The sequence below is a fragment of the Plectropomus leopardus genome, chromosome 8 (assembly GCF_008729295.1).
Source record: "Plectropomus leopardus isolate mb chromosome 8, YSFRI_Pleo_2.0, whole genome shotgun sequence".
In the NCBI taxonomy this organism is placed as follows: Eukaryota; Metazoa; Chordata; class Actinopteri; order Perciformes; family Serranidae; genus Plectropomus; species Plectropomus leopardus.
This window is the reverse complement of record NC_056470.1, coordinates 13,768,574-13,882,180: the sequence shown is the minus strand read 5'-3', so window position 1 is coordinate 13,882,180 and position 113,607 is coordinate 13,768,574. Positions and strand designations below refer to the sequence as shown.

At 39.8% G+C, this 113,607-nt stretch overlaps 2 protein-coding genes across 4 annotated transcripts; one reads left to right on the top strand and one right to left on the bottom strand.

The window, feature by feature from the left end:
* Window positions 1–807: 807 nt before the first annotated feature.
* LOC121947313 (thymocyte selection-associated high mobility group box protein TOX-like) lies at window positions 808–96,394 on the top strand. 3 transcript variants are annotated; one of them, XM_042492301.1, is made up of 9 exons: window positions 808–1,381; window positions 36,067–36,159; window positions 46,352–46,411; window positions 65,472–65,744; window positions 86,719–86,949; window positions 89,840–89,920; window positions 92,122–92,520; window positions 93,204–93,343; window positions 94,899–96,394. In XM_042492301.1, exons 1-9 carry the CDS (start codon window positions 1,277–1,279, stop codon window positions 94,936–94,938), a joined length of 1,422 nt encoding a protein of 473 aa, XP_042348235.1. In that variant the 5' UTR covers window positions 808–1,276; the 3' UTR covers window positions 94,939–96,394. The 3 variants fall into 3 exon arrangements, with proteins under 3 accessions (XP_042348235.1, XP_042348233.1, XP_042348236.1); XM_042492299.1 differs by having other exon boundaries at window positions 809–1,381; window positions 94,896–96,394; XM_042492302.1 differs by lacking the exon at window positions 36,067–36,159 and having other exon boundaries at window positions 810–1,381; window positions 94,896–96,394.
* Window positions 96,395–102,982: 6,588 nt separating this feature from the next.
* LOC121946795 (large neutral amino acids transporter small subunit 1-like) lies at window positions 102,983–111,902 on the bottom strand. Its single transcript, XM_042491549.1, has 11 exons — window positions 111,779–111,902; window positions 110,675–111,202; window positions 110,412–110,537; window positions 107,613–107,718; window positions 107,407–107,451; window positions 106,847–106,970; window positions 106,625–106,728; window positions 105,785–105,881; window positions 104,727–104,876; window positions 103,554–103,728; window positions 102,983–103,282 (listed from the first exon to the last, which is right to left on the bottom strand). The coding sequence occupies exons 1-11, from the start codon at window positions 111,852–111,854 to the stop codon at window positions 103,206–103,208; spliced, it is 1,608 nt and encodes a 535-aa protein (XP_042347483.1). The 5' UTR covers window positions 111,855–111,902; the 3' UTR covers window positions 102,983–103,205.
* Between the last annotated feature and the right edge of the window lie 1,705 nt (window positions 111,903–113,607).

The following is a 113,607-nucleotide window of genomic DNA, read 5'->3' as shown; positions in this document are numbered from 1 at the left end:
ATATTTTTTTAAGCACTGGGGAGGGTGTTATGTTTTTTTCTTTTGGCTTAGAAGAGAGACATTTAACTTTAAATTGTTATATTTTGTGTTAAATTTAAGTTCTCTCTAAACCCCCAAACCCACAAATGGGATTAAAAGACATGTTTTCGAAAAAATATCTAAAATCTCATCATTTAACAAAGCTAGAAATTAAGAAATATGGTATGTAAAAAGGACAGTCATGCATTTTCTCCCGGCACTCAGGGAAGCTCAAGGGAAAATATTTGTATATACTGGAGGGCCATGATAAAAAAAAAATCAAAAAATAAAATTGAAAAAATAAAATAAACACCCCTCTATCAATTCCTCTTCTCTGATAAATACAGTTCCTAAGAATGAAAATATCTGTCAGAGTTGTGTCCTTGTGCTTTTACCTTTTCACATGCAATACAGTGAAAAGAGAGGAGCACAGAGGCCTTTCTGTGATAGGTGTTTGTATAATCAGGTGACATTAAACAAAACAGGTTGTAGCCATGCAAATGAAGAAAAAATACATAAAAAAACATGGTCCAACTACAGAGAGACTCTGTGCAACCTCCTCCCATCCGCCTTGGCACAATAACCCAAATGGAAGCCTTTATGAAGCACTGATGGAAGCAGAGTGCGCTTTATAATGCACAGCCGTGCACACTACTACATTTCCAGCTAATCAGAAGCGCGCAGTTGCAGAAAGGAGAGCGGTTGCCAAGGCAGCCACCAATCTCCCCTCCCCCTTCTCCCTCCGTTCCTCTTTCCCGTTTATTATCGGCAGAGGTCGCATGGCAGAGGGAAGTCCAACCACTTCTGTACTGGAACCAATGCAAGAATATGCACCTCCATAACAAAGCCTGTATGGAGTCCTGAGAGCAGTGAGGGGGGGAAAAGGAGGCTGCACATTTATGGGCTGCTTTTCAGCCGTAGAAAAAGATCTTTAAAAAAAAAGAGGATCTAAGTTTTTGCTTTTATTTGTTCTGGAACAACGGGATAGTTTTTGCCAACACGTGTGTATCCATGAAATTTGTGCTCTCCGTTTTTGAGTGTGTGAGTGTTTCGCATCCTGGTGCGGGGCTCTGAGGAGGACTGCGCATCATCACCAGAGTTGGTGCCGAAGTTCGGCCGCGAAACGGATGTGAGGGAAGAGTGTACCGAGTAAAACTCCCCCACTTGTTTTCTGCCTCTCCTGCTCCTGTTTGCTGAGACAATAGTGAGTCAAAGACGCTGAAAGTGATTTCATGCCTTCAGTCTCGCACAACCTGAGATGGACGTGAGATTTTATCCTGCGCCCCCGGCAAATGTGGGTTCATGCTCCCTACCGACTGATCCAAGTTGTCTGAGCTCGTTGGACTATTACCACTCGAACAAGGTAAATAAAAAAAATGCATTTAAATGCTTCTCACCTGTCTCTCTCTAGACGTACAGCCTGCAACATTCAGTACAAACGCATGCTTTACGCGGGCGCCCACTTGCCCCAAACACGCAGCTACACACTCTTAAAAAAATGTCAAGTGTCAGCAAATAAAGTGACCAGAGCTTGGATGGACTGATTTTAATTTAGTCTGGAGCAGGACACAGAATGTGTTACACTTTAGACCTGCAATCATTCTATTTCACTGTTGTAAATGCAACTTTTTTTCTCCTCCTCTAATTTCTCTGACCAGCATAGTTATTATGTGATTTCCCCGGTGAGACTGTGCAGTTGTGTTTTTGCACAAAGCTGGCATTAAGTGTCCCACCCGATGTGGAATACCAGGGGCTGTATAGAATCCATACTGCCCCACTCTGCTGCTCTCTGCTCCAACATTATCTTCCCTCTCAATGATTTCTTATAGCTTACATGGTTTTCCGCTGGGAGTTCAACGATTAAATGGATGTGTGCCAGTAATGTACTGTTAATTACTTTGTAAGGAGAAACCACAGAGTGTGGCTGCTACAAGTATGACTCTTTTCACTCTCTCAGTGTTGACACCCCGCGGCTTTTGGCTTGTGACCTGCACTGACTCCCATTGTAAGTGCGCAGGTGGCATTTAAAACAGTATTATTATTCTGATTATTTGTAGTTTGTCATTTTCCAAGAAACAGATAAAGGCCTAAATCAGCATTCTTTTTGACAAACAACCACTGCTTAGTAATCCTGTTATAAACTAGAAATATCTAGATGTATTGCGATAAGAGATAAAAACACCACAAAGTAAGATAAGCTGACAGCAAAAGTACTAATGAGTATCACAAACACAACATATACCCAGTGGAAATACCAGGAAAACTATTTCAAACTGTTTAATTAAAAGCATCTCAGCTATTCAAAGTCACTAAATTAGACCTTGTCACTTACCTTGCTTGGCATATTGCAATTCAACAGGCTCTGGTAGTTGACCTGCTGCTATACATGAAGACGGTTTGGACTTCTTAAGCTCGCTTTCTCAGATAAAGATGGCTTTTCAGATATGACAATGAGGGAGACTGATTCAAGACTGATTCATTGTCTTTCACTGTGTGGGCAATGGAAAGTCACTGTAACCGCATGGAAAATTCCAGTGATCAACTGAAAAGATCATCTCTTAATTTAGATCTTTAAAAAAATTGGTGCAATAATAATCTCAAGTGGGAGCAGAGATCTTGTTTGAGTGCAAACGAGAAAAAAATACATTTAGCGACTCCATCACAGATGAATTGAGATCTATATAAAACAGATAAGGCAGGTTTACACCTGTGACACACAAATGGGCTCATATAACTGTCTCCTCTGCACAGGCTATCTTTTTTTTTGTAGGTCAAACGAATTAGGATCATCCTCCATGCGGATAATCTCAAGAATATGCTGATATCTATGCATGAGTCCTGGAAACAAAGCCACCAGATATTAAATGATATAAAGTGCTTTCACAAGGGAGAATAACTACTGATACAAAAAGTGTGGCACCCCTCAAAATTACAAGTGTTCATTTGAATTATTGAAATCCCTCCACTCCCTTTGCTTGAGGGAGAGGGGTCTCTTTCCTCAAGGGGAAGTGTAATTTGCTATCATCACATGTGTGACACTAACTACCTTCACTAGAAATGCAAATGAGGCCCCGGGAGCGGCGGGGATCTCTTGGTGTCCTGTTAACACAGTGCACGGGGTCAAGTTCCTCTCCTGAAACGCTTGTCAAACCGGCGGTGGCACTAAAGAGACATGTGATTTGTTATGTAGGTACTGTATCTACATATCAGATCTGCCCGCTGCTAATCATCTCTGACAGCCCTGGTTGGTCAAATTGTGCCCAGGTCTCTTTCTTGAGCAGCGTGGAGGCAAAAGGCTAATCACAGCATTAAGGGCAATTTTGTTTAAGGGCTTACTTTGCATATTTTCGTAGATATTTTGGTTTTGAATTTGTTGATTGGTTTGTTGGCTTTTTGAGAATATTCTTTTGGGATAATATTGGAAAAGACTCAAAATAATTTGAATAAAAAGAAGCTTTTGAGATTTGTTGAGATTTAGCACCATTACTCCTGTCTGGCTTCTTTGGTATTTCTGGTAAGAAAAAAAGACAAAGGCAATTTACAGCCTGAGAAAACATCTCTGCTTTTATCGCTGTGAAATTAACAGTGTTAATCTGACTCACACACAAGCTTAATTGGATAAATTGAGCATGTGCAGGCATTTTAGCTTTATAGTCTCTTTATTTGCGAACCTGTTTTTTTGTGCTACCGTCTCGCTCTGGATGCTGACACAAGCCTAGTTTGAGTAATTATCAAGTTTATGTGACTTCCAGAGAATACTTGTGCTTCAGCCTTTGTCATGCTGCTCATTTGGAGCCACAGCTTGTTTCATTCATCATGCATGCTTTTTGACGTAGTCTTTCTTTTTACCTTACTCAGTGTGTTGATAATTGCTGTGATCACTAATCGCTGCGTGAATCATTTCCGTTACTTGAGCGGTGTTGTTCATGATCAACAAAAACGTCTTGCGAGGAGGAAATGTTAACTTTTACCAGCCAACATTTGTCATGGACTGGCCCTTTGGTAACATGAATCACTCTGCTTGCCAAATCAGTTTGAGCTGAGACTGTGTTTGCTGAGAAGTTCAGCAATTTAAAACAGAAAAAAGGTAAAGAACGCAAAGAAAAGAGATGCATAAAATGAGCAGGGAAGTACTTCAAGTGCAGATTGAAATGATTCAGAAAGATCCATAAATAACCCTGAAGATCTCTACTTCAATACTTTCAATACTCACTTTATTTCGCTATGAGTGTGCATGTCTTTTATTACTGTGGTGCTCTCCCACAGCTGAGGAGAAATGACACAGAATAATACCATTATAACAGCTTTGTGCTCTTATGGTAATATTAAACTGTGACATGTTTAATGCTGCCATACAGGCTGCATGGTGTGTACATAACTCAGACATATTCCTGCAAATACGATACTAATTTGTGCTTTATGTATTATAGAGAGTATAAAAATGCATTTTGTCCTACACAACATGCACAGTTGTAATTGTTGTTTGTCCGGCACTTTTAGTTTGCCCTGTGAAATGGGAACACAGTGTCTGCTCCTTTATTTGAATACCTTAATCAAACAGTGCTGACTGCTGCTGCTGCTGAGGTGAGGTGCTGCATACAGTATAGCAATAGAGTGCAGGGAGAGAGAAGGCCCTGTGTTTATACATCCAGGCCCCACCCAGCTCATATATCCTCCCAACAACTGATATCTGCTTAGATAGGGTATGACTGAAGAGCTGGCTTTGTTAGTTGGTGGTCTCCTCTGCCTCAGATAAGCTGCGGTATGATGCGCTCCATTTGAATGCCTTATCTCAGTGTTACTTTTTTATTACAGGACTGCCTGGTGTTTGCTGTGCAAAGGTTTGATTACTTTTCATTAGGGGTGTCGGCATAGGTTAATTTTGCTTTCAATAGAAATCCATTAACTGGTCACTGACCGGTTATTTTTGAAAAAAAAAAAACAAACACAAAATGAGGCCTTTTCTTTAAGTCAGACACACCATTAACTCTACTGCCCAGTTAACTTTAATTAAAGTTTACATGAAAAAAAGTAACCTACGGGGTATGTCCAGGGAGTGGCCTGGGGTGTCAATAGCCCAGATATTATAATTGTCCAGTCAGTTTGAACTATTTGACAAGATTTTATATTTATGGTGGGTGTAATTCAGTCTTAAACCTTTGAGGCAGTAATGTGCAGGAAAAGTAGGTATGGGTAGTGGAGACAAAAAATGGTAAATTTAAGTTATGCAGATGCTTGTGCCCGCGGCCGCGCTCGTACTTCACACCACCCCTGCATAAGTCAGTGCCCCGCTTGGACCACCTCAGGAAAAAAAGTCTGTACACGCCACTGCACACTGACTGCCAACCAGCACATAGGTTCTGAAAAGGAAATGTTCCTCCATACCAGCAGACAGTGGTTGTCTGTATTCATCATTCAAAAAGGAAACTGGAAGACTGGATTGATGCTAGTTAGCCAGTTCGCACATTAACAACACAATCCTATGTTGAAAGAACAGAGCATATTTACAGTGTGGCAAATAACAATACAAACTATGAGGAAGCGCTTCTGGCGAAGAGCTCGATGGCTAAAGAAAAACAATCCTAACCTTATATATATATAGACATATATATATATATTCAACCTCACTCCCTGTTAACTTAAGCCGTTTGTTCGTTTCTCTTCTCGTGCGCTGCACTGAACAGCCAATCAGAGTGATTTCATTCACTGGGGGGCTCTACTGCTGCAGCTGCCGATTCCACATGCTGAATCGGTGGAAAAACACCCGACAATGGCCGATGAGGACACACTGCAACAACAAGGGCCATGGACGCTCACTGAGGGCCCAACTTTGACTGACGGCTGACAGTCTGCTTGGTGTGTCAGGGCCTTTAGTTTTGACTAAAAACTGTACAAAAGTTATTTTTAGTACCAGTACTTTAGTACCATGCATTCAAATGTAACTCGTGTTTACATCATGGGAGGTTATGTACACTAAGTCATGAACTTGGAGCTCTCAGAAAATTTTCACTTGTGAGATTGTAAATACCACATAAAGGAGGTGCTCATATGGCCACTTTTCATGAACACCGTAAATACACCATTTGAATGCAGCATTAAATATGGCTGAGAAATTAACAAGTCCCTGAAATGCAGGCTGTGGTGTATGTTCATGTTGAGTGGTGCTGTCTCTATTAACTAATGACAAACTCTGTGGTATGTGACAGAGAGGCAGAAAAGGAGAATCAAAGGATGAGTGAGAGTCAAATGGGTTGAAGTAATCAGTGGCCCAGTATGGGGACGGTGTGAGTGTGTGTGTGCCTGTGCATGCTAACTCGGGGCCATTCAAGCGTTTTGCTGACTACGGAATCACAATCACAATTGCTTTCATAGCCCCGTGCAGAGGAAGGCCATGCATACCACAGTAAGGGCCGGTGACACACAGCGAGCAGGGGCAGAGCAAAAACAGCCACTAAATCATATTCTCCCTGCCCGGACACACGGAGGAGATTTTTAATAGGGATTCCGACCATTTAAAATCATTTCAATAAAACTGGAATTGGCTCTGACATTGACTGAGTCACTGAGCCTGCATATGGCACAGAGATTTCTTGCCTTATAATTTTTTTTCACATAGGTGACGTTGTAAAAAAGTCATTTTCCCAATGAACTACAAGGTGTCTACATATGTTTTTTTTTTGTGGCTTTGTTTACAGGTTTTTTTGGGATTAGTTCTAGATGTGGACAGACATTAACATTGATGACGACACATGATCCTTTAATTCCACATGTAGGAAGAATTGCTTTTTCACCATTTAAATGGCCTGCATCTCTTTGTTTGGCCTTCAAATGCATTGATGCAGTGTTTTTTGTTTTTTATGACAGTGTGTGTAAGACAGTATGTATGTGTATAGGGGCGCTGGGGGGGGGGGGTGGGGGGTTGCCCATGTGCTAATTATTGGCCCTGGCAGTGCAAAGCTCCTTCCTCGTGGTGGGTACCAGTGCGTCCCCCTCAGCGTCTGTTACCGTAATTAAGACCAGCCGCCCCACTGTAGTGTGCTTACATTAGTCAGACTGGGCCTTCCCATGGGGCAGTGCAATGGCATTCTCATTCTTACTGCAGAAGAAGAAAGAAAAAGAAACGGCACCAGCACCTGCTGCAGAGTAGGCCCCTGGGTGTTTAGTTAAATGTTGATTATGTTTGTTAATGGCTGCAAATGCTCAGAAGGAGCGACGCGTGGTGGTTTGGGGATATAAAGGTGCAAATAATGCAACACATCATTCAAAATCTGTCTGTCTGTGTGAGAGAGTTCATCAGAGGTTTGTCATCTCTTCTATTAATTAAAGGGGATCTTTTATGCTTTTTCTTACTTTCTTTTATTTATATAATGTTACATTGTTAGACGTTTATATTTAATGGGGCCAGTGTTTCAAATAATGAGGTAGATGTTTATAAAAGTAATCCCTGTGAACAAAAACCCCAGGCTTTAGACCATTCTTAATACTCTGTTTCCAATGTTTTTTTCTACTTTTGAAACAAGCGGCGTGATAAATTTCCTTATATAGTCATCTGCTCCAGGCATGCAATAGGCCTGACATACACTGCTACATTTAGCCACATGCTATCATCAGGGAAACATGGTTGCTGATTTTGTGAATTTCTCCCCAATTTCAGATCATATTTCTGCAAAAACTTATCAGAGTGTGGAAATTTTTTAGAAGCTTTTATTGTGGGTTTTTTTTGCAGTAAAAAAATGCTGCTATTCATTTAGTCATTTCCCTTTCTGCAATGACAGTGCAGAGATGCCTTAAAGACCATAAAGGCCAACCAATCGATATGATACGATACAATATACTTGTCACAGTAGGGGAATTTGTCTTAGACTCAGCTGCTGTGCCCATAAATACCTTCACAGTCATAATAAAACCACATATGAAGAAAACAGCGCTAGCTGTACCAAATAATCCAATAAATTGCACATAATCCATATTGCACATGTAAAATATAGCACATACATTGCACATAACAGATATTGCACATACACACATACACACACACACCCCGTTGTCAGCGCACTCTGGGCTTTTTTTAGGAGGGAGAGCTTACAGGGACAGGTTCTAAAACAGCATTTCAGACAGAAGGTGGACGTTCCAGCAGACAGTTTGAGGACAATAAAGTTTTTTTGAACATTTAAGCATTTAAACGTGTTATAGTAAAAATCCAAAATAATAGTATGAACCTGAAAATTTGCATGATAGGTCCCTTTTAAACCTTTTTAAGCTCAGTTGCAGTAACAAGATTATTGGAGCTTTGAGCTGTTCCATCATGAGTTTTAAACATGAGTGTCCAATTGTCCAAATGACTCAAATTTTATTTTGTTAAGCAAAAGAAAACAAAGAAAACCTGAGAGGATGCTTGGGAAAGCTACAATATACCACAAACATTGCACATCTAAGCTTGCACAGAACCCAGCCGGTGTTTCAATGCTGACAGTAAACAAATGCAGACAAATAGGAGGGAGTGTACTGTAAGAGTGCCAAAAGTGCCTATAGGCCATGTATATAAACACTGAAATAATGAGGCAGATTCATCAGTCAGAAAATGTCTCTCTGTTTTACATAATTGTAAATGGAAAACATTGAGTTTGACTGTTGGTTTGGAGGAGGCAATTTTAAGTTGTCACTTTGGCTCTGGGACATTGCAATATTATAATTTCATGATATTTTATAGACTGCCGAATAAATAATGAACAGATTGATCAGTAATTAAAATAATCAACATTCACATTCACCGTCCTAGCATAAACAGTATGTCCTGCCTACTGTAGGTCTGCTGTGTGTAGTGGCTGTATGTATGCACATATGTACTGTGTGTATGCTCTGTGCTGTACGTACTGTATGTATGTATGCATGGAAGAGGCTGGAAGCTGGACAAACATTCCCAGTTGTCCCAGCTTCCTGAGGTATGTCCTGTGCAAACACCATTGGGCCATGCTATAAGCTCCTTGCCAGGGATTGAAGGCTCTTTTCCCTCCCTTGTTTTCACTGAATATCCTTTACAAATATTATCGGCCTGGTGTCAGTGCCATGTTTGCACTGCAGCCTGAAGGGACAGAACCCATATGAAAGTACAATTAATGGTCCAGGCTCAGACTAACACATAAACAGTACATATCAAGAAGAAACATCTGAAAAGCTCCCAGAGTGCAAAGTAGTATTTTCCTGACTTTGTGATGATGAATCTTATTCTTTCTGGAGACAGATTATCAATTTAAGATACTTTTTTATGTTGCCATTCACTAGCAGATCTTTGACTTCTAACCTGGTGTCTTTCGTTAATTCACTGACATGCATTGATTTGGACTGCAAGAGGTTTCCACTCGAGGAAGACAGGGTTGATAAATCCATATGATCCTGAATTTGCTCTCTTTCCCCAGCTGTGACTGTCTCGCCTTGTCCCCTGTCTGTCAGGAGCATGTGTTTATTATGTGTGACATATTTAGCAGGCAGATATAATTGCCTGTGCAAGGCTGTAATCGTCTGCGTCCAATTCAGTCAGCAGAGACTGCGGGAGCCCACACAGCCGCCGAGGTAATCAAACTGTGGCTCATTCTTCCTCTTTGAGAGCTAATGATGAGCTCCATGATCGTTTACAATGGGCAGAGAGTGAAGTGTGACAGAAAATACAGTGGTAATACTATGGTTGTACTTCTTGCAATGCTATTATCTTTGGTTTAAGATGTTGTGATCACTTAAAACAGAGAGAAAAGAAAAAGTTGCAAGGAAAAAATAGAGATAGATGTTGTTGAAGAAAAAGGGAGGTAGAGAGGTTAGAGGAGACTTGTGGGTTGAGAAAAGGGAGGGAAAGCAAGAGAAAGAGGCCCTCTCTTTGTGTTGTCGACCTATTTAGTCTCACGCTGGCCACGAGCCATGCCGATGAGTGATGTCGCTAAGAAAAACAAACAGAGGAAAGAAAAGTAGGATTTTGGAAATTATGACATACAGTCAATGGTGTTATGCTGTCGAGGACTCCGTCTCACTCTTAACTAGACTTCAACAACCTTGTAGCAGCTCGGCAGGGTTGTTAACACACAGGAAAGGGAAACTTGAGCAGATCTTTTTATAGAATTGTTAATAACACAGTAGACAGTAGTGAAAAACCATAGCCTAAAGCAGCACTTACTGGCACAACCCACGTGAACCATGCAAGTATATGTGTACGTGTGTATGTGTATGCATGCTTTTTTGTGTGTGGCTGGCACCTCAGCAGTGATGGGAGAGGTATTTAGATCTTTTACTTGTGCAAGTAGCAATACTACACTGTAGAAATAGTGTGTCACAGGTGAAAGTCATAAAGTAGCAGAATGTTTGTGTGCATGTGCACTTATATGCATGCACCCAGTATGGAACCACAGCAGAGTGCAGTGAAACTGAAAGAGAAAAGTTTAGGGCTAAAGAGGACTTGCGCTTGGCTTTATTTTTAAAAAAGAGCGATCACTTAAAGGGGGATTGCACCCGAATTACATATTTTTTTTTACCTGTAGTTGTATTATTATTTTCTTTTAAATTCAGGTTCAGGTTTCTTTTCAGAAACAGTGTAAACCAAATGTAAAATGTAATTCAGACTACATCTTGCATTATTTTCATTGTCAATCTGCAGATTATGTTCTTGATTAAATGATTACTTGTTCCGTCTATGAAATGTTAGAAATGGTTAAAAAATGTCAATCAGTGTTTCTCAAAGCGAAGATAGCGTCCTCAAAGGTATTCTTTTGTTCACAACCCAGATATAACTAATATACTGTCATAGAGGGGTAAAGAAACAGAAATGTGACTTTTATTTATCAGAAACATTTACTCTAACCAGTTAATCCATTATCACATTAGTTTGCGATTAAGAACTACTTGATTAATCATTGCAGCTTGTCAACTGCTTTTATAGTGATTTTTCATGGGGAGAAAGTAGCTCCAGTTATCCAATAATATACAGGTCTGCAGATGATATGTCACCAGGATATTGTTTCTGTGGAGAGGTGTTTATAAAAGAGGTGTGTCATTTTTAAATGCTGTCTGCACCACAAACACCATTTTGTTGTGGTAGCAGAATAAATCTCAGAGATGACTATCTGAAAACCTGATCAAATAAAACCAAATCTATATGCATGAGTAAGTGAGAAAATATGTTCCATTTCTGGGGGACAAACCCGTTTATCAGTTGTTACCAGACAATACAACTACCTTGTTGAGCTTTTCTACTGTTTATGGCTACAACTTACAAATTAGTTTGGTCCATAAAATGTCAGACAGTTGTAAGAAAAAAAATGCCCATGACATTTTTCTTTTCAAATTCAGGGTATGCCTTCATGTCTTTTTTGGGGGGGTCAAACCAACAGTTCCAATCACAACAATGCTCAGTCACTTAAAGGTTGAGTGTGTAGGATTTAATAGCATCTAGTGGTAAGGTTGCAGAACTGAAACTTCTACCTGTGCCATGTTGGAGAACTACATTGGCTGATATGCCAATAGCCCTATCCAGTGATTGATTTTTCCATTCATAACTACTGCAGAAACAACATGGCGGACTCAGAGGATTGCTCTGTATGTAGATAAAATGCCTCATTTTAAGGTGAAGAAAACACAATTCTTATTTTCAAGTAATTATAAACTAATAAAAACACTACATATAGCATTATATACCATTTCTGCTAATATATGCCCCTAAATCCTACATACTGGGCCTTTCAGACTGAGCGAAGCAGCAAATCTGTACCTGTTGCTGCACTTACTAAACAGCAACAGGTACAGTTAGGCCAGTCACTTAGCAAAGGCATCAAGAATGTCGTAAGCAGGAACAAATGTTTGCGGCAGCCGGGCAGGGAAAGGGAGTGAAACTGAGAGATGGTCATGTTTTATTAAGCCTGATAATGCAGTCTAATCTGTGGCTCGGGTTACACAGTGCTTTGTGGGTAATTAGAGATCATGTCGTATGCCTGGCCTTTTGAAAATTTGCACTCCGCCCTAATCCCCTCCTATCCGCCTCTCACCCGCCACCTCCTTTCTTCTCTCTCCTCATTCTCTCCCTCACTCACAAAAACCCAGAACATGCTTCCAAATGAGCTGACTTTCTGTCAGGAAAATGCACAAATAAACAAACATGGCAGCCATACTTCAGGTAGCTAGTCATCAGAAAGTTTATACCTTTCTGTAAGATGCTTGGAAATGTGCTTATGTGCTCAGAATTCAATGAGAGGAAGTCGACAGTGGAGCACTTTGTGGTTTGCTTTGTGGAACTTGTTAGATGAATGACTAATGCCTCCTGGCAAGTGCCCCAGGTTTACTATTACCAAAACAATGGCACTTGATACAGAGCACCGTAGCCTTGGTTTTCACACAGACAGGAGCTCAGGCTGCTGTTTTCTTTTGAACCCTAAATGCTGACTGCCCATTCATGCAACATCCCCTGAACACAGAGAGACACACAAAGGAAACTCTCAACTGACACGGTGACTTGTTGAAAAAAAAAAAACAACAGCTTCTTTCATCGCTCATTGTCCCCAATTTTTCCATTGTTAAAAACTGAGAAATGTTTCCTTTTCTCCGTATCTAGATTTGGCTATCGCCGGGTGTAATACAGTAGGGCATGTTTACATACACACAGTTATATAATTACTCGGATTATGACAGCAACTCCATTAAAGTGTCTGAATATCAGGTGAAAAATAATGATGCAACCTGGCACAGTTTTAGAGCAAAACCATCAGCTGCCTCCAACCATAAACTGAAACGCTGCATGGGTGCAAAGACTGAAGAGTAAAGCACAGGTTTAAAGTCAAACTCACTGAGTTGAATGCAGTTTCGCCTCCAATCTGTGTCATGCTCGGTGGTTTGAGCTAAAAATCCCCTGTACATGAAAGAAGTCATGAAAGCAATAATAAAACCAACCATATAGACACAGTATGCATTTATCTGTTGCCAACTCATAAAACCTCATCCTACAGTATTCACCATATGAGTCATCGAAGAAAGTCAGTAAACTATTTAAATCTTATCACAATGAGTGCACATGATAACAGCATTGTCACAGACACCAGCCACAAATAATAAACAGTACTCATGTGAGTGTGGCATTGAACTCATTAACCTTATCAAGTCGTTCAAGAGGTCTCATGAATTATCATTTATACAGAACAGAGGAGATGAAGGCATTCACAGGAATACGTGTTCATATCACTGCCATGAAGGAAACAAGCTTTCAAACACCTCATATACCATCGGGCATTACATTTGCATAAAAATGTAGCAAAATGCAAAACTGAGCTATATTCAAAGTGTTCAAGTAGCATGGTGATTATCAGCAGAACTAGAAGGCTTTTAAGAGTTGAGGTAGTTAATATCTACCAGTGGCTCTGTATCTCAATTTGCATTTAGGTGGGTTTTTGTGTGTGTGTGTGTTTGGGGGGGGTATGGACAGGTTAGCAACCAGAGACAAAAACACAAAGCAAGAAAACATAGTGAAGTTGTTAAGCAGAACATAAATTGGACTCTAAACCTTAGCTCATGTCAGTTTAAGGTCTGGGGAATTTTTATCTACTTTATAGAGGCGGGTGATATGGTCCAAATATTTTATCACAGTGTATAGGGATGGGAATCGAGGAACCGTTCCAAATTGTTCAATCCATCGGAATGGTATGCCTTTGAGCTTATTAATTCCTTTTATTTATGCTGGCATGTTTTTCTGACAGTTGCGCATTGCAGAACAATCAACTTCATGCGTCTACACTCCTGGAAACTTGCAGCAAGAGGGAATGAAGGCAGAGAGGAAGAAATAGTAATGTGTCCGTGAAATGATAATTCTAAGTAAGGATGGAAACATCAGCAAAATGCAGAAACATCTTTCCAAGTAGTTTAAAACCCAGAAATAACACGTGTTTGACGCTCGACACATGACGCACAATGTTATAATAACATAAATGCAATGCAGGCAGGCTTAGCAGATTTTTTTTCTTTGACTAAGACAACCTAAATGAAAACAATTGCTGTACAAATATTCAAATATTATACACTTACTTTTTTCCACACACAAAATTGATCAGGAGCCTTGTTGCCATTAATGATGCTGCCTACAAGCTTTTCGTCCTCCATAGTTGACTTTATGTTGAGAGCATATGACTCCAGGCCATTCTTAGCAGACACCTCGTCATGCTGGACATCGTCTTCAGCCTTGTACTGTAAGCAGAATCAATAATGGCATTGGTATTTAAAAAACAAACATTATCATTACAGTATATGCAATTTTCTATCACAGCAATGGTATATATCCAATTTCAGTAATTGCTCTATAAAGAAAGAAGAAAAGAAGAAATTGTTTAAAATTACTACAGTATATGTAATCCCATTTGGATTATTTTCTTCTTTCATTTGGAACTTCCATAAAAAAAACAACAGCTGCCTCACATGAGACAACACTTGAATTAAAAACAAAAGACTCAAATGAAAAGGACTGAATTTTTCTCAAAGTGGAGGCTTTAAGGTTTTAATGTAAACAATAATTTCAAGTGTTACAGGTTTTTGTATTTATGTCATTCTCCTCTTCCATCTTGGGCCAAATCATGTTACTTTGTGGGGCAATTGCATTTGTGAGATTATACAAGAATCACAAGATCGTGTAAGGATACAGCCTCGATTTGCTACATATAGCCTGCGCTGAACAGCTCCCCACAGTTAGAATTGGTAGTGCCAAACCCCTGCTGGTGGACACAATTCCACTGTCACGCCGTAGCTACCGTATTGCCTATGCCTACTCCTGTATTGTTTTCTGTTTTAGCTAAATTGATTGGCCGCGGTGGACATCAATCACTCTGAAATCTCCATAGTAAAATTTGTCATTAAGTTCAACAGAGTTTTAAAACCTTTACTACATATCCAGCTATAACAAGTTGTAGGTGCTTTAACTATAAGCATCGAGATACCCTCCTGTATTCCTGGTGATGTTGCAATAATCCTCATATCATTGACTGCTCAGTCGTGTCATTTTGTAGAAATATGTGATATTTTTTGTTAGGAATGCAAGATAATAGCGGTGCGTCATCAGTACCAGCTAATATTGGCTTAAAAATGAAATATCAGAATCAGCCAACATGCTGATTTCTGTTGATACGACAAACCAATATGTTTTATTTTTACTGACAGAATTGAACATGTACAAAACATCAGCCCGAAGCTGAATTATTTTTTCTTGATTTGGACAATGAATGAATATTACATTTACTGAAAAGCATTGTATTTTATGTCACCATCTGCTGGTAGATAAGAGTATACATACTACGTTAATTCACTACAGAAGATACTTGATAATAAAATCAGGTGGCGGAAAAAAGTAGATTTATCAATATTGCTATCACTTATTTGCCAAATAAGTTGTTGTATATTGGCGTAACGGAAATCAGAAAAAAATCCAATATTGTACGTCCTTACTTTTTGTTTTGTTAATAGTTTCAGCTTTAAAATAACTGAAACTATTCGCAAACTGAAAGCACAAAGACTATCATTGTGGGTCAATAGTTGCTAAGAGAGGTGAAAATCCCAAGTCGTCCAATTACAACGGCACAAGTTTCGAACAAATATTGGATCCTGCATGACTACTCATACACACTCAAACAAAGGGTCACACACTCACTCACTTTAACACCTCTGAATCCCCCAACATCCGACCACACACACACACACACATGCACTTCCCATATAGCTGCGAGGCATTTCATTTCCTCTCCTCCTATGACAACATCACAATATAATGGGACATGGTGTCACGTGACAGGAGCGATCAAATTGCTCTCTGTCTCTCTCTCTCTGGCTTGAAGGGCAGAACGGTCAGTCGTTACATAAACTACAGTTGGTTCAATTACAGAAAAATGTGCTTTGTGTCCTTGTCATAAGCAGAGTGATGAAGCAGATAAAAAATAGGTTACCCATTTTTCTTCAGAATTTTGATAAAATGTCTTGCTTTCTGTGCTCACTATGTCCATGGAAACTGTAGCGAGGCCGAAATATTTATTTTCAGGTTTGATGCTAAAAATATATCGAGATATATAATAGTGTCCCATCCTGATCTGTAGAGATGCCATTGAGTTGAAATACTTTGCACCCCTCCATCTGTCTTAAGTGACAAACCAAAACTAAAAGAGCCAGTACCAAACTGTCTCCCAAACAAGGAAATATGCTCGGTCCAGAGACTTTTGAATTCGCCAGCATTTGACCTTTAGCCCCTCTCATCCTGTTTGGTGTCTTTGGTAGAAATGATCACAGAGCAGCAGGGTTGAATTAACATTTTGTTGTAGTGTGCAACATTTCTATTGTCACGCCTCCTTACAGCCAACACTTCATTAAACTACTTCTGTCTGACTTGAGTTTGATTTTTCTGTTATAGAGTGCTATTTCCAGCAGTTAATTTGTCATCTATTGTTGTGTCTGACCCTCACTCCAGGTATTCACTGTGTGCTCTAGCACGGTACTATCACACAGTTTTCAGATGAGCCTGTAATTAAGTCATCTTGGAGCCTTGAGAGTGCGACTGTAGCGCACTGAGCTGAGACCAATCTGCCACTAATTGTCCCAAGTTTTAATTTCTAATGGAATAAGGGCCAGAGGGAATGCTGCTTAATGAGATGCAGTTACTGTGTCAGTGTGAGTGTGTGTGTGTGTGTGTGTGTGTGTGTGCTCTTTTATCTGTTTACTGTAACCGCTGTTGGCCCTGGCGAATAGAGAAACAAAAGTGAGTAAAGCAAGATGTTCCGTTTTGATTTCGTAGCCTCGTTTCTGTTTATTCTACAAAGCACTCAGGATGTCTCTGTCTTTCCAAGATGTAAATTCACACGTAATAAATGGTAAAGCCACCTTATAATAAGTAACATAATTGATTGTACATTGACAGTAGAATCAGAATATCCCTTTTAGCGATGCCTACTCCCTTTTATACAAACTGAGGAGCGCCCTCTCTTAATAACTTTGTGACAGTGGAGACCCTTCCAAAAGTGAGAAGTGATTTTGCCCTTGGCACTCAAGTTATTGCTCCGACAGCATGGTTGTAGACTGGAATTGGAAAGGTTGTTTACATAGCCTTGGGAGTGTTTGTGTCATGATTTAGATTCCAGGCATTTCAACATCCAAATAAATCAGTTTAGACTTCTAAGGACAAGTAAACCTCCAACAGAAGAGATGGGCCAGCTGTGTTTAAAAATCTGTAAGGTAGCTTTATCTCTAAAGCTCCATCAATTTTGTTTTCATTTTTTATGGGCAAAGAAAGTGAGGGTCAAAGTTCACAGAGGATATGTGTATTGACTAGGAATGCTTATATTTTACTTATAAGTAAAGGCGTTACCAGCAGTAATCACAAAAAAGCAGCAATACTTGCTAGCTCCCATTCGACCCAGGTGGTGTACAGTGCAAAACAGCCGACGCTAACCTCAACTAACTACATGAGACTAGAGGGTGGGCAGTGGCCATGTTTCCATGTGTTAATGCAGCTAGCCAGCAGTCTGTCAGCAAAGGCAATAGAAAATAAAAATAAAATGCAAAACATTTACATCACAAAACATAAAAATTTCACCACCTTTAAATGGCCAGCGCTTTGAAATTGTTAGAGCATGAGAAAAGGAAAGGCCTCTTTTTTTATGCCATTTTGCTTTTTTTTTCTTAAAAATTAACCATTTAGTTCCTGGTTAATGGGTATCAGGCTTTCAAAAGCAAAATTAACCAAAACAGACATCCCTACTTACTGCCATATTGTGCATTGTGTATTTGGAGTATTACTGTACTCCATTTGGACTGTGGTTTAAATGACAGCACACACACAGCAGTCTGCTTTATGATGTTATACAAGCAACATCTTTGGCACCAAAAAAATAAAATAAAAACAACACTACGCGAGCCCCCCTGAAGACAAATGACGACATGAATCTTTCAAACACTTTGGTGACTTCACTGTAATTTTTTTTTACCTTATCGCTTTTGAGTGGAGTTTGCTTTTGCAACTGACTCAAGGCCCTTCCTCTTATTGTTTCAATATGTCAGAGCATTGTTTGAATGAGGTCACCCATTACCGATCTGGCCCGAGGCCAGCTTGACTTCAGCTGATTTAATTGAATCTACGACATGAGTCAAATTCAAACAAGCAGAGACTGCTTTGCCATGACAGCCTCATTACTCCACATTAAGAACTCATTTCACAATGCATTGTGACTTTGGGCTTGACAAATGGTGAAAAGGGATGAAATCAAATAAGTGAGTACATTTTGGAAGGCTACTTTTGAAATGCTCTGGCTGAAAAATACTCCGGTGCTGTACATATATTATAGAAAAGCCAAAAAAATAGTCTCTCTGCTATTTTGTATAAGTTAATGTGAATGCCTTCTGGGTTAGAGTGTTCCCATGTTTGCTGTCTGCAGTAATGGAATGACATTCAATGCCATTTTCCCTTTTAAATGGAATTTTTGTCAAAGCGTTATGAATTCAACCTGCCTTGTCACTCAAGCCTCAGACAGTGCTGAGAGAGGAGGAAAATATGCGAATGAAACCTTTCACTGCAGATTTTACTGTTAGCTGTGAGCAGACCAAATAATGACGCCTTTATCACGTCGTCGGCACAACAAACAAAGGAGGCTTTCTTGTGACATACCACAAGATGTGATATCAGGCATTATAATGACATACATTATGTGTACAACACATACACAACATTCATAACATCTCAGCTGTGTGCTAGCTGCATTTCATCAGCTCCAACCCCGGCTAAATTTCTCAATTAAGCACGCATTCTTTGAGAGCCATTGGCAGCTCGGCCAGAGCTCACAGGGAAAGAAAAAAAAAAAACGTACAGCGGGTTCAACGTGCCAGGGCCTCCCTCCACAATCGGGAAGGAAATGTTGAGACTGCAAGGGCTGTGGAGTGGAGATATGGCGGTGTTTGCTTAGGGCTAGGTATCGGGCACAAAAACAAACATGGCTGCCCTTAATGAGCCTGTTTGCCTGCCAAAGGTAAAGACAGCTGTTGTCTCTCGCCACAATGGAGTAGGCCTCAGTGCCACGGAGCACAGAAGAGCGCTCTGCATCCCCATAGTAACGCTCACCTTGTGTGTACTCAAGAGTGAACTTATTAAGTCCTCTTTACAGATAATTACAGAGTAAAATGTAAATTGTGAGGCCATACGGCACTTTCATAAGGTCTGACTGTTGAATAAAAAGGTTTATTAAGTAAGTCTAGTCTTTAGAGCGCTAAAAGTAGTGTTACTGGACTGTTTGAGAGGACTTGCTAACTTTATTGCACCTGGAGATAAATCTCCTCTGGTAAATAAAAAGTGGCTTCTTGAAAAAGACTAATGCACAGGGATATAGGCAAAGTGGGGGGTACTGAAACCTGGAAAAGCACTTTTCTCCGGTATGAGAAAATTAATACATTCGAGCTGTGCCTGTCCAACTGAATCAGCACTGACAGCTTGCTGCACTCCACAGCTAATTTTAGAGTGAAGAATATGAGTGAGATGACTGCACAGGCATTTTGTTGAGGAGAGCAGCCAGCAAGAAACTGTGAACATTAAAGGTCCAACCGTCAATTGCATCAGGGTGGCTTTTGTTGAAACAAAGCCCTCCCAGCCCCCACCGCTTTCCTGCCATTGTTTATAGTACATTTTGAGCTACTGAATGGATGACATTTTTTTCCATTATTATACTGGCTTCTGACAAAAGGACTGGCAACGTCACAGATAAATATAAAAGTTTAACATTTATGGATGAGTGTGCTGTGTAAGGACTTCTTCTTCTGAAGACATTTTGAGATGATGCAAAAAAAACTGCTTTTACCTCTGACCTATAGTGCCATTCACTAATGCATGCATCTACTCATGGATGAGAGGCTTGTGCTCGTGACAATATGAGATGTAAAATTTAATGGCCTCCTCTTGGCTTGGGCAGTATCTATATTTTCACACCTTCCTGAAATTTCACTTGGTTATACAGTATATGACAGTATTTGTGTGTTGCGTCACCTGTTTACAGTCCAACATAGTCCCCACTGTAGGATTTGGCCCAGTGGTGGCGGAAGAGGACATGGACTCAAGATCTTCACCAGGGTTCACCAGTCAATTGCAAGGAGCTGTTGTACAAAACTAAATGATAGTAAAAATGATGGAATGGAAAAATATAAAAAGAAAAAAAAACTCAACCTAAGAACAAACTGTTCAAACTATCAGAAATAAACCTATTTCAAATGAACACAAGAAAAAGGACCACATTGGGCCCGTGACTATGGGGCTCTAACACATGGTTCCAATCAAGGCCCAAGTTGCACTGATTCAAGTAGCCTCCACCTGTGGCTTTTATACTGGAAGCTCCTCCTACAAGACAAACCACAGTTATTTGAAATAAATCAACCAATCTATTATGCAATCTTTACATACAAAAACAGTTTTGTGCACATCAGCACATCACAATATCCATTCTGACACAGAGGTATCACAACAGCATGCATATTTAGAGCTCCTACAAAAGCATTACTGCCATACCAATAAAAACACCCCTCTGTACTGCTTACTTATGGTACATTCTGGGTCCCTTTCCTCTACAAAGTGTTTTGGACTCTTCCACTGGTTTGGCAGTTTGACCAGGAACATGAAGGTGACACCTGCTGGATTAAACCAGACAAAACAACTGGTAACATGGGAATATTTTAAAAAAGGACCCTGGAAGTAAACTGTGCATTTCTTGATATCTCTTACAACTGGTTGTGTTACTGGATGTGGTTAACGTGCATTATGTTAAAAGGGACCTATTATGCTTCTTGGGGTATTCCCTTGTCTTTATTGTTTTTTATAGCGTTTTTGTGCTTGTAAAAGGTCTAAGTAATAAAGTCCAAAGTCCAGGCCAAAGGGAGCTCTCACTCCTTCAGAAGGCACTGCTCCTAAGCTACCTGAAATGGCTTGTTTGAGTTTCAGTATTTATTTCCGTCATTTGGTAATATCACAATGTAACAAATAGAAACATCCTTCTGTGAGGTGACACTGTTTGTGGTTGTATTTCAGAAGAGAAGAAATAGTTCCTACACAAAACTGCTCACAGTAACTTTAAAAAAACTAAACTTTTTTTTGATCAGTTTTTCTTTAATTTTTTGACATTGTTAACTGTACACTTTTTAATTGTCATGTGAGAAAAGCATTTGCATTAAAATTAGATTGCGGTTGACAGGTAACTGTCATAGTGGGGCTGTAAAAGCTCAATGTACATTTCCTGTTTATTTCAAAGAACTGCCACATAAGTTAACCACTGCAGTATACTGTGAGTGGGTTCAAAATGCCCCCGACCACATGTTTGACAACAAAGGTCACGTCACATGGTGACTACTGATATGACTGGTTGCCATTCTTTGTCCTACATCTTTGTGTTAATAACACACATTTCATGCGAGTGTTCCTCTTTAGTAGTGCTGCTGAGCCAGCAATCTGAGGGTACCATTGATGTTTTCTGCTGTGCAAGGGAGGCATCAGGATGTAGAAAATGTTTTTGCACTCTAGCAAGGTGTAAGCCTACATGTTAATAGAATTAGTGATATTATGAAATGGGTAAACAGTCCACGAATAGATGTGCAAAATGGAGTTTTATGGATACTAACATTTCTCAGAGGTAGAAATGGTGTTTGGGGTGATTTTTGGTTGATGGTGCAGCTAAAGACCAACTTAGTTCTGGTGAAATAGTAATTTATGATCAACAGAGGTAGAAGATTAGAAGGATTATATAATGTCAAACTTTTCAGGATAGCTGTTTGCTTAACTGAGTGCTTGCTGAGCTTCTAAAGTCATAGTTGTCATGTTGATCAATTATTATTATTATTTTTATTTTTTACTTTTTGTAAAGTTGATAATATGCATTTGTGCTGACGATGGCTGTGGCCAGGGCCATTATATTTCGGGTTGTCCGTCCTTCTTCTGTTTGAAGAACTCTTTGAGGGAACTTCTTCAAATTTGGCACAAACATCCACCTGGACTCAAAGATGAATTGATTTTATTTTGGTGGTCAAAGGTCCAAGGTCACTGTGATCTTGTCCATCTCATTCTTGTCAATGCAATGTCTCAAGAGGACCATGAGGGACTTTTCTCAAATTTGGCAAAACATCCACTTAGACTCAAAAATAAACTCATTAGAAATTGATGGTCAAATATCAAGGTCGCTATGACCTCATAAAACATGTTTTTGGCTATAAACTGATAAGGCATACACTAATCATGACAACATTTCATATGAAGGGGTTAACTTAATGAAGTGACATTTTATATCCAAAAGGTCAAAGGTTAAAATCACTGTGAAACCATAATGTTTTCTGACCATTATTCAGAGCCATAACTCAGACATTTGGTGCATTACTGAAATGGTGACTCTAATCTTTGGTGTCTACCTTGAAATTGTGCTGATTGTATGGATCGCCAGTGCTGCGGGGTTGAAGATGTGTGTGAAGCATCCATCCACATCTTAGAATTTGTAGCTTCTTTACAGAAACATCAATATATCAATATTTGAGGCCGTCTGTGGTCATAGCTACATATAAGTCTAAACAGACATGGATGTATACTGTAACTTCAACTTGACTGGTTGGCTGAGGCACACAAACCGCGAGGCAGTAATTCTAGTTTAAATTTAGATTTACTACTTTGCTGTTCATTTTTACGAGTTACATACTTAAAAGAGCTGCCTGATCGCACCCATACACTGAAGTTTAGCACAGTAAGTTACATGTTGGTCCTGTCTTCATAACTGCTCTGCCCCAGAAAAAGAGAACTAAACCTAAAACTCTCTAATTAATGAGCCATTGTGACAAAAGTTGATTTTTGCAGCTCATGATTAAGTTCATGTCTGCTATTTTCACTCAAAATCACTTTTCTGTCTGAGATATTTGGCTTGCTGCATGTCTATGTGTCTGTAATCTGTTAACACTTCCCCTATTTGTTTGCAGCAGTGTCTTTCAATTAAACAGCAGGGCCAGATTCTTCAGAGATTTCGTTTTCGAGTGACTCCCCAGAGAGGGAGCAGAGGAAATGGCTGAACACATCAGACACATTCGTCTTCGCTGCTTAGTTACCTTGCAGGGGGAAGATGGTGATACCCATTTCCTCCGTCTAATGTGTTTGCTTTACACCCTATGCCAAGTGTCAACATGCAGCTTCTTGACAGTCATTTTTCATTTGGAGCAAGTCGCTGGGCTGAATAAGTCTGGGCATTGCACCGTTTTTTTGCTTTTTCCCTTCTTTATCAGCTGATTGTTGTTTTAAAGGTGGCAAACTTCTTACATATTTAAGGTTAAAAGTGCAGTAGTCAGAGATTATTACTTAATAGCCTTGGCTGGTTGTTGATTGAGAATAAAAAGCCAATTATCATAATAGGATATGGGACATAATGACAGAATTAAATGAGTGTGACAGACACACAATAGGCCTGCTCTGTCATCGCCTTAGCCCAGCTCGCTTATTAGAATTAATCTGGCCTAATTAAAAATGCAAATGACTCAAAGTCATTGACGGAGTTTACATGTTTTTAAAACATTTAACTGATTTAATTACATGGAAAATGAAATGGTGGGATGTGCGATTGATTTTTTTTTTTCCCCCGTTGTCACCCTCCTGCTGGTTGCCACAGAGAAATGAATATTCTCTCATGCCAGGAAGAGAAGGTAATGAGATTAGTGCTCTCCCTCTCTCTGTTTCTCTCTCCATCTCTGCCTTTCAGAAGATGATGGTTTGGTTCATCGAACCAAGAAGAGCTGTTTTATTGTTATCACTGAAAACATTTTATCTTGGTCTCAAAAGCACCTACTGTATAGTGTGGGCTGAGAGCTTCACAACGTTTAAAGAGTTTCCTCCTACAATGTATCATTTTAAAAGACCACTATATGATTTATAGCAGGGGAAAAAAACATATTCTGACTCTTCCTGGTGATGTTTTTCATATTCAGAGTCATTTAGAGGAAGGATCAGAGATCCTAACAGACTGATTTTATTGTATAAAGTGTGAACAGCATGCTTTGACATTTTTTAGTTTCACTCTAGAAAGGTATTCCTGCCTCAACCTCAATTTACAGGAAAAGCAAAGAAAACATTTGTCCTAGAATTTCTGCTAAATTTACATGATGAAATGTTTTTGTGTATCTTGAAAGCTCAAGATTTAAATGTCTATGTGTACCCTAAATCGTCATCTTATTTTTCTGCATACAGTATATTGAACTTAGTGACCTGTTTTTAGTGAGACCAGCCAGTTCCTGTTTTCAGCCTTCATGCCTGTAAAGGTTTCAGACTATATTCACACTGTGTGCACCTTGTACTGTGAGCTCGTTAAAAGTGCAGATTGATAGTTTTGCTTACTTGAAACATGCTTGGTGTTTTTGCACCTTTCAGCTTTGGTCGTAAAAACCCTGCGAGCATGTGGTGGACATCCTGTGGGGGAGGAAATTGATTTTGCTGGGTTTGTTTGTTCTAGACCAACAGGCGACTGGCATTGTTTGGCTATATTTCTTTACATTTCAGACTTATCGTTTTATTGGTGTATTAAAATATTTTACGGCCGTTATAACTTTACAGCTGTTTCAGAATAGTTTTATTTGAGCCAGTATGATGTTTTTTTTCCTAAATCATAAACGGTTCACAATGTGCAAGAGAAGGCATTTGGAAAGTGACACAACGTTTTTAAATTTGATTCATGTGAATGGGCCAGATGTTCTGTTTTGATCTTGATGCGCAGTGTCTGTGCTTCTGTTACACCGTTTCCCACCCACCCAACCTTACATCATCATCAGCAATGCAGTTATTCAGTGTGCAATACAGAGATGTCAAGCCACAAAAGGGTTTGAGATTGTGAACACACTGTGAAAAAAAGAAAAAGATTTTTATTTAAATAATGTTTATTTTGCAGCAGGAAAAAGAAGAAGTTTGTGTTGACAGGACGGGATCAATTCCAACTGTGTGTCCGTACATCAGCTCAATGTGTTGAAATGGAAAGTATGCTATCGATCTGTGTGCATTAGTGCTCTACAGTAACATAAGCAATGAGTGGCAGAACAAAAGAGGCACTGTGCGTCACGCTGGAGGAGAGGTGCAGCACAAAGAGGACAGTTAACTTCATGCAGTCTATTGGCATTTCATTGTTTATCATCTTAAGTCCCGACGTATATTTGTCTTTCATAAAAAGAATTTTACTCACTCATATACATCTGGAACTGATTTGGGGTAGCTTGAAATTCATATTCTGTTTTGCCCTGCAGAAAGAAAGGTTATTAAAGTTTATTGTAGCAAAGTGCTGCAAAAAATAGGATACGCCTTGACATTAAAAAGCTAAGAGAGCGACTCAAGGCGGCGGTAATGGAGGTCAGGCAACACACTTACATCCTAGGAATCATGTCGCTCATTTATATGACCATGAGTTGCCCTCACTCACAACTGTATTGTCAGATGAGGCTGGAAAGCATACATCCTGATGATTTCTCTTCTTCCAACTCATACTCTCCCTCAAGGGACAAAACACAATTACTCCATTGTGCCACACAGTACAGTATATCACATTCTGCACATTTCAGCAAGAGAAAAGACGCAGTGTTGTGTTGGTGCATATGGCATCATGATAAATATGCTTTCGTGGAGGAGGGTAAGGATTGGTGGAGTGGGGGGGGGTTCACTGTCAGGGCACAAATTGAATGAACTTCAGCACAGTGATTGGATTAGTGTATTGTAAACAAAGGGTTATTTCTGTAAATATCCTAATCCCACGGGCTGGGATTAAAGGTGAACAAACAGGGGAAAATGAACCAAGAGTCTCTCTAGTGCTTTGTCGCAGTGTTTCCACTGCAGTATGTTAATGTATGTAACAATATAAAAGGCACAAAAGAAAAAAAAAATGTCAAGGCCACACAAACTTGATATGGAGACAAAGATCTTTGACCACATCTGAGCAAAAGACAGTTAGACAGACAGTGTCAGGGCCTTTTCAGTAACTGCACTGTTCAACCGTACCTACACACTGTTGACAGGAAACGTGGTGGTGACAAGGAAAACCCTGAGATGCCACACGCAGGGGTAAAAATAGGACATTTGGCACGAGAGTCAGCAAGTGGGGGGGGGTCAGAAACATGGGAAAATTAGCTTTTTTTCTGCAGGCTCAAGATAAGAAACATCACTCTTTAATGTTGGTTAGTTGTTAGAGCAATCTTATTCTCACTTGTTGGTTTTATGAGAGAGAGAGAGGGAAAGAGAGAGACCAAGGCAGAGGAAGAAAAAAATATTTTTTTCCCCTAGTTAAACAACAAAGAAACAATAAACGCCCCTCTCTTTTCGCGAGTTTACAGTCTGCACCTCCTACACCTTCACATTTAGAAAAGCTGCCTGCTTTAACCCATTACCACCTTAAATGTGTTACAAATCTCACTCTTAACAGTGCCGGTAAAATTCCCTCTATATTTCAACCCAGGAAAAACCCACATTTGTTGTTCGTGTCAAGGGTGATCACAGCTTGTCTGAATCAGTCACTCAACGCCAGTTAAGATAAGCTGCTTCTAATGTCAAACACTATACGCTCCCTATAGCATTAGCGTTAGGAGTAGATAGTTGGCGTGACTTCCTGAACCCAAAGATGCTTTAACATTAAAGTTGTCACATTAAATTCTCATAAGGTCACCAAACTCAAGCCTCGGGTATGATAAATGTATAGAAATAACATTACAACAATGACTATTAATGACATGGAAACACAACAAACCTATTAAATTTACATCATATTTAACACTGGTTTTCAATCGTGTGGTGAAGACCCATCCAATGAGCCTTAAGATGTATCTGATTGTTTAAGAAGTGAATAATGGTGTAACAAAGAAAAAAAAGACATTGTTCAGTTACAACGGGAGCAAAGGACGAAGTGAGGTGATGCAGTATAAAGAGCAAGACAAGGACCTCTATTGTCAAACAAACACAGGACTTTGACACAAGAGACCTTTGTTTGTGTCCCATGTGAAACTAAAATTCAGCAGTGAGTTATTTTAACTTTGCAACCCTGAATGTAGGCATGTGATCTATGTCCCACCAGATACAACATGGGACGTTAGTTACAAATGCAGTTAACTTAAGATAAACCATGTTTTTTTTTGTTTGTTTTATAATCTAGCAGTTGTAATTGGGACTTACAGTGCAGACACGATAAGGCTGGACGTGGTTCGATGGGTATGGTGAGTTTGGCAGCTCTTACAGCACAGAGAAGGAAAACAGGTTCAGGCAGGTTTCCAAAAAAAAGGCAAAATTTCAAGAAACAAAAAACACTGATCAAGATAAAAGCCAAGTTGTTACCACAAGAGGGTTGACAACAAACTGGCGGAGACTGGAAAGGAAGGCTGGGCTTAAATCAGGTAGCTGGCAATCAGAGTAGATGATCAGCAGGTGTGTGAGGAGCAGCAGGTGTGTCAGGAGCAGCAGGTGTGTCAGGAGTTCAGCTGGAGAGCAGAGTGTAGTTCAGCCAACCCCAGCCTAATACACACACAAACAGGAGAAACAAACTGGGGACAAACATCCAACAAGAGGGGAGGGGAGAACACTGGAGAAACATGGGGAAATAGACAAAGAACTGCAGATCCTAACAGTCTGAACCTAAGCATGTAGTCATGCTGTAAGTCAAGGTTGCATGTAGAGTAAATTACATGATAAAGATGTTGTAGCGACCTTATGACAATTTGCTACCATGACATTGCTCTCTGGTTCTCAGTCAGATCCACCCTCGCTCCACCCTGATGCCATTCTCTAGTCCAAATATGGTCACTTCTGTTTCCAGTAAACCAAGATGGCCAAAACACCAATCATTAGGCAGTAGTCCACAATCCAGAGGGTTTGGCGTCACAGTGGCTACATCTATTTCTTATATGCAGTATTGGGGTAGGAACAAACATCTTATGTGGTCGTATGTGTTGAAGGACTTTATTGTAATGAATGGGTTTACAATTATTCAGTTGCCCATATGAATATAGAAACTGGTTTTGTTTGACAGATGCATCTCTCCTTTTAATACTAGCCATTAGAAGATTCCTTCCTAATGTGCTTCCAATGTAGGTGATATGGGACAAAATCCACAATCTTCATTCAGACTTAAAACAAGGTGATCTTAACTCATAGACAAACTGTGACAGTCAGACAGATTTATATTAAGGGGTTACAAATAAAAAAAAAAACTGATATGCAAGCACTTCTATATTCTTGTGATTGCCAGTAGCATATTATGTACAGACCTACTGGTTCTGTGTGAACAGAGACATACCAGTATATACATGTCAGGTTCAAATTGTCCAATAACTCATATTCAGTATCCTGTGTTGTACACTAGGCTTTTGTCTGACAGATGTGTAGTCAGCTTTTTCTTACCAGACCACCATGTCTCAGCTAACGGTCAAGCTGTAAAACCAAGTCAGAGTCCGCTCTCAGCCCTTGAGGAATGAAGAACGACGTGTCCTCAGGCCTGCCCCTCTTCTGCATATCTGCTCATTCATCTGGGCTGCTCATTAAAGGGTAATTACCTGTAATTAGTGAATCATGTCGCTTTAATGAAGATGTTGAAATCTGTTGAAGCCAGAAGGGCTGGCCTTAATTCTGAGTGATGTTCAAGATTAGCAGCAGACAGGAATTCAATAAAGACAGACAGATTAATGAAATATTAGCATTTTGCCGGTGCCATAGGTGGCTTGTATTATGTTTATATTTCACATTCATTTTCAATTCTGTTGGCGTCAACACCTGGCTCTGGAGGGCAAGTACGTGTTACTGTATCAGAGCTGGCTAATGGGCACGATGATGATGAAGCTGTGTGTGTCTAAGTATGTCTGTGTATGTGTGTGTATGTGTAGTGCTTTCGCGGGCGAGTGTAGTGCTTGCTCTAATGTGTGCTGTGCTGAGTGTGTGTGTGTGTGTGTTCCCTGGCGGCGTGGTGAGTGTTTAATCTGGCCCGGTGGCGTGCCGTTGGCCCAGCTAATCACAGTGTGTCTGTAGGAGTACGCTGAGCCAGGGGAGCACGCCGTCGCTAACAGCGCCTGACAGACTCATTAGAGAGACCTGGCACTGAGCTCGCAAGGCGTGCACACACACACACACACACACACACACACAGAGGAAGATACACACTCAAACACTTTGAAACACACACAGTGGGAAAGGCACTCAGGCTCAACTGTACAGACATTGGGATAAATTCACACACTCACACACCTCTTTTTTTTGGACGTTCTTGCACACACACTCATTCATATAATCATTCATAGACGAGTGTGTACTGCTTCTGTCTCTCTTTCACACACACACAGTGCTCCACGTGTGAGAACAAGGCAGGCGGTGACCCCTCGCAGTCGCAGCCCAAACACAGACAAGAGCAGAGAGAGCATCTGGGAAAAAGAGCAGTGTGAAGGGGGGGGTGGAGGGTGGGAAAAAACCAGAGGAGGCGAAGAGGAGGAGTGGAGTGGAGACGAGGGAAGAGTCTGATGCAGCAAAGCTTTCTGCCATTCAAATGGTGTGTTTAGACAGGCAAATGACATTTTCAAAGGCTAATCATGTGCAGTCAGGAGATCACCTGCACCCTGTTGAAAACCTTCAAGTGTGAAAAATAGTATGTTACGATGTATTGAACGAAGCCTGTATTTAAAGGTACCGGAAGTGTGAGCAGGGTTAGATAACTTTTTTTTTTTTTTACTAAGCGTGAAAATTCAACTAAAAAACTATTAATTCCGCAGGATTAAGCAGAATGACATTTAGCAAAGTTCGACAAACTACTTTGACAAATTACTTAAGACTTGCTTGCGTTGCTCTCACAGCGAGGTTAATTGCAGCTCAGCTGCAGCAGAGCCAAGTGGAAACATTAGGTTCGGCTGAATAACAGGTGAATGCAAAGCAGGTCAATATGTAGTCAAGTGTGGGCCTGCCAGCTGTTCACTCCCTCTGCTCTGCCACCGCACAATGGTGACACACATACACACAAACACACACACGTTCATGCACGCAACAAAAAACAGGGACAGAGTTAAACATGTAAACAAAGCAGTTATACTTTTTTTATGAATGTATCTAATTAAAATTCTATTCAGTAAAGCATATTTAAAAACAGTAAATTAAATAATACATACAATTATGCATTAAAACAGTAGCAATATCAACAACGGATTTGAGGGTAAAGCAGATTTTTAAAAAAATCAACAAATCCCATGAAAAGACCAAAAACCAACACTGAGTTTCTCGGACTAACAGGTATTGTCTGTAGCCTGACATTTTCATTCCTTTGTGCCATATCCCTCCTTTAAAAATGAATAGAAACGCATAAATAACCCAAACCATCTTAGTTTTGCAATTACTTACCAGCGTGCTAAATGTGTGTTGATCCACAGCTGGAAATAGGCCCCAAAATGCACTTAACTCCTGTTTGAGTTTGTGGTTAACTTGCATAAACTGAATTTTGGCTGCAAACAAGCATCTGTAAATCCAACATTGGCAGACTTTTTAGCAAACATTGCCTATTTGCACATCCAGCGGACAGAAAGCAACGTCAACATTCATTTTTGAGTTGTGATTCAGTCACCTGGCAGATGCACATTAGGTAATCATGCTCCTTTTAGCTCTGTGTTGCTCTTCACCAACTCCAACAGGAATCATGTGGCTTACCTTCTAAATCCCTAAATTTTGTCTGTCTGAACCAAAACAGTAAAGTTGTGGGCTACAAAGCCAAAACAATGAGCTGAAAGGAGCTAAAAATGCTCCATAGCAAACTCTCTATTGCGAGTCTGTGTCAAAGAGTGACTCGCTTTGTAAGCACTCAAAGTCTTTTGATCAATTGCTCATATAAGATATTGATTGGAGCGGCATTTTGAAAAATGAAACTGTATATTTATGACCCATTTTTAAAGACTGAGGGAAGCATTGAGAGATGGACTAACACATTGCTGGTTTTGGTCTTTTCACTGGATTGTCGACTTTTGCAAAAAAAAAAAACAGATAAGACCAGACTTATCCTTTGAAACCGCACAAATAAATAAAGAAGACTCTTCACAAAAGTATGCCTCTCTAACAGACAAGAAGTTATACTGCATTTTCTGCTGCCAGGTGTCTCTGTCTGTTTCTTTTTCTCACTTTCTCAGCCCTTCACTTTCATACACTAACCTCCTTGTCGGGATCTTTAATCTAGCCTGGTAGCTGTAACTGGAACAAGTTTTGCTGACAACCTTGTTTCACCTAAAAGCCAAATCAAACTGTCTTTAATTTTCTCTACCGATGTACCATGTAACAAGCCAAATCTCACCCCTCTCTCTCACTGTTTCTCTCTCTCTTCAGAGTACAATAGCTGTTTTGCTCTCCTCTCTCACCCATTCTCTCTCCCTCACTCTTCTCCACCACAAGGCTGTGACATTGAGGGAATGTGATGTGATGTATTGTAGTGAATAATGTATTCTGCGAGGATTGTACAGAGCGCGTAGAGCAGATGGCAGCAGGTTGATCTCGATGTGTGTGTGCGCGTGTGTTTGTGTGTTGTGTTTAATGATGACAGTGTGTATATGTGTGATGTGCGTATGAGCGTGTGTGTGTGTGTGTGTGTGTATGTGTGTGTGTGTGTGTGTGTGGTGTGTGTGTGTGTGTGTGAATGGGGGAGGGGACGGAAAAGAAAAAGGGAGGGAGGGAGTGGGGGTTGGTGTGTATGTGTGTCTATTTGAGCCTCCTTTGTGAGATAAAACATGCAAATGGTGGATTATTTTAATGCAGTTTTTTCTAGAGCCCTGAGCCTTAATCCCTAAAGCAGTTGAAATGAAAATAGTATATGTTTTCTTTCAAACTGTCTTCCTCCCGCCCTGTTTTTTTTTTTTTTTTTTTTTTAATTCCCTGATAGGAATTTACAACCACCAGCTGTCTAGGAACGGGATCCTTTGCACTTAAATTTCTCTCTGGTGTAGTTACAGCCAAAGACTGATGATTACAGCAGGATAGCATGGAACTGACTAAAGCTAGTCAGGCCTGAACTGCTCTGTTACGCAGTGGAAGGATCATGGCAGGGATATTTTTCTGATTGAATGGCAATAACAACGTCCATCATAGAACTACAGTGCCAAATGCTTACTTTGTTACTTTGAGTGGACTGCAGATGTATAAAATATTCACATTTATAAACACTTGCACTTGCTTAAGCACACTGGAGGGGGCTGGGATGGTTTAAAATGAAACAATGAAACATTTTAGATTTTACTGAAACAAAATACAATGCTTATAACTGCAGTGCTTGGTTTAAAGTAAAACATGGTTATAGTTGCTGATATTTAAGATAAATAAGACTGATCTTAGTAGCTTAGCCCCAAAGAGTCCCTGTTATGGGCGGCCCTGACAAATAATCATCTTAATTAACAAGCTTTTGTGAAAATGTTCCAGAAACCAAAAAACACAAAAATTGTGTTACTATATATATATGTGTGTGTGTGTGTGTGTGTCAGTTTTCCACAAATACCACATGGTTCACATAGATATGTTTGTTTTTTTGTGAGGGGATTAAGTTAAATAAAGTACAGAGAACGAGTTTGTCTGGGTTTGTGTTTTTGCTTTAGAGCGGAAGCACACACACACACACACACACACACACACACACACACACACACACACACACACACACACACACACATACGCATAGATATACACTATCCCCTAGTATGAAGATGTCCCCTATAGATGAAGCTAACAGATGGTAGAATCTATTTACATTCACTTAAGTGATGAGTTTATATACTGAAGGTTATTCAGTTTCCTGCACTTAGCAGGGACTTTGTTTTGAGATATAGGCGACTGTGGGATTGCGCCTACACTGTTAATGTTTGATGGCTTCAGTATTCGTGCAATAGCACACTGGTATTGTGTACCATTTCATATTTTTTCTGCTTATGTGCATTCATGTCCTACCTGTTGGTCACCTGTGTTGGGATCTGGTGATGTGCTGCTCCACTCTCTGCTTTCAGGCCCTTGAAGGCTCATCAGTGATGTGGCAACAAGAAGACATAAAGGTGGCGTGTTTGGCTGCAAAGTGCAAAGCCTGGTGGATGCCTGGCAACTGGCCTGCAGTGCTGTTATGTTACTGAGGCTAGACACCACAACAACAGAAAAAACATCCTTTTTTTTATATCCTCCCACACCACAGATGCAAAAACAGAGGAAAAGTCAAGAACCTTGTTATTCCTATTTCTATGAAAATGTTTTATCAATTAATCATTACAAGAGCTGTTGTGCATGTGAGGATTTTCCTGAAATATCAAGGCTGAAACAGAGCGTACGAGCCAGTCAGGAGAAGAAAGCTTGTACATCCTTGTCTCTTTCATATTAGGGACAGTGAGCATAATTGAGTAAATGTATTTAAGTATTTGAGCGAGCTGATTCAGCCTCTCTGGGATGGTTGATATTGTACTTAGGCAGAATATTGCTTGAGGCAATTCATTAGCGGTAAATAATTGAGAGGCTCGGATAGTGCTAAGGTGAAATGCCTGTTATTATTTTATGGAGTTTGTGTTCTTAGGGCTCTTCAGTTTAAGAATATTAAAAATGCAGCAAGCCTTCCCACAAATTACTCACTGGAAAGATTCACAATGGGCGCTAATGACTAACCATCCATCTTCCATTGTTTTCAAGCTCTGTAAAAGTGTTTCGCTGCGCCATTATCAATTCCATTTCTGCTTTTCGTCATGTTCTTTTATTTCATGAAGCATGGGATTTTACCCTCATGCTTTTTACATTTTTAACTCATTTTGTTTGAAGTAATTAAGGCACATTAGCTATTACAGCAGGATACCTTCAACTGACATTTTATTTAAAATAAATACCTTTAACTGTAGTTATGAAAGCTTGTAGCTCAGATGGTGGGGCCCGGTCTCTCAAGACAGGGTGTGAAGGGTGTAAAGGAGCTGTCAACTAGGCGTGCAGCAGACCACTTTGGAGCTCTATGAATAGCACAGGCTTATATTAAACTTGTGCAAATGTAATTTCTTTACATTAACTTGCATTTGACTAAGTTTTAATCCACTAAAAGGTTTTCTAAACTTTCCTTTTGAACCACACTGTTCTTTTACCTCTCTGTGTCTTTTATTTATTTCTGTGCATGCTTCAGCTCAGATGAAGTCTTATCTGTTAAAAGTTGTCACCTTTACTTGTTGGCTTTCCGGTGATGCAACTTAAAGGCCACTGGGGTTTTATTTAACATCTTATACACCCACACATCACCACGTGACAACCAAGTGATGGGGGCGCATCTGACGGGGTGAACAGTTATTCACAGCACTGTATACACTACAATAGCGTTATGTGTTTAGCCCGTGGTCTGTGGTCTGGGTGCAAAAGCTTTTTGTCCTTAACAAGCCAACGGTTGTGTGTATTTGGTAAGATGCTGACAGTTGCGGGTGGACTGTTTTTTTAGCTGTCCTAGCAGTGTGACTCTGGGGTGACAGTGTCAGTTGGTCCATCTATCAAACTGACTGTCAGTACTTTTGTTTTTTTAAAAAGACTTGGTTCAGAGTGAAATGTTGAATGGATTGACGTTTGGTACAAGCATTCGTTGTCCCCAGAGGATGAACCCTACTGACTTTGGTTCTTCCCTCATTTGTCAATATTTTTAGGCTTTATTGCAATGCATGCTTTGAAACTCAATTTTTCGTAATATATTCTAAGCTACTGCAGACTACTAAAATAATAAACAACTAAATAAACTAATGTTAATAAAATAAAATAACAACAATAAAAATAACAAAGTATTGTTATAAAATAGGTAAATAAAGCACTGTGATAATAATTGTAAATAAGTTGCTGTCATAAAAAAGTTAAATAAAGTACTGTCAGAATAAAAGTTATTTTTACAATGTCTAAATCAAAGTGGAACCACTGCTGTTTTTTTCTGAGGTATCTGGCTTGTCTTGGGCAGGAATTTTTTTTGCTGTGAACTTGAAGATTTTGGTCAAGAGTTAGTTGCTAGCAGTCAGCTGAAAGTTAAATCGTTGCAGTAGCACCATTAATAGTGAGGATTTATTCACTGTTAGCAGCAAACAAACTTAGAGCTCTTCATATATTCATGTATTAATAATATTTGCATTGGTGTCCACATACACCACGACTAACACACTATCACCCAGGGGAGAGTGGACTGAATGGACAGGTGAGTTTGTTTGACATATCATGTTTGTGCTGGTGGCAAAAAAAATGTCAATATATACTCGATGGTCACAATATCGTAATTTTCTACATCCCATGTGGAACAAGCCACGATATATCTAGTATAATCAATACATCATACACCCCTGAGTGAGACTCATTATACAAAACACTCTAAAAATACTTGTGTACTCAGGATGAACCCTCTAATGTAGATAACAACATGACACCACCCACTTTTTACCCCACACATTTTTCAGGCGTACACATTTTTTCCTTTCTTCTGTGTAATAAGCATTTTAGCCTTGTAGGGCCACTGGTCTGTTCTAGATGGAATATAAGCTTTTGATTCTGTGACCTGATGTGTGCAGGTCATATTCATACCGTAGGTTGTATTCGATTACTGATTGTTAATGTACATGCAGTGTAAATCCACTCGTTGATCCATGATACTCTTTAAGACTCCGGATCCTTGGCTCAGTGCCAGCATTCAGCCCCATGGTTTCTCGGGGGTTTGTGTATATGCTTGTCAGTGTGTGCAAGAGAGTAGGGAGGTGGGCATGGAGAGGAGGAGTGTTCGGGGTGGAGGGGATGTCAGCTCATTAACCTCCATTCTTCCCCTAGCACAGCGCTGCATAGAGTCACTGTGTAAGTCTCATGTCATTACTCCTCCCCCTGCACGCGTGTGCTGGGCACGGGGGGGAAGAGCAGAGCAACTGGAGAAAGAGAGGGGAGGGGGCCTTGACATGTTCCTTTATAAATGCCCTGCTTGTATCTTGCAAACTAAAGCCCCGCCATCTCGTTTCCTTCCCCACTTTTGTCTTTTCTGTCTCTTCTCTTTTTCTCCCTGCTGTCTCTCTCTCTAACCACAGGCCCGGTACAGTGTGGGTGAACGAGGGGTTAGGCTCCACACTGCCCCCCCTCCAGGCATCAATCCAGCTAGGAAAAGACTGCCCACTGCTGTGGTGAGATACAGTAGCAAAGCCCCCAATTTCTGAAACCTCTTCTGTTTGTCAGCCAATTGATTTTGAAAGGTGTACCTCAAGCTACTGACCTGGGCCCGGATTTATTTTGGAGGCTCCAAACTGGGGACATCTTGAGTTGAGATGAAATTGCTTTTTGTGGAGAGACTATTTACTCCTGAAAAATCCCTACAAGAACGTACACGTACATGTAGGAGCACATTAGAAGAACTCATTATTTTATATTCTCTGCCACACAGCGCAGATATTGTATATATTTGCATTCGAAAACAGGCACACTTATGGGAAATTACAGGTGTCAGGAGTTATGTTAATTGCTGCTACATATTTGTGAAAACATGCAAAGGTGCAAAATACGCCCATGTAGTTGTTACAGTCAGGTCACACGGTATATGCATCCATAGAAACAAATTAATATTGAATGTGAATGCACTTTTGATGTCTTTAGAGTTAACCTTTAACAACTTTTTTTTTATTTATGACTACGAATAATATTACAAATGACTGTAATACAGAATTATTTAATACAGAAGAAATAAATCGTGCCTAAAACATAACAAATAGATGTTTATTCAGGAAGCGTGCTATCAGAATAAGATGTTGCAATGTTACTTCCTGTGAATTTCATATATTTTGTTTAAACTAAACTGATAATTTATTTGGGTATCTGATATTGTTGGTAATAATATTGCACACCCATTTAATAAACTGTAAAACTGTGTTTTTGCATTAATATCTGTAACTAAATTTAGTTGTATACATTTTTACTGTAATGAAAGTGAACACACCACAACTAGATTATCACTAACAGTAATTCAACAATTACAACACTTCCTTCCCACCTTCTATAACTGTACACTCTGTGCTGTATGTTAAGTGAGTGCACACCTAATGTGTTTCCAATGCTCATAATGATTTATTTTAGTCATTGCCAGAACAGTCAAACTTCAGCCTTTTTTCTTCTTCTTCACTCTTTGCTTTTTCATGCTTTATTCTGTGCAAAGGCAAGAGAGCAGTAGATTGCAATAAGATAACCAATTATATGCTAGAGGAAACCAGCTTTTTTTTTCTGCTGCAGTTATCTGATGCTGCGGTGAGCAGAGGCAAAGGGCTGGAGTAATGTGACATTCACTCTGCCCTTTATCTTCTCTCATTGCTGTTTACCCCAGTCAGTTGAAAGTGGCTTGTGCTCTGTATCCTCCTGCTGCCAGAGAAACCTCACCAACATACATGCACACAGAGACACACACATAGACTCACAGGAATGTACACATACACACATAAGACACGCACATTCTCACCTCAGACAGTTAAGTGTCAGGTAGACTGGTGGCATAACCACTTTCCTCCTAGTGGCACCCACGTTAATTTTAGCACTACTGCACCTGCTGGAGCTAGTTGCTAACTGCATGTGATGCTACTTCGCTAGATGCTAAGAAGGTGTTTCCCAGCACTGGTTAGCAGGCAGGCTGTTGAAGGCCACCGCAGCAGGATGAGGGAGGCTGTGTGGGTGGCACTTTGGTCTGACATGTTTTTTCTGTTGTACCTTGACACGTGCTCTTGCACACTTTTCACTCCACTCCCATCTGGTTGAAATTTTGGACACTTTGTTGGAAAAAGGCACATTTTAGCTATAGCGGTGCTAAATTCCATAGCTCGCTAATCACAGGAACACACTGTATTCTTTGCAAATGTATATGTCAAGAATACGCAATGCACACTATGTGGATAAAAAAAATCCTCTCTTGTGAACAATCAAATCTATCTATCTATGACCTCTTTAGCTCTCTGCCCTAGTTACTGCACAGATAGACTGTACTGAGGATAAGCTACACATTGACATACCTCTTTGAGTGACAGTGGTGCAAGCTTTGACCTTAACCGACACCTGGATAGATTTTATATAAAAGTTCATTCCACTGTTGGACTTTAACCTTCAATAACATACTTTATTGCTGATTTGGTAACAGTTGCATTTTTACATAACCAGCAGATATAAAACAATATCAGCATTTATTTGGAGTCATGTTTTAGGACAACTTAAAAGTTAGTCTTCACTTTTTGTTTTTAGCTCTGTTTTGGTCTCCACAAACTCCTAAAGGGAAAACTCTGGCTTTTTATCAACTACATGATCCACTTTGTTTGCCACTGATGTTGTGTCTCCACCTAACACTTTCGGTATAGTACCCTCAGAACTGGTATGTAACCTGTATGGACATGTCTCTAAACCCTAGATCTGTTTAGTGTTTCCCCTGCAGACAGCACTCTTATATGTAGGCGGATCGCTGTACTGCTCTCTCCAGCTCTTACTGTATTTCCTCTTGACGGGCGATACAGCAGGACATTTGCACTTTTCTGATCGTCCACAGGATGAGGTTGTATGTCGACATTTTCAGAACAAATAAGAAGAGACGGGAGTGTTGAGTCTCTGTTGCAATCAAGGGGATATTTAAAAGAGCGCGTTTGTGCATCAAATCCTTGTAGAGCAAAAGTGATGATTCTCTATTGATTAATCAAAAGACTGCACTGTTTCTGGCTTCATCTTTTAGTATCGGATCAGTGTGCAAGGTACCTCAACAGAGGGATGATGAAAAATGGGACAGAAAGGAACAGCTCTATTAGTACAATAAAAACGCAAAAAACACTGAACATTTGATGTAAATGTTTGAATAAAGCCACTAAAAATCAGAAAATGAGAAGAAAAGTAGAGACTAAGTGAATTTATTTTCCCCAATGAAATCCCAATAGCCTATCATGTAGTAACACCTCTCAATCCACAGAATGTAATTGATTAAAGTTAAAAGTGAGTACATTTTCTTCCATAAAAGGCAGTGAAAGGCTGGATAATATTCATCTTTGGGTATTAAATAATCACAAACTTGGCAGGACTGTAACATGATCCAGCTGTGTGCTGTTTATTGACGGTTACATGGTGACACGGTTACATGAGTTCTGTGTATTAGAGTTTTTGAAACAGTTTTTGTCATTTACAACCACAAATATGAAGTTAGTTATTGTTAGCTTCTATTTCACACATCATCCTAAGATAAAGACTTCATTATTACTGTTTTGTATGTTTTGTTTTGCCTTGAGCGCCTGCATTTGGAACAGAAGTCATATAATTATTTGAAATGATCGCTCTGTGAAATTATTTTTGACAACAGATAAGTGAAAGACTAAATGAGACGGAAAAATAAACACAGAAACTGATTTAAAACTTCTTGAGGCCCTGTGATTGCTCTTAGGTCGGTGTGAGTTAGCATGCGTCACCACCACTGTTTAGATTTTTATCTTGTTGTGAACTCACTAACTCACAGTGAACCCAAGTTCATAGTGGAAACAAAACCTTTTTTAGCACCACCCCACCTGGCCTCCCTGCGCACACATGCACACACAAACACACACACACACACACACACACACACACACACACATGTACACACAGCCTTTCTCCTCAATCTCTTCTCCCATCTCTGCTGTTGACTGTTACTTCTGTTTTGTGGTTGCTCCAGTGCAACAGAAAGTGGATGAATGAGAGCTTCAGCCTACCTTTTTATTTTTATACATCACAAGATATAGGTGAAGCCGTAAGCGGTTGGAATCTAGATTATGTCTTTTGTGAACATTTTTTTTTCTCAAGCTTTTTCTGGTGCTGTGTGTATGTGTATGTGTGTGTCTGCATTGTTTCACTGTGGAATGCTTTAGACTTAATGATAACAAACAGAGCTCATGCTCATTAGATGTAAGCTGATGGATGGCACCATCACTGTGAATAAAACAAAATATTTCTTTAGCAGAATCAGCTGGAAAGGTAATGCAGATAGTCTTTTCAACACTTTTGAAACAGCCCTTTGAGCAAACTTGTCGATTCATATTTCCAATCTCTCTAACTGAATACTTTCTTGGATGGCACGAGGCCAGGAAATACCAAACAGAATTCCATCAGAATCCCTCTGAGAGATACGAGAAGCTGCTCCGTGTATCTCGATGATATCAGATCACGCCACTGACCGGAGCACAGTGCTTCCAGGTAAACATAGCCGGGGTTTTGCATATGAAAATGAACCAAGCAAGCAGATAAAGGTGAGGATACATACAGTAAGATGCTGGGCGTTGGTGGATGTGACCCCAGTGCTGCTGCAGAGCGTGCATATGTAGTGTGTGTGTGCAGGATCAAACTCTCACACCCAGGAAGAGGCCCTGTTTCCCTTATCTAACGACAACAGAGCATGTGTCGCCATGGCCACAGGCTGCGCTTTTTATGGGCTTTGTGTGAGTGTGTATGTGTATATGTGTGCGTGTGTGTGTGTGCCATGTTCATTGTTTGCCCATGTTCATTGTTTGCTTGGGGCGTGGTGCAACACCAGAATTGTTACTATAGTCTCTCTTTTTCTCTCCTCCTGCCATGCAACTCTGAAATCTATTTACTGTCGCTTTTTCTTTTCTTTCTTTCTTTCTTTCTTTCTTTCTGTCTTTCTTTCTTTCTTTCTAGTATTCTTTCACTCTCCTCTTCTCTCTGTCTCTTTCCTCTCAGCCTCTTTGTCTTTCACTCTTCCTCTGTTTTTAAGTGTGTGTGTCTATGTGTTAGTCTGCACACAAGTGTGTCTGTCTGTCTGTCTGTCTGTCTGTCTGTCTGTCTGTCTGTCTCATCCTTTCGTCTGGCTTTGAACCAGCAGTGACAAGTTGGGCAACATCAAAATTCAGTGGCACATTGTCTCAGGTTGAGGTTTGTTAGGTCTCTCCTACTGCTTAATTGAACAGAGGACGAGGGAGAGCGAGAGAGAGATGTAAAAAGAGAAATAAAGAGAAGAGGGGGAAGATGATGAAGAAGGGTGCTCAAACAGGCATACATATTGCATGAGTACCCCCCCACCCCCACCCCCCACCCACCACCACCACCACCACCACCACCACCACACCCCTTTCTTCACAGAATGGCTGTGTACTGTTCTGGGCTTATTAATTCCGCTCGGTGAGAGAATTATTTTTAGAGACTTGGTGTACTGGCAAAGGCTTTTAAAGTCACAAGTATTACACATTCTGCTTATAGATTCCCTTTTATGAATTGAAAAGTTCTAAAAGTTTGTTGTGGTTGCTCTTTCATGTGTTACTGTATGGTTTTTTTTGGGGGGGTTGCACTTTTGCAGATGCCGCAATGGTCGACTTGAATGTTGATTGTGTAAATGTAAAATTCTTCCCTTTTTTAAAATCTCATATCCTGTACCATACTGCATGAACTGTAATATGGTTTATGGTATGATAGTAAAGCCCAGTGGCAGACGATGTAAGATACTTTTAGTATTTTCACAATGTAAAAATACAAAAAGCATTGTAGGATGTAAGAGGGTGTTTTATTTATATAATTGGATTATTCATATGATTATTTTAATTTATAAGCACCGTTTTAAAGATCTGGGGTGTAGGATTTAGGGGGATATTTTGGCAGAAATGGAATATAAAATAACAAGTATGTTTTCTTTATTGTATAATCCAGTAAAAATAACAATTGTTTCATTTTTGTGACCTTAGAATGAGCCATTTATATCTACAGATGGAGCAGGTCCTTGTCCACACACATCACCATGTTATACAGCCATGATTTTACAGTAGACCCAGAACAGACAAAGCAAACACTGGCTCCAGATAGGGCCATTTGCAATTTTGCATTGGCCACCATGGTTAGCAGCCACGCAAAGAGTTGAACAGCACTGGAAAAACACAGATTTTTAAATTAAAACTGATTTTTTTTCCCACTTTTTTTTAACACTTTAAATAATCAGGTCTGTTTGTTTTGAAAAGGAAGAGACCTCTGCAGATAATTTTGCCCCTGCCAAAAACCTCTTGGATGTTTAGATCTTATGTTCTCAGAGAGAGTACACATTAGCAGGTGCTGGGCTAGCAGACGGTTCGCACAGCGAAGCAAAAACAAAGTAACATGTTACTGCTTTATTCAGTGTTCTTACCAGTTTAAATCAGTTTGTTTTAGAGAGGAAGAACCCTCTGTGGATAATTCAGCTCCCGATAAAAACCTCCGTCAGGATCAGAAAAAAAGGTTGGCACACAGGTGCTGGGCTAGTCGCCCGTCTGAGACAAGCCAAATAGCATTGGAGAAACAACGATTTGTAATGGGAAACTGGTATATTAAGCATTTTCACTGCTTTAAATCAAATGGTCCATTTAGTTTGGATAGAAAGAGACCTTTGCGGATAAATCGTCTTCTGTTAAAACAACGAACACTGAAGGATTTCTAACTGGGAATTCACACTCAGCACATAGAAGAAGTTTAAGCTGGTTGCAATCTGCAATCCTCACTGTGAGATGCCACTAAATCCTACACACTGTTAAATCAATGATGTGGAGTAAAACATGTCACATGTATCTCTGAAATGTAGTGAAACAGAAGAAAAAAGTAGCATGAAGTGGAGATACTAGTATGGTTAAGTTTAAGTAAAGTAAACATACTAGTTACTCCCACTCACCGCGCTTTTTGAGACAAGCTTGCAATAAGTAAACCAAACTTTTAGTTTAGTTATAGATATTGTCAGATACGTTAAGATGGGTCTCTGTTGTATTTGTGTGTTTCGAATCATTAGGTCCAGTTTTGTAAGTCATGGCAAATCTTATTTTATTTTCCTTCCAAGATAATTGGTTTCCTGTCCATCAAAATGAGGTTTTGTTTTTCATCATTGCCAGGTCATTTTTCTGTCTAATGACTGGACGGTGGTGGCATTACACAGACGCACAAGCGGTTCATCTCCGCCCAGCCCCCTTCACAAACAGATGTTGCCTGGGAGGCTTTATGAGGAGCTTATTTGAATTGTCCATCAATCAACAACAATCTTCAGTGGAGTCTGTAATTTTGCCTCCAATCCTGACATCAACTGTCTCACCGGTGCACTCTGAGATGAAAAGATCCCAGCATTGTATCGCACCATTAGCACTGTGTAAATATTACATGTTTTCCCTGGATATGCTAGTTAGCATTACTTCCACCTTGTGGCTTCATTATTTTTGAAACGCTCAGCTTTGTCGATGATTGCGAGGCATGACCTAGTTCTGGGACTCACTCTCTGTCTCTTTCACTGTCTTTACTTTCTCACTTTTCTTCCTCATTTACTCGTTCTCAACGTCTTTTTCATTCTCTCTCCCTCTCCTGCTCCACCTCATTTTCTCCTCACACTGAATCTGTCTACCTCTTTCTTTGTCATTTATTCATTGTCTTTCTCCATTTACTGCCTCAGCATCCCCTTCATCCTTTTAGTCTGTCTCTTTTCTGCCTCTCTGTAACTCTCATCCTCCTTCTCTCTCGTGTATGCATTCTTTATTTCTCAATTTGTCTCCCCTCCACAACCTATTATTATTTTTTCTCTATTCTCACCCCCTTCCCCCCTTCCCTTTCTCTCTCTCTCTCTTGCCCTCCCCACCTCTCCATCCTTCTCCATGTTTTTATTCCTCTCTCCCACCACCACGTGTGTCACGGAGGGAAACATCGCGAGCAGTGGTCCCTGCTGAACAATTACCATGCAAAGCAATCCAAATAGAGATGTTTGCCGAAAACAACATGTGTGTAATTACTGCTTAATGAGGCCCTTGTCTCAGGCAGAATGCCCAATTAGACTGCCGATGAGAAAGCGATGCCAAGGCCTACTGAAGAAAAAGAGTGAAGGGGGAGGAAAGAAGGGTAGGGAGGGAGATGGAGAAGTGGAGGGAGGTTGCAACACGGAGAGAGGTGGGGACAACGAGAACATAACGGGGAGTGGAAGGAGGAAGATGGAGAGAGTGAGGGTAGAAAATGAGAGAAGGGGAACAACAGAGAAAGAGAAGATGATTTCTGCAGTAAATGTGGAGTAATGGCAGAGCTGATAGCATTGAGCCGAGGATAAATTGGCATTTTAAGTGGGAGAGCGAGGCGGTGCAAAGGAGAGCTATTGAGAGAAGAGCGGGGGGGAAACAGCTTTACATTGCAATATATGAGCAGCCATGTTGAAGCACAAAATGGCTGACCTTTTCAGGCTGTCTTTGGCCTTTTTTGGGTAATATTACGTCACGGATGTAATTGGTGAAAATGAGCTTTGTCCGACCTCGTTGCTTCAATTTGAGGTGGAAAAAACAGCAATAAGGTTTTGCGTCGAGTTGGAAAATAAGCTACAAGATCTGGCAGCGTTTTGTGGTTAAAAATGCCATTATTCAGTGACTGTGCTCTCTTTTCACCCGAGAGAATCTTATCGTAAAGAAGCTCTCAAAATGGCTTCACGTCGCCAGTGATATCAAAGTGGATTTCAATGGAATGAAATTGCTCAGTTAGGCGAGGACAAGAGGCTTTCATGTGAGGAGCGAAGAGTTTATTGCAGATATGTCACCAAGGTCAACATCACTTTGGCCCTCTCAGTGAGCTACTGTCACTGCTCACTGCAGTTTAGTCAGGTGATAGACAGCGCCACGCTTCGTTAGGCAAATTAGCGTCTTAAGCAGGTAGCGCTTAACAATTAGTCATTATTCACTTGAAATAAAGATGTAGTTTTTTTTAGTCTGGGGCTTTTGGATTAATCATGTGCGGTGTGAATGAGGTTTAAATGCAATGCTTGTCTCAGTTTCATGTTTGCAGTTGGATGTAAATGTAATCATTAGAATAACCAAGTGAATCCTCACAAGGGCTTCCATGATATGCATCGTTAACCAACCATTGCCCTGAGGCAGGCACTCATTCCCCCGGCCTTTCTCCTGCAATAATGTACAGTAATTTCTCTTTCTCACCACTCTCATGCTCATTTAGCTGCTTCGACTTTTTTCCTGTCTACTAGTGTAGATATTAGATTTCACCCCCCAGGAATTCTGCCCATTTCCGTCCATTAGTCCACCTAGTTATTGTTTTGAGCAGGTATATCTCATGATCCATTTGTGCCTGCTCGTATCTTACATGTGTTTATCTTTCAAGTCGCTTTCTCCATAGGCACCAAGCGGACCACCCTCTAAATGAAAAGGGCCCCTCTGTATCTTCACATCTGAGGAATTTGACATGGAATGCTGTCTAGTTTGATCATGTTGTCTCTGCTGTCTGTTTCCCTGAGTCTTCTGTGCGTTGATATCACAAAGAGCGACCTCAGTCAACAAACAAAAAGGAGGCTTTATTTGGCACGTTGGTGTTTTTTGCGTGTTCATGAACGTTATTATCCAGTCCAGTCAAGGTTTGCTTCATTTGCTGCAAGCGTGATATGACAAAGCTTGAAGCCTTTGAAAGCCAAGGGCGTTTCACACAGCACAGCTCTTGGTAACATGGTAGCAGTTTCTCAGTCACCTTGACACTGCACAGGTTCAGTTACTGAGACATTTTATTGGGCCAAATCTCATTTTCTCTGGAGCTAAAAGCAGAATCTTTTTGTATTTTGTGCAACAAAACATCCCTCCATCGAACAAGTGCCTTCATCTCCCCCCTCAATGCAGATGCCACAATCCTTTCCTCTGTTTTCTCTGGTCATGTCGCACCAATTTCAACAGTATTTGCATCTTTCTATTGCATAGACAGCCCAGTTTTGTGAAAAAACCATCTTTCCAGCAGTAAAATGCTTCTTTAAGGTCTTTAGCTTGCTGACACTAGAGCTTGAGTGTTCCATGTCAGCTGGTGACCTGGTGTTGTTTCCCAGCATCCCTGGGGGTCAAGGGTCATTTGTCGTGTCAAACAGTGTTTTGGCACCTGCAGCGAGTGATCTTTCAATGCCTTATTAGCTCGATCCTGAAGACACAGCATGCCCCCACTGTGCAGCACACACACACACACACACACACACACACACACACACACACACACACACACACACACACACACACACAGGGCCCACAGTCTCAAAGACAGGCATACACACACTTTACTACTGTATGCACTCACAGTTTCATTCACACTCATTCTCAGACACACAGCAGAGCCCACAGGGAAAAGCCCATCTCCCGTCACTGTGCTCATGTAGCCTAATTACCGGCCCACTGACGAGCAGTAATTACCCACGCTGCCATGCCACCACGAGGTTTAACCGAAGTGACAAAGTCATTAGTCTCACACTTCAGGCCACCCGTAAAGAGCTTTTCCTCTTTGCACCTCCTCCGCAGCCCCCATTTTTGTTTTTTTGCAAATCTCCTCTTGCATATCATGTTTATTTCTCCTTTCTGTTTCTGTCCACAGTTTGATGGTGACAACATGTACATGAATGACAATAACCAAGAGTTTCGGTCGCCAAACCAGGTAAGACAGCCCACACCTTTTCCCATAAACCCCACAGACTCGTTTAAATAAATATCTGCAGAAGCTGTCATGTTATTAGCTGCAGTTTTGCAGCTGTCAGCATTTAACAAGAAGAGTTTATAGAATTATATGTTTTGGTAAGTACTGGAAAATAATAAATGAACATGTTTGCCAGTAAAGGTGCTCATTAACTGAAGATGATGTTGGTTGGAAATTGCAGTAAAACTGGAAAATAGCTACAATATACTGGTTAATGTGTTTGGAAAACACAAGTCACTGCAGCATGTGAACACCCTGTCATTATTAACTTCTGTGGGCATGACATGCTAAATTATATCCTAACATTGACCACTGTGGTAAAATGAAAACAGTGTAAATATAAAAATTTGGCTTGCTTTAAAATCATGTGAAGTCAAGTCAAGTGTTTCTAAAAAGCTGATGATAAAAGATAAGACTAATAAAAACAAAATGTGTTAACAAGTGAAACCAGTGTTTCTGCTGCAGTGGCTGTGGGTGTATGTGAACTGGGTTAGATGTTTGACATTATATTATTTCTTTGTTGACTGTGAAATTATCAACTTCACATATTTCCCTGCTGGGAAAACTGTGAGGAGCTACAATAGAAATGATCCTACAACCACCAAGTAATGATTACTATTAGGCAAATATCTCCATTCAGCATACCTTCAAACTTCAAAATTTCATTAATCATAGAATCATTACAATCGACTCAATCGGTGTCCTGAAAAAATTCAAATGTATTTTAAATGTGTTCTCAATAAATCAAGTTGTGAAATCATAGTTGTCCAGATTCCACTACTCTGGCTTTTGAGCTCTATGTGGGTTAGACATGAGGGACTAGACATGCAGAGCTGATGCTAGCAGCATGGCTCTAGGCTTGGCTATGCCATCTGACAGTCTATAGGTCTGTCTTCTGTCCAGAATAAATTATCTCAAATACTTCCAGATGGATTGCTACAAAATGTTCCAGAGGTAGTCATGGTTCCTCGAAATTGAAGACGAGTGGCATTGGTGATCCCCTAACTTTTACTGTAGCGCCACCAACAGGCTGACATTTTTAGTTTTTATGAAAGTTGCGACAGTCAGTGGTCTGCAGAGTTTTTACTCCATCTTCTAGCATCTGCTCAGTTTGCTTGGAAAGACAAAGGTGGTACAAAAAAAAGCACCAGGTATATCTTCAACTTTTTCCAATGGAAACAACAAAAAAGGGTCCAAGCAAGTTGAGTTGACTCTAACCATCCCATGCCACGCTGTGAAAATGCAGCATAAGATGATGAACATTGAATAACTTTATTGTGCAGGACAGTATCGCAATTCACAAATCAACAGATTAAGACAGCATGTTTGAATCTGTTTTGTTTTTGTTTTTTTATTTTTGCTGCATAGCATCTAACCTAGTTTTGCTATCATGTGGATCTTGACTGAGCAACTGTTTTTCTGATCAGATAAACTCAGTGAAAGCATCGAATGTATGTGGTCTCCAGGTTAACAGTTTAACGAGGTGTCATGTAAAAAATGTGCAGTTTGTCAGATCAGCTGATCTCTAAAACTTTCTCTACAAATCTTTACAACATAATATTAATAATATAACATAATATTATTAATATTAAGCCTCAATCTAAAAAAAAGGCATTCATGACTTTGACCATATTTGACAGAGTAGGAAAAAGACTTAATTCCTTGTAAGCCAAAGTATCCCTTAAAGTCCCAAAACATGTGCAGTTTGATACATTTTCTCAAAAGCATATTAACATAACATATATCTTAGATATCAGAGACCTAATGTCAGAGGGATTAAACCATCAACCCTGACGGTGTTAGTGCAACATCACTAAAACTCACAGAAACACCAGCACAAACATGTTACCATTCAAGGCTTATAAAGTACTTGTCCCAGTCTGGAGTGGCACAGTCCCAGTCTCACAGTCAGTGAGTTAGACAGGCACGGCACTGAGAGCTCCCAGCTGGTAGACGGAAACACATGGCCGGACATATGGCAGAATTTGGAGCTCCAGGATTTGTTGATCCAGCAGCGAGGGCTTCATGTTCTGACAAAACACGATGAGGTGGAGGCTCCTTGTCAATTAGCGCCTCGCCAAATACTGTCAGAGAGTCACGGGACAAGGCCAGAGGGCTGAGGACGCCAGGGCACACACACTCTCTCTCTCACACAAACACACACACACATACTCACACGTACTGTAGCAGGAACTGACACATTCTCTGACACAAAGTTATTCATAACTCATAAGCACATGCACAGGACAACGTCCTCAATTTCAGTTTGTTTCACACACATACTGTACAAACTGCGTGTGCACACACACACGCACAGATATATTCATACTTATATACTTGTGAGGACCCACATTGACATAAGGAATTCCTTTGCCCATATCCTTAATCTTTACACAAAGGGTAAGTTTACCCAACTGACAAAAAGGACATTTTCTCACTTGCCTAGCAGTGCACATAGTTTTGCTTTTTTATGTCTCACTCCCAACTCGCCATTTACTGACACTTGGTCAGTGGTCCTCAGCGTCAGACACAGATGCACCAAAGCACCCTTTGGAAGCAGCATGACATGCACCACACAAAAGCATTTTTTGACAATCCAAGCAACTGCCAGGGCGAGAGTCTGCATCGGGTGGGCAGGAAGGGGAGGTGAATGGGTCAAACAGACTCTAGACTTCAACCCGTAAGACTGCTGTTCATGTTCTGTGTGAAACCAAAAATCAGTTATTTTAGTAACAACCTAGTGAGCTAGTTTGTGTAGCATGCAATGCTAGTAATGTATGTCAAATGACATTTGTGATGTATATGATGTAACTTTGGAGTACTTTATTAACAAATGTACTTATTTTAAACCATATTTCTAAACCTAACCACATGCTTGTGTTACCTATGAATAAGGAAGTAAACTTAAAGCTACCTTGATTTGTGTTGAATGCATTTAATGAGCAGAAACTGTAAATTTGCTTTGAAAACCTATTTCCAAAATGAACAAACACAATGCATGTAATGTGCATGAATTGCCACATGGTGCTGAAGTGTGTAAATTGATGCTTGAGGGGTACCAAAAGCAACATAATTTGAGTTGGGAATGATGTTTTGTGTTGAGAGATAGCTGCTGGTAAAACAACACAATGAGAATTAATTAAATGTTACATGTGGTCCTCAGTGTGTTTCAAAAACTCAGCAGCCACTTCCCTTTCCACAAACAATTTTGTGGTTGCTCTGGATAATCAACAAACCGTGCATTAAACTTTTTTTTCTCTGTTGTAATTTGTATGAAGTGACCCTTTAAAGTAATCTAATTATAACATTAACCCTAAAACCATCTGTAAACACTCAAGCAGCCCTTTGAAGATGTGAGAACCAGACAAAATGTCCTCAATTTCCAAAAATGTGCTTACTCTCAGGGTGTAAAACTTAAATTGGTCCGTGCGAAGATTGAGGAACAAGAACATATATATGTGCACATAAATACACACACACACACACGCTTGTAAACCCATATACACACACACACACACACACACGCATACTCTCATAAACCCTAACACACACACACACACACATATATACACACCGTCATCCTATGGCCATAAGGTTGTCTTTCCTTTGATGTCAGGATTGACTGACTATAATGAGGGGTCGAGTGGGAGCTTTAGCAGCTTATTGTCTACTTATAGCACACATCACAGACTATGGGGTCCATCGTTGTTAGCCACGTTTTCTCGTCTGCCCTAATTATGTCACTTTGCATGCATACATGGTTGTGTGCTAATTGGGATAAATGTCCAGCTTTGTAGTTTCTCTGCTGCAGCGGTCATGTGTCAATCATCGACACCCACTCCAGGTTTGCAGTGTTGTGTCAACAAATACCTTCTTAGTGGATAAGGCAATTTGGTCTTTTCAAAACATGCCAGTTGCAGTTGATGCTCTGTCAGCGATCATCAAATAGAAGCTTACACACCAGGTCTAAATAGTCCTTTTTTTTGTTTGGCATCCACTTTTTTATGCAAAAAAAAAAACATTTTAAAACTTGGAAGAGGTAGAATGTGCTGCCTCGCTCTTAAGTTGAAGGTTGTTGCAGCGCTCATGGCAAGTAACTGAGTGGCTGGCACTAAAGTCAATGTCTAGGCTCAACTTTTTCATAAGTTTGACAACCCGTAACCCACCTTTGTTGTAGGAGCTTGCCAAATCATTACATTCCTCTTGTCTAGTGCAGAAGTTTATACACCTTTCCTTGTAATTTAGCACGTCCTCTAGTGTTGGGATCTTGACCAGAATTAATCATTTCTGTGGATTTCAGCAGTACTTGGGTACAAGCCATGCATTTGCAATGGTTAACCTGCCAAAGGGTCTGAAGAGGTTAACTTATAAATATCTTCAAAGCCACCACATCCATGGAATCTATGCATTTTCTCAATGCGTCATACAAAATCTGTCGCTCCGACTGCTCGCTGTGCATCTGAGTTGATCTTTTCTTAATTGACGCTTAATTGCGTGCATTAGCTGTGCAGTGGTTTGTCACATACTGATTGCTTTTGAAGTTAAATCAGACAAATTTGAGGTTCATATCTGGAATCATTTTCTGCATCAAATTGATTACTGTCTAATGAATATGCTGAATACATTCCCGCATCCTGGTGCATATGTATTATTTTGTATGTGTTTTCATCAAGTGATGAAACAGAAGGAGATGCTGAGATGCAGGTAGCATTTCTGCTGTTTCTCTTCTGTTTATTCTGTGTGAACATCACTGCACTAAGACTTTTATTCTTAGAGATACAGCATGTTCTCAATAATCAAACATATTGGGAAAGATGGAGCCTCTATTTCTTCATGCAAGTTTTTAACACTGTATTGAGATGCCCATCTGAACTTTACATGATGTGTGCCTGTGAAAAAGGTGCATGTAGCCAGAACAGAGACTCCTTTGTTTGCATGTCTGGGGTCTTCCACAGCGTACGCACTGAGGTAGCAGTTTGACTGGAGATTGCATTACACATAACATCTCTGGGCTTTTAAAAAGAGAAAACCGCTAATCAGAAACAGCTTTAAAGGGGCCGTTTACTGTATGCTTGGACACAATCTGTCCATTCAAACAAGATGTTTTCAAGGCTTTGAATACTCTATGGTTTCTGTACAAGATATGCGAGTGTGAGCTGCACATATGTAGGTCCCAGACGTTTCGATCGTATTGATGTTTTTCATTTGGTTCATCTGTTGAGGTTTCAGTTTATAAGCAAAAGTGGGGGCGTATATTTTGTTGATCAGCCAGTGTTGATTATATCTGCCCACGCACAAAGATACTAAGGGGATAGTTTGTTAAATTAAAGATTATTTAACATTTCCATCATCCTGATTGTCTGAGAATGTTCTAGTGAGCCATACAGAGTTTGAATGACAACATTTTTCAGAAGCCTGAGGGCTTTTGCAGGCCAGGAGTAAGTCTTTATGCAATCAATACTTTTTCAAAATGCTATTGTAGTTTCACACAGAACACAAATATTACATGGCAACAAATCTATGTCACTTTTTTTTCAGAATGAGGCTACTTTTTCTGAGCTCTCACACTATGACTAAAGTCACCAACCAATCATGTTGTGCCTGTGCTTTTGAGGATTATAAAATAACAACACTGAGGCTCCATAGTCAAACTTTATTACTCCTTTTGGCCTTGACAAAGGCAGTGCCTACCAGATCTACTCCTTCCATTCTTACATTTCACAATAAAAGCCCCAGACTTATACTCTACATAACTGTTTACTAGAGGGAAAAAAATAACTAAGATTAAGCTAAATAACAATTTACCCTGAACAAACTGTCAGGTGCTAATTGGCAAACTATGGATACTATTATACATTTTATATTTGTATATTATGTAGCCTTTATGTTGAAATGTTTCAAAACGGCTGTGAATAACATGGTGTTAGATGAAGGCACAAAAACTTTTTGTTAATGTTAGTAAATGATCATGATTTGGCTTAAAATACCCTGTTCGGGGGGCAAGAAAAGCAGAGATGTCTCTGTAAAAACTAACAGCTTTTTGTGGCACTATCCCCACCGAGGGGTCGCTACAAAATGCCCATGTTAGGAGCCTAAAAAGCAGCTGGAAACACCAAGCAATGACTCGCTAAAACACGACTGATTCTGTTGTTTGTCGGTCTCAAGCAGTGGTCTGCAGCTTGGCAGGCGTTTTGACTCCGGTTTCCACTGCTCGGTGACAAAGCTAGCTCACATATTACGTCACTTTAGAAGCGTTGATATGGTATGTAAGAAATGTGCAAATGCAGCATATTCATGGTGTGCAGAAATGCACAATGCCAATATCTTCTTCTGGCAACTGAGCTGCGTGTAAAAGGCCCCAAGGTCACAGATTTTGTCACTGATTCAAATACACACATGCCTTATGAGTGCTCACTGACTGCCGATTCCCCAGTTATAAATCTTTAAGAATGGGATGTCATCTCTCAGTGTTGTTGTAATTAGGCATACTGAAATAAGTCTTAAATCAGCATATTTCTTCCAATAATGTGAAAAAAAGTGCTCTACCAATTGTTACTGCAGACACGTCAGTCACTACTGAAGGCAAAATAACCCCCCTCCCAAACAGTAACAGCTCACTTGAGCATGGTTTGAGGCTGAATAATAAGGTGGAAATTACAGTTCATTATCAGGCTATCATGCATGCCAAATAATGCTGACTCCAGTGTATATTTTTGCAGCACTATAATAGCTGCATGAGAATGATCACAGCCAAACCAAAATGGCTGCCTCCAACCACACCCACACATATTCTAATTTTGTGTAAAGGACAATAAGTGTTCTTCATTTAGATTCATATCAGGCCTAAACTGTTTGAGTGATTGTGCAGACTTGTACCTCCATGTATATTTCTGTGTGTTTTGGCTGGCTTCTCCTCACCCTATAATCAGTCTGTGTGGAAGCATGTCCATGTGTATATACGATAGATTAGGGAAAATTAAAGACAAAACAGGGGTAGATTTAGAGAAATAGCCGGTTAGGGATGAAGTTTGAAAGAGAAAACAAGCCAGTCAGGAAGCGGGAGAGTAATTTTGTGTGTCTCTTCCTCTCTTGTGTTGTACTTGTTGCATTGTGTTCCTGTGCAGGAGAGGAAGCTCAGGGGCCACTGGTCTTCAGAGAAGCAGCAAGTTTCAGCCTGTTTGTGCCTCTGTGTTTTCTGTTTCCAGGTGTCTTGCTGAGCCATGCGTCTCTATCGATTTGGCCGGCTGCAAGAGAACAGTGGCTCATAGTCGAGATTAGAATAGAAACCTCACTTGTTGGATACAGCCGCGCGCTCTCTCTCTCTCACTCGTTTTCTTCTTATCTTTATGTCTCTGTCAGTTTATTTTTATGTATTTCTTAACTCTGACACTCCCTCACTCTCTCTCATTCTGTGTATTTCTCTGGTTTTTCGCCTACGTTCTCCCACCAGACTCCTTTCACCTGAAAACGTATGGCTCTCAAACATACATCAACTTTCCTTCATACACATGACTCAAATATCCCTTCCCACACTCAGTTCACTTCAACCCAGTTCAATTAAGCTTTAATGGCACTGTGTTTTGATTTTTTTCACCAAAGCATATGCACATATACACAAAGTAATGATCCACAGTTCATCAGATTTAATAACTACACTTTAAGTAAAAATAACAACAACTCTAAGTAACTTAGCTTGCTCAAGATTTTGAGTTAAGTGACTAATTTGTCCAATCGTTTCATTAGTTGTTCTAATGCAAAAATTACTAAGTCAAATTTACTCAACTTAACTGAAAGACAGAAATCAAGTTAATGTTAAAGTACATACACAATAGGTTTAGTGCTGACCAATAAATGTGACTTTTGTGTCACATTATAAATGTGACTTTTGTTTGGAAAGTGGTTGAAGTGGAGTTTTTGATTACAGAAAAGGCAACGTGACAAATACAAAAATATTAACTTTCTTTAAAAAATAAATAAATGTAAGACTCTCTGGCTCAAATGCATTTTGCTAAGTATGACAACTTAAGGAAATAGTTTAACATTTTATTACAAATGTATGTTATTACTGTCTTGCCAAGAGTCAGATGAGAAGATTGATGCTGCTCTAAAGTTTTATATAGATAGTAAGGTAGAGGCAGGAGAGCTCGGGGAGACTTCTTATTGATCCCACTGCATTTCTTATCAAATCCAGCCCCACTGTTCTGTGATTATATGAGCTCTAACAGTGACCTCTTTGCACTGGGAAGTGTACAGGGTTTCGAAGCCAGTTTTTGTAGTGGCTACACAGTGGAATCACAACTTCTGAGACTGTCACGTGACAGCATTTGGCCCAAAAAGATTTTTTCCCATAGATTTACATCATGAAAAAGACAGCTGTAAATTAATGGCAGATTTATTTATTTTATTTTTTTTTGAGCATCACACACCCCGTGCACTGACTTGTTGTTTCGGATTTGATAGTTCAGTCTGATGACATTTAGAAAGTCTAAAAGAGCTGCAAGATCATTTTATCCCCATTGAAGTTAGCAGAGTGCTAAACCACAAATATCCAGCTTGGGCAGCGGCAGTGCTGATAATCACTGTAACTTTATAAGCAGCAGTTTAATTTTTTGTTTTGCTTCACGCACCACTAAGAAACTTTCATAGGAACATAGTGGTCCTGTGTCAGACGCTATATACATCTATGATCATTATTGATCCCACTGCATTTCTTGTCAAGTCAACAAAGCAACAAATACTAGCCTATCACAGCACAGTCCAATCCCACTTCTTTCCAAGAAATGTACATCTATAGTATATGTATAGGATATGTAGCATAACACAACATGCAACAGAGATGAAGGACAGAAAATTTAATGGAGTAGCTCAATATTTTGAGAAATACACCTATTCATTATTCTCATGTCTGTGCGTTCAATATGAAACCAGCAGCCTGCTTAGCTTTGCCTAGCTTAGCATGCAAACTGGAAACAGGAAAACAGCTAGCCTGGCTCTGTCCTCAGGTAAAATAAATGTGCTTACCAACATCTCTGAAGCCTACTAATTAACACATTATATCATGTTTGTTCAAGCTAAACTAACCAGCTGCTGGCGGTAGCTTAATATTTAGTGTACACAATTAAATCTATGGCATATTTCCCAAAATGTCTAGCTAACTAAAATATAAAAAGGAAGGATTATGGTGTTACAAGGAGTTGATTTTTTTTCTTAATCAACCATTAATAGAAATCCAGATGTTGTTTGGCCTCTATGATCAACTGATGCCCCCCCACCTCACCCCCCTCTCTCTCTCTCTCCCCCTCTCTCCCTCTCTCTCTCGCTCGCTCTCAGCTTCGGTACCTTATTCTGCCTCTCTCCCATCCTCTGACCTGCTCTCAGTCTCCATCTTTCTTTATCTCTCTTCTCACCCTCTCTCTCTCTCTCAGCCATCGCCACCACAACTGCAACACTCTCCTTACTTCACAACACCCCCCCCCCCCCAAACAAACACCCCCCCCCCCCCCCCTCCACCACAGAGAAACTGGTCAGTGGAAGTGTTTCTCTTTCTATCCCTTGCATCCTTTCCCTGCAAGAAAAGTTAGGGGGACATTTGAGACAAAGGATGAAAAATGAAAATTGAGGGTCTGAGAACGCCAACACACATCTCACTCCCTCTTTGAGGCCGCACGGAGCCGCTGGCAAGGTCGCGAGAATGAAGTAGAGATACATATTGCACAGTGTGTATTTAAATTTCAAGAGAGCGTACAATTTTCAGCGGCATGAATTCAGGCTGAAAACATTTTTTCAGCTTTAAACCAGCACTGGGGCATAAATATCTGAAAACAATGCTGGAGGAACATCAGAGGAACATCACCACAAAACATACACGCCCATGCTGGGAGGGATTGTAAGTTACAGTTGTAACCAGGGATCGGTAGTTCTTTATGTAGGTCAGTCCATGTCAGCCAATAAGTCCAATTACCATCAGCCTCTGAAATAGAACATGCTATGACCTCTGCTCCTCTTTCATGGGGCTGAAACGGATGGAAATCCGCACTCTACCACAGCGTAAGGATTTTAAAGAAATTATATAAAAGATTTAGTGAGAATAGAGCGATATTAGTGAGTAAACAGCAGGATGAAAACATTTCCCTTGTTCGAAAAACAGATTCATCTTCTGTCTGTTGATATCTGACTCTTTAAAGAACATCAAAACGACCCAGTGTCCCACTCTTTTTGGCGTACTCCCTCGGTCCCTCCTCAAATACATACCCCGCAGAAAAGCAGCAAAACCCCCCCCCCCCAAAAAAAAAGCAACTTATCAGCAGTGAGAGTGCACTCAATGATTCATACACTCTTTTAAGAGAACTTGAAACCTTGGCTCTATTTCTGTCCCGGCCTCTCTCTGTATGTGCTGCACAGCGGAGCAGATGGATTTAGTGGGACTAAGTAGTTTGATATTTCTATTGGTTTTCTGTGCGTATTTTCACTCTCTCTTTCCCTCTCTCCCAGTGATCTTTCTCATCATATGGAGACCAAGGTCATGGCTGATTGAAATATAATAGAAGTGTAGACATCTGGCCTAATACTGTGGGAAGTTAAATCTATTTTAATGGCCCCTGCCGCAGTGGATTCTCTCTGATGCACTCTTGCGCTTCACTGACAGTAAATCACAATGTTCTCTTATTACCCTGACTGGAATGAGGGCATAGAGAAAGAACAATGAGGGATCCACATCATTTGTTTTCACCCCTCCCTTGCTTTTTCCTCTCCTCTCCACGCTCCTCCTCTCCTCCCCTCTCCACTCCGTTTGCGACTCATAAAGCAAGGGGCTTAAAGAGAGTGACATCATGAAAATAAAAATAAAGGGGATTATGGGCAGGCTATTGTGCCATATGTGATTACTGGGGCTTCCATGTTCCCCTGGGGGGGGATGAGTGACTATGAGACAACATATTTTATTTATTTATACGATTCTCTCTAATGAATAAGAATAGGAAATGTGTCTGAGACCACGGTAGTGCCCCTCTTGCCCAAAAAAAAAAAAAAAAAAAAAAAAACAGCCTTTGGTCCAAACATTAAAGAATTTTCTTTTACTCTGTTCCGGTAAAAAGATCAGAGATATTTTCTCACCCTTCATCTTTGATCTATAACTGTGAGAGGGTTTTTTTTCCCTTAAATTGAACTGACATAAATGTGCGGCACTTGGCCCTTTTTTTTCACACCTTTTCAAAACACTTCCTTCACTGCCGTGTTTTTAGAGTTCAGGTACAACCCAGCACAGGTCCACCCACATCTGCAATGGAGAGTCAGGTCCTTTTTACCCACCTAAATGAGATCCATTTTGATGTGACATTTGAGAGAATTACCAGTGCATGGGGGAGCATGGAAGAGGTTAGCTCACTCCTTTGCCATTGGTTGAAGCAAACCACAGCCCACCTTTAGTACCGGGCGCTCAGAATGACCCTGAGCTACTATCGTTGGTGGTGACCCCCCCTCCTTCCTCGCACACTTCACTTATCCCAGTTCTGTCTTGCTGTCAGTCAGCCCAGTGGGTTTGCTATTCCATTCTCCCTCCATTGTACTGGTCTGTCTGCCTCCCTTGATACATCACCCAAATGGAGGTCCTTGTCGTTTCAAAGCCAGGTCAGATAGCCGCTGTGGACCCTACAGACCGCGCCGTTGTAATGTTCACTTGTGCGGCACACCTCAGCAATGTCCAACACCCTCTGCTGATGAGTTTGATTTCTGCCCTTTCTCGTCTCTGCAAGGTTGATCTGTGAAGGTGAATTTTGAAATTCCCCCGTAAGATGTTTTAAAGATTTACTGTTGCCATCCGTCTATCTGGAATACACACGGTGGACGTGAGGACCTTTATGTATGCATGGCCAGCTGTTGTTTGTCGCCAAAATCATGCTGCTCTGTCATTTTTTTCACAAAGTAGCATATGGCTGGATGACTTTCCATAGGACACTTCATACTCATTCAAAGTTATACGGTTTTATGACGCAAAAAAGAGTTGTTTTTCCCTGATTAGTTATGTTTCAGTGTTTCGTATTACAGGAAACACTTTGAGTGTGTCAGTCACTGAAGCTGTAATAACGAAGTCCATCATAGACAGACAGCTCTTGTCTTTGGACAATTTGCCCCCCATCAGCCATGACAGCCTCTCTGGTGTACTGTGCAACATTTTCATTCTCCTCCCTTTGACGAACACATCATTGTTCCCAGATGAGCTGTCTTCCACTAAACACCTCATAGGCCACGAATGACTCCATCGGCGAGCTAATGACTTCATCTCATCTTCCCAGCCATTTGTGTCAAGAAAACTTTTAGCTGAGCTGATTCATTTGTTTCCACTTAAGATAACTTAATTACATGTGATAACTTGACAAGCTGGAGCTGTTTGGTTGCAAAGAGACAGAGGAGACTTTTCAGCCCACATACCCTCATGTCAAGGTGAAATTTCAGCTTTTAGCATTGCCAGGCTAACTATTGCTACAGTATATGCACCTTAATCTTTTGTGAATTTAACATGTCATGTGGATGTTTATGTATGCTGTATCCACAAAACAAGTAAAACACTGTTAAAAACCAGAAAATCAAATGGCTAGGTATATTTGCATTGTACCCGCCTTTAGATGCATAAAAAATCAAATAAAAACACATTTTAGAGATTAAGATTTTATATACAGAATTGAATTAAAGGTCCAGTGTGTAGGTGTTATAGGCATCTATTGGCAGAAATGGTATATAATATCTCACTATGTTGTCATTTGTTTGTAATCACCTGAAAATAACAATCATGTTTTCATAACTTTAGAATGAGTCATTTTTATCTACATATGCATGTCTCCAGGAATCAAGAAGAGGTTTTTAGATGAAATGTACAGTTTCCACTCATTAAATACAGTATCTGTTTAAAATAAACTTAGAATGTTGGTTAGAAAAAAAGTATGTTGCTTTTAGGTTTAGCTTCTTTAGCTTTAATAGAAAAAACAGACTGATTATTCAGAAGGTCTAAAGCCTGAGGTTGTTGCTTACAGAGATTACATTTTTACTCATTATTGGAAGCTTTGGCCACATGTAGACATTTTAATGTTATATAGAAGACAGGAAAGAAGACCATACAGGTTAAAGCAAAACAGATGCACAAGTTCATTACTCTAATAAAATACATTACATTTACAAAATAAATTAGATAATTTTAAAGATAAATAAATAAGTAACACTTGTGATCCAGCATTGGTGCCAGCTTTAAATACTTTATTTGGAACTTGATACATTTTTTTTTTTTTATCCAAAAATGGTTTGCATTTCATAATTCACATTCAAGAAAGAAAAAAACGTCTGTGCGGCATTAATTAATTAAACACTGAAGAAAGTTATGAAGGACAGAATGTCAGTAGTTTCACCTCAATGGTTTAACACTGCAAATGTAAATAAGGTTCAAAGCAAACCTTGTATAGTCAAACAGCTTCAGATTCTTCTTAAAGCCAGTTTTGAATGTTTGTGTTTTAAGTGATTCTAGTATAAAACATCAGAAGTGATATACATTTTGTCAGTCTGGATCTTCCATAGATAGAAACTCAACGCTGTTCCCATGGGGTGAATCATCTCCCTCCTCTTTTTCTTTTTTTTTTTTTTCAAAGAACCAGGGTCTGCTTTATGTATGATGATAGTCAGTGTGCCTCGGAGCAACATCTCACATCTATAAACTATGTTAAAGCAATATGGTGTTTTGATGTCGAACCACAACTGATGTACAAAAGAAGCTATCTCGTTGAAGTTACAGAAGGAAAATAAGGAAAGAATTGATTTGTGGTTTCTTCAAAGGTCCAAAGTAGGAATGTCCTTGTCCAGAAAAAATGACAGATTTGCTTAAATTTCACCTCTGAAAGGGAGAGGGGGGGTGAAGGTCAGAGAGAGAAGGCTGAATCAACATTTGGCGTTTCTTTTTGACCCCTCTCTCTTTTATCCACTCTGCTCCATGTCCTGAAAGACAGTATATTTATGAATTATTTATCTATGTTTGAAAATATTAAACTTGTGATGTCCTTGTCCCGTGTCTTATCTCCAAGGGCATCATAAGAAGCTGTTAAGAAAAAAAAAAAAAATCACCAAAGCGATGGAAAGCACGGTCGTAAAATAGACTCTGACAGCATTTAAATCTTTGTACATAGGTCGACGTGTTAAATTACTCATTCTTGCCAAACAAACCACTCTTTCATTTTCTCTATACAGAGATTAGAAAGGCTTGTGCCCAACAGTCAAGTTCCCTAACCTTTGATAGTGAAGCAGCGCCTATCCTGCATAAATGCATATGTCAATAAGCTGTGAGCAGTTTCACCAAAGACTGATGTAATAATTGGAGGCAGATATTGCTGTCTGACATTACTGTCTTTAAGATGCTGTCATTTTTTAATTTAGCATGAAGGTAGTCTTGTGAATTAGACAACCTTAGGTATCCATTAATACCAACCATGTCAGCAAAGCTTTTTGGTAAGGAGTCTAAATAAATAACACACCAAAGTCACGTTGAGTTTTGGTGAGGGAATAATGGCAACAAGGGGTCTCTTGAACCCTCACTTCAAGATATTTGAATGAAAATGGGTTCTATAGGCACCTACAAGTCTCCACTAAACTTAAGAGGGCCTGTTCCCAGTATATGATTTGTTCTTTACAATGGATGTGCTCCTTCAAATTAAAGCTGAACTATATCCTATTTAAAGAACAGTGAATTGCGTAACACATACAGCTACTTCAATCCTGTTTTAGCACATTGAAACAGTATTGTTGTGGCATTAGTCTGTGCACATCAAATAATTTCTAATTCTGTCAAATAAGAAACTAAAGTATATCGGTATGTGATTCCTGAATTCTCTCTATTGACATAGTTTTCAACAAGCCTATATTGTCATGAGATTTGGGGCAGGTGGAACTAAATACAGGAGGTTGCAGACAACTGGAACTCAGACAGATAACACTTTACTCCAGGTCAGCGCAGGGAAACAGCTTACAGAAAATCACACAACCTAAACAAGGGTCAAACAGAGACTGAACTGAAATCCAGGGCTTAAATACAAACTAGTCTGACGAGGGGATGAGGTGCAGGTGGAGAAAGGAGGTGGAGAAACTCAGGTGACGAGAATGAGGTGATGAGGCAGAAGAACAAACAGGGAGCTGATTGTCTGGGAGAAACTCAGGGAGAGACTAACGAGGCTGATGCAGGGCAGGTGTGAAGATGAGCAAATGATGGAAAGGCAGGACAGGAACACAGGAGGGAAAAAACACAGTAAAATGAAACCCAAAAACCAAAACAACACAATATTCCTATTAATAAACCAAACAATTGAAAACAAAGACAGCCTGACTAAGAGAGGCAACTAAAACAAGTCTTTTACAGACACTTGGTCCCATCTTCCCAAAAGTCTGAGGTAATTAAGACACATCAGACTGTGACATATATACTTAAACAGCATAAGTGAATTCCTGAAATTCAAGTTATGGCTTTTGGTTTTAGTGTCTCTCCCCAAGATTTTCAGTGGTCCCATCTGGCTACATCTATAGAAATTTGTCTGGAAGTGCCACTGTCTCTTACTATTGCAATGATTATCCTCTAACCTCAACCAAGTACCCTTTTTTTGTGATAAGCCAAACGTTCTCCATGGTGCTAGAAGGTGTAAAAAAGTCACATGATTTATAGTGGTGTGTCAAATAACTAAAAAAACTGCCCATGACCACATTTCTCATTTAGACTAGAGGATAAAAATGTAATAATTAAATTACATTTCAATTAATTTATCAATGTACTTGTATAATAACACAAACAAAGAGTCCAAGGTGACATCTTCTAAAATCTCGTTTTGCTTAAAAACACAAAGATATTCAGTTTCGTTTGTCACAGAAGACTGGGAAAAGCAGCAAATACTCACATGGAGAAGCTGGAATAGCTAATTTATGGCATTTTTGTATCAGATGCAAAAAACAGTGAGATTTGTTTTTATTTGTTTACTGAATTAAACCTAGCACATATGCTTGTTAACAATAATAGCAAATGACAGCAAGAATAAATGTCAGTCGATGAAGACACATTTGCAAAACCTTTATCGTGGGAAAAGGAATTGTCAGTGATAATATTTCTGAGCAAGCACCAAGAGTGAGTGTTATGGGAAGAGAAAACAGCACATCACCCCCTGATAGTAAACATACTGCCTTTTATTATTATTATTTTCTCCCTAATGATAGTGCATATTATGAGACTTTTATCCTATCTTCAAGTACCAGTTCTGCTGGTGGGGACATTGTAGCTGTTCCTCGACGCTTCTTGCCATTTGTTTGCTAAAAGTATTTGTTTGCAAGATGAATTGCTGCACTGGCAGGCGAGATGACAGCCTACACGAAGATGATATTGAATTGATTTCTGAAATGTTGCAGAACGGACTAGTTGATGTGTACCACGAGACATGAATAATAAAAATTCTATTAAAAAGCTCTTGAATGGCTGACACTGGAATATTATTTGTGATGATTAATTTTCTTCAGTCATTATAAAGGGGAGTTGGCATCAGATTGCCTCTGACAAAATTGCTTTTCATTCCCTGGTGAATACCCTCAGTATGCTTTTTGAGAGCACAAAACCATATTTCTCAGCGCAATATTATGTCAAGATAGGCCCTGGAAAAGACAAGCACAGGCTCCGCTCATGTATCACCTTATTAGTGCCATAAAATCTGTGCTCTTTTACCTGCTGGGGGTCATTTGCACACATTGGATATATCTTATAATGAGGAATGTGAGGTTTGTTTAGTCCACTTTTTCTGTTTCTAAAAAAAAACAAAAAACGATTGGCATTATAATTACAGGATTATAAAAGTGAGTGTCAATGGTATTTTTCCACATAATGAATTAGATTAACTGTATTTTAAAGGCGTGCAGGCTGACAGTTTGTTGCTTTAAAGCTGTCAAGATTTCTGAAGCAAATTATTCTCTACAGCAGCTGTTGTTGTCTAACTCTAATTAATTTGCTGTGTATGTTTGTGTTGAATATATTCTTTACACTTTTGTAAGCGCAACAATTTGCATTTCTAATTATTTTATTTTCAGCAAAACAGCCTGAATTGACTGCCGCGCTTCAGTGTCTGCTGCAAACACAAATGTGAACAACAAAAATCAACAGGTGCATTTAAAAGCCAATTATGAAGCTTTTTAATTACTCTGGAAGATACTTTGTTAGCTGTTTCTCTCCTGCGTTGTTACTGAACTTCAGTTTGCCCTTAGAGTGTTGGATAGCAGCGCAGTTGTCTGATGGGCATGTTTTTTCTCAGAGATTTATGTGTTGAATTCTATTTATGCTGAAACTAAACATGGCACCGTTTTGAGACGCAGGTACAATGTTCTTATATTATCATGTTGTGTTCATGATTGTTTCCCTCCCACGTTCCAAAGATATGCAAATTACTGTTGGTGCGTTATAGACTCTAATTTTCCCGTACATATGAAAGTCTGTCTGTGACCTGCCCTGGCGTTTTTCTTAATCGGAACAAATTATCATTTTGCAACCCTGAAACTTAAAGAGATACTTTTCAGCCAGCTGTGCATTGTAACAATGAGGGTAATTTGTGTAAATGAAGTGGAGTAGACACTTTCTCTGTCTTACCAGCGCCCAGTTCTTCCTGCTCATGTATGACGTTTTGAATCATCTGGCAGATTTTTGCTGGCTCTAAGGCTGTTGCTCGAACTATAGATTGTACTGCTGCATTTTCAGCCTGTTCTCACTCCAAACATGTCAGACGCCTGCCGACGCTTGGTCAGTGGCCCTTAGATGCCGACACACAGAGGCACCATTAGTGACAGTGTGATTTGCACCAGGCCACAGCTCTTTCAGACACTGTGGGCAACTCTGGTAGTACTAAGAGTGAGAAAGTCTGCACAGGGCAGGTGGATGGAGAGGTGGATGGGTCAAACAAACTACAGACCTTAAGTTGGGAGCCCGCTGTTCCTGTCCTGTGTGAAACCAAAAATCAATCTAGTTATTATGATAACAACGTAGCGTGCTAGTATGTGTAGCATGCTACACTAGTGACTATTGTAACATAATGTATGTTACGTGATGTTAGTAATAACTGTTTTTATTTTTAGCCAAAACATTATGTTTTTCCATAAAACTAACCACGTTTTTGATGCCTAAACCTAAGAAAGAAAACCTAAAGATGAAGTGTTTTATCAAAGTGTATTCCCCGAACATATAAAATAATGCAGGATGGTACCTAGCAGACTAAATTTCGACATGTAGGGCCACTGACCAAGCATTGGTATTTAGTAGTTGGAAGGAGAACGTGTTGGCATTTTCATATGCCCGCCACCAGGGACACAAAGAGTATAGAAGAGGATCAAAAGAGAAACCCGCCCCTCTTTCTGTCTGTTTTTCAAACTCAGACTAAACAGTTAAACTAGGCAGCGCTAATCAAATATAAACCAAGATTCTGTTACCGTGTTGCTTATTTCTTATCTAAAATGTCTTCAGGAACATATTTAGTTCCCTGTTTGGTTGTGATATGAAAATGTGTTAACAGGAAGTGGGAACCATACTCTTTTCTGTATTGTAAAAATACAGGGACAGAGATCAAATGGTAAAACAGCCCTGCAGCCCTGATCGAATAATAAAGATTCTGTTACTGTGTCTAATTATCGTCTTAAATGTTTTCAGAAACATATTGTAGTGCAGTGTTTAACTCTAATTTGACATAGTTTGTGTCAGTGGCCATATTCTTTCCTGTGGAAAACAAACAACCAGTAGGAACGTTTTCTAGTCTGGTTTGGTGCAGTGCAATTTGGTAGTTGCTCTTTAGCAAAAGTTGATACCACATAAAAGCATTTGCATCTCTCTAATGCATAGACAGCCCAGTTTTATGAAAAGACCATCTTTCCAGCAGTGAAATACTTCTAAATACTTCAAAATGACTAAAATAACTAAATGAGTAAAAGCCGCTGAGACTGCAGTTTCATCCTCCTCTAAAACTCTTTTCTCTGCCTTCCTCAGAGCTACTCCAGTCAGGGCAGAGGCAGCAGTGGCGGAGGGGGAGGCGGAGGGGGAGGAGCAGGGGATGAAGACTACGAGATCCCCCCCATCACACCCCCGAACCATGCCGACCCCTCTCTGCTGCACCTTATGGAGCACGAGTCAGGTTATCCCTTCCACTCCCTGCCTCACAACGGCCTGCTCAACACCTACTCCTACCCCGAGCTGCCCGCCCTCATGATGTCCAACATGTTGGGTCAGGACACCCACCTCCTCTCCGGGCCTATGCACTCTGTGAGTACACTTTTTTTTTGTCTGTCCCCTTTTAGCTGTGGCCCTCTGTGATCGTGCAAGTCAAGCGCTGTGGTAGGCTATTAGTCTCCATGGTCAGAGGGCTGGAAGTCAGCCAGCAAGTCCGCATGGAGAACATTTTTTCTGAAGGTTTCACACGTTTGTGTCATGGAGAGTTCAGCCTTTCAGAAATGTTTCCGAAAAGTATTGATCTTGTGATACTCTGCTGAAGCTAAAAACAGGTAGGGACAGCAATGAAACTGTGATTTTTCTTGTGTGCCGCTCTCAATAGTTCCTGATTATTTTTTCATAATGGCAAAGCGTTCTTCTATTAGAGCGATAATTAGCCCGGTTAGAGGCCAAGGAAGCTGAGCAGTCTGAGTGAGGCCAGAGTCTATACATGCAACATTTATAGATACAGAGAGCTGCTGCCTCCTTAACACCCAGACCTTTGCGGCACAGCTCCTTTAATATCCATTCAGCTGCACAACTCAAAGATTTCATTGCCTCAAAGTGAGCCAAGAAAGGGAGCAAGAAACTCAGCGCTGCACATTTTCATTCGTTATGATCGGCAAAGCGAAAAAGGAACTGGAAGGGATGTAGGGGGGAGGTTTTGAACAGAAAATCTTGATGAGTGGGGGGGGGGTTCCCCTTGAGCAATTTTTTTTTTCCCAAAAAGGTTCCCCCCCCCCCCCCCCACACACACAGTAAAAGGACTTTCTCTTGTGTTAAACATGCTTCAGACTGAACATGTAAACACCCCTGGCGAACACATTCAAATGCTTTAATCATAGGATCGAACCAGATGAATTATAGATGGCCTGTGTGGTGAATTATTCAACGTTATATACTTTCATCTGACATAAATATTACTTTTTTCTCTTCTGCCCTCCATCATGAATATTTATGCTTTAATGTGAGCATCCGTGGCATTTATCCTCCGTTAATCAGGTCTTATGTGATTTTCAGAATCAAACTGCGTAAGTTGCAAGCTGCATTTTTTTTCCCGTGGGTGGTAGCTAAGGCCTCCATTAAAGCCAGTCTTCAGGATTAGGTCACAATCCATTGGCTACTGTGCTGAATATGCTCGATGCAGGAGAAAGATGTTGTTGACTGGAACATTTTCAGTCGATCTGCTTTTTAGTGTCGATGGCTGAAACCTATACAATCATGTGGATGAGTTGATTCTCGGAGATGACGACATATAAAGTGTGTCTCTGGATGTGTGCAGGATTTATATATAATGTGATGTCCATGCACAAGTATATATAGCAAAGCAGCCCTTTTTGGTCAACTGCATTTTAGTAGGAAACAGAGAGGGAGTGCCTGCCTCTTAAACAGCTTTTGTTTCACCTTTGCAATTATTTATTTTCAAATAGCCCTTCAGGGTAATGTTCCATTTTCTTATTTCACACCCCCTTTTCTCATAAATGAACCGTCATTGCAATAAATCACCGCACAAACAGAGACTTGCACACACTGTGAAAGGTCCAGAGATTTATGTAACACATTCATGTTTCCCACTTCCACATTTTAGTACTACTCTAGCAGAGCCTGGCTAATAATAGCCGCTATTAATATTTCTTGTTGCCTAGCAACCCCAGCAAGTAATAGCTTACTCTGGAAAAATAGATGACCGATAAGGAAGAAGGAGGAGGGGGTGGGGGGATGGGGGGGTCTAAGGTCATGTGTGGAAGTGGGGGATTCAATTCATTTATTATCTCCTGGGACAAGAGGAGCTTATTTCTGAGGCTGCGGAATAGGAAAGTAGGTTGTATATTGAGAAATATTTTAAAGCAATTGAAGATGACGTTATTTTCATTTTGGTTCCATTAGGGATGTTTCATTTGATGTTTCCCCAACAAAGTCAATTAACCTTAATTTCATACTGATAAAGGTATAATAAGGAAGATTGAATTTATGCCTGCTGAAAGCTTAAAGAATAATAAAGGTGGAGGGAAATAGGCTCTCAGAGTAAGCGGGGTCGGAAATGAAGAGACAAGACTTTACCTTTGTTGTATTAACAAAAGCCTTTCGGTAAAGCCACGAAATTGGAGGAGATAGCTGGAAAACCACAGCGCTAATCGTTCAGCAGTCTTCTCTCACCGTTGCTGAAGAAGCAAATAAAAAGTCAACAGCGTTACCTTAAGGATACACTCCTCTTCAATAAAAGCTATCCTTCAGAGCACATATAAACCTCCTACAAGTACAAGCTCAGCTGGAGCAACAGATACGCTTCATCTCAAGGGATGTTGTTGCTGGTTTTTGTACAACATTTAGCCTGAGGCTAAAGCTCTGTAAACTTCTCCCTGCTTTGGGATTCTCTTTTTCAGCGCACATCGATCCTACAGCAAACACAGTTAAATCATTACAGCAGTGAGAGCAGCGGATTGACCATCATCTTCATGCTGCATACTGTACGCACACAATTTTGCATCAGCTTGTGCTGGTAGCTTTTAAAGTGTGTAATTTCTGCTTATTTAGAGTTGACTATATAATAATCTTATGATTTCTGGCATGCAGAACAGCATATGTCTCAGCAAGAGCCCTGTTTTTTCCAGCAAAATTTATTCTGTCTGACAACCTCCTCTTTTCCATCTAATTATGACTCCACAGGCAGCAGAAATATTAGCTGGTGAATCAAAAAGATGAGTAGCAGATGGAAAAAACAGGTGTCAAATACATGCATTGAGTATTAGGCAAATTTCAGTGCTTGAACATTTGATGTATTCTGAGGTTTTTTTCTATTTTTATTTTCAGAACCAGCACTTTGTTCAGGTGTAGAGTTTGATCCTTTCTGTTGCAGTCGCGGGTTGTTCATAAGAGTCTTAACTGCCAGTTTTGAACTGTTTCTGAGACTTGAAATTGCTCCATTTACAAGGACTCCAACAAGCAGAAGGATCAACATCTCTGTTATAAAAGACAGAGCTGTCAATCAGAAATGCTCTCACATTCTCTTAACTCCTCCCTACATCACTGACCTACACTGTCAGCTCAAGGAACAAACAGCCAAGTCTTGGATGACTGGATACCGCGAAATGTAACATGCTTTCGTGTGAATGCGCAATGCAGAGGGAGAATCCCTGTCTCACCCTGAGCTGTCAGCATTTCTGCCATCCCGGCGCTCGGGGAGGAGGTGGCACCCAGGGGTCTCTTGTTCAACAAGCCCCCTGATCGTTCAGGTCTGTCTGAGGCTGCAGCCGGGGGGAGATGCAAGCAAGATCTAGCGCTTTGGAAAAAAATAATAGAGGAGGACGGACACTCACCAGCAGACAGTAATTAGGGGCCATGGAGGAGTTTGCAGAACGGCCCCAACATGGAGCCTTGGGGGGCACCAGTGCGTTTAAATATTGAAACAGAGTGCTAGCCCCTGTCTCATTAGTGGTGTAATGAGGCTGGTTAGGGAGGAGGGAAGCCCCTGCTATCAAAAAAGCGGCTGCCAGTTTTACAAGTTTATGCCACACATTCAGTCAGATGATGGGTAGTTTGTTTAGTTTTGTTAAACATGTGGTGCTGGATTAATAATTTTGGCAGGATGTGCAATGTGTGGAAGGCAGTGGGTTTATAACATTGAGACACTAGGCGTTTTAGAACCAAACAGTCCTGGGGACTCCCTGAGTAGAACTTCTAACTGGGGAGATCCACAAACCAATGAAATTTTTTTCTGTTTCTATTCGCACCTCCAATGAAACACTGAAGTAACAAACAGAATATAAGCCGGCTGGTAGTTAGTAAAACACCTTCACTTTTGCTTTGACAAGACTAAATTTTGTTATATTTCCATGTATGCTCAGTAAAGCCTGGACCTCACAGTCAGTACATTTGTCCATTTTTTTTTTTTTTTTTTTTTTTTTTAGATGTTGTGTTTTTTTGTTTTCTACATGACTAACAGGTTTTTAAAACTGGCCATCGCCAGTGCTGCATCTGCTGTGTGTGACCGATACACGTACGTCACCCATGGTGTTGGGGGAATACCAACTATAAAGTAGGAGCCAAAAAAGTGCCTCAAAAGCTCTGTGAACTACGATCATTCCTGGTTCTGTAGGTGCGGACACAGCAAAAAGGGGGCGTTGTTAGAACTATGAAAACGTTCATCCAGTCCCAGTGACAAGCTGTTGTTGATATCATGGATAATTTGCAAGTTAAAGATCCAGGTTTAGTTATTTATTTAGGCTGCCTGACCATTGATCACATAATTGGTTGTTGATGTTTTTATTATTTTTTTGTCCACTTGAGGACAATTTTATTGAGTTGTTATCGGAGCACCTATAGCATTCATTTAGAGTCATGTTAGAGTCATGTTAGTGGCCACCTGAAATATGTGTAATAGTCACCCTCCTTTTAGCTCTGGTTCATCTGAGGTCTTTGGCTGGTAGATGTTTGACTTCCACGGGTATTGTTATTTGCCGTTTCGTGCTGAGCATGAACGATACATTCAGACAGCCAGAGCTGTTTTTCTAAAAACTGCTACTACTAGAAACAGGGTTCACTCTAGGTTTAGACTATCAAATAATGCATTATTGGGATGCAGTGGTGTGGTGCTATTTTCCAGTATTAGTACCAGAGCGAGCCTAAGATGCTCTTATGTGTGCACGAGCACGGTTACGTTGTGGCCCATTTTGAAAGTTTTGTGACTGCTGCTCCTACAGTAGCAAGTTAACATACATGAGTCAGTTATAACAATCAAATGAAAGGATGTTTTGCTGCCTTTCATTTCTACTAGTTGACAGTTAACAGCTATAGACTGAGGAAAAAATTATTCATATACTGCTCTAAGGCTAGCGCAGTAAGCTACCAGCAATTTTAAGGTTTCTTGTATGTTAATCAGTGCATGAGTTGATGTTGTTGAGCAATCAACCTTGAATTTCTATATGACAACTTTAACCATTCTATTTGTTTTTATTGGCTCCCTTGGATGACATACGCTTTAGTGGATCTGATTGAGTGCTTAAAAATGTATATGACTTATGTGATCTGCAAGTATTTCCTCATTTGAAGAAAAAAGGTGGTGGTTGCACTCCTGCAGCACTACACCCCTGTCAGGATGTCAAAACAAAACAATTAGCTAAAAGGGGCTTAAAAGCTGTAGTTAAGTAATAATTCGCTGTGAGCAACACCTTTCAGTCATACTAGAGTGATAATGGAGAAAATATTCATAATTTTGTAAAATTTAACTCAACCCAGCCCCTAATGGAAAGTATGACACACATGTATATGTGTATGCAATAGTGCACAGTACAGTGTGTTTGTCCTGTTTATGTGTGTGTGCCTTTATTTGCGGGATCAGTCTTTGTTAGAGTCACTGATTGCTACAAGGTTATGTGAGCTTGACTTCATTTAATCTGTGAAAGTAAATTTATTTTGCATCACTTGGCATTTAGGACATAGACAGCAGGGGAAGGGCCGTAACTATTTTAATGCAGCGACATAAAAACTATATTGACAGCTGTGTTTATTGACAGCACAGGGATAGTTAGATAGAGGCCCAATCAAGCCATTAAAGAGATCAGAGTACGCCTATCAACACTGTACACAAAGCTGCGCTGTGAAACATCTTAGACGAGTGATTTTTAGATAAATATGTTAATAAAATATATGGAAATGAAAATGCACTGAAAGCAAAGGGGTGAATATAAATAAAGTGTTTACAGTACACACACTAAGTGGCCTACTATCTAATGAGAAGAGCTGACTGAAAATAAACTTTTATCTAAAAGAGAAAATGTCACTGAAAAAGTGCAGTTTGACTTGACTTCACATGCTCAGTGTGGCTGGATTACTTGTGTTTTTTTAAATTGAAACAGCAATCTTTTTTTTCCAGTGTAGGTTTTAGACATATCTCATATGACCCGCTTGCTCTGCTGCCTTTCACTGGGATAGATATGACATCTCGGTGACGTTCCCAGATAAATCACTTTTTGTAACAGTAGAAATGTTTTCTGTTGTGGCTTTTCATTTCACAAAAGACAGATGCCCTTCAGTTCTACACTCCACAACAGGGGTGAACAATGTGTCTTGTAGTTGTCAGGAGAAATGACAGCGAGATAATTGGTAGGGCACTCCCGTTTCATTTAAACCGAAACAAATAGGCTTCCAAAGAGAAATGTGCTTTAAAAAAGTAAAGCTTTGTTTTGTGCAGCTTATTATGCGGGCTCCGGAGTGAAATAATGAAGAGGAGTATTAACAGATTGAGCATTAAAAACAAATGCACATTCATTGCAGTTCATGAATATTCATGGCACTAATTCAAATAACCTTAGGCGACTGTTACGACTAATGAATATTTAAAACAGCTTGGTCACAGAGATTTGAACATTGCGTTACAGCTGACTTTCTGGGATCATCTTGTACAAGGGTAAACAATTAGGAATGGCAAAAACAGATTTCAGTGGTGATCAAAATACATCTGGAAAACAATATCTCATGTTGTCACATTAGTTACGGGCCATTGGTGCTCCAAAGGAGAACGTGATGACACGCAAAAGGACAACGAGGTGAGGAGCTGGAAATAATCAGGACTATTAGTTGATTAATCAATTAGTCAGTCAACTGAATATTAATTGACAACAATTTTGAAACTCTAAATCATTTATCAAGGAAAAATGCAAAATATTAGCTGGACAAAAAATATGAGAATGCTGCTTTTACTCTGTTTTGTATGATCTTCAGTTACACAGGGTAGAGATTTAACCCATTAAAAATGGATGGCCGCGGGTGATCATTGTTTGTATAAACCAGTATATGTATAGCTAAACTAAAACCATAATAGATAGAACATTTATTCATTTTTGCAACGGAAAGCTAAGGCTTCTGTCTCATGTGTCATCAATTTGTACACTTGTGATGTTGTCATTGCATTTTGTGTGGTGCAAACCATGCGAAATCTCATGGTGGCACCAGAGGAATAAATGATGAATGAATTATTTTGGTCTATTGACCAAATTGGTTGGTTGGACCAAACATACATTTTAAAACTGTGACTTTGAGAATCTGTGATGCGCATATATCACTACTTTCTGACATTTTGTTGTATTCACTGATTAATGGAAAAAAAATCCACAGTTTCATCAATAAAGAAAGTGTTCCTAAGTTGCAGCTCTAATCAGATCTGATCAGTAAACTTGTCCTGTCCTCAAGTCTTTTAAACCAGCTCAGTCAAACAGCAGAAATAAAAAAAAGCAGCCACAGCTCAACGACTAACAGAGCTGTTCTTACCCTCGGAGGGACAGGGAGCTGACTAAACATGTTTACATTTACCACGCTGGTTCTGAAAAAGCCCGGCACCCTCACATTCTGCAAGCAGGAGAATCCCGTCCTGCCCACTTAAAAGGGGGCCTCGGCTGCTTCCTTTGAGGGATCAGCGTGGTGACTCGTCCTCTTCGCCACCACCGCAACGCTAATTAGGCCCACCACAAAGCCAGCCTGTGGGGATAATGTCCCATTATTAGAGTCATTTGTTTCAATTAACCGCTCTGTGATTCTACAATAGCATGGCGCGGCCCAGTGCAAAGAAGCCATTACTCTCGACCAAAGAACCGCTGAGGTTTGGGACAAGAGTGTTTGTAAGAAGGTTACGGATACCTGCTCCTGCCAGCAGTGGTGCTGCCAGGCCTCACATACTGCCACAGTCACTGATGGGTTATTCTAGCACTTGTTCATTTTTTTTTAAGCGTTTAAAGACTTGTTTTTTCTGGAATTTGTGATTCTTTTTTTCCCTGTGCATTTCACTGAGGACTGATTGAAAGTTAGAACAGGGGATTGTTGACTCTAGGCTGTTCCGTTTTACATGCTGAGACCATTGTGGTGTGCTGAATTACTATTCTGCTACTGTATACTTACTGTATATGCTGCATGCCCCTCTAGCCATTTTTAGACTGCAATCAGGTTACTTTCTGAGCTTTCTTTTTTTCTCCCTCTCAGTTCATGCATTACTCTTGTAACTCCAAAACCCTTGTCATAGATTTGAGGAGTTTTAATCATCTATTTTCATCACTGAAAAAAGGAAACAGATTGCTTTGACAGCATCTACCCCTCCCCATCAGAGACTTGTGAAATAACAATTAATCTCGAGCCTTTATGGCCACCAACGAGCGACCCTTGATAATAGCTGTTTGTACTGTTTGTGCACTTGCATAGTGCTTTCTGTTGGTCACAGCTGGAGGCTAAAAGAGCCTACTGGTTGCAGGTTGCATAAGGCATGAGTATGAGAGAGATTATGACTGTGATTTGTTGCCTGATGTAAGAGGAATAAGAGATCGCGTTTGTATAAACGGCTTTGATGTCAGTTCTTCAATGATTCTTCAAGCTGCAAAAACATTGTGTCTGTAAAAATTAACTTCTTTTTTGAAACATCACTCACTCCTGATCATTTGCATATTGGTTTTTTTTTTTTTTAGCAGCAGCGAGCTTCACTGTAAACTACCTCAATGCTTTTGGACACTTAACAGCAGCAGCACAAAGACGCTTATCAACTCTAAATGTTCCCGAATACAATATTTCAGAGCACTTTTAGGTCCTTTCAACACTAGATAATGGAAACTTCGATTGCTACCAAGAGGTTGCTGCCCTGTGATGCCTCTGTTGCCAGGCTTTCTCATTGGCTTTCTCCCCCCGCTGCGCAGATGTTTACAAAGAGACATCACCAGCTCACATTAAAGGGTTCAAGTTGTCCCCTCGGGCTGTTGCTATGGAAATAACCCTGCTATGATCGCTCATTCATGTTTGATTAATTGTTTTTTTCCTTTCTGTGCTGTTGCCTCTACAAAGACCTCATCATGGGAACATTTCATCTTGAAAACAAACAATAGAAAAAGATGTCCAATTCTGTTTTATTTGAGATATTCTCTCCTCCAGCACTTTGGACATTTTGGTGATAAAAGTCTTAGAAATTGTATCAGTGTTGTATTAATGTTAAGAAAGCCTTGCCTGCATAGCTATACAATTATAAAGACTTTTTAACATTTCGTTTCTCAGTTACCTGGACTGAAGCTAAGCATTTTGCCTTTTTCTCCTCTTAAATTGCACTGTGTAGTGCTGAGCTACAGCAACCCACTGGGGCCAATTAGGATGCCAGCAGAGCCAGGAAGTGCATAGCAGATGCTTTTGCCACTATTTATTAAAATCCAATCTGCGGGGGCCCCTCCAACAGCTCGTTAAACTACCGTTAATCTAATTAGCTCTCACTTGCCACTGTTTTCACCACATTACCAAATACAAGGGCCTCGACTTTGCAATTTAGGCTGATTAAGTAGGTCCAGTGCTGTTAGGCAGAGCTTGTAGGGAGGAGCTCCTCTGAGCTGTCAGTCATTTTCCAGAGTCAGATAAATCATGCAGCTTAGTTCAGCAATGGCTTTGGGCTCGAGGTTGAATTAAAATATTTGCAGTGGGAATATTGGTTGAAATCAAATCCACATTGCTAGCTCTGTAGTGCAAGCCTGCGTGTCTGAAAACACTAATGAAATACTCCACATCATAAAGAGCTAGTATATTTGTAATGGCATGGTACCAGAACTGGATACAAATTCCATAATGGGCTCTTTATGGATCAGGTTTGTGCGATTCCCACTGATGTCCTTTCATGTCTTTCAGATTGCGATCATGAATCTGCACTTCCGGTTCATTGTTGTTTGGGCCGGGCTGTATTTTTATTTGATGAGTGCTGCTCTCTGGAGCAAGTGCCTGGTTCTACTCAGAGATCTGTGCGGCGGCTTTGACATGCAGTCCTGCTCATTGCTTACAGATGGGCAGTCTGACATGGAGCCGCAATCGCTTCCAGATGACTCAGGCACGGTATATATTTTAAAACATATTTTAAACTATGAAGCCTTTATGGTGAACTAGATGAGAATATAAAAAGACAAGACTAAAACAGGAGTGATTGTAAAATAATTGACAGGTAGTGTAAAATATGAAGAATTTACAAGAACTTGTACTTAAAGTTGACTATCACTCAGTGTGTAATATTCAAACAATTTTAACAAGCATCTTGAATTTTGGATCCCATCCATGACGTCTACAGGCAGTCTTAGTTTAGAGAAAGTTGAATCATTCAGATCTCAAACAGCTTTGTTTACATTCTCATCGTGCCTGCCAACATTTTGTAAGGCCGCAATCTTGACAGCGTTACACACAGGGGCACTTTGAAATGTGAGGTGAAAGCGATATCTAAATAACAACGAAACGCATGTAATAAAAAACGAAATGTAAGCCTACATGATCCCCTACCCTAATTATGGAAAGTTAACAAAGACTTGCTCTTACTCTAACTCAAAACCCACTTCTGGCATTTATTCTTTTCTGCTCCAAAATCATCAGATCATATAGTCAAGTCAAAAAGACTTGCATCATGTTGTAATTCTCTTCAAATACATGATGATGGAAAAACTTCTACAAAAAACTACATTTCTTCACTGCGTGCACAAGCTGCAGCTAACAAGTGGATGGATGATTCAGTTGACAAACATGCTTTCACATTTTTTAAACCTGCTAACTTTGTAGCCACTCATGAAAGACATGGGACACAATAACTTTGTGCTCTCGCATTTTTGTTGCACTACACAACGTTTGGGAACCCGCTTTTCCTTTAAGGCTGCGAGTTATAGCTGGTGGGGAAAACTGCAGAAAATTATATATGGCATCTTGAAATTACATTATTCTCACTGCTGCTTCTCTAACCATGGCCATTTATCTATTTATAAACCCACAAAGGCTTAGAGTCTGTAACAGCTGCACTAAGCTGTGCTTCTCTCCAGTATGCTGCCGCAGAGAGGTCCGTGCTTGTACTGTTAAAGAGATTTATTCCACTGTATCAAATACACACTTTTTGCAAATGTAAAATTCACTCTCAGCAAAAAAAGATTGAATATTGGACTTAGATTCATCATTTAAAGCTACAAGAGGTTACCTTTATTTCTAAAAAAAAAACACCAAAAAACAAAAACAAAAAATGATTTGTCTTATTTTACCCTGGTCTATATGTCAAATGGATGCAAATTTGTAAGGCATTAAGTGGTGGTGGGTATGAACTGTGTTCTGTGTTTAGGTCTTGTCAGACATACAAATTAGGTATGGCCTGATTAAACAAACATGGCCAGAAGAATTCTTGGTAGAGGAACAGCTCTTGGTCCAAGTCAGGTCAGCCTCACCCTGATGCCGGCTCTCCTACCTCTCTTCGTCTGACTCTTTGGGTTTTGTTTTCCCATTCTGGTCTGACTGGCCACTTGGCATATGCCATTGGTAGGGATCCTCTCCCAGTCTGCTGCATTCAGGCCAAAGCCCACACAACTTTTTGTGATGCTGATAAGTGCTTCTCTATCGGAGAAAAGTCGTCTTTCATCAACCATTTATTTTGTTACCTAAATGTATCTAAACTACTACCGTTTCAGAAAAAAAACGTGACTGTGTCTTACAATTGGTTTTGTGATGTCAGCACGTAATTTTGACACATTTTGCGACCACCACATAATGCTTTGTAAGAGGTTGTGTCCATTTTATGTATTTTTTCTGTTGCATATTTGCTAAAACTTTCACTATATCCTGACAGAAGTACATGAGACTGATAATCTTTGAAAAAATCTTGTTGCTCTGGTTCCTCCAAGAACTAATGCCATTTGCAAGAATCCACTGTGCATGAGGAAAACAGACGGCCTTTTTCTGTGAAAGAATAAGCAAGTCTTTTGCTGTCTGTCTTCTGTTACATTGTCTCTGCTGTGTATACTAATGTTGTCTAAGGAGGGATGGGCACTTTTTTCATTGCTGGTTGTTTTTCAGCCATTGTTTGCAAAGCGCCTCCTGAAACTGCAAGCTGTAGATATTCATCTTGAATTAAGTGAGAGTATATGCAGGTGAGGGGGCTGTGCAGAGTGTGCATGAGCAGTGATTAACAGTTGTATTAGAGACTCATCCTGGCTCTGATTGGTTGTTTTTATTCAGGCCCCGTAGATTCTTGCAAATGCCATAAGGAGCACTGGGAGGAGCCAGAGGAATATGATTTTTTTTTTACAGATAAACTTTGTCATGTATTACTGTCAGGATGTAGTGACACGTTCAGCAAATATGTCAAAATTTACTGATGTTTTTTTAATGGAAAAGGTAACATGAAGTCAGTCAAGTAAGATCCGTTTTTTACTGCATTGTTTTGTCCACATCAGTCTTCTAATGTTGCAGTGCTGCTCCCTTTAATACTGTCACTAATTAACTTTAATTCTATGAGTAACTTGATGGTTGGCCAAAATTAACTTGTCTGTTGTTGTTTTGTTTGCTGCCTGCAAGCCGGTGCCTGAGATGGTTTATGAGATAAAGAAAGACTACATTTAACTCTCTCTGAGTCTGACTGCCGAATGTTTTAAAGCAACTTACTCAAGAGAATCATAGAAAATGATGAAAATTCAATTTCTGTAATTCTGTTACTGCCACTTGTGACTGCAGGGGGTACTACTTAGTAAAAGAAACATAAACTTTGTTGGAAATCAGTCGGTCACTCGTTGCCCACTCCCAATATAATAGCTGTTTACTCAACAGTAAACTGTAACATGAGATTATGTTATGAATCATTAGCTTGCGTCACTGCTGACAGCTGTATTGTTGGACCACTGTAATTTTCACATCTTTGCATTGTGGCATTGTTTGCAGAAAGTAGTGTTCATACGGTGGATGCTTCTTTTCTCTGTATTGGGAACTTTTGAGACAACTATAGAGCATGAACACAGTTTAGATTCTCAACTAAAATGCGATGCATACAGTATACACTCTAAGAAATAAGGGTTTTTCCTGAAGAGCTGAGGTTCTCTCCAGAAATATTTCCTTCTGCAGATCCCCTTTGTAGAATAAAGTGTGCTTCAAGGGTTCTTTGTCAAACTAAGGGTGTCATTAGTAACCCCTTTCACCCTAAGAACTCTTTTCGGAAGACAGAGTTCCTCAAGGATTATTTAAAGTGAGATTTTTTTGCCAACACTGCACCATTGAAGTAGTAAAGGCTGTAGCAGTAATGATTTCAAAACCAAAAATGTAAGTGCTGTGGGTTCTCTCTGGCCCTTTAGGAGCCACATGAGGCTAAATATGGTTCCCAGCTTCCCAAGCTAACCTGTTAAACATACATGATTAGTTAGAGATCTAAGTATTATCTAATACTATTTTTAGAGTTCACCTGGTGGGTTCTAGATGAAACCCATTGGAATATAAAAAGGTTCTGGGTAGAGCCCCTCAGGTGGGTTCTTGTTAGCACCTTCAGAAGGTGGAAAGGCAGAATCCTTTGAAAGAGTTCCTAGGTAGAACTTTAAGGTTCTACAAGGAACCAGAAAGGGTTTCCCCCATGGGGCCAAGCTGAATACCGTACATGGTTCCAGTTCCAGTTCAATATGTACTGCAAGGCATAAGCTCTTATCATGCCTCTTGAAAAACACACCACAAGTTCATTCTTCACATCACATTTAGCCAGTTCAGTACTGAGAAAAGCGATGTTAAATGTGATCTCAAAAGTCCCCTAGTTAAAACCACTTTTGCTGGCTTTTTTCCAGTCGGTCATTGATCAAAGATTATTTCACTACCAATCTCTGATTGATGTTCTTGAACTGCTGTTTTAAAGAGCCTCTTCTGTATCACAGTCAGCGGCTGAGTGGTGCTTGTACTTCATTCTTCAGGCCAGTGCACACTCAGACAACATTTCCCTGCAAAAACTAGTATGTAAAAATGGATTTATCGTGTATTCTCTGTTGATGCTTGCACCGTCAACTAACTGTCCCACAAACAAACTGAAAGCCAGCGTTGTGTGTTTATTTCCATTTTACAGTTGTTTGGCTCAAAATTTACAGAAGTGTTATAGACTTTAGAAGTGAATGGTATTCTGATTTGATTTGGTGTTGTGCTCTGCATCATGCTTTTGGCATAATGACCATCACTGTAAAGAGAAGAGTATCTGTGCATCACCTCTGAGTAGTTCCTTTTTGTTTTTATGGCCTTTTGAAATCGATTCGCCATGCAGCACTCTCCACTCTGCTGTTCAGTGTACATGACGATGATGATGATATTGCATATATTCAGGAGGCTGCAATTGGACAAACACTTTAATACTCTCTCATACTATTACCTTATTTTATTGTCTAATTTTCATGTCTCTTAAACTGTGTCAGTCTCTGCATCTGCGCCCGTCCTTTTTGTTATCAACTCTCTTCTCTCTACATCACTCCACCTCCCCTCCTTTTATCGGCTCTCTCTACATCAACTCTCTCTCTCTCTCTCTCTCTCTCTTCCTTTGCATCTCACTCTCTCCACTCCTCTCGCACTCTCTCTCACTTCCTCATTCTCCCTCCCTCTCTATCTCCCCCTCTCTCTCTGCTGTTTTGATAGTGACGCAGTTATCAGGCTGTCAATTCTAATCTTGTCTTGCCAGTGCAGTGCTGCCCATTCAGAATTACAGCTACCCCCCTCCTCCCTATCTGTCTCCCCACATCCACCACCCCACAGACAACAGAAATGCTGATGGGATGAGCAGGCTGAGGCTGACACTATAGTTCAGAGTTTTGCTAGTAAACTATAAACCTGTGTACAAAATATATTTAGACTCCACTGCTGTGTACAGGACATGGTGGTCTTACCTAGCAACAGCTGCGTGCTGTTTTTGGCAGTTTCTACTTTGTGGTTTTTAAATTGTTGCTGAAGTTAATTTGTTTTTCAGCATCAGTCTCAATCTCTTCTGCCATATTGTGCAGAGAAGAGCAGCATCCATTAACTAAAGAGAAAATTATATTTTGTTCTAAGGCTGTCAAATGATTCACTTTTGAAATTGCTATTAATCACAGAATTTCAATAGTTAATTGAGATTAATCACATTTTTAATCACATTTTCAATTCCATTATTTTTTTTACATTTGAATATTGACAAGGTAAAGCAATTCTTACCAGACTGTCTTGATAAGGAATCAAATTACAGCAAAAACTGCATTGGACGTGCAGTGGCATGTCTGTAGAGGGGAGACTAATGGGTATCCATAGAACCCATTTTCATTCAGATATCTTGAGGTCAGAGGTCAAGGGACATCTGTGAAATGTCCATGTCATTTTTACAATGCCAAAATATAGCCTAAATTTGGAGCGTTAAGGTTAGCATGTTGTAGTTGTTACAGCTGGATTCATTGGGTCTTCTAGTTTCATATGATATCAGTATGATCACTCTAGTTTAAAAATCAGTCCGGTATGGCCTCTTAAAGGCAGGACTGTCCGCCAGCGATTAACGCGATTTAAAAAAATAAACGCACTGTGTACGGACCTTAATGCGATTAACGCGTTAAGGCAGGCAGCCCTATTTTGTACCTTTTATACCTCACATTGACCATCAATGATTTTTTTACACAGACCAAAATGTATAAGGTGCACTAAGTTCAAAACTGTCATGTGCCAAAAGCTATTTGCTCAGGTTCAAGATGTCGTTTAGTTTATCTTTAATTAGAAAGCTTGTTTAAATTAAAATGATGCTTATTTTTTTTTAAAAAAAAGATTATTAAGGCAGGGTTTTTGGCTGCTTGTGTTCGGACATCTAACATTTTAGGTTTGTTTGTTTTTTGCTAAAACCCCAGTCAGTGTGTCAGATTTAGTGGTATCTAGTGGTGAGGTTGCAGATTGCAGCCATTTTAAACTTGTCCCCCTGTGCAAAGTGAGTAGCAGAACTACAGTGGCAGATGCAAAAACTGTCAGTGTGCAGTTTATCAATGCAATGCATATGCTATCCTGTTAATCTATCTTCTTTGCTGCTTTTTATCCAAAATGTTTGGGTTTGCCCACAAGCTATGACAGTTGGACCGCACCAGAGACTGACGCATGTACTAACAGTCACAGTTTTAAACATGTGGTTAACATTGTGTAACAGTCACAGAAATAAGATCAAAGTATTTAGTGTGGTTTAAATCAAGTACGTTTCTTAAATTATGTAGCTTACATAATGTGATGTAGGCCTCAATATGTGATAATGATAAATAAATCAGCCTGAATTTTTTAAAAATGGCCCTTATTATTATGTCCTCAAAGTTTTAAAAATCACTAATAGCCAAATTCCAGAGTTATTTGACCCTTTGTTCATGTGCACGAGCTAGAGACTGAGCAGTTTGGAGGCGGGAATAAAGAAAACGCTACTTTGCTTGTGGATGATCTGGATAATATTATACTTGGAAGTAAAACATTTTTTTTTTGCTTCATGCACCATATGAATGAGAAAGGGGAAAGATGGTTGATTTTTCCTGTGGATATCTGGCCAAAGGTGACAAAATTACATCATGTCACATTATGATATCTCCAGCACAACTACAGCTACACAGGACAGGAGATAAACCTCCAACAGCCTAAAATACGAATGGTAAACTTCAGGATCTGCTGTCGACACATCAGAATCAAAGAGCTACTTTACAGACTCACCATTTTGCATTGACAGTCACACGGGTAGAAATCCATTGGAGAAGAGGACCAGATACCAATCTTTCCTCTGACAGTATCAGAAAATAGTCCAGAATGCAATGCAGCCACAAGATGTTCAGTTATGAATAAGGGATGTGACTCTCTCTCCTTTTTTCCCCTCAACTGACAACAACAGCTGTCATAATCATTACTGTTCTGCACCTGCATGAGAAAAATGATGAAAACAAGCTTGATATTGTATAGTGGATATGTGGTGGGTATTTGTTTATCCACCAGCAATAATTTGTAAAGCCAGCAAGTAAAATCACTGTGATGAATATAATTTTGATGGAAGAAAAGAGGGAAAAAAGTAACCACTGGTTCCAATATTTGAGTAATTGTATCCACATAATAGCCAGTATCAGATATGCAATTTTTCTGGTCATGTAAACTCCACAGAGCCACTATGACAAAGAATATCATTTCATACAAAGAAACTAAATATTAATCTTCAGAAATCTGCTATCAGCAATCAAAAAATCTGTCCATAGGGTATTAAAAAAATGTTACAAAAGAGTTCTCTAATTTAGCTTAAAAATAAGGTCACTGTAAAACAGAAGTTGACCTGAAAACTAGTTTAAGGTCCGGTGTGTAGGATTTAGTGGCATCTAGTGGTGAGGCTGCAGAACTGAAATTTGTCCTGTTATAAAATAAAGCGCTAGAGAGTCCCAAAAGGGCCAAGTATGGGCGTTTGGTGGGTGGATGAGTCCAATGAACTCCCAACTTTCACCCAGTGGAGCCCAGTGTTTGTCAAATCATGATGTTGTTCTCTAAACCTAACCACATGCTTTTGTTGCACAAGGAAATTAACGTCAAACAAAAGTGTTTTACTTACATCGTAAATTTATTTTGAAAAAGCCTGTGTGCCTGCAACAAGCAGAAATTGCATTTCCTTTAAAAATTGTATTTTGAAAGATCATAATGCAGTAGGGTACCTACTGCGTCATATTTAGACGTGAATGTCCACAGACAAAGCTGCAATATTTGATGATTTGGGATGACAAAATTTGGAATATTATGGCAAATGGACCTGTACAACACTTTTATAGTAATTTTTGACCACTCAAAAGAGCTTTCACTCTACAAGTCACATTCAGCCATTCATACACTGGTGTCAGAGGCTACCGAAAAAGGTGCCACCTGCTACTCAGTAATCAGTCACATACACACTCACACACTTATGGGGCAGTTATCAGGAGCATTTTGGGTTCAGTATATTGCCCAAGGATACTTCAGGAGCCAGGGATTAAACCCCCAACCCTGTGATTAGAGAACAACTCACCCTACCTCTGAGCCACAGCTGGCCCTATTATATGTCTACCACTAAATCCTACACACTGGATCTTTAAAAAAAAGAGCACTTGTATAAGCAGTAAAACTTGATAAAGGAGCTGAAAACAAGATGATTTATCTCTTTAGTATGATCAATATTATGGCCTCTAGTTCCCACATATAGATGCCCAGCAGAGATTCCAACTCGCTTTCCACATGAAACAATAAACAGATGAGTGTTGAGTTGTATTATTTACCATGTTTGAATGTTGATGGTTGTTGGTTGATTTTCGTGGTCCAGTCTGAAGACAATAGTGATGATAATCCAAAAATATCTACATTTAACAACATAAAACTTGAAACAAACAAAGCAGTTGAAAAACTGTGTGCTGGTGTCCTCTTGAGCTGAATACCTTACTAATTGATGACACCTGGGACACTGTCCTAATTATCCCAAGTCCATATGTGAGTCAAGGCTTCAAAATAAGAGCACTTACAAAAATAAAAGTGGAAAAAAAATCTACTTCTCACCTAACCATCTGTGTAAACTAAGTCATAGATAAAAAACATATAAACAAAAATGGCTCCTACAATGAAGGTTATAATCCTTGCTCATATTCACTGTAGATATGTTAAATATATCATATTTATGATGTTATGATATACATTGTTTTGCTTCTTAAAACGGGGACATTTGAGAGTTGTGTGTGACAGTCAACTCTTAAGAAAATGTTAAGTAAAATCAAGGCAAGTTTAGGATGCCCGGTGGCTCAGTTGGTAAAACAGGTGCCCTATGTGGAGAGGTGGTATCCTTGTCCCATTGCTGCATGTCGTCCTCTCTCTCTCCCCCTTTCACGCTACATCTGTCCTATCTAATAAAGGCAATAAAAGCACCAAAAAGTACACCCCCCCCCCCCCCCCCCCAAACACAAAAAACAAGACAAGCTTTCCTTTGATATTTTTTTAATTGGCCTTTCACCATAAAGTTCACACCCACTCTTTTTTTTCTATCAAAGGTCTTCTGGGAAATGTAGGGCAACCACTGACAGATATATGTTGATAAGATGGGCTGAGAGAAAATGAGAGCAAATTAAAAACTCCAGATTGATTATGTATCTAACAGTATCTAAGGGTGCTTTTTCCCCCTCTTCTGCATGTTGAGCCATCTGTATTCTTTTCAGTTTGTCAGTTTCATTGATATTTCATCTGGCATCCTATAAGTTCACAAACATGAATCTTGAACAATAGGAGAGGAAAATAGATAAAGAAATGAAATAATATGCCCCTTGTTCTCCTGGCTGATTGCATGTAGCTGTGAGCTGTTGTGTGTCATCGCTCTTTCCTTTGTATGAATACATGTGAATTTTCCTGCTGATTATTTAGCCTTCTTTTTTTCCCTATTTTGTCATTCCATTAGCTCTACCTTCAGTTTATTCTATTTTCACTTCAAAGGCTTGAGTGGAACAGATGTCGTTTCAAATGCCTGTCTTCTGCCTCATTGCCTAAAAGTGAGGGATGATTATTTTTTAATGAAACCAGGCGTACTCGCACAAAAAAAATGAATATTACCTGTAAGCTGTGAAATAGACAAGCAATACTTTCGCATCACCCTGAATGAGAACATCCATTCATTTCCACACACCACAAAAGCCATTTTGAAGTTTTTCTTTAGCTGCCAAATGTGCTCTGGACCTTGAATTTTGATTAGTTTAATTTCATGCTGTGTAGAATACAGTGTGTTGTTTGGCTGCGAATGCTTTGCTGAAACAATGCGATTTTCAAAGGCAGTCATTTCCCGTTTTCCAATTGACAGTTAAAGGCGAAAACATGGCTGTTGCTTAATCCCGTGATAAGTATGCATTAGATGGATGTGAACGTCTTTAAATGTCCTCAAGTTGCTGTTTGATACTCACGCAGGGACAAATCTTTTTCATGGTTTGTTCTCCCCCCTGCTGAGTTTTAACACTGAAACCCAGGATCAGTGGATTATGAAAGGGAACGTTCAAAGCTGTTTAAAATTTCTAAAATGCAACCTGATGAAATAGGAACTTGGCCTTGGAGATGGGCTGCCTTTGCCAAAAAAAAAAAGAAAAAAAAGCTCCCTTCACTCAAAGCAACATTTGAGTAACTCTTCATAACTCCTCGACTGTAAATAGCGCACATAAATATCCTTCATTTGACATAACACCAATGTAAATCATTATATATTCAGTATGTCATTATATCTTCTATTATATTTGTGGAAATTGGATTGTTATTTCCTGCCTTTATAGCAACTGCGAAATCAGGTTAACTGATGTTCCACTGATACTAATGGCAACATCAAGCCATCACTTCTTCCTCGCCATCCTCCCTCAGCTGCACCTCCTCTCTCTCTCTCTCTTTTTCCTTATCTCTCTCTCTCTCCCCACTCCCTTCCTCTCCCTCTTTCTCCCATGCTTGATGTGTTCTCTCCTCAGCAAAGAAGGCAATTTCCATATAGAATCACAACCAGGATCAGGTGACCTGGATTTGACTCCCCGTCAAAGCCCTGCACAGAAAATGAAAAATGTATTCATGTGTATTGGATCGAGTACATCACACAGATGTGAGCCGTTTTTGCCTCCTGAAAATGGAGTGAGATTGCAGTGTGTTATTGTTGACAAACCAACTGGGTACATCCTATAAAAAATATCGATTTAATCCTTTTTTTATAGCATCCTCCAAAAGTGGAGTTGAATACTTTGTGATCTACATGAAAGAGACAAAATAAAGATCGAAAGGAAATCCAAAAAAATGTTCATGACTAAAACGATTTAACCACTGATAAAATAGTAATGTCAGATTTTAATTAGCCTGCTATCCCATGTTTGCCCCCCCCCCCAACACCCCAGAGGCTAACCTGTCTGACTGACATCCTGTTAGTCTTCATTCATCCATGTCCGTAAATTGATCTATTTTCTCTTCTCAGAACAAGCTGTGGCTGCTCTTCGCAGAACTCTGCTGCTTTTTCTCTGTTAATCTAATGCTCCGTTTGGCTATTTCAATGAGCGTCATGTGCACAGTGGTTAATGCTGAGGTTTTAAACATATTTAACCTTGCAAAAATCTAGAGTGCCTTATCTACTAAGTGCTTCATGCCCAATAAATACACTGCATACTGAAATACTCCTCAGGTTCTGTGGAAGCTGCAGCAAAAGAGTTATTTTCATCAACTGATTTATGACCAGCAATGTCTTTGTCTCTTTTCTCTCTCCCTCCCTCTCCATCCCTCTTTCTGCCTCCAGATAAGCAGTGAGAAGCGAGCCTCAGCGGAAATGATGAAGCCCAAACCCAAACCTCAAAAGAAGAAGAAGAAGAAGGACCCAAACGAGCCGCAGAAACCTGTGTCGGCCTACGCGCTCTTCTTCAGAGACACCCAGGCGGCCATCAAGGGCCAAAATCCCAATGCTACCTTTGGGGACGTCTCCAAGATCGTGGCCTCCATGTGGGACAGCCTAGGAGAGGAACAGAAGCAGGTACGAAACATGTCTGAGTACCTGAAAAGTGAAAATAAATAGTTCTAATTTGGAGGTGAACTGTCTCTTTAAATGGAAAGACTACTATCACCTCACATGTAAAACATTTTTGCACAAATACGTTCTATTTTTACACAGAAAGTGTTTGATATCTAAAGGAACCAGTGCATGTGCACATGCATCCACACGCACTCTCTCACACATACTACAGTCTCATGCACACATTCTGGTCCAGCCAGTAGATGGCATGTGTGCTGCAGCAGGCGAGCAGCCTTTCCCTGGCATTATGTGCTGTGTAATTACCAGAACATTGCTGTGAGATACAGCTCACCTTAATGAGCTAGTTCTTCTCTTTCTAAAGATAATCCATCCGTTTATCCCAACTCCCCTGACTCTCATAAAAATGATTTTCTTTCTAAATTTAATTCAAGCAAAGGGGAGGAGGGGTGAGGGTGGGGGGGGGGGGGGTGGTGTGTGTGTGTGTGGAGGTGGGGATGGGGGGGGGGGGGGGGGGGTTGTGCTGCAGCAGCAGCTGTAAAACAGTCTGAACTAACAAAGTTGGACATTTTACAAGCAAGAAATGGTCAATATGAAACAAATATAATTGCACCTAGGGAGATTTCAGCAGTTTAGACCAGGTATTTTATCCAGTATCTAGATCACTCATACCTACATGCACATGCACACCTTCAAAAACAAACATTCAGATATAAATACACACAGAGACACAATGCCTCAATGGTGTTCTGCTTGTTTCCAAATTTCACAATGCTAAGGCCTCTCCTGAGTTTTTCTCAGCAGTGTAGTGTCTATCAAAAAGGGTTTTCCAAAAATATAGTGGAAAAAAGTGAAAACCATCCTCTTTGCCAAAACAAAACTCCCACAATGCTCCAGGCACAGGTACGGTCCACACTTCCTGTGTCCCTCCAGCCTCCAGAGCTGATGCCTCCACACCATGCATCTTCATTGGCCCTCTGACAAGCAGGGATGTGTGAAGTTCTCATTTCCACTCTCTTTATTTATATCTCTCGCCTGCTATTTTGATCCTGCCTAGAATACAGAATTAGTGATCCCCCCCCTCACTTTTGCCTCGTCCTTGGATTTAGCTGAGGGCATCTCGGCTATCCAGGAAGAATCCTCTATTGTTTTTGTAGCTATTTAACGTCATCTACAGCTCAGCAGTAATAGGTAGGAAATGTTAATGATGGTGGAGTTATAGGAGGTCATGGTGTTTTGTGTGATGGGTGTGTCTCTTGGGATGTGGAAGGTTTACTTTTCAAAAACGATACCGTGTAAAGACAGTATTCTAGTATTCTATTTTAGACGCCATGTATTTAAAAGTACCATGATTTCTAAACTTTTTCATCTAGGTGTGGAGCATCTGTTCTGTGTCATGCACATCAAGCACACCGAAACATTTATCTACATCCACCATTTTTCTACAGTAGTCCAGACAGCCGTCATAGTTCGCAGCTGCTCTGCAATGAGCTGCGTTTAAAAACACAATTTTTTTCAAACATGAAAACATGAATTTATTCAGTGCTCTTACTGGTGTAATCACCTTGTTTTGGAGAGGAAGAGACATAACAAAGACGAAAAAGCGTTAGCACACATCAGCAAATGCTGGGCCAGAAGCCTCCTGTGACAAGTCAAACAGCGATAAAGAAACAGATTTTTTTTTAAATGTGAAACTGCTTTATTCTGTTTTTTTTTTTTTGTTTGGTTGGTTGTTTTTTTTGTTTTTTTAGGAGGAGACCTCTATGGATAGTTAAGTTCCTGGTAAAAAAAAAAAATGTTCTTTCTTAATTCTAAACAGGAGAATTATCAGCTGGTTGCAATCTGCAATCCTCACTGCTGGATGGCAGTAAATCAGCCTAAATCTTACAATACAATTTTTTAAATCAAAATTTCGCAGTTTTACTTATTTTATTTTATTCAAGCAAAATTGTTGTACTTTGTTGTTTTTTTTAGACAAAATTTAACATTTGAGAAGTCTGGCTTCCTTGCCTAAATGAAATGGGGGTTTTGTTGAAAAACAAACAAAAAAAAATCCCTAAGGGTAAAGTATTCATAAAATTTTGGTATAGTGTCAGTGCTCACATCAGCATGAGTATCAAAAACATGTCAATATCCAGCCGTACATAAAAAATACAATGCATACATGCTTTCGACTGACAATCATACTTCTCTCTCCTTTCTGTTTTGCATAATAGACATGATTTTGCCTATAGCTGTTATAGCTGATAGCCCCATTTTCAAACACTACATCCCACACAGACAATACCTGGAAAAAAACCCTGCAAAAACACACATCCATGTGCGCTCATAAGCCCACATTCTTTATGCAAACACACCGAGTTCATTCAAACACTGCAGCAGCAGTTGGTTGTATGACAACAGACGTTTGTGTATCGCACTAACAATACGGAAGGCAGTTTCAAACAAAACTCATACACGGGCAGGAATCGCATCCTAATGTGCCAAATGACAACAACCATTGTGGTGTATCACTAATGTCAGTATGCTGATAGGAGTGTTATTGTGGAGCTAAAAGGAGAGAGAGAAGTTCCAGTTCATTTCTCTAGGTGGATTGGAATGGAAATGATGTGTTGCTACGATAGATGGAGACACATTGAGATGAGGGAGTTTTAGTGCTGTGATGAGGAAATAGAGGTGTTCTGTACCATTGGCTCTGATGGAAAGGGGAACATTAAGGCCGTGTGTGTGTGCTTGTGTGTGTGTGTGATGTGTTTAAGGAAGTGTTAGATAAAAAGTATGTGCGTTGAGAGACAGACATGTGTGTGTGCACATTTATGAGCATGTCAACCTCTCCTCTCACCCAAAGCCTCTCGTTTTGATTTTCTCTCTCTCTCTCGCTCTCTCTTTGCAGGGGTACAAGAGGAAAACCGAGGCGGCTAAGAAAGAGTACCTGAAAGCCTTGGCCGCGTACCGAGCCAGTCTGGTTTCCAAGGTAACGCTTATGACACACAGGCCCTGGCTAAGACTGATGATGGATTGGATGGAAAATCCCTGTTAATGGTCTAGGCGGGGCTTCCTTGGGATGAGGTGGTAGTGGTGGTGGAGAAGGTGGGGGCATGTGATGCAAAAGAGCAAGCCGTATTCGGAACAATACCTGATTTCCATAGGGTGCAGATGTCGGGGGGTTGGGGATTGTAGTTGGTATGGTGATATATTTGGGGGAGGGGTCAGCGCAAGCATATGGCCAAAATATCTATGGAGGATAGAAAATGATTGCTCCCTCATGTGCGATACATAACATCGCTTTCATATGTATCAATAGAAAATGCAAACCCTAAATTTACACCGACAGACACCTGTGTCATGCTTTAGATCACCCTCCGTCCCGTCATATAGGACAGGAAGTACATCCAAATCAACGCTAGCAATCATATCACTTTGCTGCTGTTTACACCTTCCTGCTAATTCAGATCTATGACATCCTTTTTGCCCAGTGAATGATGGCGTCTTGTATGCACTAGCATGGTAGCACTGGGAATAAAGAAAGGCAAGGAGGAGGGCTGTGGATTGCATTGTTTAGTGCCGTCTTGTATTAACAACACACAATGTAGTGTGGGGAAGATTCCTTTTGTCATTCCATTTGTTCTGCAGGCAAACAGCCTCATTTCTCTGGCCTCGCTCCTGCATATATGTGTGTGTGAGTGTGAATGTGTGTGTGTGTCTCTCTGCTTTTCCCATCTATCTGTCAAGGTGTCTATTGATCATTACCCCAGCCCCAGCTCTATTCATACAAATGGGCTCCATTACCTTCTAATCAACACTGATGGCTGGAGATGAGTATTCTGACAGCTCATCATAGGCGCCTGCAGAGGGCGGGGTGGAGGTGGAGGTGGGGTATTTTGTAGGTGCTGCACCTGCTCAGAGTGATACTGTCCAAAACAAGAAAGGTCAAGTTTGGGTGATTTTGGTGGTGTTTTCCTGTAAATAACTGAGTCAATTTGACCCTGTTTCTCCATCTGTCATGTGTGTGTGTGTGTGTGTGTGTGAGAGAGATAAGCGGTGCAAAAAAAGTAGAGAAAACTGTCAGGCCGACGATAGACTGAAAATTAAGTATCTGCAGTCTCATCAAGTGAGCATCAATATTCTGAAAAACTTTATTGTTAAGGGCTTTGAGGGTCAACTGTCCTGTTGACAGCTGCACCAAGCAAACAAGAAACATGCGTTCACTCTGTCAGCTGCTTCACTCTGTAGAGAACTTGCTGGTGAGAATTTTGACAGAATCAAGCAGAGGTGAAGAAGGCAGGAAATGTTTAAGGGAAATTCCTCTGCTAGTTCTCAATCAGGGTGTTATTTACATATGTTGTTCAATTATGGCTTTTCATCATGATAACATTTAACTCAACTCTCAAATGGAAATGTGTCAAAATCTGAAAGGAAATGTTGAACATAACAAACTTACTTTCTTGCTGAGATTAAGATAAGATCAAAACCACTCCCATGTCTGTGTAGCTGAAGCCCTTTTTACACAGAGATCTCCTCAAAATCCCAAAGACAATGACAACCTGGCAACTGAATGGAGGAAACACTGGGCTTTAAATGCACAAGGGCTGATTACTAATTACATACAGGTGACTGAAACAAGACACACGTTAAAAACACTAGGCAATCAAAAAAAGGGGGATAACTCAGAAAGGAAAAGTTTCACTAAACACATACGAAAAAAACAGGAAGTGAACACAACCACATGAACAGACACTTGACAGAATATCACACTTTAACTCAATTAGTATTCTAATAGATATTTGTACTTTCAGTCAAGTATGGTTTCCAGGCTCTACATCCACCACTGCTTCCCATAATCTTATCCCTTTTACATAGACATCATTTTGGCGAGTCCAATAAACAGTAAAGACAAAGAGCAGTCCCTTGGAAATCCCTGCCATTTAGAAACAGCAAAATGATTATTTTTCAACTTGGCTGCTGTAAAATATTAAGAGTAAAGTTGACAAGTAATAGAATTTGCCTTTAAGATACAGGCCAGGGTTTCAGTTTTGTTTTAAGTGTAATGGATGTTGCTATTAAAAAAAAAGATGTGATCACAGCTTGTTTAACAATGATTGATGTGATGATGATTTTCTTGTAATTAATTGAAAGTTAGTTAGCTCATTTAAATTCTGATTTATTCCTCCACAGACATACAATGACCCTGAACCAAAAAGTGCCCAGCAGACCAGCCAGCCCTCCCACCTGCTGCCCCCAAAGCAGCCTCTGTACAGCGTGCCCCCACAGCCCTCCTCACCCTACCTGGGCCCGCCGGGCTCCTTCCCCCTGTCAGACCTCCAGAGCTACGCAGGGCCGCCCCGCCACACCCTGGCCCAGACCCTCAGCCAATCCCAGATGCTGCCGCCCAGCATGAGTGCCTCTCCCCCAGCTCCCTTCCAGATCAGCCCACCTCTGCACCCCCACGCCCAACTCTCCCTGCATCAGAGCTCCCTGCTCAACCAGCCAATCCGCATGCAGCAGTCACAGCCAATCATCTCACACCAAATGGGGCTCCAGGCACCTCTGCATTCCCCTCCTCTCAGCCAACAGGTTAGTCTAGCCATCATTAAAATGAAACATGAATATGATGACATAATCATAGAATGTATGCAGAATGTATATTGTCACCCGTAATCACTAATTATTTTTTTGCTAATTACTGATGTTTATTTATTACACTTAAAAGCATTGTGTTTTTTTTAAATAGAACCTTGGGGTGTAATAATTTTCTGACTATGATTCAAATTTAATGTTATCCAATAATTTTAATCAGCTTCTGGGGAAAAAAAAAACAAAAACTCTCAGCTCAGTCTAATGATGTTGTATAACAGGCCTCAGTCAGACATTTAGCATGTATATTAAAAACAACAAAACACAGTCTGCTAGAATATGTTTTAAAACTTTACTTTTTTCACTAATTTAATGGCAAAAAACTACTGTCTACTTTCCCTCTGAGAGCATAATGTCTCCAGTCTGGCAGGGGGGTTGTCACAGTGGTGTAAGAAGAGTGATATCAAGACCCATTTTAACCAAGCTATAAGAGTAAATGTGGAAAGAAAAAAGAGCTGTTTCTGTTTCCCACTCACTAAGCTCAGGAGCAGCTGATAAAGACCACTGACAACATTTGGCCTCATACAGTATCATGGCTCAGCAAACTCTAATGGCTGGTCATCTCAAAGCTAGAGCAATATAACCTCTTTTCCTATCTCCTCTCCCTCTTCTCCGATCTACAGGGATTCTCCCACATTCAGGCTGATTACCAGAACAGTGTCGGGAGCTCACAGTCTCCAGGGGCCCCTAACCCAGTGCACGGCCAGAACCCTGACTGGGACAGCGAGTACTGCAACAGGGACTGTGGACCCAACCACTGCGGGTGAGCGCAGAGCATGTTGTGTTATGGTTGTAGTGAATGTTGTGTGATGAATGTAATGGTTAACAAGAAGAAATCAAATCGAGTTAGTCATGTAGGGAGGCCCATTTCTGCCAGTGTGATAAAATAAAAAAGATACTATATAAACTATAATAATCTCAAATGAATTAGAAACTCTCTGATATAAATATTGCCTTAATATCTTTAATCACAGTCATTATTTTGAGCAAGTTCATCATTATTCTGAAATGCTCATTCAGTATTTTTGACATATTATAACATTGTTTTCAGTTAAGCGAGTCACTTTTACCATAAGTTTTACAATATTTTAAAACAGGAAGTCAATATTTTGAGACACTACCTCATTATTTTTTAGATAAATGAGTCTTTCTAATTAGTTTCTAATTAGTTATTAATTATTTTGAGGTACCAGCTCGGTATTTTGAGATAATTTAGTCATTGTTTTAGAAAGTTTGTTATTTTATTATAACTCTGATATACAATATCATTATTTTGATATACTAACTTAAAGATTTGAGATAATAGCTTGTTAACTAAACTTGAGAAAATTTCTCAATATTTTGAGATTCTAAATAATTATATTGAGATAGTTTCCCTTTACTTATGGCTCCCATGATCTTTTTAGTTTTTCATCACACTGGTGGAAATGGACTTCCATTTCCATGAAAAGAATAAAAATGACCTGGCGTCTGTAAATCCAGGACATTTGATTGTTGAGAATATTAAGTAGTTGTCTGACAGTTACTCATTTTCCAAATGAGTTGCTCTAAACCACTTCACTTTCACACTTGGAGACTCAGACAGTATTAATCATAAACTGCGATTTCTCTGTTAAAGCAAAGCATCTCCTTGAAATTGAAATGAGTAATGCAGCAGTAGAACAATGCTATTACCGAGCTTGGAAAAAGTGTGACATCCAATTAAGTTTCCCTGTGTTTCGCTCAGCAAACATTGCCTTATTGAATCAAGCTATTCAAGCAGGTACAAGGGGAATGTTGTTTTGTCTCACACCTGAAACTCGGTGTTGCTATTCCGAGACGCAGGAGAGCTGGAAGTCAGTATCTCCTGTATTTAGAGCTGATTCATCTGTATGTCAAATGGGATCACGCCTGGGTCAAATCATGTTTGATGCTCTTTGAAGTCGATTGAGTCTTTGCTTAAACCTTTTCCCTCAGTGTCAGATCATAGTAGTTTTGAGTTTTGGAGCGTACTGAATTATTTCCAGTGTGTCAGTGAAGATAACTGGAGAACAGACTTTTTATTTTGACATTTCGAGTACCAAGCGATCTGCAAATTCTGAGTTTTGTCTTTTTCTTTATACTGATTGATGTCTGTTGTTTGTCGACAGCTTTAATGTTTCGGAGCAGCTTTCTTAGCCAGGTCTTCCTTGAAATAGATTTCATCATTTCACTGGGATTTCCTTGTGAGATGTATGATAAACAGAAATACATGTCTTCAGGTTAGGTTTGGGTTAGGGTTAAGATTGTCTTCGCACGTATCCAGACATACATTAATGCAGTTTCCTTTTCCACAGCAGTGGCATGGGAGCTCGGGACAAGCCTCTCTACCTCACTTGAAGTTGAAAGACCTCCAAATGTCAGACTCCAGGGAGCTTTCCACCATAACAACAACGTCATCGATGTATCTGCTTCTACACCATTTGGTTTTTCTTTTCTATTTTTTGTGACGGATTTCGAAAATCCCAAAGACTGCTACAGTAACTTCACCTATTTGCCAAGCACTTAGATCGGCCAGAAGCCCGAGGCACTTCTCTTGCTTTTTTTTTCCCTATCACTGAACTTTTCCCTTTTTTTTTTTTTTTTTTTTTTTTTTCTTTTTTTGCGGGGGCAGTGAGTTTTAAGCTCATGCCAACATACTGGAAATGAAGACCAAAAAAAAAAGTCTTCTCATTTTGTTTTGAATTTTTTAAAGATGCTCTCTCTCCCCTCTCCACTCCATTACTCTGTGTTTGCCATGGACTGCCCTCATTGGGGAGGTGAAATGCTCTAAGCATACTCAAAGCGTAGGGGTCTTGGGTAGAAAAGCGAATGCAGGAAACTAGAATATAGTCACCTCAGCAGGGGTGGATGTACTTCAGGACAGACTGAAACACCCCAACTGAGTAAAAGCAAATTATAATGAAGATAGTCACACTTAAGACATTTGTAAATCATCCTCGCCCCTAGTAAAGGACTCCCTCCTTTCCTTTTTTTTCTCACAGAGTGATTGTAAATATCACCAAAATGGATCCCTCTTATGTGTGTATTTAGCTGCAGTCCCTTGCTTTCTTTTTTTTAAACATTCTTTTCGTTTGGTTATGTGATTTTCGTGCAGGCGGATTCAGTGAGGGAATACACACACTAAAAGTTGTGTTGAAACTGTGTTCACTGGTCTTGTTTCTCTCCAAACAAGAGAGAAATGCATAGACTGTAAAAACGCTCCATTTCCTCCTCAACTGGCGGAGCTCTGATAGAGAGTGTCGCTCTCTTCACATGGCCTCAGGACGTTACAGAACTGTAGAGGTCAAAGGTTGATACCTCTCCTTTTAGCTCCTCCTCTTATTGGTCAATAAGGGCCGCCTCCACCTGTAACCCTGCCCACCTACCCGTAGTCCTGACACCACTTGTACAGGTGAATAAAAAAAAAAAGTTGCTAAATGTGAAATGTTACTAAATAAAAAAAAACATAACAGTGGGTTTTAAAGTTTTTGACTAGTTTTATTAGGTGTTTTAGAATTGTGTTGAACTCATCTTTATCATTTTTTGTGAAGAAAAAAGAATCTGAAGATATTTTGTTTTTTCACTGTAGCAGGATTTGCGTTTCGGAGGAACATTCATGGGGGTAGATATTTTAAGTTTGTGTATAAACCTGCCAAATGTATTTCTTTAATTTGTAAAGCCAGTGATGAGAAAACCCATTTTGTTTTGTTGAATATCATATGTTTTACAATATGGTCATTCTATTTAATTTGGTTGCAGGTTTCACATCTATTTATGAATGATATGAAGTAACATTTTGGCTTATTTTCATCAGGGTGCATTATTATTATTATTATTATTATTATTATCATTATTATTAATAATATTAATATTGAATTAGAATAAGAAATATTTTTTCAGAAATTGTTGTTGGTGCAATACCAGTGTACCAGCATTAGATTCATTTTGTGTCACAAATACTTCTTTTGTTTTCTTTTGTCTGTAATAAAATGTTTAAAGTGGAGAAACTGATGTGCATGTCTCTATTCTATTTTATCATTTTTTGGTTTTTTTTTACATTGCTAAGTCTCTACACAGTCATTAGTAATGTTATGAGTAGCACCTGATAGCTGCAGCTGCCTATAAACAGAACTCTGCATTCGCCTGCTTGTGTCTGAGGTTAATGAGGAGAATTATCTTTGATGTCGTAGGAAAGTTAATGCGACTGCCGTCACGTGGCTCATTAGGTGTGGAGCTTAGGCTCCACAGTATGGCTTTTAATGAACTTTAACCCTTTCTACACTTTTTTCTTTTTCTTTTCATAAAAGCAGACATGATCAATATAATATATCAAGCAACATTTTTCTGCCCGCTGGTCGTGATTTCTGGTAAAGGTGTGATGATGAAACCTAGAATTGATGCAGCAGTACACGGTCTTTCAGAGAAGTACCTGAGAAGAAAAATAGGACTGCCTTTTACTTATGAATTTCACAGTTGGATTAAAGGTAGAATAGAAATGGAATCTATCATCACTCCCCCTCCTCTCTCTCTCTCTCTCTCTCTCTCTCTCTCTCTCTCTCTCTCTCCTTGTTGGTGATGGCGATGATGCAGTGCCCCCTAGAGCTGATTCATAAAACTGATTGTTTTTCAGGTCAAACTAACCTGAAAACAATCAGTTCACTACAGCTCCATGGCTTCACCGAGACTGTTGATGACCTGTAATACTGATGTGTTTTATTGACAATAAAGGACATATAAAGGCCCTCACCTCATGAGCATGCTCTTAGCGCTAAGTAGCCATGAGATATTAAAAGCTTTGTAAATAATGACCCTCTTGAGTGCCTCAGATTTCTTTAACAATCCCTAAAAGCTCTTGCCTAAAAGCCTTACCTCTCAACTACGTTTTTTCTGGGCAGCTTCCACATGTGAACATGTTTAACTGAGTGTGTACAAAAAAGATGGCATTGCTCTCAACAAAAGTACAATGTTCTAAACCATTAAATACACATAAGAAATTACATTTGTGAACAGTTAGGAGCAATATTATCATTTAAATGCCAACAAAAGAGGGAAAAGTGGAAGATTTCACACTGTATAATCCTTTAAATACAGATGTTTTACACTGAATTACTGTTATGGCTGATTATAGCTGTATGACAGTAATAAGGAGGCATGGACCTCTCTGGTATTTCACCATGTCTTATTGATGTTCCTCTATTGCCATCTGCTGGTGACATCTAGTGCAGATGGTGAGTCTGGTTCCAATATCGAAAACAATTAAACCTATAACATCTACACTGTAAATATTTGTAATTTTGCAATATGATAGATGTATAAGGAGAAAATTCAAGTGTTTCTTGATCCCAACTGTGGTTATTCTCATTTAAAGGCTGCTCAAGTGTGCAAAGAAAACATTAAGTCTAAGACTGACTCCTGCAACTTTTATAAAGATTTTTTTTTTTAGTTTTTGTGGTATAGATATAGATATATCGATATGTAGTCATAAGTCAGAATACTCACGGGACAAGAGGATTTTATCACCCCACTAGCAGTTTTCCTTTTAGAGTTTTCCTTTATTTATGAAAAATAGATTTTGAAGGCTCACAATTAAATTATGTATAAAGATTGATGATGTGTTTAGGTGTGAAACTGAATCGATCTCACCTCAGTTATATATAATTGAAACTCCATGCAGGTGTAGTTTTTCCCAGCATTATTTCAGATGGCAGAAAGCTGCAGGAAAAAAAAAAGTTTTGTGCAATAGTTATTTACATTTTTAAAAGACATTTAAAACTAGTATATTGCATGTGGACTGCTTATACGTTTTTTTTTTAAATGTATGTCCATGTTGTTTTTTTATGTTTACTTTCTAATAAAATAAAAGTCCTGCAGTCCTGACAATATTAAATTTGACTTTACTTAACTCTATGCACTCATTTATTATTTTACAGTTTTAATGAACTGGTCAAGTCCCTGTATGGTGCCTTCCCTTTTTGCAGAAGGTATCAAAATACTCCATACGTACGTCACTTGTGCAATATTGTCTCCTTGCCCTTCCAATCTCCCATCACTAATATTGTCTCCTGCAGCTGTGATACTGGTTCCATCAGCAGCCATCAGACCCTCTCATTTCCTCTTCAGACGGATATGAACTCTCCTGACAGCACAGGCACCGGCAGCACCATTGTCTGACAGCCAACAAACAAGACAAGACAAACAAGAGAGGACAGAGCATTTCATACAGATCACTACCCAAACACTTGATGGCTGAGATGATACCGCCGTTGCACGACATTTTGAGAAAATCGTGCTTGTAAAACATCCTCATTTGGATAGGAGCTATCTTATGTTTTGGGATTGCTTGTTCTATTAGACAGTGTTATCTGCATAGAGTCTGGGGTTTGGCCATTTGTTAACTGATGCAAGTATATTAGGACACTGTATTTACGCAGCGGTGAGGAATCTGATTTCGACCCTCTGAGGAATACTTCTTTTGTTGGCTTCAGAAAACACACACAGCCAGGCCAGCTTTGAACAAAAATATGTTTATTGTTACATGTACCCGCCATGGTCACTGACATACAACAGCTGCAATAACTGACTTATGGGTACTTTCAATTTTTAAGATTAAAAATATGCTATTAGACTTATTTTTCTCCATAACATTTTCATTAGGCAAATCCCATTAAAGGCATTATCAGTTTATACACACAGTAACACAGAGATACAGTATGTTGTGCATAACATGAAATATATGATGGGGTCTGTAGAAAGCAATTATCTTTATAATCAATCAGTGATTTGTGTAGTTTTTACATCCTTAATTGAATCACTGATATATTAAGTAAAGGGCACATACAGAATTATTTCTGTAACCATTGTACTGTTTATGTTGTGCTTGTAGCTATCTTACTGCTTATGGTAAATAAATCATGAAGTAAAAAAGGTGCATCATGTTCTAGAGTTTGTAATAAACTTTCATATTGACTTACTTTTTTTTAAATTCCGGTGTAAACATTCGATTCTTTAGGGGATTGTTGTCATAGGGTGGTAATTACAGCTGTCCTTTCCTCTCTTTGTACATTTATCTCCACTGTGGTATTTTTAAACTTTGATTCATCATTGTCCAGTTGTTTTTTTGTTTTTTTTTTTGTGATGCTTTGGTCCGATTTCCAGTCAATCTGCCTTTTCCTCAGTCACTTACAGCTTCGTTTATGTTGGAAGAGTGGCACTCATTTTTCAATTTTGTGTCTCCGATCAACATGCATTGTTATCCCATTTACACGGGGCGGCCCCTCCCGAAAATAAATGGAAATAACTGGAGGCCTCTGCGTGGTCCTTTTGAACTTGAGAAGGCATGTTCCCAGTCTTTTTTTTTTTGTTTTTACAATTAATGCACTTTAAATTAAAGCTTTATATTTGAGATTTTTTTGTCTTTTTTATGGAAAAGGACAACCAGCCGATTTGAAGAACAATGAATTGCTTAACATGTAAATACAGACACACAACACGTTGAGGCAGGATTTTTGTAGAACTCAAAATATTAACTGTACCACAAGTAGTCTATGCATATCAGATAATTAGTAATATTAACTTTAAAATAAGATTTAGAAAGTATATCAGTAGCCATGTGATTCCTTTACTCTCATATTGACATAGCTTTCAACTAGCCTATGCACTTCAATGATATAATAGAGTTCCTGAAATTCAGTTGAGGCTTTTGGTTTTGGTGTGCCACCCCAAACTCCCTCTTATACATGCACTGCAAACCTGAAATCATTCAGAATTCAGACAGAGGAGCTGATATAAAGTATAAGTCTGAAATCAGTTAGATTGGACATTGAATGAGCTTCCCATTGAGCACACATGTGAGTACAACGTGTAATTGTCGCAGCAGGCGAGTAGGCGCGTTGACGATGTTTCTATCGCGTGGCTTTGGCAAAATTGTAGGAAAATAAACATTCCACAATGAAGTAGATGGGTCAACACAAAGACAGCAACTCTCTCTAACTGGAGAGACGAGGAGATTTGTAAACTTCTCTTGGTAAGGGCCAAAGCAGAGGTCATCAGACAAATTAAAAGTAGGTCAAGAGACTGTTGTTTATGAACAAATAATGAACCAGTTATGAGACCACGGTGTAATCTGCGTCATGTCCTGCCTCCTGCAAGCTCTAGTTTGTATTTACAAAGTAATAACACCTCTGACAAAGAAAGACTATCTCCTTTTGTGTGCTACACGTGTGAAAAGTAAACCTCAGACGATGTCTGATTCTCCAGACAGGTTTCAAGTTCATATTAGAAAAAGATTCAAGATGGTCAGTGGTCCAATCGGGCCCCCCCTACAATACAATTCAGGGGGCGCCACTGGACTTGGCAGTGTCCTACAAAACCTGGACCTTAGAGCTTGATAATCCATGCACCGTTGATATTTAAAGGGGCTGTCTCTCTATTCTGTGCATAATCTAGAGATCTTTACCGACAAACACAACCTCCACCCTCATTTTTCTTTTTTTCTCCGTGATTGAGAGTAGACTGGGAAAATGCTTACAATAACTTTAGGAAAACCTCAGTTTAAAAGTTTTTATAGGTAAAATCATAAAGCAAAGCTTATGTCACTGAATTTCCAACATTCACTCTGGTCTCATAGTGACAATAAAACAAAAAAAGTTGGTATATCAGCACTGACATGACCGGCACAGATAATAGACACAGCAGTACAAAACACTAACACTACAATGGAGATGTCTAAATACAACCAGAAGGACATCTATGCAGGTCTGCAGTTTCTTATAATAATTCCTCACAAACAGCTGCTGGTTTCCACTGTCATTTCATCTAATATCATCACAGACTGAGGCTGACTCTGACATGGTTTGATGTGAGAATAAAATAATACAAGAAACGGACCCGCTTCACAGCAACACATCTCCAGGAAACCTTACATACACTGTTTTATCTCACTTCAGCTTGTGCTTTCAGATAGTGCTGCTGATTCCATTTTACAAATGCATACAAAAAAAATGCAAATATTCAACACAAATGTTAGTAGTGTATGAGTAAAATGCAATCAGTGTTATGCCAGTTAACCATTTCCTCTTCCAGTCTTGACCTTATCTATACACTCACTATGTGAGGTCTTATTCACCTAAAATCATTCACTGTAGCAGAAAGTCCTCAGTTTTAACTCAGTTGATTAGCTTTCATGTACTATAAAACTGTAAACTATAATAAACTATGTGTATCTTGGTTATTAGTGTTTATCAAAGGTCCTGCTCACTCAACTACTCATTACTACATTTTAAGTGATAAAAAAAACATGTTTTAGGCCACTAGAATATATTGTGTGCAGCTTCTAATGTTGTGTTGGTGGTACAGTATTTCATTATTCGTCTGCAACAATTTGGGGAGAACAGGATTGGTTGTCACGCCACTTACTTTCATTTGAATATGTCAAAAACTGAATCCTTCAGGGCTTCCCTTTTTAATGTGTAATGGCAGCCTTAAATGTCAGGTAAAAAATTAGTTCCCTCAAGCTTATTCTGATCAAAAGATATGGATCATCAATATGTCTTGTGCTCTTGTGACAAAAATTCCTACCATAGGGCTGATAGTCACATGCTATGGGGTTGGGTGTATTAATGTTATTTTAATGGGGAAAAGGAAAAAGAAATGGATACGATGTTAAAATTGAAATTAAAGAGTTTAATTTCATTGTTTGTTTTTTTTTAATTGAAATCCAACAACCTAACCAGCTCATGTATCAAGAGAATATAAGCAGGAAAGATGTTCTGGGTTTTCGCACATTCATTTATTTGTGGTGGCCCGCCACGATTAAAACATCTGCCGCCTCCTATTGATTTTGTTTGTGGTGCCAGACATATCATTACGAGCACTGTTGGCGCGTTTGGTTATTGACTGCACCTCTCAGAGTGCAGAGCATACTCTAGGCACAGACAGAGCAGCAGAGAGCCAGGCACCGTGAAAGTGAAATTTAACCATTGATGTGTTGGATCTAAAAGTTTGCTAGCACCCCTTCTGCAGCAGCTTCTGATTCTGATTCTCATTCTGATATGATCAGCTCTGACTGGATTGAGAGTTATTACCATTTTTGCCTGCATTGCATCCACAAACCCATAAAAATGTCCAAATTTAAAGAGGGGACACAATGAATTTTTTTAATGCTTAGATTCTAATTGGTGGCGTCTGACCCAACCTTGGAAAAAAGCGATATCTAATGAATGTGACGACCAATGCCGTTCTCCGCTATTCACATTTTAAGATCGGAGCATTGTTCTCCATTCACTACCTAATAATAAAAAAATAATCTGTAAGCATGCTCTAGCATTAATCATTTTAAAATTGTGAATAAAAGCAGTGAAAACTATCAAAACCTGACAAATTTTCTTCAAATTTTAAACATTTTGTAGTGTTGACATTAAGTATGCCTTCATTCTTTGCACACAAGAGCGTACGTAAACCCTTCTTTACCAAGATTGCTAGGCCGCCCTTGTCAATGCCAATTATCTTCATAGTTATCTGGTTAGTGATACTGCCTAAACCAAATCACACATGAATGAATGTAAACATATCAAGAATGTTCAGACCAAAATATTGACAGTCCTTCATCCTGTTGTTTGCGTCCCGTGTTATTCAGCTGCCTCATGTTGCTCCCTCTCCTCAGGAACAGACATGAAGATCTTCTGACAGAACATGGTGAAGATTTCTGAGGAGAAACAACTCATCGTATCATGTTTTCTTTTGCTAGGTTACTGCAGGTCTAATGTTGTCAGATTTTATTAAACATGGGACCAACACCTTGGTTTGAGTCCTTCGCACTGGCTATATAAACAAGCCAAATGTATCAGTGCCCACAGCTGCACTCGAGCAGATATTCTCACATGAATTTCACAACAAACTGTAATGAATGCTTCTTTGGCCTTGCCCTGAACAAATAGACAAAGACGGTATTAAAAAAACAAAAATGTCTTACTCACCCAGCATCTTCTTGACCACATGGGGTTTCTTCCACTTGTAGCCCAGTAGGTATGCCGGGACGCCTGTGAGAATAATGCCGCTGCCTATCAGGCACTCAAACGGAGCTGCCCAGAAGGAGACCGCGATCATGAAGACACAGCTCAGAACGAAAGTCACAGGGATGAACAGACACACCTGCAGGAAGAGAACACAACAGATGTAGGCGTTTGTTACCCTTAGAAAAGAGAGTAGATAAAATACCAAAATTCTTAAAGTTACTGCATTTTTAGAAAACTGATCCCCTGAAATGCACTCACAAATTTCAGGTCATGTGTGATAAACATACCATATTGGCTTATACTTTTAATTTCATCACATGTTAAAACCAGTGGCGCAGAGAGACTGTGAAATTACCAAAGTCCTGTACTTGAGTACAGTTTTTAAGGTACCTGTACTTTAAGTATCTCCATTTTTAGCTACTTTATACTTCAACTTCTCGACAAATTTTCCTAATCTGCATGTAATTGATAACTTTAGTTACTTACATTGTTTAATTACTGTAAATTCAGATTAATAATACAAAATATAATCAACAAATAAAATGATGCATTATTATACTTCAAGATGAGACTTTATTCATCTTGGGCTCCACCTTTAATACACATTACATGTATGTAATATATAATGTCCTTAAATGGTCCATTCTGCATAATGTAACATCTTAATTTTGGTTCTTTATACTTTGAGCTCTATTTATTCATTGTTCCAGGTTCATCTTATAAAACAAACTGACTGAGAGCACTCAGGCTCAAAGGAAAGATGAAAGACTGGTCAACCAGCGTAATATTCCCATGATGAAACAGAAACAAAGAGCAATGTACGTGTTCAAACACCACTGAGCCAGAAAACACAGTATGGTTCCACTCCCAACTGATAACAAGAGCAGTGATACAATGGTGCTTTCATTATTGGAAAAAAAAGAAGAAAAGTGGATGCTCTATGAAATCAAGACACATGTTGATGTTTTGGTCAGACAAAGAAACTGGCTGAGCTTCAGCAGGAGTAAAAATCTTACATCACTTCTATACCTCTAAGTGACTCTCAGATCTGTAAAAAATGACTTTTCTCAGACAAATTTCAGTGCAACAAGAGTTTACCATGTGCAATACAGCCTTTCAGACACGGTACTTTACCTTAATGGGTCTTCTGAGGTCAGGCTTGGTAAAGCGCAGCCAGAGCATGCCGGCAATGGCCATACCAACACACAGCCAGGTGAAGAAGCTGAAGAGATTGATGACGGAGAAGATGTCCTGAGAGATGGCGTACATCATGGACAGCAAACACTGAAATAAAAAAGGAGGATAAGTTTGTATTAGTCTTTATATTGCATTATATGGTAATATAAAATGAAGATGAGATTTGCATACATACTTTCACCCACATATTTGCACACATTCATTAATATTTGCATACTTTCACATATTAAAGAAAATAATTTAGTAAGTTAAAGATAAATGTATATAAATAAATGTATGTATATGTTTTTTATATATATATATATATATATAAGTTATATATAATATATATAATAAAATTTAAATAAATAAATAAAATAATATTCAAACTGAACATGCTTATCGAACCACAGAACAGGGATGTATGGAACAATAGCTTATGTATAATGAGAAAAGACTAAAATAAATACAAATAATGATTATAAAAAAAATCAGCACCTTTGCAGGGGCATAATCTAGCATTTTTTAATAGGATAATGCAATTAGATCAACAAACATATCATATTGTTTTCATTATCCAGTAATAAAGGGGACAATCTGTGGAGTTGGTTTGGAGGTTTTGTTTTAGTCTGTTAGATCTCTAAATTTGATGTGTCTTTTTCATTAAAGGTGACCCATTTCAAACGTATAAACAAGCACACACATGTTGTCCTCGTTATGTTATTTGAAAATATCTTTTAAGAATGATTCTGGTGGAATATTTGCTTTGCTAAATGCTTTCATTTTGTGAATATTCAAAGTGTTGTAACAAGTTTTGGAGGGCCCGTTGTTCAATTAAAATAACTACTAACCAACTAGTGACCATATTCAAAAAATTGGAGAACACTTGTTGACGCTGCCACATTTCTTTGGTTGCAGAAAGACTTCAGTAAAGGGCATACATGACTTAATGCACCTTTATTTACTAAGACTTGATTGGATGTCATCGTGGTATGTTGGGCTGATTTGAGTCTTACTGTGAAGATGAGTGACGGCACTGGTGTGAAGAGGTCTGTGTGGACTAAACCCAGAGCAGCAGGAAGCTGACCCTCTCGAGCTCCAGCGTAGAACAACCTAGAACACAGAACGCTCTGTAGTGGCTATTTTGAGATGCAATAGTGGGCCCTTTATGAAATCTTCAGACCAATAACAGTCTCAGATTAACTCTCATATCACATGAAACACTTATCTTTCAAAATCTCTGTGTGTTCATCGTGTATAGACAAATATCTGACTGCATTTTAATCATTGTAAGGTTACAAGATGATCAAAACTATATTAAACAAAAAAATAATTACACTTGATTTTTGCTCCAATTTTTCACAGGTTTCATTTAAAGATCTAAGACTTTTATGCACACAGTGGATATGTAGGTGTGCCTTGGGATGGTCACAATTAAAGACCACTCCACAATGTGTAGTTTGACCACCCAGTACCATCCTTTTATTATTTCATGATTCAGTTTTGGTAGACATTCTGCAGTCAGCATGCCAGTGACATGCTCCCTAAAAACTTGCAACATCTGTGGCATCACGTGAAAAACTGCACATCTTAGAGTGGCATTTTATTGTGACCCTCCAAAGGCACACCTGTATAGTAATAATACTGTTTAATCAACACGTCAATGAGAATGAGAGGTGCTCACTAACACAAACAACTTTGTGAGTAAAATCAGAAAAAAACCCCAAAAGAATTATGTTTAAAATTGTTCAGAGTAGATGGAGCAGTTTCCTGGAAATTTTTAAACACACATGACACTTTCAAGACACTGTTCACTATTGTAAGAGCGTTTTTATTCTCTATGCACAAACACATACCGTGCTGAGGTAAACAGAGATCCGTTGACGGCTCCAAAGCAGGACAGTCCCACGAAGACAGGAATCAGCCAGGACATCACACCAAGATGGTACTCCCCAAAACTCTGCACCACAACACAGTACTCATGAGAAAACACAACTATCAACAAGATGCAGCTGATGGCTATTAGGGTTATAGTCTGCAAGCCGAAGCAGTGGTAACTATGAAAGATGTATGCTCACCACGGCAACGGCCTCCGACTCGACCATGACTTCAGGAGAGATGGTGGTGAAGTAGGCCAGGTTGGTCATAACATACACCACTGTTACTATAGGCATGGATATGATGATGGACAAGGGCAGGTTCCTGTTGGGGGTAAATGTCAGCGTTCATCTGATGTGTTCTAACCTGACTGTTTTTATTGTATTTATGATTTTAGTGATTTGTGTTCAGTTTCATGCAGACCAGTTGTGACCATAGCATTTCAAACCAATTTAGCTTCTTACAGCAGTCAGTCATGCTGGATTATATAATATAAAACAAAGCAACTAAACATTTCATGCAATCCAAAACTCATGTTTATAATTTGATTTAGTTAAGGCTGGCTGTCAATTCAGCTTTACGTATGTTTTTGAGGCTGCTTTTATATTAAATTGCATTAATATATAAAGGTCAACATGTCACTTTGCATACTGTATCACCATGCAATCAATTGATGGTAAACAAACTCAGGCATAGATGAGGGTAGTCATGCTAGTGGCATGTACGATCCTCATAACAACCTTCATCACATTTAAGTCACCTCTCTGGATTGATCATCTCCTCGGTCACGTAATTCAGGTAATTCCTAAAAACAAATTTTAACAAAAGTTAAACAATAGTTTTAGGTTTGTACAAAGACTGGAATTACCATATATTGTATTACAAAGAAAAACAACTGGTAGCAATGAGTATTTCATTTCTATTTCTGCTCTGTAATTAAATCAAAATAGGTCACAAATGCCTCACCAGCCCCCAAAAGCAAAGAGACCACTGTACAGAGCCAAGACAATATTGTCCACTCCCAGCTTGCTGCCTTCAAATGCCTTTTCAGGTGTCAGGTATGGCACGTCACCTGTGCGCGCGCACACACACACACACACACACACACACACACACACAAAGAAGAAGTTGAAGGGATTCATTCTTCTCTCTTTTAAAACAGCTTTAGCTCAAGTAATTTTGTGGTTTTATACACTGTTGATGGATTTTCATTCAGGGATGCTTCCACTTCTTATTTCTCGCATGAAGACCGGTTGGTTGCTACCTGCCCTTTGACAGGCTTGACATTTTAAGCACACCAGTTCGGACTCTGAACACTTTGCCTCCAGCAGGTTTGAGCGTCTGCTTTGATGTACTGAAACATATATCAGGCCCTGTTCGGCTGACATTTGAAAATAAGCAGAAATATATTTTGATAAGTAAATCTCAATCCACGCCTTTATCCACAGCAGCTAACAAAACCAGTATATCAACTGTCAAGGAGGCTGTGTGTGTGTGCGTGTGTGTGTGAGTGTGCATGCTCAAAATGTGTGTGTGCCTGAAGTCTTGCGTGGCCTTCTCCTCTACCTGTCGCTTTCAGATGGTAATGACTCTGCTCTCTGTGAGGCTTATTACGCACACATTATTTTCTCACTCAGTCCTTCTCTCTTTTGCGCTCTGAAAGAGCGCAGTGTGACAACAGCCGGCAAGCTTCACAGCGTAGTTTCCATGGTAACACAGTGTGGCGCACAATGATGGTGGGTGTGGCCTTGAAAAAAAAAAAAAAAGAAAAAGGGGGGGGTGGGGTGGGGGGGCAGCAGATGTAACATGGAGCAGACGACGATGCCTACAGTCTCTTCCCGCGCTGTTTTATTTTGAATGGCATGACTTGAGTGGATTTAGCTGCTTTGCTATTTGAGTTGAGAAAAGAATATTTAATATTCAAGCTGGAGCTGACAATGCACATATGAATCACATAAGCAGCTCCTCCATGTTTAGGGCAATGTTATGGAAGATTGAGTTCATAATGAGAGTAATTGTAAGGCCTATGAACTACTGAAGGCAGGAAAAAAATATTTGTTTCTAAGATCCCCCATGATGACCACATTAATTTTATCATGTTCTGTTACATATTGTACATATTACATATATACTGGGGCTATATACACAGTATGTAGCCCACATAAATGTACCAGTGAGTCATGTATGAAACCAATTATGCCCATCAGTGTTCATCTTCAAAGCACACCCACGCAGACACACATGTTCATGGCTGCACACTTGCTCCAGCTCAATCACATGGCTAAAGACAGACAAGCCTTGTGTTCAGACTCAGCAACTGTGCTAACAAACTGAAAGGAGGGCAGTCTGCTTGGTTGGGCTCATTAGTGTTAGTCAACAATTTGTTGATCATTAGAGACCAAAGAAATAATACTTGGTTTCAGCACCACCAGTGCACACTGAGACATTAATGAGCAGAACTATACTTTGATAACACCTACAAACTGTAATGGTGTTTATTTTATTACACTTTTATGGCCATCATTATTGCAATAAACAACTATTACAAACAAGTGAGTTGGTTTAACACTGTACACCATTGCATGCTAGGAAATACACACTTATCATAATGAACGGTGGATAAAGCAATATTTGTTTGTCGAAATATAACACATTTTTTTATTTATTTGCCTATAGGGGAGGATTTGAAGCAATGATTGATGGTATTTCAGGTTTAGAAAAAGGCACCAGTGGAAAGCTATTAGAATCTATTGAGTGTCGCAAAAGGGAGCAATATAAAAGTTTTACAGATCATTAGGTATATTTTATATGGCTGAAATAATCATATATGAATGTTCTTTTTGTCACATGCTTTATCTCTCTCTCTCTCTCTCTCTCTCACACACACACACACACACACATACACACACACAAAATAAGAACCAATTTTTCTTTCACACTTAAGTGATGATGAACCAGATTCCCACCTCCATGAAGAAAGTTATGTTTTTGTTTGTTTGTTTTTTTGTCAATAGGATTACTGAAAAACTATACACCCAGTTTAATGAAACTTGGTGGAAGGGTATAGCATTGACCAAAGATAAACCCATTAAATTTTGGAGCAAATTCTAATCAATATACTATCATTATTTTCTTCTTTTGATAACATTATGAGATAGAGCATGTGGCCTTGGCAGAGGTCTGTACCTTTTAGTTGTTCATGTATTATGTTCATATATATGGCAGTCTAACAATAATGTCAGAGATTGGGCTAAATATCAACTTGTCTATCTTGCCCACTGAACTTAGCATGAAGTTGTGATCAAGATGTTAGTATTCAAGTTGAAAACATTAAACTAGAAAGGCCCTCAGACAGCACAGACCTCTCCCAAGGCCAAATGCCCTATCTCACAATGTTAATGAATCCACTATATGATTTAGATCTGTTCCAAAAATTAATAGATTCTCCCTTGGCCCATGCTGCAGCCTTCCATCACCTTTAATGAAATCAGCCCTGCGGTTTTTCTGTAATCCTGCTAAGAAAAAGGGAAGCAAACCAAAGTAGAAATATAACATGTCCTTAGTGGATGTAATGAAACCAGATAATGAAATATCTGTCTGTTTACTTACTGTATTATTATTGCTGTTTTTGGTCTCTTTGTGTTTTGCAGACCTGTAGCCAAAGAATGCTATATAGCACAGTTTTTACATGATCTCTGACCTGATCAGGACAAACTGTAAATCTCTGTGGCTCTGTCTATCTGTCTATGTGTAAGTGGGACTCACCTGTGAAAATCTGGATGAGGCCGAAGAGGATGATGATGATCAGAGCGAGCAATTTGGAGGCCGTGAACAAGTCCTGTACCTTGGTGGCCGCTCTCACACTGATGCAGTTTACAAACGTCAGCGAGGCTACAGGTGATGGGAAGATACAAAATAAATTAGAATTAGGAATTACAACTGGAATAAAGTGGATCACATGAATTTTGATTATTTGTCTTCTGCAAAGACAGAAAAGTCTTTGCAAGGTTACGCCAGCAAACACTCACTGAGACACAAGCAGGCAATGAGCTTGGCTGCACTGTCGGGCACGCTGCAGTTTGGGTAGAGAGGTTTCAGAAGGTACGTGGCAAACACCAGTGACACCACATACTGCGATGACGGCCGGATGATGAGCATCTCCACCCACAGCTTTAGAAAAGCCACCAGTTCTCCATACACTTCCAGTATGTAGGTGTAGTCTCCCCCCGACTTGGTGATGGTGGTACCCAGCTCAGCGTAGCACAGGGCGCCCATGGTAGAGATGACCCCACAGGCAGACCAGATGATCAGGGAGAGCCCGGCTGAACCGGTCTCTTTGACCACACCTGTTGGGGTGACGAAAATACCAGAGCCGATGATTGTGCCAATGATCATTCCTACGCCATTGAAGAGGGTGATGCTGCGTTTGAGCTCGATCTTCTCCCCTTTGGTGGGCGAGGCGGCGGTGGGGCTTGTGTCGGTGGGAGCAGAGACTACGGGGGTGGTTGGGGACGCTGGTTGCTCTACAATCAGACCATCTTGATCTGCTCCAGCTGCTGGAGGAGAGATGACAGCAGAGTTTCACATTCGAAGTTCAACTGTTTAATGTTGCCAGTGATCACAGAAAAGAGAAAATCACTGAAGTGACATCTTTAAAGTTTTCGTTGCTGAGATATTTTAGGCACTGGTTCATTTAGAATACCAAATTTATTTGATGGTGGAAGAAGTGTGCATTCTGTGTCAGCAATTTGGAGAAACCTGTGACATGGAGTGTTTAAAAACAGGTTAAACAGGCTAATCAGGGTAATTTTTAAAACCTGTTTCTGAAGAATGACGCCTTATTTCCTTAATTTACTTCTTACTCTGATAATATAGAAAGACACGGCATCAGGTCATTGTGTTTAAATACTCAGTAAAAGGCCAGTGTAGCACACACGCACTATATCTCAGTAACACATAATCTCACCTGTCACCTCGATCACCTGTCACCCAAAACACCACAATGCATCTCTCTAACCACATGAATCTCGAGGCACTTTTGCATCAGGCAATATTGCATCAGAGCGCATGGCGGCTAATGCAGCCCTGCACCATGTGGTATATACAGGAGTGTGAGCATGCACTGTACCTACCCCCCATCTTCTCCTGGCTTGCCACCTTGGCAACGCTCTCCCGGCTGCTCCGCGATTTCAGCTCCGGCTCAGCCATCTTCCCTCTTAATCTGTGTCCCCTTGTCTTTTCTTTTTCCTCCTTCCCCCCTTTTCCTTCCTCCCTTTATGTCCCCTTCCTCCTCCTGCCTGAATTTCCTCTCCTGTCTCCCTCACACACACACACACACACAACCCCCCAACCCCCCCCCCGCAACACACACTCTCTCTCTCTGTCTCTCTTTCTCTCTCTCTCTCTCTCTAGCCCTCCCTGATTCGTCCTTTCGCGCACACATGCACACACACACTCCTCTTCATTTGCACACACTGCCTTCGTCACTCAGACTGGAATTCATCTGACCCTGATCCTCTCTCTGTCTCTCCCTCCCTCTGCCTCTCCAGGATACAGCAGGGAGGAGCTGAACCTTTGTGATGCTGCTGCTTCTGTTGCTGTGTGAGCCTCTACGCCGCTCTACGCCCACTCCAGATGAATGATGGGATAGCTCAGAGGGGGGAAGTAGGTTACTGGCAGGCACCATTTGGAGGGGCCGCCATGTGACGCTGTAATCTGTTTGTGTGCTGCCTAATCCAGTAGTATACAGTATGTTCATGTGTGTGCTTTCGTGTCAGAGTGTATTAGAGAGGATGCTGTGGATCCAGCACTCCCTCTAGTGGTGTCAACATGGGGAAAAACAAGTGTCCTTGTTCTCCCTCTGCCGTACGGAGAGGTGACACGCAGAGAAAATGGAGACCCACTGACTGGCCATGTTCAGAGCAGACAATACAGAATAATGATGATGAGGCATATGATGATTCTGCTTTTCTCAGTGCTAAATTTCCACCTTATTGGCTAATTTCAAATTATGAAATTGTCACTAGGTGTTCACTAAAGACCAAACCTACATGGCATGACAAAGCCAGGGTGCTCATACTGCTCCATAACAACAGGGGCAGTGTAGCCTACAGAGCAATAAATCATTAAACCTTTGAAACCTGAGCAAATTGGTATCAGTTAAAAACATGAGAAAAGGGCAATGAGCAACAAAAGACGAAATGACCCAAACACAAGAAAATACCCTGAAAATATATGGAAAAAGTAAAAAATAAAATAAATGGAAGAAGTGCTTAAAAATTAGAATACTGGAATTTAAAATCTGTAATGATGGTAATTATACTTATACCTGTTCCCTTGACTTCTTGCAATTTGTGGAACATTTCTTACAAAGTTGCTAAACACCTCTTTTCCCAAGTTTTTGAAAGAAATCAAACTAATGTGCTCCGGGTTCAAACGGTTAGATTTTTGTGAAAAGTGACTGAAAGTAGAGCAATAAAAGTCATGACACTCCAGGTTTCACAGGGTTAAATCAATTATAGATCAATTATAGAATTTATTTTGCTGGGAATTCTGGACAGCTGGAAAAATACAGTGACTAAGCTATTTAAAACATGAGCACTTGCAGGGAGTGTCAGCTACGGCCTAAAGCATCTCAGAGTGTTTGAATTGTTGAAATGTCACAGATTACACCCTCATGGTACCCCTAAATTGATAAAATGCTTCAGGAGGTGAAAGAAATTATGACAATATCTATCTAATCTTTCAAAACCAGGTAGTGGTGTGCTCCAGATTCTTGAAACTTCTTTACTCATTTTTGAACACAAGGAAAAGTAAATCTAAATCTGTGGATAAATTGTTCAGCCATAATAATCGAGCTGTTGTAGGCTACAGCATATCAGTTTTTTTTATCTGCCATAAACACAAAAATATGATATAATAATATTCTAAATTGGGTGCTTGAAGGTCCTTTTCAGAAATC

Bases quoted from the DNA above. Each gene is read 5' to 3' on its own strand.
- LOC121946795 (XM_042491549.1), bottom strand. From the start codon at position 111,854: ATGGCTGAGCCGGAGCTGAAATCGCGGAGCAGCCGGGAGAGCGTTGCC. The intron at 107,719-110,411 runs GTGAGTCCCACT...GCGCGCGCACAG, and splicing joins CCTCATCCAGATTTTCACAG to GTGACGTGCCATACCTGACA. The intron at 105,882-106,624 runs GTATGTGTTTGT...TCTGTGTTCTAG, and splicing joins TCTCTGTTTACCTCAGCACG to GTTGTTCTACGCTGGAGCTC.
- LOC121947313 (XM_042492299.1), top strand. From the start codon at position 1,277: ATGGACGTGAGATTTTATCCTGCGCCCCCGGCAAATGTGGGTTCATGC. The intron at 1,382-36,066 runs GTAAATAAAAAA...CTCTAACCACAG, and splicing joins ACTATTACCACTCGAACAAG to GCCCGGTACAGTGTGGGTGA. The intron at 93,344-94,895 runs GTGAGCGCAGAG...CCTTTTCCACAG, and splicing joins TGTGGACCCAACCACTGCGG to CAGTGGCATGGGAGCTCGGG.